Source organism: Prorops nasuta, unplaced genomic scaffold, assembly GCF_024137725.1.
Source record: "Prorops nasuta isolate Cenicafe-Biocafe unplaced genomic scaffold, Cenicafe_Pnas_1.2 PNAS00004, whole genome shotgun sequence".
Lineage (NCBI taxonomy): Eukaryota > Metazoa > Arthropoda > Insecta > Hymenoptera > Bethylidae > Prorops > Prorops nasuta.
Genome location: NW_027116801.1, coordinates 2446341 through 2566976, shown reverse-complemented (window position 1 = coordinate 2566976; position 120636 = coordinate 2446341). Strand labels below are relative to the sequence as shown.

Below are 120636 nucleotides of genomic sequence, written 5' to 3'. Positions count from 1 at the left end.
GGGTAAGAGTGCAAATATGATGGCTGAAATTAAAGGACAGTCGGGTGGCTGGAAAACTGAGGAGATTATTGTTGAAAGAATGGAGGTATCTATAAGGGTCAAGGTTCATTGGGTTTAATAACTGCAAAATTTACCTGAATATTACTTCGCCGTTGGAGGAAGGAGAGACGCCGGAGTACCTCGTTTCACAAATGACCTCCGTCATGCTTTGTGGAAGATGAGTGGGGACTCCCGGGAAGTATTGTTCGCAATTGTGAGCAAAGTGCCGGTAGACCTTCCAGTTCTTCCCAAAGTCGTAGGACCTCTCGATCAGCATCGCTGCTGGCCGGAAGGTCCGGAATCGGATTATGATATGCGTAAAGTGAAATTCTGCTTCAAGGTCAAATTGTATGGTCACGTTCTCTACGCCATTCTCCGCCTGCCACCAAGTTCTCGGGTTTTCGTATTGTATCCTGAAACCCAGTGACGTAGCCACGATTAAAAAATCCCTGTTCGAGAATCCTCATTGGTCTCACTGATTTATTGTTATTAATGAGAATTGACAAAAAACATGTTTTTTATTCGTCGAAGAGTTTCGGTGAGATACTCACCCACTGATAATATTTTCGATATTGTGCTGCTTGGTAGGATGGGAGGCATCGCAGAAGAAACATTTTTTTTTCTCTTTCAGATGCGAGACGATACAGTATCTTTCTGGTCCACGAAGACCACACGTCGAAGAGGCCGATAGCCTGTGTTTTCTACCGATTAGAAGGTTCCCAGTCGCAGGGTAGCAAGAACTTTGCTCGCAAGGATGAGATTTCTTCCCATGAGCTAAAATCAATGAAAATTGCTTAACATTCTTCTAGATTGCATATGGTAATAATTAGTCGGTTATACATCTTTCCTCTCCCAATGTATCATCTTCAAGGAGTCCTAGGCCCATTACCATGGAGAGAAAGATTAAAACGTGTGCTATTAAAAAAATATTTACAATTTTAAATAAGGTGTAATTAAAGGCTATCCGGAAGGATTGGTTAATTGTCAATCTTATCCACACCACACCATACCTTACTCCTTTTCCGTTTCTTCTACATTTTATTCTACTTACTTTGAATTTTTTTATTATTTGCTTATGTAATTTACACAGGGGGCAAAACCCAGGATGACGAGAACAATTAATAGTTGTATCGCAATGGTTAATACAGTGCTGTTCGTTAAGAGTTTGGGAGAGAATTGGTTTTGTACGAATGATTTTTTTGTTTTCAAACTTTTAAGATTAAACGAAATGTGCTGTAAGATCACTGGTGCCCATGCCGAATTTAGCAAGAGTTGATTATTGTCTGGGATCATTACGCTACGGTTTATCTGGAGTTACGTAATGTAACGTGCGTAAAAACTTGTGGATTTGTAGAGACAATCGACTGAGCTACCTCTTGGTTTGGTAATGATCGGGTGTGGCCAGTTATGGCGTTCTGTCAACACCTCCATAGGCGACATGTCTCCTCTCTGCACTGACCCTACAACACCCCCACTCCTTTATTCGATAACCAAACGCACCGAAGAGCCACTCTTCTCCATCCCACCGTAATTCCAATTAGAAAAAAAATTCAAATTAACAAAACGAAAAATCCCTTTTCACGGTCCTGCACGAAAAACTTTCCTCCTTCCAATTTCATATAATTTATCATTTTTCTTTTAACTCCTTATAATTCGCTCTCAATCGTCTACTCTTTTTTCTTATTTTTATAAAATTTACCTTTTAACGATAATCTCGAGTCTCTACCATACTGAGGTGTTCCATGACCTGAAAGTTGAAAATTAATTACTCAATTGCTCGAATGAGTTTTTAAATAAAATGAATTTCATGTTTTTTCTAAAGGGATTTTAAAAGGAGCGAAATATTTTCTCTAGGAATATATCTCTCACAGCTACAGCATCTTATCGGGAGGCGTTCTACTACCGGTAGAGGCTATCGCAAGAGACAAGCGGATGTTTATGATGAATCGCTTCTGGAAAGTATCGTTAAATCAAACGAGTCTTTCATCCCCCAAAATAAAATCATTACAACTTTCCAAAGATTGAAAAATCAGTTCTTTCTTCAACAGTAATTTTCTCCAGCAATAATTAATTCTTCAATTCTGTAAAAGTTGATCTTTCTTGGTTAACATACGTTCGTTATACAAAATAAGCTTAAATCTCGTGCTTCTTTTGGCAATGCTGAAGTGTGGACTTTAAAATTACCACGCAAGTCTTTTAATGGAATAAAATTTGCGAGATAAAATGATTTCGAAGTGACTTGATAAACTGACGCGTGATCTAGTTTGTTTTTTTATTAATCGAGTTATATTTGGTACTTGTTTGAGCGAGATTAGGACATTGGAGCACCTAGGACACATATTTTGGACGATTTCAAATGGTCGACCGGGTCGGGGGTCGTATCACTATCTAATCGTCATGGATAAAGACGCTTCTTGTCGTAAGGGGAATGAATGGAAAGTAGGCTATATTCATGGATAATCAACTTTCGGATTTTAGTCTCATATTATTCTTAAAAAATTCACCATCACATTTCGAGCATTAACATCCGTTGATTTATTCCGAGCAAAGTGTAACAATCTGGATAAATAAATTACAGTTGAGGGAAACGATAACGATACACGAACAATTTATGGGATTTATATATTATGATTATTATATAAAAGAAAACTAAAATGCTTTGCAAATGGTTTGTCGAGCGGGAGACATTGATAAGGAATATGAGGATACCGATCAAGTACTAAAAGAAACTTACCTAACGAGATTGTAATTAAGACGATTAAGGCCGGCAAGGCCACGTGCCAATAATTAAGCAGCACCATTTTCAAATTTCACCCCTCTGTCGTTGAACTCACCGTTCGGGAACTGTTGCTACGAGTCCATCTACGGATAGAGAAAACTGTCGTTAAAATTTCCAAAAATTGCAAACAAATTATCTTCTCGCTTCTCGCTGTTTGGCGAAAATTCCATGATATCTTTAGAGCGCGAAAACTGTAAAGAAAGCTGATTAAATTTCGCAATATCAAAAGCTTGCAAAAATTCAACACAGCTACTCATTTACTTAATACGATTATCTAATGTCTAGTCTGTCGTACTGTTATCCGACACTCGAAAGATGTTTCGAAAATCTCAGCTTCCTTGTTATATTATCGCCACCGATTTTAATTCCTCTAAACGAGTTTAAAAAATTAACACCCTTTGTCCAAAAACGAAGCTTCGCTCAAAAAACGATTGGTTCACCACTGGTCAAGAAAAAACTTTAGCTATAGCATATAGAATAAAAAATATCACACACTATAAAAAATTGCAATACGACCGAGAATCGATCGTGAATCAACGATACGATCCTGCGTGAAAAACCGTAGGAAAAATCCACGCGTTCAGTGTGCAAAAAAAATAAACTCGTCGGAGGTTCCTTTTCTGGTAATCGAGAGCTAAGAAACGCGAAATCGAGAACTCGCTGAATATTTTCTATCCGTATCGCACGAGAAAAGTCGAAGTTGACACCTCTAGGAGCTGGGACTGAGAGGCTGAAGAGTCGAAAATCACTGGATGGGACGAGCGAGAGTGTAGGAGAAAGAAAGGCGAGAGACGAGTACGAGTGAGAGGACTAGAGAGAGAGAGAGAGAGAGAGAGAGAGGGATACACTGACTGAGCAAACTGTAGAAACACAAATATAGCTCTCGGGCATCACCGGTCTCGTTCGATGCACTGTGTTCTCTTGAAAGACTTCCTGGAAGCTTTCAGCAAGAAGCGTTCGCTTTCCATTTTGTTGTTGGAATAGCTTACCAGCACGGGGTCCGATGGCTCCCGATGGATTCCTGATGCTGGCCGAACGCGAGTTCTCTCGCGTAACGGAGAGAACAAGGGAGAAGGATAGATATAGTTGCGTGAGTTTGTTTGTATATATATATATATATATATAGGTGTGTTCGTGCGGGAACGTGAATGAGGGGGGTGGGGGTGTCTCGTTGATGGCCCAGGACGAGCCAAGAAGGTGGATCGACTCGTTGGCAGTTCTGACCAGGAGGTATTGTCCTGGGGGGTCCAATGAGAAAGAAGCGGCTGTGGCGCCTTGAAGATGAGAAGGGCAGCGCACGCTGGCCGCTGCTGCTCTCTCGGCTGCTGACGCGACTCTCACCGGATTGCTCACGATGTGCGCTGCACGGCTCGTACACAGCGGAGACGGAGGAGAGACAGCTCGAGAGAGAGAGAGAGAGAGAGACGAGAGACTCGTTCCGCACTCACCCAGGACCGTACTCGTCGGGCGAGGTCGCCCTCGCGAGCGCGGGTGGGGCTATTCGCTTCCGAAGCATTGCTCTTTACCCCCCTCCCGAATCTACCGTTTTTATCACTCCACTCTCTTAAAATATTCCCAGAAACAAACAACTCGTGTAATCCTTTTTTCACTTCTCTTTATAAATCCTCTTACCCCCCCCCCCCTTCATTTCTATTTCCACAACTTCATTTATCTAATTTTCTCCCTACCCCTCCTGCTTCCTACATGATCGACACTAGAATTTTCCGGATTCCTCCCGTTTCTCCATCCCAGATTTTCCAATTATTTTTTAAACTTAAGAGGGCTCTTACTTGCAGATTTTATTGAAGTTTTTGCTTTCTAGACGAACCAATCTGTTGGCACGACAGAGTGTCGGGGAAAAGGTGCAGGCTTTATCCGTGCGCTGAGGAAACGTGCAGAGATACGACGGAAGGCTCTGGTCTTTGCTACACCACACGTGCAGCACACTTGGATTTTTCTCTCAAGCTTTTCTTTCATTGACCACACTCGTGTAACCTATGGCGAATACTTATCGGTTTATCCCTCGTATCAATGTAGGCATTATTTGCAATGTGTACGATTATCGTTCGAACGAGGTTCAATAATTATAATGATTCAGAGAAACGAGAGTGATGTCAGACGTAAACAACGGAGAGTGTAATAATTTTTTTATTTATTTTTGCAGTGGGACGAAACTGGAGTACCGATTTGACACTGTCATTTGGAGAAGCATGAAAGCTGGAGGTTTCTATGTTGAGGCTGATTTTTGCGTAGAAAGGAAGTAGCGTGGGTGTAAGAGCGAGAGTATTGGACGTAATGGTTTTGTGGAGCTAAATTGTATAGCGAGTGCAGCAAACGTTGCTGGAACACGAGGGAGAGTCTCTCGTAGCGAAATTGGAGTATTGAAATGATTATCGTTTCCAAGGGACTCTCATTAGCATGTGACGAGATGGAAAGCAGGATCATTGGGACGGAAGGAAGAGATGCGTGGGTTTTGTTATCATCGTGACCCCCCCCCCCCTCTGCTCCTTATAAAGATAGAATGCCATTGCCTGTGTGCTTCCCCTTGTTCTGCCACTCCCTCCTTCTCTTCTTTCCTCTGCTTGTCTCTGTCTCCTTTCCTCGTTTTGTCTATATATATGTCTCTGTATCTCTATCCCTCTTTCTCTTTGCACAATTACAAATATGATAAACAATTGATAACGCGAATTTTACAAGCGCTGAAAAATGCAAAATGTTATGATTAATCCATGAACGATAGTTACATTGTTGCTTTATCGTTATGTTATGTGAAACTTTTTATGAATTTCTTTATTTTCTCAAATCTTTCTCTCTCTCTCTCTCTCTCTCTCACTCTCACCGGCATTTGTATGGCTCTTATCCATTCTGATGCACTTTCCTGTTTTCTCAATAGATGGCAGTAGCAAAACACTTTAACAGCGTCAGAAACTAATGATTATTCTTACATTATTTAATTATTAGGTGAAGCTTTTGAATAAAATAAAAATTTGTAATAATGCATTTATTTTATGGTGTAGTCCTTGTATTTGGAGCAGATTTACTCACGTAATATTATTTAAATTTATTTTCTTCTGTAATTATTATAGTTATTTAGTTCAAGGTTGTTGTTCTTTTATTTCTAATAGATTAATATTTTTCGAATTAAAGATATCCCATAAAAAGCAAGCTTCGCTTGTAAAAAATGAAAGCAAGTACATAAATCGTCTAGCGCAAATAATATAGTAAAATATTCCAATTAAAAAAAATAGTGAAATCCAAATATTAGGCAAGTATATTTTTTTACCTTAGCAAAAGTTAAAATTTCGAAAAAAAAAAAGTAACACAAAAAAGTTACTTGCCGGCGGCGCGTTGTCTACAATTACATTAAATAGCAACATTTTAATATTACGAAAAGCAGCGCTTGTATTGTAAGATGGTTACTTAGGTATGAAAATCATGGACCCGGCAAGCAGCTTTTTTCTGTTACTTTTTTTTCGAAAATTTAACTTTTGCTGGGTAAAAAAATAGACTTGCCTAATATTAGGATTTCACTACTTTTTTTAATTGGATTATTTTATGATATTATTTATGCTAGACGGTTTATGTACTTGCCGTCATTTTTATAGGCGAAGCTTGTCTTTTGTGGGATTTACATATATATATATATATATGATGCTGTGAGATTATAGAACTTTTTATGCCAGTGACAAAGTGTGTTAAATCTACACGTATAAATGAAAATCTACAGAATGTTGAAATAATATAAAGAATAAGAGAGTCAATTTCATACATTGTAAGTGTAACTATACGGGTCTCGCCTTAATGTCAGAAGATATTTCTCGTTTCAAAACGTGTAAAACTATGTTTCGTAGTGTGTTGTAGAAATAACACCCTAAAGTGGTTACAAAAATGACTACAAGAAATTAATTACTTATGTGTATCAAAACAACATACTTAGGATTTGCAGTGAAGGTAACATTACTTATTAATAAAGCGTTTGTTATAATGAATGTGGCCATTCATGAGATTTTTCAGGGTTCCAACTAGACAACCATGCATGAATATAATCTAGAATATTTTCGAACCTGCGAAGAATCTTACAATCTGTAATAACAAATGGTATTATATGCCATGTAGACCAATAAACTATGCTTACAATTAAATATAATTTAGATAATTCGAAAAAGTCATCCACGTTATCAGGGATTTCTATAAGATTAATTTGTTCAAGCATAAATTGGACTCTGGTTTCAAAACCTTCTCTAATCATAGCACGTTCAATTTCCACTTTTAAAACAACCTTTAAATCAGATAAATCCTGTAAAAAAAGAATTTTTTTTATCTACAAATTTTTTTTAACTTCTATTATTAAAACTTATTACCTTTATAGCAGAAAGAAAGCGCTCATACCAAATAATATAATCAGAGTTTATGTTGGTCTTTCTCTCATTGAGAATAAAATCGTTTATCTCTTTTGTACCGCGCACTCCCAGTTCTCTTAAGACCACTTTGTATATTATAGCTATTTCTAAGGGTATCAAATCCCTAGAGCGGTACAAATGCCTGGTGTTTTTAAGCGGAATATTGAGCGATTCCTGCCATATTCTCGTACTGTCGAATTTATCCCTTTGTTTGTTAGTAAAAAAATTCTCCCTCTCAATTTTCAATTCTTTTCTGGACATGGAAATTATTTTATATTCACACAGTCTTCTCGGCAATTTTGATAGCATTTTATGTGCAAAATAGTCATAATTCGTTCGGAAGTAATACGACTCCAAAGGTCTGTTACAAAATATTAATTGTAGTACCAGCAGTCCACATTCTTCCGTGACTTGCTTCGATGGAGGTAATTTGGTGAATCTTCTCCATGCTTTTGCTATGTGTGCAAACGCAATGATACACCAAAAGCGACGAGTACGATGTATTTTGTCGCTGTAATCAATATATAACGGATTGAGGTCTCTAAATAAATTTAACTAATAATTTTAAAATCAATAGTGCTTCAATGATAAACACAACATAAAGAAAACATCAAATCATTTCATATTGCAAAAATGACTAAAAATCGATTTAACCTCCAGACCGCCAGAAAATCTTATAGATAAGACGCTCTACCTGGGATCGGAACTTTGTTGTGATCGACCCCAAGAAATATATTCTTCGGACTTTCTAAGGGGGAAAATGTCGTCGACGCCCCGGTGGTATAAAAGTTAAAGTCATCTTTTAATTATCCAATCGTTTAAAAGATGACAAACATTAAATTTTAAGACGATTGGTTCTGTATGAGATATTATAATAATTAACAGAAAGCTATTGTTGGTGAACATAACACTCAAAACAGAATGGATTCAAATTTAAATAACTTATTAATTATTAATAAACTTACTTAGTATCATTATTTTGACAAAAAAATTTTCCTTCAATATGTTGATTGAAGAAGAGATGAAATGCAAGAACCGATTCACTGCAAATGGTATCGATCGAATTTTTAAATTCATTTGACTCTTCGTTTGATAGTATTTGTTCGAAATACAGATCACAATCCTTTTTGTGTACCCTCCGGTTAATGAATCTTTTCTTGAAGTCAGAAGACTGAGAAACACATAAAAAAGTTATTAAAGCTGTGAACTATCGAAGGTGCTTAAATGATTACAAATGTTAGCAGAAGGATCGATAAAAATAATGTAGTACTTTTTAAGAATTGAAAGGAGCTTGTTCGTAAACATTATTTAATTAAAGCTTACCGGTTCTAAATACCCAAAGTAGAGCTTATCAATTTTATAGCAGCATTCGAAACATTCTTTCCAGTGTACAATTCCAGTACCATCACGGCTGCGATACGACCTGTAAGACTCTTCCATTAAAGGATACCTGTAAAAAGAAGATTCGGCCATCGCCGAAAAAAAAAGATCAGGAGAATGCCCCTAACTAATTAAATTATGTTAAATTCATAACTTAATACGAAAAATATAAATTCTCTCAGTTAATATTAAAAAGAAATTCTCTCTTGTTTGAATTTTTTTATTTTCCATATAGCACTACGTGACTTAAAGACTTCTTTTAGTCAACTGTAGTGTAGGGATTAAACCTTGTTACATTCATACAATATATAACAATTTTATTATAACTATTTGAATACTTACATTTCAAAACCCTTTTTCCGCCACAAAAAATTTGCTTCCTTAATAATGCTGTTCAACTTTTTACACGTTTCTGAGAGTGTGAACATATCATACAATGAAATATTTTTATCCTCCAAAATATGATAAATAATATCAACGGGTAAATCCGTTAATGTAAAATTATTTGCCATTTCCGTGATTACTGAAGATGCAGTAAGACGCGAAGTTTTTAACGAAGGAACACTATATTTGACAGAAAAGCAAAAATTCGCTGATTCTCTGCTAAAAACTTTGATAATTCTGGTTGAAGCTCGAAAAATCAGAGTATCGTTTTAGAATTTTATAACGCAGAACTTTTAAAAAGTCTTAATCTCCTTAGATTTGTGAGGATTTTGACTCACAGACTCACAGATGTGGATACAACACTAACAAAATGTCTTCTTCAAAAATGTAACGCGATCACTCCCCCCTCCCCTTCTACACTCTACTCTACAGTACACTATGCCTTGAGGTAGACAGTAGCGTCACAATACATATATTGGATTGTAAGGACAGTTTAATAAACTGAATTTTTGTGGGTACTGTTTTACCGACATATTCACCTGATTTAAGAATTTTAATTTAAAAACAAGATTATTATTAGACAGTAAAAGATTATTGGACAAGAAAAAGAAGCATTTTTTGATGAGGAAAAATAGATTTTATGAAAGAAGTTTTAAGAATTTAACAAAATTTTATAATTACTTTATTTAAATCCCTTAAAAATTTGATGGAATATTAAAAAATAATAGAGAAAAGATTAAGATCGCAATTTTATTTTATTTTACACACTATTAATTACATTTTGTTAAAATTAAGTGGCAAGTTCGTCTTCGCTTAATTATGTATCGGACGAGCATTATATGCATCAGTGATTAATTCAATTGATTAGCTCTACCGGAAAAATCCAAATTATATGTACAATAAAACGAGTAATAAGTGGTAGCGATTGGGGCAAATGACTCATTTGCAAGCTCTCATTTTTTCTAAAAGTTTATAGTTGTAAAGATGGGATACTTAATTATAGTATATCGCGAGCTTGATTTGGTTTAGTTAAATAAGATTTTCTTGTCTTCCGAGACAATCGTTCATTTCTATCTTCACTCGAACGTTGGTTTTATACGAAATACTTGGTAAACTAATTGTCGACTGCTAAATTAAAGCGGAATTCAGTATTTCAATGGTTATATTTATTTAGAACTCTCTTCTATCGTAACAAAAAGTATTTTTTTAAACAAACAAAAAAAAAATAAGAAAGGATATTTCAATATTTTTGAAACTATTGTACGGCTCTAATTCTTGCTAACCAATCAAATTACAGTTTTATAATATTTGGATTGAGATTTAGTAGTGAACGACGACAAAGATCAGCTCGGAAACTTCATCGTTAAACTTGTGACGTCTCGAGAAATTGAAAGATTTAACATTAGGCTTTTAGCACTGCAAATCACATTTATCTTATATGTAGGTAAGAGACATCCCCCGAATTTATCTGAACAATTCGTTATATTCGTTATCTAAGATATTGCTTAAGATATACACAAATATACAGACCTATCTCGTTTTACCTCCTATTATTAAAATACAATGACAGTGCTAACTTAAAAAGATATTGGACCAAATCGTAAAATAACAATATAATTTTTTATGTAATTTTGAAAATAATTACTATAAGATCCTATAATAATAAAGTATAATTTGACGAATCAAAACGATTGAGTAATAACGAAGTTTACGTTTGAAAATAAAATCGAATGACGCACTGACAAATGCAGCAATCGATCGTTCGCAAATCGTATGTACTATTCGCGAGTTTCGTTTATTTTCTGTTCAATTGAAAGAACGTAGATTAGGAAAAGGAAGCCGCGGGAAATTCGTAAGTGCAAATGGCGCGTGTGCAATAACATCCGACGACTTGAACGAAGGGTCAGCCAGAATTCTCTCACGGAGACTTCGTTTTCGCTATAGGTGCAAAGAAAGCAACTTCCTTTTGCCCTCCATTAAATTTCCTATCGTTGCATTTGATGCGGAGAATCGTTCAATTATCAAATGCGCGACTTTGATCTCTATAATAATATATAGGAATTTCATTATCAATAGATCGTGCGTAATATTGAAAATTCTAATCGGTATAACGTTAACCGTACGCATAATACGATTCGAGATGCTGGAAAACTGCTTTAGAGTTTCTGCGATACAAAAGTATCGTTAGGTAGTAATGCACTGTATACGCGCCAATATTACGACATTTCACACAATTGGTACCAAAAGTTCCTGTGCAGAAGCAAAGACTCGTGTGACACATGGACAAACTTTAGGAAAACAAATGAGTCGGCTTACGCAATTCTGCCAAAATATCTAGCAGTACAGATTAAAGAGACATTCGGGACCAGAGGGTCTTCCGGTACGTAGCACAGTCGAACGCCGTCGAGTTTGGAGCGACGATGATGATTTTCGGTGAATGTCAGTGAGCGAGAGGAGGTTAAGAGTCGTTAGATGTACTCGGCGAACATTATCCAGTAAGTGACGTTCAGCAGAGTGAAGAGGAATGGGAAGAAGACTCTGGAGAACCTGTCGATGTTGAGGGCTCGCATTCTCTGGCGTTGAGCCGGCGTTGGTCCCGGGGGTGGGACGTTGCCGGACTTCTGCGATCGTCCAGAAAGCAGCATGGCGTTCTCCTGCGTCAGAATCATCGCAACTTTAACTCCAGCTTGTTTCTCCGTGCCTCGATGACTGTCTTAACCTAAATCTAATTTATTCTTCATTGGAGAACCGGATGCTTCGAGGTGGTACCACGTGGTACCAGTGGAGAAAGGCCAGTATGTAGGCGGAAATTTGATGACTGGATGAGAGCGTTTTATGGACCGAGGCACGGAGGACGGCGAGGACAGTCTCGCGGATGACTCGTTTCATGCTAGCATTACCTTGGTGGCGATGTCGAAGATTTTGTCGAGCTTCGCCGCGTCCGGAGCTGCGGATGATGGCGCTGGGGTAGTAGGCGGAGGCGGTGGTTTTGCCGCAGGAGCATCCGAGTCCCCGAGGACTATATTCACCAAGCAATACTCCATGAGGGCCATGAACACGAAAATCGTGCAGACTGACATAAATGCGTCCACTGCTTTCAGGTACGACACTGGAGGTAGGGAGGCCTGACTCTTCGCGTGCTGCGTCGATAGTGTCAGTAGAGAGGTCACTCCCAAGGTCACTCTGGCTGGAGCAGCTTCAGGTTTTATCCAGAAGGACACCCACTGTCGAATGATTCTCGTGAAAATCTCTCGATTATATTATCCTACAGGACTGGATCAAGGAGTCTCTTGACTTACCGACATTATGACGATCAGGCAGGTTGGGATGTACGTGTGGAAGAGATAGTACCCTAGACGTCGTTTCAACACGAACACCACTTCCAGACAAGTAAAGTTACCTGGTAACAATTTATTCATACTTTTCAAAATGGCGTTCTCCAAACAAAATTTACCGGATGTACGTTTCACAATGACTGTAATTAATTTGGCAAATCTGATATGGAAACGAGGAGTCTTTGAAAAAGAGGACTAAGAGTTCGATGATGGTTAGTTTTTATGAAAGGGCTGGTGCACATTCGACGAGGGTTCGAATGGAACGAGTGAAAAATTTGAGTGGTTTCTTTTTGAACGAGGCAGTAACTTTGATTCGCGAATGATATTAATTAAGCGAGGTTAGGTATGCAGTTGGGTCTGAAGAGGTTAGGCACAAAGGTGGATGATTCTGTAAAGGGATCCAGCACTCACCAGTGGAATAAACCTGCGTGCAGTCAGCCGTGTAATTTTTGACGAGCTGCAACTGGGGTAACTCGATGTTCTCGTCAACTACGAGGGGTACGTCAGGATCCCATTGGAAGATCATCTCATCCGTCGTGTGTGAAACTGTTGACCGAGTTGTCTCCTTATTGTCAAATCGTCCGCGATTCCGCTAACGAGCTCAGCTTAGTACCCCTTAATCGTCTGTATTCATCACCCCCTCCCCTCCCCACCCCCTCCACACATTTACCCACACGATTCTCCAAACTTTATTCAACCACTTTCCAATCCTTTTCACTTTCTTTATTTAACGCCAATCAAGCCCAACTTTACTCAAGAATTAATAGTGTCAAGTATGCAATTTAAAATGTTACTCCCCCCTCTCCTTTATTTTAAAATCTTGTGTACACTCGAGGATTTCTTTATTACTCATCCTTCGTTATTATAATGATCAAAGCACTTGAGTAAACGTACAAGTATTTCTCATTATGAAGCTTATGGAGCCACGTGGGAATCGCGGTCGACGAAATGTTTCGTTAATTAAAATTTTAATATCGTTAATTAGAACGAAGAATAATCTAGTTTCTTATGAGGATAATCTTGGTCGCGTGGTACCTGTTTGCCTATCAATCATTTTTATCAGTATACTCACGACTCTCCATTTGCAGCTTGCACTCCTGTGTGTCGTGTGGATAAATGAGGAAATTCATGGCGCAGGAGAGTTTAAGGGTGAGCCTGAAATATCGTTACGATCATTTCGAGCGTCGAGAGCGAGCTATTCTCAAAATGCACCTCTTCAGGGACTTACTTCACCATGTAGAGTATCGTTTTATCCTTGTAGAGCCACAAGTAATGATTTGGTATAGTCATCGTTTGAAAAGTTACAGATTTGGCATTCTTGAAGAACGAATCTGGTCTCCACATGTTCTTCAGCCAATCCACTTCTAACAATCTTAAAGCACCAGACATCGCTTGCAATATTTTAACGTACTTCCCCTGGCTACATAGAATTACGTAAGAATATACCTGTACTCTGACGTCATGTTTTCCGGTAGCCTCAGCCTGTTATCCTTCCAGGTCTGCGCGAAGAAAATATCTGCAGCGTACGTCTTAAAAGAATGATTGTCACTGAGAACTCTTATGGCTTAGGGATTTAAAACTTTGCGAGCAGTCCTTGAAGAATTCGTAATTTACCATGGAATTTTCGTCAATGGAGTCGAGGCCCATGACCGTCACATGAAAATAGACAACCGTAGCCTGCCCATCCTTCTTCGGTGGCCTCATTTTATCGTAAAGCTTAGGATCCTCCGGCAACAAGTCGTAAAACTCTAAGCTTCTCCTAAAATTGAAAAATTCTCTCACTTATCACTTTGAGTACTCCTGATTAGACACGATCAATGAAATATTCCTTAGCACTGATCACTATAGCATTTTAATAACGATCCTCACAGAGATTCGAGCGAAGATGAGATACTAGCGGGAGAGAGATTTAGTCGATCAGTGAAACGATATCAATCTGATGACTGTTACGTAAGAAGGAGGATCCTGAATGATCGAAATAGGAAGAAAATGGCGATTCGTGCAGAAGCGCGTTACTAGGAGGCTTACTGAGCGTTCGCGGTGCGATCCATCAGGAGCAGGATCAGCATCGAGCACAGGATCACGGAGGACATGCCGCCTCCATGTGGCTCCTCCGCGGCCATTTTCTATCTCGAGTCTCAGCGCATTTTCCAGCCTTGGCACCGGGGGTGCTCGAAAATATAGCAGCAGAGCCTCGAGGTATTCGAGGGAATTGAAATTGGAGGAGAAACGAGAGGAGTGGCCGAGGATGAGGGACGCGTTGTGAAGCCGAAGAAGGACTTTTTCCAGGATTTTTTATGGCTACGTGTCCTCTGGTTCTCCAGAAGCTGCACCAGCGACGACTGAGTTCTCTCGAAACGACTTTGCCGAACCTGCAGAATCCTCCTCGTCGCGTGGAGAGTTGGTCCAGGAGAGGTGGTGGTGCAGCTGGCAGTGGTGGTGGTGGTGGTGCTGCTGGTGCTGGTGGTGGTGGCACCCTCCACTCACAGACCTTCTCTTCCCCTCGATTCTCTTTTTTCACTCTTCTCCCTTTCTATCTATTTCACACACATGCACACGCAATACTTTCATCATCCGACAAAAATAGCAACGATCATCGATTCTCGACCTGACAAAAAATTCAAAATTTCACTCGAGGGATGATCAAAATCTAGATCAAATTTTTCCAGATAAACTTTCCTCCCCTTTATTGCAACGTTTAAACGAAAATTTTTCAAAACTTTATCCATTGTGAGTTGAGTTCTTCGAAGGATTGTTGGAAGCGGAGGTACGCCAGCGGACTTGAACGGGGGAGGGTGGAACAAAGGGGTGGTAATCTCTGCGGACACCTATGCCGATGCTCCACGATACAAATTTGGCACAGTGCAGTCTCTCCGATTGACTTTTCCTAAAAATAAACTCTCCGAGTAAACAGAAATTAAGATCGAAATCATTTGTCCACTTTTATATAAATATAAAAACTCGAATTCTTCGTTAAATTTTAGAAAACACTATAAGAATCTGAGAACTGGATGGAATATTTCGCTTTATGACGAGGAAAGAAGGATAATGAGTCGATGCCAGAAGCAATCTGGTGTTAAATCGAGAGTTTTATTCGATAAAAAGTGTAATACTGTTGAGGATTGAAAGGTGTTTGGAGATGTAGGTGTGTGAGGACGACTGTGAGGCAGTCGACAAGAAAGAGAGAGAGAAGGACAAAGACACAAAGAGATAACGAGTGAGAAAGAGAAAGAGGGGGGAGGGTGGGGGGGGGGGGTATGGTAGTAGTAAGATAGGGTAATGGCGTGTTCAAGCAAGAGGAGTCTAGGCTTGTTGCCCGTCGATCGGAAGAGGTAGGGGCTGAAGAGGAAGCTCTGTGTGAAGAATGAGGGATGAAAGGGGAGGGGGTGGCAAAAGGTAGTCCCTGGTGGGTGACTCTCTTCTTGCAGTCGTCTCTCGCGACGGCGCTAACTACCGTGCCATTTGAAGACGCCGGACAAGCCGCTCGATATATCGATCCTCGAAAATGGTGCCGCGAATCCGAAGCTACGTGTTCCCTCGTGCATCGAGTCGAGTGGCCACTCATCGAGAGGGCACACCTACCTATACACAGAACCACTTATACATATCCACTGAATGCAGGAGGACACCGAACAAGCCTCCAACACTTTGCTACATCCCACAATTTCACGTTTATCCCTCTTTCTTATTTTACACCCCCCCCCCCCCCCACCTCTACAAAATTTCTTCAATTGTGATAATTTTATTAACCATATATATAACTCATATGACAAAATACTCACTCTTACCTTATATAATATAAATATTTGATTATACAAACTGGCTACAAACATTTTACACAAAAATTTCATGCAATTGGAAAACTATATATATGCAGTTTCTCAAGAAAAGTATTGACTATTTTTATGTAACAACAATGCTTCAACAAATTTTGATAATATCGTGCGCTTGGCTTTTAGGCATGGTTTCCTGATATTTCTTGCTAGTTGCACGATTACTGTTATCAGGGAGAAATTTCGTGCAACAGTAAACATTGTTTATCGATTCTTGGTCGAGGTTTTGATAATTGAATTTTTTTCCTGCGTCGGAGCGATCGATTCTGAACGATCGATTGGTCAAGTAGCATGAATTTGAGGTGAGAATTTAGGAGAAATTTGGAGGATAGGATCTTTGCGCAAGAATCCCACTGTTTCTCTCGGCCAAAGACTGCAGTGATTGGCCTTGTCGAATGCACACTCGAGCGTTTTTATCGCGGATTGCGTGGATCAACCAAAACCGATCGGTCTCGGCTCGAGTGGTCTAACGGGGCAATAAGGAAACTACGATCGTTCCCGAGGCGAATCGAGATCCGAATGCTTTTTATACTCGACACTACAACGCCTCGTTCCTTCCTTCGACGCGAGACTTTATTCGATCGCACGACCGGCACGGCGCGTTTCGACCGAACCAAACACGTCGCTCAAAACAAAACATTGCTGCAGCGATTTTCTCCGTGAAATTCTAGATCCTCGCGCGTCTAATGACTCGACTCACTCACGATCGTTAAAAGCGCGTCATATTAGTCCGCCAGCATCGATCGTTCTCCAACTAACCGGACCAATATAACTTGCGCGGTCGTCGAGCTACGCGCACTCTTAAAATCGAGTAAAAATTGTAAAAAATACATTTTTTTGTGTGAAAACGCAGTGAAATTTCATAGAGTGGAATTTTTGTATCGTTGGAATGATTAAATTGCCATTATTACACGTAATAAATAGTGGCACCCGAATGGCCATTGGCTAGAATGCCATAAAATGAGAGAAAGGATAGCTTACTTAAAGCGATGATAAAACGCGAGTGCTCCACTAGTGTGTTTGGAAAAGCGAGTATGGAGGATCGTAACGAATGATAATTGAACCACTGTTACAATGTATTTGCATGCGAGTGCTAAGGTAACTTTCGTCAAACTTGGGTCAAATCTTTGCAAGGCGAAGCGATCGCTCGCGTGAGGATCGATGTGGATCGAGAAAAATGGAGAAAATCGTGTGGAAAACTTGGCTGATCTTCCTGTTTTTACATTTATCCATCTGTCCAGTGAAGGCTGGAGTACTGGACACACTGGAGAATTTCGTGAGAATGATTTTTTCTCGAGTGGAGAACTTTTTCCTCAGCAACGACGAAGAATACGATTTTGTGATTGTGGGGGCGGGGGCTGCGGGCTGTGTACTGGCTAATCGGTTAACCGAGGCCAATAATTGGCGTGTTTTATTGCTGGAAGCAGGGGAGGAGGAGAACTTGAGGACCGGCATTCCTTTGAACGCGCCAACTCTGCGAAACAGCGGGTACGTGCACCGGGACGAAGAAGATGGTATGGTAAATTGTGGAAGGAATTAGAAAAAAGCTTTAATCGATGATCAATCGTAGATATTACTGGGATCGATATAGCGAACCGAGTGAAACTGGACAATATTGCTCGGCCTTGGTCGAGGGTCGTTGCAATTGGGGCACAGGCAAGGCCATAGGTGGTAGCACAGTGGTTAACTTCATGATGTACTCCAGGGGCTCCCCTGTCGACTATGACAACTGGGAAGCCCAAGGTAACCCTGGATGGGCTTACCAACACGTTCTGCCATATTTCCTTAAATCGGAAAACAGTAAACTGCTCGATGCCAACGAAAGGTCTTTCTTGTTCGATGATTAAAATTTTCTAAACGCATCCTGTGCACTGTTGTGCACCGGATTAACGGATAATTATTTTTTATTCAAGGTTTCATGGCCACGGTGGTTACTTGGACGTAACGAGGCCACCCTACAAATCAGAATTGGGCCGAGCATTTTTACAAGCAGGTTTGGAAATGGGTCACGAAATTATAGACTATAATAGTGATCGTATAATAGGTTTTGCTGAGTTGCAAGCTAATTTAAGGGATGGCCAGAGATTAAGCGCTAATAAAGCATTTTTAATGCCAATTCGCCAAAGGTCGAATCTTGAAATATCCGAACTATCTACAGCTACGAGAATTCTGATCGATCCCAAGAGGAAGAAGGCTGTGGGGGTTGAATTCGTTAAAGATGGTCTAAGTTTTTTGGCAAGGGCTAGGAAAGAAGTGATAGTGTCCGCGGGTAATCATTTTTGCGGATACATTTTTTAATAAACAACCATGGAATATCAATATTCATTGTTATCCTTTAGGTGCCCTGAGCTCTCCACAGTTATTGATGCTATCCGGGATTGGACCAGAGGAACACTTAGAATCCCTAAATATTCCGATAATTCAGAATTTACCAGTTGGACTCAACCTACACGATCACATAAGCTTCCCCTTCCTCATGTTTCTGGTCAATCAAAGTGTAACTATCGTTGGACCTAAAATTATTTTCAATCCTCTGAACGCTTACGATTACTTCATCAGGGGAACTGGAGTCTACACACTGCCGGGTGGTGCTGATGGAATTTCATTTTTTAATACAAAAGACTCGAGAAGCGAGACTAAGAAAAGACAGAATTTTGATACAAACGGTATGCAGACCAGTGAACTAATTTAAAGCTTTTGAATCAACGATACTCAAAAAAATCTCAATGTATTAAAATTGCAGATATTCCCGACGTAACCTCGATCAAATTAAATCCAGAGTATTTAAAGTCGGTTATTAGGAATACTACGGTGAGTAGATCGGATCAAATCGCTGATATCGAATTATTACTGGGCCTCAGCGCTGTCACTGGAGATACATCTGGCAATTTTCGACGTTTGCTGGGAATGCCACAGAAAGTGTACGAAGAAACTTTTTCCCGATACGAGAACGAAGAAGTTTTCTCTTTGGTTCCGGTTCTTCTTCGGCCAAAAAGCAGGGGGAGGATGTACCTGAGGAGCAAGAATCCCTTCGACCTTCCGGTTTACGAGCCCAACTATTTCGGTCATCCCGATGACGTTGACACGATGATCAAAGGAATAAGAAAGGTCGATCGAACAAATATCCTTTAAAACACATAATTATTCTTCCAATGAACGGTCAACGTCCGCGATAATTGACCGACGAGAAATTAATTTTAAAAATGTTATCGAACACCTCGTCGAGACCCACGCGCTTGGCACACGCGCAGTCGTTAGCAATTATTCAAATTCTTCGATTGCACAATTTTCCGTATTTGCAAGCGGACTGTAAACGCGCTTGAAACTAATCGTGGCTTTCCCGCATACAATTTAAGTAGATTTAACGCATGTGTACGTTGATAATTACAGTTTAACGCGCAGTTTGCGCAATGCAATTCCTAACTCGTTCCATTTCTTTTAGGGGATCGAGATAGCTTCGACGAAGGCTTTTCAACGTTTCAACGCAACACTGCTGCCGGCCATTTACAAGGTATGCAAGGACACCGAGTTTGATACGGATGCTTACTGGGAGTGCGCTATTCGTGCTGTTTCAATGAGCATCGGGCATTTCGTTGGCTCCTGCAAAATGGCTAAAAAGGAAAATCAAGGCGTGGTGGACGACAAACTTCGGGTTCACGGAGTGAACAGTCTCAGAGTGGTGGATGCCAGTATCATTCCTAACATAATAACTGGACACACAGCTGCGCCAGTTTACATGATCGCTGAGAAGGCTGCTGACACGATCAAACGACACTGGAGAGCGAACAAAGTCTAATAATTTTGTTGATTCTCAATTTAAAAATAAAAACTTGTAAATAAGAGGAAAGAAGTTTACCGTTGCGTCTAATGTTTCTCTGGCCACCTTGACGCTGAGGAGTTTTCGGGACGAGACTGGATAAGAAACTAAAATGAAAGAGATTTTTTTCGAAATTTATAAACATAAAAAATTTGTAAATAAGACTAAAGAGATTTAACATTGAATGAAATATTTCTCTGGCTACCTTGACACTCGGCAATGGTTACCTTGAGAATAAGTTTGCAAGATCGGGGCGAAATGCTTTTCCTTTCGTCGTCGATTCTAAGCGGTAAATCGAGCAGTTGCGCTCCCTCAAAAGCGGCTTTCGACAATGCCTTTCTAATTGTCGAGTGGCGATGCAGCCTGACACATTGACGCCGCTAAAGAATCTCACGTTTTCACCGGCATCGAGCTATCGCGTGCAGTTGCAGAATTGCACCAATCGGAAGCCGACGATATCCTTTAATCGCTAATTATTTCTTCTCCGGAAGAAACATTCATCCGCATGTACTGATATATTGTAAAATATGAAACAAAAATATATATACGTTGTTAAAACGAGTGCAGAATCAGTACAAAAAATCTACGGAAAAGAACTTTTGTTGAAATCGGCAGTTTCTCACGAGTGGTGCTTAATTATTCTTGGGAAAGAATCGAGGAGGGAGGACGAGCGTCATCGGCGCGCGTCAATTTCGTGGTAACGAACCATCGAGAGGAGGTTCTTTGCAACTCGGCAATCAGGTCATTGGGCCTGCAAGCAAGACTGCTGGGAATAGCGAAATAGCAGAATGCTAGGAAAGCGGGAGTGAGAGGACCACTTGTCCGATCCCTATAGGCTCTTCCCCGTCCCACAATCCGTTTCTCGCCGCATCTCGAATTTCCAAACAACTGCAGTGCCCACGTCAGTACCCGATGTATGACGTCACAGGATGCAGCTATTCGCTCAGCTACACGGAGAGACTGGTGAAACCGTCGATTAAACGATCGCCAAAGCGATAGTTTGGCCCGTTTGGTCGAGACGAACTTGGTCGTGAAAGGACGTCGTTTGGAGTAAATTCACTTTGTCCCGTTGTAAACAGTAAACTTAAGGGGATTCCGCGGCGAATAGTCGAGTATTTTCAAGCTAACTGCGCAGTATTTGGCAGCTGCGATCTCGCGAATAAACCTCGATGGATTTCGGCTATTAAACTTCGTTTACTTACCATGCAGTTTGTCCAATTCGAGTAGTTTAAAGCTTGACCGGAGAAGCAAGTGTGAATTGTTTTTTTTTTATAAAATGATTATTATTATTAACGATCTTTAATCGTATTACAAGAACGAATTGTTTAATTTGGGTCATGATCGTAAGGATAAACATTGCTTTTGGAACAATGGTGGAATGAGTTGGTTCAATGGCGTCACACGAGCTGGATCATTTTTGTTTCGCACGCAATTGCGGGGCTTATCGCGTTATCGAATGTTTGTACACAGACTCCTGTGGATCCGAGCTACGAGGATGGATCGAAAGATCGAGATTAATTCGAGGGGTGGCAGCAGCACTGTGTCGCTACTGTCGGCCACTCGACGAATCCTGCTTTTGCGTCAAAGACGCTTGAATGACGTCATCAGCTAACCTCTCCAAAGCACAGAAACGAAACGACAGAGATAAAACCCCACATAGTTACAAAATTATATCATAATCCTAAAAGTTCTTGCTTTGACTATTCGAAAGGCAAAAATCTCATTGACGATATACTAATGAAGGAGGTATTGAGAAACTATGAAAAGTTATACTTCTAAAAACGACAGGGCTGAATCACTGTATACTAGAATGGTTAATACTGCAGTGTCGAAAGTGTAGTGCATAGATGGCAGCTAAAATCGATTTCTGGTCGTTCACAGGAGATTTTTGCAAATTAGATTGGCAGAAGCTGCTGAGATTCGCAGAGATGTAGTATACAACGAAGCGACACTACGAGTCACGACACGACACGCGTCATGGCATTTTCGCAAACGTCAGCTAGCCTCGTACCTTATACTGGTGAGGAAGGGAGGGGGCGAAGTGGATAAAAAAGAGAGAGGGAGTGAAATTGAGGATGGAAGAGCAGAGAAGAGGGTTGATGGAAAAGAAAAAAAGGGGGAGGGGTATAGATGCCGCAGTGAGGTTTGAAACGATGCACGATAAGCACGCTTGTCCCTCTTTTTCTCTGACCTCACTGGCTACCCTTCTGCTACGGCCAAAACTCATCCCCTATTTTCAACCCCTTTAATCCAGCATCCCCCCTCGGTTATTTTCGACCAATTGCTCGTTCTGCACCTGCCGACGTGGCTGGTACTTCCTGGATATTCGTATTATCATTCCCATCCCTCGAAAGATCAATAACAAAAGAACGCGATATTTTTTATTGCTCTGAATTTAATAGGAATAAACAAACTTATCTCTTACCTTAAACTTACCTCTGGACGAAACTCGCTCGGCTCTGACGAAGTCACCAAACATTTCTTACGATAAAGAGGAGTTCGAGGACAATAAGAAGGGTTTGAACACTTTATTGGATAGATGACATTTATTTAATTATTTCATTATTGTTGTTTACGCTACTGAATGCTATACTTGTATAGATACCTACAATTATGTCGATAATTATGCGTGAATTTCAAGATTGCGTGAATTAACCGCGAGTCTTGCAGCCCGTGTTGGTATTGCAACTTACACTGATCGAATACGTAAATAATAATTACAAAGAAGATCCGTACTGTTTTCCGTACGAACGCTGAACTTGTTTAATTGCCCTTAGATAACAGCTGAGTACCACGTGACTAGAGAGACGCATCACGTGATTGTGGTCATTTGGGCGATGGAACTTTGCACGGTTTTAATTTATCCCTAGATTTATGCCCTTTTCAATCACAATCCTCTCGGATCGATAACAATTATTGATCGCAATATCTGAAGTCATCAAAGGGGGAAAGACACTTGGCTGTCTTGCTGACACGACACTCTTTTTTCCTTATTTTCAGTTTTCTAATGCAAGACTACCGAATCTTATCCATAAAAGCACCTACCACATACTTTTACACTAATGTCTCTAACACTCTTTATTTCTTTCGTCATTTTATATAAAAATGTACCATCTACTTTAAATGCAAAAACCAATACGAATAAGTTATAAAAGTGTAAGGGTACTTTTTACTTGATCAGAGTGATCCGCTTTAAGTTAAAAATTCGTAAAAAATGTTGTACTACAGTTTCGCTTGGATTTAAAAACAATGATAAAACTCAAGTGTACGATGATTGCAAGTATAATTTATTAAATTGAATTTCATTGATTCCTTCAAACATTGTGATCTTGATCGACGCAGACGAGATCGATCGAATTGGTCCGAGCGATCGTTTTTTCTTTTTTTTTTTCTTTGATATAAATAATCGAACAGTAGCTTTGCTGTCATCTTGGGAACTTCGAACGTCGTTGAAACGAAAATCGCAGACAGCGTTTAAGAAACAACTGTGTTACGGATCCGTAACATTTGAAATGACGAGTTTAAAAAAGGCAAAAAATTTTCACGTTCGAATTTCCCTTCGAGAAACGATCCTCTTTTCCCATAAATGTGTTTATGCGATAGGTCCCCACGACTTGGTTCATACAGTAAAATTTCTCAAGAACATATTCAAAGTTCCGGCAATATTATACTAGAGTCCACTACGAACGACGCAGAGAGACCTTTGGATTTTAGTGTTGGGTTCAGATACTTGTGGAAAGTACCAAAGATCCAGGTACATTTTTTTCCAAACATATTCGAGTACGATTTTGTCAATCTCAAAAGACCCCAGGGTCCGTCTGTCTTTTTTGCAACGATGAAACATTGTCTTCTCCATATTACATATTCTAGTTGTAAATTTATGAAAATCTAATCACGCTCAACTCGCATTTCGTTATTCGGTTTAATCGATCGATAAAAGTCAATCGGGATTACACATCTTAAAATCTTCTTTCAGTAGAATCTTTTAATCGAGAATAAAATTGTAAGTATGTTCATCGGACTATATAAATAGTATGAAGTAGATTCATAAGACTAGCGTATAAGACCAACGTTCTTCTTCAGTTTTAAGAATTTACTTATACATCGAGAAATTGTTCAAGGACCCCATGACTTTTTTCAAGAGACTCGCGCTCTTCATCCGTTTTACAATGTGAATATTCGATAGATACATTAGTCTCCTGATTCTTGATTGTATACAAAAAATAAAAGAAATGGAAAAAGAGTAAAATTGCACTCGAAAAGTTTTCGGTGATACGATGGCAATTATGCCAAGATAGAACAAGTGTCTAGCCTATATAATGCCTCTTATAATAGCCATTAGCATTGCGTGTCGCTTTAAAGTATCTTAAAACATACGAATAAAATATTTATATATAGTATAATTGTATATATATTTATAATTTACAGAATGGATAAATTATCTCGTAAGCCAACATTGTGCGCATGGAACTTGTTGTAAGGTAAAATACAAAATGTCGACAGGGAATAATGAGTTATAGTCAAATGAAAGACATGGTCCCCGAAGAAAAGTTTACACTTGTTTTACCAATACATAATAGCATCTATGGTACGAAGTCCTTAAATAAGAAATGTAGGAAATGTGTAATTAATATAGATTAACATATATATTTTTTTACATTACTGGTCGTTCCTCGTGTCCAAAACCACTTAAATTACGCAACTGAAAAGTTTTGAGAGCCGAATCTCTCTCTGTACAAGTTTCGAAGACATGTACCCAGATATCACCCAACACTTTTTGTACAGCGCTTATAATTACAGTATCGATAATCGTGTATCTCGTGCCAGAAACTGTATTGGGTAGTTTTCGGGTCGGGAAACAGGATAGGGGACCAAAAATTAACTATCAACTAAAGCTTACTGCGCATGTACACCGTCCAACCCGATATCCTCGCTTAGCTGATTCTCCACGACGATCACGATTCTTTGTCTAATTTTCAGGATTCGTTCGAATCTTCCCAATCGATTTACACTTGCACCATCAAACGCACACGACCGAAAAATAAATTATTGACATAAATTAAACATTAAGAGTAACATAGAAACTTTTCAACAAATATACATTAATCGTACGTAACGTAGTATAAATATACGTTGGTAAAACGCTAAATAAAATAAAGTAATATAATACTTTTTAACGTAATAGTTTCACGTTCTGTTCTAATTCCTCTCTCTCCCTCGGACTCTCCCCCCCCCCCCCTCCCCACCCTCTCGAAACTACGCAATAACTCGTGATTCCCGTTAACGTATATCATATTTAAATATCTTTTCCATCAGCTTTTCTTCGAGAACGTAACTTGATTCCTTTTTTCGGAACTCACGAGACCAAAAGTATATACGAGAGACTCGAACGAATCCTGACGAGAGTTGCGCGACTCACCGATCCGCTATTTTATTCGTATAATAAAATATGCACTGTCGATGCATACTGGCCGGATTTCCCCTACCGTTTCACTAATTCTAGGTTATTGAGAACCACTGCGAAAGCAGCTCCTTCAGCCACGGGTCAAATCGTGTCCAAGGCTTCTTGGCACCGAATCTACCCGAGATTCCTCGCGAAGTTGACGCGCGCGAACCCGAAGCTGCCGCAATCTTTTTTCCACTTGGATCGCTCCGAGCAGTGTTTCTCAACTCGCTCGATCCTCGAAGCTAATCAATTCGGAGCACGATGCTCGAGCGAGCTCACCAGAGACCGGAGACCCCAGCTTCTCGCAAGATATTACAAATTTTCTCTTTCGCAATGGCAAAGGAAACGATAAATTGTACGACAAAAAAAAAATGAAAAATATCCTCCGTATATTTTTTCTAACGCAGTATAAGCTACGAGCTATGCGAATGTTTTTCATCTCGAGTATCGTACAATCGAATATCTGCGACTTTGCTATCCCACGTGTACCAATCGGATGAGAATCGACAAGAAACATTGCTGGTCTCGATAATTCCCCAATCTCTGGACAAATCGTGCGTGCTAATTCGTTTCTGCTCAACGATGATGAATGCGCGTCGATACTGAGAACCGCGAAAAAGCTAAAAAAAAATAACGCGAGGGAATTGCGCGAGAGAAAGAATATAACGCCTGCGTGGCAGTCGAAAAATCCTTGCCAGCACGAGGACAATCAACGCTCCACGATAAGATTTTCTTATTGCACTAATTTCTTACGAATAGATTTTGGCTCTGCAAAAAAGGTCCAGCGGCGGCCATTGAGAGATTATTTTCAAAGAAGACAAACAAATTACGAAGTACAGACGTTTCTGTATAATTCTCTCTCCGTTCTCCCGTTCCTTCCTCCTCTTCAGCATCCTCTTCAGCATCCTCTTCATCTTCTGCAATTCCTCGAGAAACGATGCAAACGTTTCTCGACGATGTCCACCGTTAAAAAGAAATTAACAAATAGACAGGACAGGTCTCGCGCGAAGTCGGTGTGCACCAGAAGGTTCTCTCTTCTTCCGATCCATCCGAATGGAAGAAGGATGAAGTATCGATGAGGCTCTCTCTCTCTCTCTCTCTCTCTCTTCTCGTGGATGGGAGGGGAATGATTCTTTCTCATTTTCTCGTGCTTTGCAGCATTGCTATATGATTCGTTCCTCGCGTGTTTCGAGCTAAACTCGGCTGCTCGGCTCGAGGGACGTGGATGGTAAAGTATGTATAAGGGAAAAGTAGGGGGAGGGGGGATGAGCGTCCTCCTCCTCCAGCTCCTCTCTTCACGAGCGAGGACGCGGTTCTTCTTGCATGGGAGTGCGAGTGGAACTGATGGATGGCTATTAGGAACATCTGGATAATAGCATGGGTATGGTGGTGTGCGAGTGGACTCGTGGGTGTTGGTATTTGGACTTAAACGGTATATAGGAAAAGGGGGGAGGGGGCGAGGAAGATAAAGAAAACTGTTCGTTTCTTTGCTTAATCGATTAGTTTGGTCTCGGATACCAACGACTCGTGAAGAGTTATGGTATGAAATAATCTGAGTGATCTGGATCCTTCTCAAACTTCTTGGCTTCCTCCTGCATGCTCTCCTTGATCTTGAGGATGGCTGCCGACTCTGTCTGATCCTGCGAATCAACCAACACCAGGCCGGTTACACGTAAAAGGATAGGCTAGCCCACTAACGCGGGATACCTTGCCAATACTTGCGCAACGTTCGCCATCAGACGAATACGAGTGCCCTCGATGACCTTCCTATGTATATATGTATATATATATATATACCGTTCGATCGAATCCTTCTTCAGCTTCTTTGCGATAGAATCACGGTTAAAAACGCGTGTCTGATTAAACGGTTCAAGTTTCAAAAAAAGCTACGTTCAAAAATGGAGAAAAATTTCTAGGAATAAAATCGTAGAGGTTTTTATCGATCTTTCTACTCAATACCGTTATAGTCTTTGGTCGTCTCGAGGGCACTCGCGATATTCGCCAGAGATTTTAGGAGCGACAACGCTGGCCAGTATTATTACGCGTAAAAAGCGCAGCGTGGTGACGGTGCGTCGTGACGGGGCTGGGCTCGTGAAGCGCAAAACTTGAGAAGAGAGGATCAGAGAGAAGAAGGATCAAATGGTTCGAGGATAAAACCCGTTGGTCAAAAGTAAGAAGTGAGAACATCACTTCCGGGTGCTCTGACCCACAACACATGGACGTTAACGTATAAAAGAGTGAACAAAATCCCGAATGAACGGGGGCCAAAATTAGCCCGCGCCGAGCAGAAAAACTCCCTCTCTCTCTCTCGTTTTCCTTGTTACTTTCCTCTCTCTCTCTCTCTCCTCTCGTAAAGTTTTCCTGCTCGTCGCCTGCCCCCCACGAACGCACACCTCACCGATTAAGAGACAAAGGCAACAATCAATGTTATAAAGGTAATAGAAAAAAAGTATGATATTATAAAAACTCGACGTGTGGTCCCCACAATCGCGGGCTTGTATTTTCCCCTCGTTGCTCGTTTCAGGTTTTTCTCGGTTATTTTTTAATCAACTTTCTCGTTTTAAGGTCCCCGATAAGGCCTCGCAATCTCCGCCAATCGCTTTGCGCTCACGCATCCATGTGCTACAGGTCAGTACAGGCTAGTACTATATATACAGCTATCATAGATCTTCATTCTGTCTCACGTGGACTCGTAATGTAATTCGTTTTGCCAAACGCTCAAAGAAGACAATATTCTTTGTGTTTTTATTTTTTCAAACAACTCGCAGTGGTCACTCTTGCCGATTTCACCGAGTCTCTTATACATATATATATGTTTATCGTTTCTTTGAAAAATGTGCAACGAGTACCGATTTCTTACAGTGTTTCGACTAAAGCTATATATACGTGTTATCTTAATCTACGTTAAAGTTTAGCACATACATATCTGTGGAGCTTGGTCGGACGGTCGAGGTGTTTGAAAATTGCTGTACATAACAACGAACGATCAGAGTGTTTTTCTCTTCGCTCACGGAGAAATCGGCAAGTTTCACGGCGATACTATAAAACTATTGAAATATCGGAGACGGATAGTTATATATAAATACTCCGTAGCCAGCACCCAGTGGGTTGAACACAAATAAAAAAGAAAAACGCAGTAGTCTCAGTGTAACAGGATTACATTTATTGTCTCGATCTCCCCTGGCTTAGGTATATATTATTATGTTACGCTCATGATCATTCAGCAGTAAATTTAGTGGCTTAATTACAACGTGGGAGCTTGTCAAGTAAACGATCGAGAGCAGCGAGGTGCGCTTGTGTTCCGGCACGATCAGTCAAGAAAAATCATCGATCGATTCGAGTTAAAAATACAATAAACGCGTCTCGTCCAACATCAAAGTGTAAAGCTCTTCGCTCTGTGAGAACTTTCCAATTATCTTATATATATAGCTAACGTTAACATTGATAATGCGCCTTGGATCATTCGCACCTCCTGTCCCCGCAGAGAACGCTCTGTATCACTGAGTTTCCTTCTCTTTTCGTCTTTCTTCGCATGAAAAAAAGGAGACGATACGACTTGAAGCGTGTTTTTTCTTACTTCGAGACGACGGCGACGTTGACGACGACGCTGAGGACGACGACGACGACGACGACGGTGTCTCTTCGTCGTGTGTAGTTTATGAAGGTCGGCAACGGCTCTCTCTCTCTCTCTCTCTCTCTCTCTCTTGTATTCTCACAAACACACACATTCGCACCCTTTCACTCCAACCAGCTGGATACTCCGGAACAAAGGCAAGTCGAAAAATTCGCTATGCAATTTTCACTCTTCCATCCAAGAAGAGTTCTAGAGCGTATAATGAGTTTAACACTGAGATTCTCAATTTTGCAATTTTACAGAGCAAACTTTGGAAAAGAGGTAACAATTCTGTAGTGTGATACAGAGTAGAATTTATAACCTTGTACCTCGAAACGAGCGTTAAACTCTTTGGGAAATATAAAGAATCTTTAACAAATATATTCTATGTTAAAACAGAGAATCGATCAAGTGAGCTCGAGGCAATTGGTTATAAATTCAAATTTTCTTGTGAATTTTACAGAACCGTTCTTGCCGATGATACAGAGGAATACGCAGTTGCAAGTGGTGGATTACATTCGCTCTTTCTCATTCTCTCTCTCTCTCTCTTTCAATCGCTCCAACCTATCATTCGCTCTCTCACTCTCTCCCTCTCTCGCACTCCTTTCACTTCACGTGTGTTTTTACATGATTTTCGACAAATTATTCGAATAATTTTAAAAAGTTATTCAACTAGTAAGTTTAGCTAATAGCAGCATAGTATAGTCCGGTACTGACCTATAACCACTTGCGGACGGATGGATTCCGGAAATCTCTCGCTCGGACGCTTCTCGCATATCCATAATAATCGTTCCCCTTTATTATACACACTCATTCGCTTAGATCCAGTACTCACACTGCCTACACGTATATCTTATATTCATACAAAAATAGTAACGTTTCTATATATAACATTCGTCTTACTTCACCAAGTACTATTATTATAGCTACTTTGCATCGCCAAACGCTTCGCAATATTAGATGGTCGCATCGCCAGGTCCTCGAGAAAGAGACACGATTGGGCCTCGTGCGATCTTTCTCCCTCTCTCTCTTTCTCTTTCTTTGTCTTTCTCTCTCTCTCTCTCTCTCTCTCCCTCTTTCGCATCCTTCCTCTTCCCTCTCTTACTCTCCGCCTCTCCTGTATCTCTCTCAAATCGTTTGCAAGCAATCTCGTGGACAAAAATTAAGCGTCTTCCATTGGTGATAACTCTGCACAAACTAAAATTACATTTAGAGATTACAGTGAGAGAAAATGATCACAAGTGTGTCACAGGAAGCATGTACGGTGGCTAAACCCAAAAACTCGTGCCTTGTGAGAAAACTGCAAATCGCGTTTATTAAAAATTTGGATAGCAGCGTTACTATGTGATCTCTCTGATGCAACGGGAAAAAAATAAACTTGGGAAGAAACGGGGAGAACAAGGCAAAGAAAAAGTACATCTTGACTGGGAGGAAACACAATCAATACTCTCTAGTGAAAATTCATTCAAAGCGAGTCTCTCTCTCGGTGTTGGAGCTTTATTTTTACGAATGGCAACTGGAAGTAAGGCACACCGAAGTAACACGATAAATTAATTCAATAGAAACGAAGTATAAGGAAATAAGAATATATAGCAATTGGTTGCGATGTTTGCATGAAATATTGCGATGCTGAATGGCGGCAAAAATGAGTAGTGCGCAAACCTGCTTCTTGCAGCAGGAGCGTTTTGTGAGCAAACAGTGGAGGGACTCGGTCTGAGCTCGGCTGGACTAACATCGTTTCATCGCAGAGTTCGTTCGATCTTTCCCAATAAAATTATAACACGAAGAAAAACATGAAGAGGAAATGTAGGATAGAATTTTTCATCCTAATTATAATTGAGTTACGCGAGTACCGTAGTTCTGTATATATATGTATATACATACATATAGATAAAGAAGAATCAACCTGGTAGCCATTTGCTCCGATGAGGGAAGGAAATGGCTACGACAAGAGTTTACTGAGAATTTAGAGAGCACCGAATCTACTACATTATATAATAAACATCGGAACGAACCCTGAAGATACGCAGCAAATAACCCCAAGTAATCGATAATTAAGTTTTACACTTCTTCGAGTAATATTATGCGGTACATGGCAAGATAAAGGTTCCCTACATTTGTTATCGCGTTTAATAAATTCATATCCTTAATACAATAGTACTATTCGCTCTCGTTCTCGGCCCTCGACGGGACGAGAATTCGTTGGCTCATCGGAGAGGAGCCCGTGACGCGTGATAAGAAGGATAAAAGCTCGAAGAACAGAGTTTCCAAAGAAAATGAGAACCGATTCGTAATTATGCGACCAATAATCACAGTAGCGAATAGATATAGATATATATATACATATTCTTATGTATTTAGTATATATATATATTTATACGAGTAACAGCCTTCCGCGTTATTTTTCAGGCACCTTCGCTTACGAGCTACAATTCAAATAAATATAAATAATAAAAAAGACGGTAGTCAGACGCCAGCTAATGAAAAAGACACCTTATATAGTTTTCGTAGTAAAACGTAAAAGATAAAATCGTAGTAAAGAAAGAAAAAAAAAGATTAATACACCCTGCCTGCAACCTTGTGAGTATTTAGAGAAGCATATACATAGTCTGTTTCTGTAAATGTGTGTGTACGTGCGAATAGCATCGAATTTTCTTCGCGGGCAACAATGAAGTCTGGGCGAAAGACTTGGGGGGGGGGGGGTGAGGATTGAGAATCCTACGAGTTTTCGCCCAGGAATCACTGTTGCCTCTTATGCTCCGTTTTTATATGTCTGTATGTGTGTGTGTTTAGGGTAAGAGCGTTGATTAAGTAGCTACATCGGTGTAATCGTAGTGTAACGAGCGCTTAAGTGCTAACCTAATTGAGTAGGAGCGATCGATAGACGCTTTTGAAAAATGCGTATCTGCGGTCCTTTCGTTCTACTTGCAACGAGCAAGAGTCGGACTTGAGCCAATGTGACGGAAAGATTTACACCGCGTCGATGCGCGCGTGTATGACAGTGTGTGCGAGTGAAAATTCGTCTCTGAGCTTCGCTTATAATCCTTCCGTATTTAACCGGGAAGTCTACGGCACACCTACGACCTCGGGGCTGGATCCAAGGCGACACACTTGACTTTTTAAAAAAACTGCCAAGAATACAGAACGTGCACGTACGTGATTACTGTTTATACATTTCCATACATACGTATTATATATGTGTACTCTGCTGCGAGAGACTCGGGGTGTCCTACTTGACTACCCGATTTATACATATATATATATGTAGAGAGGCAAGAATATCTTCACGGCTCGTACAAAAGGCCGATTATCTTGACGCGCGAGCAAAGATTGGATATCTTGCATTTTCAGCCAAGCATAATTGCACCGAGATGTTCGCTTCTTATTCCAAAGACACAATTTCTGTTTATCAATGATTATACTAGAGTACTTTGCTGTAAGAAAAAGAGAGAGAGATTTTAGTCGTGGTAAATATCAAGTGGATTTTAATTTTCGAACATCTCGATGCAAGTATACTTACCTAACAGTCGCTCGATTAGACATAGTTAGTACGATACAGTTAGCCGTAATTTTTGCGAGAAAAGTTACAATATTAGCAGCGAGTTGGCAATCGAAATTAATCCCCCAAAAACCAGCCTACGCTTCTTAATAAAAATGTTTTTTGTATTAATATTCTGAGAAAACAAAACTGGATGTTTTATAAAGAAGCATTAATCAGATAGCACCTTATTGTTGCGAGCCCGAGGATAACCCTGCAAGCCCTTTTAGACAAAATAAAAGCCCGAATAACTTTTATAAAAGAAACAGTTGTCATTTGTGACAGAAGCAATTCTTGCTGTTAATTGGTGGACAATTAGATGAAGGGACCAACTTAATATGGGCTTGTGCATAACGATTGTACAGAAACCATATCTATCGCATTTGAGCAGCCTTACTTGAAACAAAATTGAAATTCGATTAAACATTGATTATACAGCGTATCTTGGATCGATAAATACCGATTTATAAAAGTTATGTACAAGGCCATAATAATATGTCGAGTGATTATTTTAGGGAGCCGTTAATAAAACCTATCAAAACTTACATTTTCTCCTGCACCTCCGAACGCACCCAGGTTATAGTCTCCCATTCCACTTCCGCTATCTTCTCGAGGTGTACCGGGACCACCGTTGGCTGGACTATTTTTCATTCCATCCAGACCATCCCCGTTCAAAACAGGGCCCATTGTATTAGGGCCCATCGGGCCCATCGGACCACCCTCGGGTCCACCGCTCATTGGAAAGTCCTGAAAATGTCCATCAATTAACAATCAGGCGTCCAAGACTCGTCCAAACCGAGCTATCCAGATTAGTAATTTCCAGGGTGGAATGAGGAAAGGTGTTGGACCAATCGCTCGTTATGCTTACGCCAGGCATGTTTCCTCCAGGTACGGGTTTCATCATGGTATACATGTTTTCCCCACCGCTATTACTGCTATCCTGTGGGCTAGGCATTATCGGCGTGCCTGGACCAGGAGGTCCAGCGGATCCTGGAGGTCCTCCATAGTTGCCCGGTGATGATGACGAATAATTCATTGGCTAGGATGGTTGGTAAAATAAGAATAAATTAATCATCTTGCGACTCCCCGTTAGAGGCCTCCGAAGACTCGTTAATTGGTACACAACGCGCATACGATCAGTGCGTGTGTGTGTGTGTGTGTGTGTGTGTGAGACAATTAATGAAATCATTTTATGTACCGTTGATGTGTTAGGTTGCCACTGTTGTCTTCCTGGGCCAGCCATACTCATAGGTGGCATACCAGGCCCTCCAGGACCACCCGGACCTAAACTGCTGTTAGGTGGAGGTCCCCTTAAACTGGGCCCGTAGCTCCCGGGACCCATCGGTCCCATTCCCGGACCTCGTGGTGGATTCATCCGTGGATTCATTGGACTCATCCCAGGTGGACCTACAGAAAAAAAACAACTATAATAATCCACCGAATTACCAATGGTCGACTCTAATCTAATTGACGGTTAATTCTAAATTCTAGTCTCGCGAATTTATTAGCAGCAGCAAATCATTGTAACGCTCTAATAAATATATGCACGTACATTGTGCACACCAATAAAATGTCAGAGCTATATTTCTCACTATATATGCTTTGCCGCAGCTAAAATTCAAATAAAGCAAATGGTGGTGCATGCTATTGTAGCAATGATATCCACATGAATAAACACAGTAGAAAGCTCATGCTGAGAGTAGAAACAGCACTACGGCAGAGTGGTTGATTAAAAACAAACGAATTTCGATATTTCAGTGTACGGTTAGCCAAGTACCCTATTTCCATTTGTTTTTAATAAAACGTTCGCTAATCGACCAAGATCTCGCAAAACCTGATTAAGAAAACGTGAGACAGTGTTTTAGAAGTAATTAGAACACAGACCCCAAGTTATTTACTTAAAGATATACATTTAAGTTATAAACGATGCTCCAAGGTGCCAAGTGAAAGAGATTAAAACAAATATAAGAGAGCGTCTAATATGAATCACAGTCCTCCAATTGATTCCAGTTTAATTTGAGAAAAGCGTGAGTTTCTTCGTGATAGAAAAAACTGTGAAAGATTTTTTACAGACGGGTGATAAGATTTCGATGCTCGTGTGTGGGTAATTGCTTTGTGAAAGTGATAACCTTGTATGCCTAAATTTTCTAAGAAGCCATTGCTAAAACGTATAAAAGTATTCTTTTTACAGAAATTGCTTGAGAGAGATTGATAATTGCATGCTAGATGCGATATTTGACCAGCGAATAATTTGCAGAGATACGAAGCTAGTGCAACTGTGTCTGTGTGAAGGTGAGAACAAAAAAAAACAGAGGCAAGGAGGAAAATAAGAATATTAGGCTTGACTATTTCAATGTGAGCGTGATTCGGTTGCTGGGTTGCTTCCTACCTTGCCACCCTACAAATTCTCCAGCTTCGCCTGAGGAACACAAGAGCACACATTAGTACGGCAGGTAGGTAAGGTCAGGTTGATATGGCGGTAAAGCCTAGTTATTTTGCAGTGGCATAGCGAATACCATCGGTATTCTCTCTTTCTCTGCAAAATCCCCGTATACCGCACATCTCGAGAATTAACTTGTAATATTACCAAGAAAAATCATAAAATAAAAATACAAAATGATCGTCGCTCTTTCTTACAATATACTTGTATCGCTCATCGCTTAAACAACAATTTTTTCGACTCTACAAACATCGGAATGTTTTACAAAATATTGGCTGTTTTTTTCAATAAATTCGTTACACTTTAAGGAAAAAGTTTGTATTACTCCTTGGTGAAAATAATCATTGCCTTGCTAGTACGAAGCCTACGAACATACGAATTAACGCGGTAATAAAATACGTGTTGTACCATATTTTTCTTTTCCATTCACAAACAATAGATGTAAATCATTCAATTTAAGAAACTACACCACTGCTTGTAACTAGACATATCAAAAACCAATCCACTCCACATCACAGCAATCCAATTCAATTTGAAAATATTTATTTATTGCTGTGTGGTTTTTGGTACGCATGCGTTTATGCCATTCTCCTCTCGCAACGCTTATTAATGCCAGAAAAAAAAGGGGGAAAAAAAAGAAAAATATCAATTCAATACTGAGAGAAAATTAGAGGCATTCACCTTGCCTGGTGGGATCCATACTGTTCTGCATCATTGGTTGTCCAGGTGGCTGGAAAATGGAAATTATTTTCATCAGTCACCAGTGAATTTCGTACAATGCAAATTTTCATACGTTAGTCATATTACATAATTATTGATCCATACCCCATTGAAATCATTTCCCATTTGTGGCATTCGAACTCCGGGCCTAGGTCCTGCTGGATATCTTGGGCCCATAAACTGCAACACGATAAAAGTCTTGTAGCTCATTTACAGTTTACCAAAACAAAAGAAGAATGTTAATTTTTAGTTTTAGTATCAAGCTCCCAGGTACTTTGATTAATTATTTAGCATCGAGGTATTACTTTAAAAATAAATCTAGGCGAAAAATCTACCAGAACTGAGGAGAGTATAGGTTCGAGTAATCAAGGGAATGTGCACGCTGCAAAATATTTAAAACTCTTACCTTACCAAATGATTTTACTATTGTTCAAACTCTAAAAGCTAAATTTCCTTACCTGGCGAGAATCTCGCTGACATTGCAATGTCAAAAATATATAAGAATTGTTCTAATGGACTAATAACAAGCGAGATGAGACAACTAATTTGACTGAAGGAGAGAAGGTTAGTAGAAAACTGTGAACTCTAGTTCCAATTGGTAGCTCTACTTGTTCGTTAACAGTTAAAGAATACAATTGACGTTAGAGAATGTTGATAGGAGAGAGAAGCGACTTTGAACAAACAAACTTTGCAGGATATACGATGATGCGGTATAATGATAGCGGAACGAGTGAACCCCGTGAGTGGGAGTGTACGTGTTGAATGAGGCTTACCTGGGTGGACATCATCTGCGAGTGTGGGGGCGGGGGTGGCTGGGGGTGCTGGGGAGATGGCTGTGATGAGGGGTGTGTGGGCGGAGATGGTTGCATTGTCGAGTTGTTCTGCAACAAGCAATGCAAACGACAGACATGTAGCAACACTGCGATCCAGGCAACAGCTACACTAGAATGCTTGGGATGATTGTGTTAACTATTCACGTTGGTCAGCTTTTTAGGAGCAAACAAGTTACAATGACGAGAGTATCTTAATTATCTCAGCTTTTCACTCTTTTCAGTCCTAATGCTATTTTTTTTTTTCTTTCTTTCTTTTTAATATTGCATTTTAATACGAGTATTGTATCGAGTTATCAAACTTTATTACAGTGTATCGTTATTATAACTTTTACGTGATATTCTTTTCGGTAGGAAACTGTACGAAACGAGACAGTGATACTTCGTTAAATCTCTCAGTTATATCCAAATAGCTTCTTCAAAGATTCTCTATTGGTTTTTTTAGCTACTGCAGCTTGTTAATTTCTTGTCACTCTTCCAAAACTTTGCATACTCAAAGCTGATCACGAATCGTTTCTACATTGTGTAACATTTTTCTCCTTAATGATCCAGAAACATACAGATTTTAACAAGCAACATATCCACGGCTACAATGCACTTTCCTATAGTTTCCCTAACTATCTAAATTATTATCTTTTTGATTTTTTTGTTTGTTTTAATATTGATAAATGGCCAACGATAAATTCTCTTCGGAGAAAACGTTTGTTATTACAATTTACGTCGATTCAATATCGTAGCACGTAAGACTGGAATTTCGGATGACTTGAAATTATATAAGCTCCGAGTGATTTTTACGAGACATTTTCCGTAAGCCACTTATTGTCAGCTATTCTACGATCTAGGCAGGCTTAACGCTAGACGTACAGAATTTTTCACAGAGTGCAGCCTTGGCTGAGTAGTAAAAGTTATATAATGAACTTTCTCAAAGTGTGAAAAAGGATTTTTAATATTTCATACTTTCTGGGTATAATTCAACATTGTTAATTATGAACATAATTTGCAGGTTTTAACATAAAGACTAGTTACTTGTTCAGTGTTATTCCTAAGCTATCCTGTGAACCATTGCTAAGCAAAATCAGCGCAAGGTAAGACACTCGATTGAAATTGTCTGTCTAATATATATATGTATGTATATCGGTTTTAGGACTATCGCTATTCGAACATCTATACCACGCTTTTTGATGATATTCCTAGAACCATTTTGCGCATTAGGGGAAAAACAGTGAGAATGGAACGAGTATGCACATACAAGAGTTAAGTACATAGCAGAAGAGAAAGTAAGTACATAAATATAAAGTAAACAAGCATGGCATATGAACTCGATTCTAATGTACACTTGTCCCCAAACAATTGATAATTGTTAATATTAAATATTTGCATTTAGCTTCAAATTAATGAAAATATTTAGTTCCACATATTAACAATTTATTCGATAATTTATATTCTGCAATTAATTACTTGTAGACTGCTTGTAATCCGTGTAAACTTCGTATTGTTTGATGTCATTTTCCTCGTATACTTTACATGGTATCCTCTTACATATTTACATGAATACATAAATATGAACAATAAGTGAATACGTGCACTGTAGCAAGATGTAGCTAAAGGAATATTGTCTACACTCGTGTAATTTGATTTGAAATGAATGGATATTAGTGTGAAAGATAATGAATTAATGTTTTTTCAAACAGATAGCTGGAATATACAGATTTGACACGAAAGATTAATTTAAGAAAAGGAATATTTTATTGCTATGCTGGATGAACACTGAGACTTAAGGTCATTAAACAGAAGATAACATTTATTAAGAGTGGTGCTGCGATAGATAATATGTCCTAAGAATTTTTTATAGATTCGTTACGTAGTTTAGAAGTAATATTTTTAGAAAAGCATGTATAATTAAAAATTTTATAAATGTGCAAATAGAGACTTACGGGGAAGAATGTGGGAGGCATTGGACCACCTGGCATGCCATCGTTGGGAGGCATTTGGCCAATAGGCGATGGGGCTGGTCCAGCATTCTGAAAGCGTTTTAATATTAATTTAAGTATAATTATGTTTGCTTTAATTATAATTGAATATATAATTAAAACGTGTCAGTTTTTACTATCACATTTTTACTCACATGTGCAATACCATTTACACCATATCCGCTGTTAACAAATCCCTGCAGCACAATAAGTCATGTTAGCAAAAGTGTGCCATTTTAAAATTAATTTAAGGCTATATTTACTAATAAGTTACTCACATAATCATGGAAGGCTTTGCCTTCCCTACTGTGTTCGCAGGATTCTCTCCTTTCTGGGGCAGCGCAATACAGGTCCCAGAATACACTAAACATGGAAAAAACATGTTTCAATATAAAAATCCAAGCCTTTATATAACAAATTTTGTTTTAAAATTGTCTATCTTACCACCACCATGAATGAAGAAACCCAGGTGGCTCTCCAAGCGTGATGTTTTTCTCCCATCGTATCTATAATAAATTTAAAAATTAATCTTCAGCGTACAAGATTAATTGGAAAAATTTAATTAAAATAATAAAATTACCTCTGTTAGGAATGTCTGTGCTGCTTTTTGTGCTCCAACATGAAGTAAATATTCATAAACATATAGTGCCAATCTGTAAAACAAATAATTAATTAAAATTTCTTTGGTAATTTCAAATTTTCCATCAATTTATATAAATTAAAAAGGAATATTAGGAGTATTTGTTTATAAAATCTGTTAGAAGTAGTTATCAGATTTTTGTTTGTTTTTGAAATAAAATAAAAGATTCGCTATCATTTGAACTTCTGATTTGGGTCTTGGCAGATACAGAGAATTAATACACCAATACATCGATTTTAATGTTTCTTTGAATGTAACAAACATGGCGCCAACGTTCCAAGTCAAAACCATAGCTAGTGACAGTCTTAAGTTTGTGAAGAATGAATGGAAAAGCTGTTAAAATGATATCTCTGAAGTATAACAAAACGATCTATGAATTTAAATACTTGTGGGCAAAACAAGCAAAAATTTTTGCAGCGTCCTAATTTAACAATGAAGGGCGTACTTTCGCTCCAAATATTCCGCAATAGCTATTTAAACTTTTTTATTCAATTCCTTATCAACAATTTAAAAAAAGAGTTAATTCATCGTAAAAAGACGTAGTTGTAAATAGGGGGCGAAAATATGTAAAGAAAATTCATGATTTTAATGTCATTGAACTGAGTTTAAAAGATTGCCAACTGGAGATCGTATGCACGTAATAAGCATATATCGAGGTGTTAGTGCAAGCGTACATTGTAGAGAGTTGAAAAAAAAATGGAGTCACAGGTCGATGGAGGCTAGTATCCGGGGAGAAAAAGTCGGATAGTTGGAGTTTCGTGGTAAGTAGTGCCAATAATACGTACTTTTCCCTAGCCTGTGCGTCGGAGGGCACGGCGGACCCCTTTCCTTTGGCGTACATGGCGATTACTTGTCAAGCGCTCCAATGTAAACACAACTGCTTCTGTTCCAAGTACAAAATGTCCAAAGGGAACACGAAAGGCTGGCGTTAGCGACGCGAGGTACGACCGAAATCGGGTAGGGATCGGGTTTTCACGTCAAGAGTGCGTCACATTCGATGCCAGCAGCTTCGGTACACACTCGGGATCATGATGGAAACTGGCACTTGGCAGCAACACTAAAAGCGATGGGTTCTTTGGATCCTTTGCCGGGAAGCGTTGACTCGCTCGATTTTCTCCGGTCACGTCAGGAAAACGTCGTCACAGGGCCGGGGCCAGCCACCTATAGACACGACACTTGTCTACAGGCAACCATCGCGGATTCGTGGACGACCGCTAACACAAGCGTCGTCATAATTCCCCAGGTGAGTTTACGCGGTCTACAACAACTAATTTAGCTTCAATGTTGCAAAATGTTTTCGAAACTTTTCCGGAGTCGCGTCCTATTGTCGACGATACGTTCTCTGGCAAAGTTGTGCGCGCGCGGTCACTTCACTCTCTTCTTCGCTCTTTGGCTTCACCTTGCCTCTATACCGTCACCCCTCCCCTTTCTCTTTCTCTCTCTCTGGATGTGTTTCACCTCCCCCGCCACGTACAATCGTCGCCAAGTTCGTTTTGCTCCGGTAGCACGCATACAGACGCACATCAACGATGCCACACGCCACAGACGCTTCTCCCAGTCGATCCCCTGTCTTCCCCTCTTTCACCACGATCTCTAGATGGAAGGAGGGCGCCGCTATTTCACGCTACTCACACAATCAAACGTGAACTTGCCTATGTCGGGATATATGAGATTTTGGAAGTGTTCGAGCTTCTCGCACGCGCCGTTTTCCACACTAACAAAGCTTCTCCATCGGCTCCATCCTTCTCTAATAGCCCCGGTCCTCTCGCTTTGTCTCCCTTCGTCCCTTACCCCCACCCTCTCTCACTCCCTCTTTCTCTCTCTAATAGCACATTAGCGCTGCGCGCGCATACCAGTTTCTCGACTCAGGTCCGTATTCCCCCTCAAGGTGAATGGTCACGGAAATTTTTTCCAACTTTCCAAACACTACTTAGGACTGGTTGTTCCAACTTCTTGTTAGATTTATCTATTTGGTAAAGGTAAAAAAAACTCTAATATATGCAATTCAAAACATTTATTTACCAATTAGACATTTTTACAAAGAGAGGTTTACTAATGAGTGGAGCAACTGGAACTTTAAATGCATCCGTGGTAAAATATTGCAAGATCTTTCGAGATCAGGGCTGTAAAAATTCATCTGGCTAAGAAGAACGTTTTTTGCTCCTTTAATTTCTGCGTTAAAGGTAGAGAAAAGTGTGCAATCTACCTCGGCAAGACTAACAACATGTTTTCATAAATTCAGACATTTTCTTACTAATAAATAACCTACTTCTTCGATTCACTCTAATTATTATGTAAAAATGAGCCAGTCGTTAAAAAATCGTAATTTAGAAGCACCGGTTTAAAAAAATTGTCAATGTATTTTTATTTTTAAAAAGTTGATAAAACCGCTGTCGACGAAAGAAAGATTATATATAGGAAATACTGATGGGTGTAAAGAAAATTATTTATTTTATCGGATTATGAGGAGAAAGAGTTTTAAGAAGACAGCGATATTTGTTGATAAAAAGACGGTCGAAAGGTACGGCCCTGAATAGAACTTTGTATCCCATTGGACGGTGGCCAATGCAATATATAGATGGAATGCTTGTAGCTGCTGCACACACCATGGAGGAAACTGTTGGCGCGTGTGAGTGAGGGTAGTGGGGGGGTATTCAGCGTTGCCGAGCGCGTCCGGAGATGGCCGATATAAAATAGCCGACAATTGACGAGACATCGGAGAGTGTCGGGATGAAGGGGAAGGGGATCGTACTGGCTGTTCTATTCTCTGTGCTGCTTCCCCTTTTTCAATTTTATCTTCGAATCGACGTATTGCCGCTTCTCTTTAACAATGTCATGCGGAACGTAGAGAAAGTCTTGCTCTTTCTTTCTTAAGGAGAGAAATGGGCGTAGAGACACGAAATAAATGCGCACAAGCGTGATTAGAACGGTCTACTTTACTACGTACACACACACACACACACACAACAACCGCGAATTAACCTGAATCCTTTCGCGAATTGTACTTTCATAGCTGTGCAATTCGTTATACCTCATATCACAGCTGTAGTACATTGTACGGTCGCCTGCTGCTGCATCTTTCAAATCAAATCATTTTTATCCACACTTGTACTGTACATACTTTATGCAAACATTACATTTACAAAGTAAAACTATACTTTCATACGTACTAAAAAAACTTGGAACAATCGTTATGTCTATTATTGTATTTCGTTACGTAACACTATAAAATATGTACACTAGAAGTAAGCTTTAAATAAATTTTTAGCATTGCCAATTTTACAGTGATTTCCATTTTTCGTCCAATTGAAATTTTTAATACCAATAATTTTTTTCTTTTAAGTAGATGGATGGTTCTGGCACAATTACGTGGGAAACTTTTTTGGAAAATGCTGAAAGTTTTCTTCGAGTTTCGGACAAACTTCTCGATGGTTGGACATTTCATGGTGAAAAGGTATTTTCTATATTGATATACGCATTAACAGAATAGCTGGATTGGTTGGTAAAAATGACAGAAGGGTGAAGTTGCGAGCTTGAAGGGATGCAAAAACGGGGCAGATGGACAGACCATACTTACCCTGTTGGGATTCGATTGCAGATTATTGATCGCTCCCTGATTAACGACATGATTCTTTCGTGCCTCTAGTCATAGCCTGACGATTCAGTTTTTTAACAAAACCAAGTCCTAACAACGTCATTGAGTTAAGCCCTTATTTTTTTATTTATTTATTTAATTACTATACAAACTTTATAAACGGATTATTTAAAAATTAAATAGAATACTATTTGTTTATATATATATATGTAATTTCATATTTTCTTGGATTGTAACATTTCTTTGTTTTTAGGATGTACCAGGGCAAGCCTATTTAGCGCGTCAAGCGAAGATTTTCATTCCTATCGATGACGGCATGGTAAATTCAGCCGAGGCTACTGACGATTGGTGCGAGGAGCTTGGCTCTGTGCTTCAAGAAGATCCATTTGTAGGCGCTTCTTCGCCTGAAAGTCCTCTGATTACGGAGCATCATATCTTATGGTCCCTTAGTTACAGCGTTCCGGTTTTGTATTTCAACGCCTGGAAATCAGGTAGTTTTGTAAATAGTTCGGTAAATGCTTCGGTCGAATTCTAAATAGCTTTCAATTCAATGGTCTCGATTGCAACTCATTCTCTTGTGTATACACCACGACGATTATACCAATAGTTGTTTCATTTATCAGAGTTATCGAGAGAATTTTTAAACGCTTAATTTGTTAAAGCATTAAAATTTCTTTTTATTTTCTGACTATCGAAATAAGGAATAGGTTTGATCGAGGAAGAAAGAAATCATTGATTTTCTAAATTTGAGGATTCTCGTTAAAAATCTCGCTACCGTCTGATCGCTACTAGACCTTAATCTGCTGAAATGGCGAATCTCGGATGCTGATTGTTCGTTCGATTGTGAACTACCTTAAACTGGTCTAAGAACTCAGTTGAGGCGTATTTAAGGAATAAAACGCGAGGAAAGGATGAGTTGATGGGAAATAAAAAAGAATTAACCTATATAGTATATAACTAAGTTATAAATATATTTGTTATTTACAGATTTTTCCGGGATGAACGTAGTGTCTGTGGAAGAGGTACAAAAATATCTTCATCATTTGGACTTGAAGTATACAGAATTGTCTCAAGCGATACATCCTATCGTTGGCACTCCATTTTTGTTCTTACATCCTTGTATGTCTCACGAATTGCTTAGAAATACTGCTAAAAGGTAAAATAGAGAAGTAGATATTGGCGGATCTCTTAATCGCTAATTACGTTATTTTATATTTTAGCAAAAATCAACTCGTTAGTTGGCTAAGTTCCGTGGCCCCTGCAGCATTCCATCTGAATCTTAACACTGAATATTATAAGTTAACCTAATTTTTGAAGTGTAAAAAGTAATTACGTATAATATCGAACTATTTAGTTATTGCTACTTTAAGTTATCATAAAGATTCGAATGAATCGCAGTATGATAAGAATAAATGTGATAAGAAGCGTAAAATGGCTGTGCTTATTTTTAAAGTACAAAGCGAAGACCGATGAAGAAAGAAAACACTGTACTGCAGGAAATTGTATATAGGGGCATAATATATATATATATATATATATATATGACAATTACGATGTAAATAATTGCGACGCAATACGAACTGGTGGGCTCATTCATATGCGAGATGAGCTAAATTAGAAACGAATTAAAAATTTCGATTGGAGGCATTCAAAATCCGCACAATTACTGAACTATAATGAATATAATTGCTTCGAGTCTCTGCAATGTGTTTAAGCGTAAATTTATATCATATTTTACATGTACATCATTACGTAATTACTGAAAGTTTAAAAACGTTGGTAATGTTTTCTGTGCAGGAGGAATATAAATTTATAAGCATTCCATTATGAAAAATAATCGATAACGAAAGCGTGAACGTTTTGTAGTAAAATAGAGAAAAAGTGGAAAAAAGGATGAACGTAAACAATGTAAATTACGAGCTCCGTTCAATTTTATGTAAATAACAAATAAGAATGTTGGTAGGGTATCTTATTCAAATGCACTAGCAAAAACGATGGAATTATTGATCCTGGGTGCGAGCACACTGAACGCATACGATCTGCATAACTACGCCCTCTGACTCTTCAAATCGAATGTACAGCTTGTCGAACCAGAGTACAAAATCTCACTTGTGCTTGGTTAAATAGTATCAATGTACATACGATCTAGTGGTCAATACCACTCTCACGATATAGCATGAGTTTCGACATTGCTAAATCCTATTTTCCATTACCAACTTATAGCACTCTTTTGTACCGATTGTTATTTAACGTAATTTAATGTAATCACTTGTACAAATAATCGTTCTAATACCAATAGATATAGGCTGAATTTTCTAGAGCGACTGAACAAGAATTTCAGTGATCACACGATTAATGGCTGATAGATCGACAGAAAATCAACGTTAAAAACATGTTTTTTCGAACTGCCTTCATATTGGGATTTTTGTGTCAAGATTAAAGAATATTATATGCTTTAGCCCGTGAGGCATATTCTGGAAACGCAAAATACGCTCGCCTCCGGCAAGCTTCTAATTTTTATTCTTCCCGGACCTCATTAAATCCTCAATGAATTCGATACAATGGAATGCACCATTTAATCTTTTCTCACGACATCCCTCTTCTTTTATCGACCGTTGTTTTCTCACTCTTAGGATTTAGGTTAGCACTGTATACAACCCTCTATATCTACTCTTTTAGATGCGTCTCCGCCACTCATAAATATTGTTAATTTCGTGATGAGAAGTCCATCCTTTTTAATTAAAACCTTTGTACGCTATGCAACGCTGGATATAAATAAAAAGTGATTTTTACTATTTATTAGGAATCTCGTAAACGTTTATCCTCAAAAACTGTATATAACCGTACCATCCTATCAGTACAGAAATCTTTACGCATGATAAATGGCGAACGAATGGTGCAAGAATTTTTTACACATTTATCGAGTTTTCATCAAGTTTCCAAGTCAATCATTCGCAACGTGGAATAAAACGACAAATGAGATAAAAGGCAGAAGACTCGAGCGTGCAGCTAACAAAATTCATTTCATTCCGAACCAATGTAAAATGTAGATTTTAAGAGCGAAGAGAATTAACGCAACTTGACAACCCTCTGCGAAAAGGGTCGACGAAAAATATCGCCTTTAAAAATCGCTACCTAGAGACCGTCCAAATTTTCTGCACTTTTAAAAAAGTGTGTTTTGAGTTTGATAAGGGATGAATGGAGGTGGCGAGAGGTTTGTCGATTCATATAAAGTTGCTAGGGTCGCAACGTCGTTGGGGAGAAAGGTGTTTTGCGAAGAAATCTGTAATAGCATATATATGTATATATAGGTTTAGTGGTGTGCAGGTAGTGGTAGCAGCAGGGATATTTGTGCGAGTGAGTGCTTTCTGGCTCTGTTATTTGGCGCGACAGACGAAGGACGATGCAGGAAGTCCGCGCAGGAGTGGAGGAGGCGGATCCTTAGGGATAGCCGTTGCTAGGGGTTACCAGAAGTCGCTTGTTGCTTCTTCCTGGTGCGTCGGAGCTCGAGTTTCCCGCGGCTTATACCCAAAGGCTTCCACAAACCGATTACCTTCTCGTTCTTCGCATTTATTTCGTCCGTTGGACGCACTCTTCGCCACTCGAAGCTTCCATCACCAGTTATCCACCTGTCGAACGAAACCACCAAATTCATCAAGGTAAATCCCTGTGCACTCCTCTCCTCGCCTAAAATCCAGCATCGATCTCTAAGCTCTCAGCATGCGACCAAGTGCTCCTCTCCCTTTTCACCATCCCTCTCGCTATGCTGCGTCGTATTTTACGATTTTTCACTTTTCCTCATTCCACCCTCCGTCGTTGATTCGCTCCACTGCGTTATTTCTTCACACCCCCTCTCCTGCGTTATACTTTTTTCTTAATTTATTATCGATAAAAGCTTTATTTATTTCTCGTGTATCGTCAATTCGTTCTTTCGAGTACGTTGATAAACCGTAATTGTTTATATTTTATATACTCTTCGTTATTATATATATATATAGAGGGTAATATACTGTATTTATCACACACGTAGATCGAGCGTATTTGGAGCATGAAAGCACGAAATCGTATCAACCATTTGTGAATGCATTAGAGAATAAGATTTCCTTATATTCGTATTTGCACAGAGAAGGACTCTGAATGGGACTGGATTCACTGAATGATACCCCAGAAGCATTAAGGTGCAAAGTGTAGTCTAAACAGAGCTTTATAAAAATCCTGCTAAACTTTCTTTTATCTATTCGCGGATTAAAAGCAAAGAAGAATTTTCTTTGGTGAACTCTTATTATTTATTCGACTGTTTCCATGTAGAAAATTGAAGCTTCGAGCAGACATGTTACGAAACAGAGTCGTGCAACGTGCAAACTTTGCAAAACGTGACGCCAAAAGGGGTCATAGGCCAATAATTTTATATAGTAAATCTTATGTATTTTAGAGGCGATTAAAATATTCATAAGAAAATTAATACATTTATAGAAAATGTGAGATATTTAGCTTTAATTTGTCTCTCATTTTTAAGAATTCTCTTCGTTACAGTAATATAGTAATTAACTCGTTTGTGAATTGAGAGAATTTTGAGTATAGAGATTCGAAGCTTTTAATTTATGTTCGATATTTTGTTGGTTGAGTGATCAGCATGGTCAAAGACCTAGGATAATATAGCGAAGAAATTTCTGTCTTAATTTGTAATCGTTTATAACTGTAATGAATTTGGATCAAACAGGTAATTTGCAAGCTTGTTCATGAATATTGTGTTACAAAAATATTTAATTTATATATATAAAATGACTTCGTAAGACGTCTTAGCTCCTTCAAAGGGTACGTTTTAATTTACCATCGAGCAGATTGTGTGGAGAAAGGACCCTACCAGATATTAATGCATCTATGAAACTAAATTATAGGAGTTTTATTTCTGTATTTATTCTCAGAGTATTCGAGCTGGCATTTCGAATACAAGCTTATATTTATCTTGAGATCTTATTATCTCTAGACTTACATATATATATATATATATATATATACATTACATAACACAAGAAGTAATAATTAATATTTGATGGAAGGGAACGCAACCAAAGAATTTATTTCGTTATTCACAAGGTGGCATTCAGTTCGAATATTGGGTCATTGCTTTTACTGGTTTGATCGATTGACACGCCGAACATTTTGAATTACAGGGGCGATTCGAGGGATTTATCGAATTCAGAACGGTTCCCACCATAAATTGACACACTAGCTTTTCATCCCCTGGAAATTCGCCCCTCCACCTCGTGACAGCAAGCCACGCTTTTTTCATACCTAGAGTCTCCAATGGATCAATCACCACACCCGTGACCATTTCAAAACGGTCCATTTGAAAATTAACGGGACAAGTATTTTATTTATTCGTTGCATCACCTCGTTCAACAGTGCGATAAAATTGATAAATACAACCTCCCACACGCGATAAACTTTGATCCAACAAAAACCTGTCCATTTATCCACTGATATAAACTTTAAGCTTCTCCTCGAAAAACACAAACAAATTACAATGTCGAGAAAAAAAAGATGTTTCCCTTTTTATACGAATTTAGAGTTTCAGCCACATAAAAATTCGACGAGGAATAGAAAAGGATGGAAAATGACTAGATAAAGCAGCAGAGGCGCGCGCGAGGTGATTTTTGATGATTGACGGGATAAGCGCGAATGACTCCCCTCCCTCGGCGCGCATTTCAAAGCAGCGCGGCTCGACTGGCGAGCGAGCGAGCGAGCGAGCACCACGATCGGCCTCTGGCTGACACAGTCACAGTCTCGCGATCGCCATCGCACCGAAAACACCACGAGAAGGGAAGGTGCTAGGCTCTCCCGGATTGTTGCAGAGCACGCCGCCGCCGCCGCGCACCCGTCAAACAATCGGAGTCGCGCGAGCCCGAACCACTCCTGCGATTATCTCACCAGACGTGCCTCGTGCGTTCATTTTTACGGTACGCAAACCTGCACCCCTCTTTCCATCCCCCTAAACTGCCGACCCCATTCTCCCTTTCTGTCAACCATTCTCATCCCTCTTATTTTTTTCTCCCCCTCCATCTTTTTTTTTGCATTTTCCAACCGGTGCGCGAAAACAAAACGCTTCTGTATATTATATGTGTGCGCTTCGAGTACCAGACGCCCTTCCTGCATTTACTCGTTCTTCGAATTTTACCGATCACCCCCCTCCACTACCCTCTTTTATTCAATCGTCTCACTCGAGGCGATTCTATTGACATTTTTGCTGCTTTGTCCGAAATTCATCGCTCCCCGTTCCGACACACCTTAAATCCAAATAAAACGCTCGGTTCCCATTCAAAGCTTTGTTTCGGGGATTGAGTTCTTCGACGACCGACAGATCCGACTCCCAACGATTGCACGGACCAAGCTTTCGTTTCGAAGCTCGGTGCGTTTCGTGCCGTTGCAAAGTGTGCGGAGTATTTACGCAAAGTGACTGATAATTGAAAGAATGGCGAAGAAGGTTCACTGACATTTTTTCATATTCCAGAAAATCATGCGAATTCGTGACGATGATTGAATTTTGGGAATTTTTAAAGCCGAGTTTTTCGGAGACGAGAAGATTCGACTCCGAATTAATGGACGGATCTGCAGCTCGACGTTTCGTTCGAGTAGAAAATATGCAAAGTACGCTCAGTGACGAGGAGTCGAACGACCAAGGAAATAAAAGTCCATCGTTACGCTTGCCAATTCTAGAATAATCATAAAAACTGAAAAATTCGTGACCTTGATAGAATTTTCGAAAACTCCTGTACGAGTCGAGAACAGCCAATATAAGTTTTGTATTTTACGAGTGACAGATTTTACAGCCGCGAGGTGAGAAGCTTAAATTAAACACGTCGCAATCTGGCGACACGAGAGAAGCGATCGACGAGACTTGGATATATTTGCTCGCACAGTGTTACTCCTTTCTCTCTCGAAACGTCGAATATCGTCCACAGCGAGCGTCAATGTGGATCCACCGGAGAATCTTCTAAACGCAGCACACTCTGACAATTATAATCCATCGCGGAGCGATTGGTCGATCGGAACCGTACGATTGCCACACGGAGGAAAAATCCACGATAGTTGGAGAGAGCGACCAAAAATTGGTGGATGAACAATATTCGAAAATGGCTTTTAGCCTGTTGCATGCAAGTTTGCTTTGGTAAATTCTTGAAACCGTGTGTGGGCACCTGTTACTTCCGAACGTTTTAATGTTCCGGATTCGAGAGATAAATCGCGCTTATCGCCCAATAATAGTTTCGTTTATCACGACCGGTGGAAAAAAGAGCGAGATAAATGCTGGCTAATCGCCAATTTAATGGCGCATTGAGACAACAAACCCGATAATCAATCGGACAATACTTTCCCTTCGGAGCTTTCTCAAGGAGCGAGGAAGACCCTCTGGCCGAATCGACGCGAACGTTAATCGATAATGTAGCATCGTCCGGGACTCCATTTCCGATTAGGAATCTTCAACGATGATCTCAACCAGGGTATGGATGCTCCTAGGTATTCGGGTCGATTGAACTGCGCTGCGAAAGCACCATTAAAATATATATATATATATATATGTCCCATACACCTTTAAAAATTCCAATTCGGCGATACAAGAAGTCATCCGGAAATATGCAATTATAATGGAGAACTTTATTGAAATAACTCTGAATATAAAACCAGACGTTTGTGTATTTCGTAATATAATAACCGAGAGTAACACTTTTTTCTCATACGATTCCATCGTGAAGATTCCGCAGGCATTTCAAGAGCCCATCTTTATCGCGGTCAATTGGTGGCGAGCCTTTCGTTCATTTTTATAGAATTACGCGCTTCTTTGAATCCATAAATGTTGATTAATTGGTATCGTTCAGTGCGTACTTCCGTTTGATCTTGAACTATATTTAACGAGCACGCGTAATTCCTGCCAATCTTGGTTAAGTAAAAAGAGGAAAAGTAGAAAGAACAGTGTACTATATATATATATATAGGCGTTTATCGTGCGTGGAATCCTTGTTGATTCGCTTCTCGGCTCCGCTCGCGCGAGGAACGATGAATTCGCCTTAAGAACTTTGGCCAATCGCTGTGCAAAGATCGAATGGAGGCGTCGCGTCATGCAAATCTCTCTCCGAGCCTATGAATATTGGATTCGCATTTTAATTTACGACCGAGCGACGCTAAACTCGCCGAATAAATTCATCCAGTGGCATTCTCGAAACAATAATCCACTACACTTTCATCGACTCTATTTTATCACGCTTCTCTCAATTAACGGGGGGACGTTAATAATTCATCCACGCTCTAAAAGCTTTTTCCTCCTTTTTTCTTCTTCGCGTTACCGTCCATCGCGAGACTCAAAGCAGAAACCGATTTCGAGTCTTATTCAAAAATTTCCTATCGTTCGCCAGTTGGCTTATTGTTGCTATTCTGCACGTGAGTTGTACGAGTTATCGATTCTTTGGTGGTAAATGCGAGGAGCGGTACTTTTGCTCCTATCGCGTCAAGGCGATACACGATTCGCAAAGTTGATAGTTTACGCTTGAAACAGTAGAGATTCGGTGGTAAGAATTTATTAGTTTCGCTGGAAATTTATATTCTTTTAACAACTCTTTTTGCACTTTATCAGAAATCTTTCTACACTCCAATATCAATTTAATGTTTTCTTTGTAATCTGTATTTAACGAAGGTTACTCTTTGCAATTTTTCACAATTTAAAACATATATTTTGTTACGTTTATCCACTTGCATTTACAAATCTATTAATTAATTCGACGAATATTACAATGAAAAAAAATCTGTCTTAAATTTGTCATGGAACTGAGTATTATTCGTTAATTAAATAAATTATATCAAAACAGTTTTCCAGACCGAAATTACTCGCTTTTTCCACTGGCGCATAATATTTTAAGTATAAAACTTAGGAAAGCATTAAACCGACCAATGAGAATAACGAGGGAGGCAATTACCAGTTTTGTTTACGTACGGGTTGAAGCTGTATGGGATAAAGCGGAACAATGAATATCGGAAAAGTGGAGTCGAAACTGCAATCAAGTAGCGAAGAATTGATATACATAGCTGGTCCACTCGACGAAGAACAAATATAGTGACATTTTAACATCCGGTTCTGCAGGGATAAACCGTGTGGGGGGAGGGGGGGGGGGGGGTGGAGGGCCAGAGTCACTCCATCGCAAAAAAAAGAAGAAAAAGTAGAAACGGTAAACTGCGCATTTCGCTTTGGTATTCGCTGAGAAGTTTCGGTGCTATTCTCGCTGAAAAGGACGGCCAGCTTTGAAATGCTCACAATGATAGGAGAAAAAGTTTCGCATCTCGAAAATGGCCGGTGGGGGATGAAGAATCCTTAAAAGCTTTTTTCCACTCCACGTAAAAGCGACCTATTTATTCACCTTTCGGCTTTAGTATCCCGAAACGAAGCCACGCACAATCTCGTTGAATAACGTCGTTCCTCGTACTTTTATTATTTTCAAGTGGGTCAATTTACACGAACAACTGCCCAGTTTCCGGCCTCCCATACCCATTTACGGATCGCTCCACACACACACACATTTTTCACCTTCCACTCCTCATCTTTGCATTCTTCGCTCGTCGCTCGCCGCTCTTATCAGCTCCACCCGAAAACTCTTTCGCACCGCTGACCTTCCAAAGTCCTTCAAAGTCCCAAAGCCCTTGGGGCTCCGAAACTTCTCCTCCGACCGAAATCAACGCTCCACCCTGAAAATCTTCACCCTTGGACTCGCAATGAAGCTCGTTCCTCGCAGTTTTTAATATCACCGCTCCGACGTGCCCCAGTGGGATCGCTGGATCTTCCCCCTGAGATAAAAATAACAATTTTTCGGGACAAAGTGGATCCTGAAGAGCCTCGCAGGATTTTGCCGAAATTTTCCAACGAGGTTTCCGCGGACTTTTGTCAAGAGGCAAACGCGCAACGCTCGAACGGAATTTCGTGGAAATAGATTGAATGAATTGATTGTAATTTATAAACAGAATACGTGGTGGAGAGATTGAACGGAAATTGGTAGAATCGAGTGGAATTGCTTTTGTAATTTCCAGGAAGGATATCGAGTGAAGCGCGTTAGGCGATATTTCTTTGGCGTTCGTATATGGCAGCTGAAATGATGAAGCGGGAAAGTGGAGAGGGGAGTGGGTGGAAAATGGAAAAAATTGCGGGCTTTTCTGCCAATTGAGAAATGGCGGAAGCTGCGAGCTTCTCCACGCGTTTCGATACCGAAGAGTCGAGCAATCACGTACAGCTAGGATCGGGCTATTCTCGCGTAACTGGAGGAACGATTGCACGCGCGAGCCTCGAGTACCATCATCGATACGAAATATCGCTGGCAGTGCTGGAAAAAGAAGAGTCCATGGCCAGGAAAATGCCCTCGTTTAACTCGTGACTCATCCTGCCCCTTTGTTATAACCCAAAAATCATTAAATCTTCCCAACACTGCCAACTACGATTGTTCACCCCCCTCCCCCCCCCCCTTTACCCTCTTCACTTTTTGTTCCAACACGTTCCGCCATTTTCACGGTTTTCCTAGCTCTGTTCAGCCCCATTGACCATTCGCTGTAAATCATTGAACCAACGCTCCAAAAAACATTATTCAACTTTCCTCCACCCTCTTCGAGTTCACCCTGTTCGCTTTGTAAACAAAGAAGGATAAATTAAGATTATTACGATTTCAATGGTCGCCGAAATTTAGCCGATGGATTTATTTGAGGAAAAGTTTGTCGAAATTGTATCATTGATATATATATATATATATATATATACGAGATGAAATTGAAGAGCACAGTGGTATAAGTGTACTTTATATCTCCATCGAATAATCCCTTGCCAGGAAATAGTATATAAGAATCGACGTCTCTCTCGTGAAGTTCCAGAATGAAAATGGAACGGATTGAATGGGAAGTCGAGAGAGAAGTTCGGTCAGTGGATAGAAGCCACTTGTGCTCAGACCTGGCCAGGAAGCGTCTACGCTTCAATATTAGTAGAAAGCCAGCAAGTCTGATCAGACAGCAGTAGTAAAGCACCTTTGATGTCAGGCCTTGAAGGAAAACTTTCATCCACGAAGAGTCCACTTGACGAAATCAATTGTTCATTCAAACATACATCCAATCTTTTAATAAAATATTAGCAGAATGAAAAAAACAGATCGCTATTGGAAATCCTGCGTCAGCTCGAGAAAGGGAAAAGTAGAGTCGAGGGGGGAAGATGGACAACAAAGTAGAAACAGGGAGTCGAGTGCGGACCTTTGAGGAATAAATCAACGATCGAGCGCACGAACAATATTTACAATGAATTACACTGAAAGTGTGTGTAGAAAATGGGTGGAAAATGAGAGACGGTGAGTGATGGGTCGTGTACACAGTCCACTCGGAGGATCGAGAAGTTTGATTCGCAAAAAAAGGTAAATGGCTGATTGGTTCGGAATTGGAGTTGGTTCCTCAGGATGGAAGGGTCTGTAGAAGCGGCATGGCACCGACTGAGAGCAAAGCTGCAGGCATCGGCAATACGATACATCCGATCCCGTAACCCTAGCATCATCCAAGAGTATTATAACCCGCGATTGACTACGAACAATAGAGAGGCATCAGCGCGACAGCGGGTCTCGATAGGGTCGTACTGTTCCTCGTGTGTATATATATATATATACGTTTATACATACATATGTGCAGATTTATGGTATACGACGATGATAGGTCCCGCGTCGGCAGGAAGAGATCGTCGTAGGGGAGATCACCATAGCTAATCGTACCACCCAAGGTGGCACAGATTGAGAGCCCTATCAGCACACATCCTCTCTTTCCAGACCCACCGGACCAGTTCACCGCGACAGCCCAACTCGCTTCGTTCTTCGTTGCACCGATCCGATCGTTCGCCATTTTTCCTCACACCCCCTCCCTCTCCTTTTATTTCATGGATATATGTATATCTCATGTTTGCATCCATCGATCTGTCTATATACACCCCTTCGACCCACCTCGACCTTGGTCCTATCAACGTCTCGTCGAAGCCTCCGAATTTTGACCTTGGCCAGAGGACTTAGGAAGGTCGTAGTTGTTGTACAGATATTTTTTCTTGTAGTTGTTTTCTACTTTCTAGAAGAGTCAATTTACTAGTTTCATCATTGATTCTTCGTTCACTGTTGGCAGATCCATGTGTGAGGAAGATCGTTATAGATCTCAGTATTTTGTCTGATTTATTCAATTCCATCATCCGACTCGTGGCTTCTGACAGCAGAGTCTGCCAATTCCTTCTCTTTGTTTTATTTTTTTTTTTTTTTCACCGAGAAAGAGATTTTTCCACACTCCTTTCACGACACAGGCTCGTACTTACTGTGCTCTCCTGCCTTTTTTCCAACTTTCTTCCACGCGCTCGTCACGTCCCAGTTGCATTCATCCGCGACCCATTTTAAGCAAAGCTCGAAATCTGCAAAGGGAGCTTAGCGAATGTGTCAGGAAGCGTTGGGATCGGATTCGTTATAACCAACCCCAGCTGTCATACTATATATATATATATATATATATATTTAGCGAAATGAAATAAAATATACGTGACTCCACGAAGACTCGTTATCCACGATAAATCGATCGCAGGAAGCTTAGTCTAGTTTCAGAAATTTTAATAATTTATTTTCTCCATCATCCACCGCAGCCGCAAAAGTTTTGTCAATATTTTTCTCAAGACTCGATGATATAATTATTGTCTTTACAGCCACTGTGCAGACATCTCTTGGTTATTTATGCAAATTTACGAGAAATTCAGTCGAATAAAAACTACGTTTAAGATTATCGACATTTTTGATTTACGAGGATGCAACGTGACGTTGAATTAAAGTTTAGTGTTGATTATTGACGTTTGTGTTGCAGTGTGCGAAGGAGAAGGACGGTGGCGGCGGCATACAGGGATCACTAGGGAGCCTCTCCTGCATCTCTATCTCGTCTCTCTTTTCTCTCTACATTGTCGCTCCCCATCAGGGCGCGCCGCACCAGCCGCTTCCGCTCAACCGGAAGTGACGCTCCATGTGAACGGCTGCCGAGCGCGTCGTCGGGATAACACAACGACACACAGACACGAATCCACGGGGCCATCATGGAAGTCGCCTCCGAACTGTACGTATATATATATATATATATATTTTCCTTTCCCTCTCTCCCTCTGAATCCCCCCCCCCCTCCATGCTATCTATCCAACTAACTCTCTCTCCATCCTTCCCCCCCCCCTCCCATCGCTACCCCAAACGGACTCGCCATTGTTGCACCACCACCACCACCCTTAAAACCCGAGGGTAGGGGATATTTCACCATTTACAAGCTGGGATTTCAATGCTGACTCCGCTTCCTCCAAAGCTCACTCTCCTGCATGGCCCATAAACTACTATCTATGCTAAATTTTCAGTCCAAGTGCTTTTAAGGCTATCGCGTTTATCATTCAACACTTTTCCTCATTCCGCTGTTTAACCAAGCGAATCCCAATGATTTCTTCATTCAACACCATTCACGCTTGACCACTTCGTCCGAAAGGCCCGCAATCCGTTCACGAGTCAACGAGAACAAGGGATTTATTTTCCCTCCAAAAGTCAACCTGCCAGAACCTCGCGCAGACTCAAATTACGTTTTATACTACTCGTTGTTCGCGTTATTGAAATTTTCATTATTTCAATCTCTCCTGGTTTGTTTCCAATTAATCAAATCGATAGTCGTTACCTCAATGATTTTTCACAAAGGTGAGTGTTGATTCCGGAATATATCGTTATACTGTTTTTGACGTTGGGTATAGAGATGATGATTTTTAGATCGCAGAGTGAAATTGTCTGGGAAAACCGTGCAGACTCGGTTGCTTCGAGAGAAAATTTGGGAAACGAGAGAGAAAATGAGAGTGCGCGCGTGATTTTTGTGCCTCTGCGGTGGGGAACGATTCGCAAAGAATCCAAGCGAAGACTTATCCTCGTACTTTGAAAATACAGGCGAAATTATAAATAAGAAGTGGGTCGTAAAGCATTTGTGAATGCGCGCGTTTGAAACGAATCGGTTTTAAGCGCAGTATCACCTCGAAAAACGGTCTTCGCTTATGCATTCGACGGATGGCGAAGAGGAACGTCGCTACATTGTACAAAATTAATCCCTTTATCAACTTTTTCATTCATCTCCGTTATAATCTCTTTAATGACTCTTTTGGTCTCTCGGCTAATGAGAAATCGTCGAAGAATCGATTATCGAGCTAAACGTGGCACTCTTCGTCATCCGCAGTCTCTCTACTTACGTGGGTGAATCCTGCATTATCGAGCATTGACCACCGTTTCTTCTGCTCAACTTGAAAATAAATTCAGTGTAGCGTAATACGTTCGAAGAACCCGAATGGCAGCTACGAAGCGGAGTATAGAAATTCCTCGCGGATAGGTAAACAACGGACGACCAATTTTAACGCGAAAATCTTGCGGGGGCGTGAAAAATTGCTGCGTTTGCGTGTATTGGTGAGACATTCGGTGTTCCGCGAGGGAAATGTCTGAGTGTCACGTGACAGACGTTGTCTTTCGCTGGGTTTTGGCAGGAACTCGCATTTGTGTCCGCAGAAACCTCGCTGCTTTGCTCTTAGACGTTGCCCAACTCGATAGTTGTTTTTAGTGCACGTGTTTGAAGACACTCTGACTCAATTTACCATTTAGTATTCTATCTCTCGCTCGCTCGCTCTTTCTCTCTTATCACTCGGCACGTGTATAGCCCAATCTATGTATCGTGTTATATCGTATGTAGCGATCAAGTGATGCATGAAAACATACACAGTTGCCACGCGAAGTTTTCCCCTTTGTATAGAACGTTTCGTGCAAACCTTCTTTTTCTACTTGGAAGAAACGTTTTCTTGCTTCCTTCGTCTTTATCGAATTAATAGAAATTTCTAGAGTCTACAGTGTATGTGAATACGAATGGTATATATGTTTATTATATATTTTAGCAAGTATAGCTAAAGTTGTGTGTAATGTGTCAGATAAGTACAGGGTTTATCTACTTAAGACTGGGAAACGAAAAATCGTATTTTTAATGAAAACAAACTGGATCTGAACTTTTAATTATAAACGATAAAGAATGATATGTTTTTGCTTTACAACGAGTCTTAGTTTGTATCAGTTAACCAATCGTGTCGCAGCACACTTTTTATTTTGTATATTATCTATTAAACTATTTAATATATTTTCCAATAAGATTCAAGTTCATCCTTAAAATTGGTTGCTATTGTGGTTTATATAGGGGGGCATTTTTTATAACAATATTTCAGGAATTTTCATATGTAGTTTTTCATACGCTCGTAACTGAACAATTTTTTATTTTGAATATTGAAATTGCAATATTTTAGAAAACACTCTTATACGATTCCTTCACTCTTTATTTATTGTAAATACTTATTGTCATTTTGACGTTCTTGATTAAAAAACTATAGTAAGTTACCCATACAATCTAATTTCCCCAGAGAGTAGAAGAGATCCTAGAGATATACTTATTTTTTAATCAATAAATTGTTTTTCTCACGAGTCATTAATTTTAAGAGATCGATTATTTTAATGAGAGATTATTTTTTTTTTAATTTTTGATATTGATGATATACCGAAGGTAATATTATTGTTATTTTATAAGAGTCAGAAGAAGATGAATGGATAACGTTAATTATCGAAGCCTGGTCCAAGTCAGTTAATATTAAGCATATATGTACATAGTTTATTGTTTTATTTTCTAATCATTTACACGTAACTCAAGCAACCACAGCTTGTAAAGTTTAAACAATATCAGATTCTATCGCCGAGATTACTCTAAAGGCTGATTCAGCAACAATTAATAAATAATTAATTAGACCTAGCATATTAATAAACGTCTCTGATAAATAAATATATGCCACTTAAAAGTTAACATCTGCTTACTGTCAGTCTAGGTTAATCACATTTTATCACGCAACTTTTTGTACTTAAATAGAGTGCAATAATTAAATAGATTGTTGCAGGAAAAAAGATTAAATTTCGATCAAGCGCAAAACTTGTTTCTGTTCACACGGAGAGTCTTTAATATACGTGATTTCTCCTTCATTATTTTCGATTGACCTACTTTTACCTGATAAAACTTGGAACAAACAATATTTAAATATCTTGCTGCAGCTGTCTTTTCCACGAAGCTCTGCATTTACTTATTATCAATCTTGTATAATAACAATGTTACCACAGCTACATAATTATTCACTAGTGAGTAGCCACACTCGAAAAAGAAATTACACAAGATTAAAACAAACTCCAATAATTCGAGTACTTGAAAATAATAACGCATAATCCAGCTTATCGAGTGGTTAGGAACCTATACGAGTGCCTCGTTGTCCGGCATAATTTTGTTATTATTTTTCAATAAGTTTTACGTAATAGTTTCGTCGCCCAGTGGAATCTATCATCTTTTCTGTCAATGTGCTGTGACGTCACTATAATATAGTGGTACATCATAAGAAATTCGTGTCAAGGATATTTTCTACACATTAGGAGTTAAAATGTGAGAACGTTACAGACCTCCATCCATAAATGTGTCTCACCTGCACCACCCAAAACCGTTCGTTTTTGACACTCAATCGAGCCTATCAGTTTCGAGGACTCTTCTACATTATGGTCAAGACGCCTCTTTTTCACTTTCTACAAGGTTTTGTCAAGGTTCCTCCGTGCTTCGTCGAAACTCGATGCTTTTTAGGAAAAATCCATTGAATATTCAAAATTCTATAGCTTCGATGCCTCTTCAGGCCATATTTCCTTTGCACCTTTGACGCCAAGTACGAAATAATCGATTCTGCTTATGCCACAAAGTTTCTTCTTCGGCATTGTAAAATATTGACACGGTAGGCATACAGTTGTCAGGAAAAATGTTCGATCCCTCAGCTTTATCAGGAAACTGCGAGCGAGACGTTGATCATAAAAATTATGGAAAGGACTGAAAGATTAAATTGTTGATGGATCTATTTATAAACAAAGAGGAATCATAGCACAATTTATCAGCATTATCAACGCTGCTGAGCTCAGTCGTCGATCGATCGATAAACCCTTCCATTACACACTCCATCTATACAACGACGCGTCGTTTATCCACCAACTATTTTCTCCAAAGTGTCTCACTCAACGTTCCTCATCCTTTCCAAATAAATTGCTATAGGCTCTTCGAACAAAGTAGGAAGCAACGCGCACATGTGCTATATCTTTGAAAATAAAATTCACTTCAAGGTCATCCTAGAGATACAAATAACCAAAAGCCTGAGAAAAACTTTACGTAACCGTAAAAAATCGACAGCTGATCGAGACTTTAACCCGAATAAATTGGTATATTTAAAACACGAAATTTACATTTGACTGATCTCTTTTCGAAGCTATATATATATGTAAAAATAATTCAAATTCGTTAGTGTAAGAGAAAATCAGTGAAAGATTTATCCTTGGCTGTAGTCATTAATTCCGATGAATATATTTGACTGCTGGACCGAGCGATGCGTTTATCAGGCACAAAATATTACTCGCGAGTTATTATTCACATTGCTCTAGTTATTACGAACGCGTTCATCCCCCGATTCCGGCTAGTTAATTATCAAATTATTGGAAATTGGAAGGTACAAAAATCACCCTATACATTTGGATGATGAGAACTCGGCTTAATATTTGCGAACGTAAGTCGATTTGCTGAAAAGTCAAACTTTGGCAGATTGAAATTTTCAGTTTACTCTGCATCCCTCGTAAGCCAAATTGGCATGGTGCTCCGAAACTTGCCGCTTTTTTGCAATTAGTTTGATTTATACCCTCGCTGTTACGCACCGAAATCGTGACCACGAGTGGCTATTTATCAATAAGTTGTGCAGGAATCAAATTAAAATTAATATTTAACAAAAGGAACTAATTAATTTTTACGGTGAGCAAACATTTTAGCTCCGCGATCAAATATCCAAATTGAATCAATGATGTATATATATATATATAATAATTTGGAAAATTTGCCTGTACGAGAGTGGTATTCGTAGCAGGTGGAATAATGCACGAGAACGTTTACGGTAGTTGAGAATAATTAATTGCTTTTATTCACAGCTGTGGCTAATGCTTATAATTGTGCATCGTGCTCTAAATACTCGAACTTGATCCTAATAGTACATAATACAACACAATGAACAGACAGTATGATACTGGAATGCCTGTCGTTAATAAATAAATTTAGCAAACATGTTGATAAAGAGAGAAGTAACTTCAATTAAGATCCATTTATTCTTCCGGAAATTTTCACAGGAATATCATGCATTTGCCAATTTTTAAATATTCATCAACACGGATGAAGCTTATAAATAATTATTACACATATTAATCGCTTGTTAAAATTAACGTAATTCATACAAAATTTAATCATGATAATCAGGCTTCCATATAATTCGAGAAAAATTATCTTAAATAGGTGTAAAATTGACAAAATCCTTCCTCGTTAGGAAAACATTTTTTCTCGTTAAAATCCTGGCGAGAAAAATATTGCGAATTTTGTCGAGCCTCGTCAGTGCACAAAGGAAAGCTTTATCGTCCTCCAAGCTTCCCAATTGCCACCGGATGATGTAGCGGGAAGAGCATCGATTGGAACGCAGGGGTTTCCTGATTTTCCACACACCCAAACGCGTTTTGCGAAGCGTCCTGTAAACAAGAGTAATTAATCGCGTGGAATACGAAACCGCGAATAAGTTTGACCGAACATGCGTGAAATCTAGTGGGAAGGTCGTTATAAATTCGCGTCATTGAAATTCTCGAATAAAGATGGAAGTGTTGGTAGTCAGCCGCGTATTCCGTGCGGATTCTTTGTCATCAAGCTGAAATTGCATTACGTGGCGAGCCTCGTTAACGCGAGCAGCAGATTAACCAGCGCAATTAAAGCTACCTTCAACGACATCTCGTTCATTTACCCTCCTTGCTCCAACTTGCAATTTTTAATCTGTCCGACTCGACTAGGCTTCTTCCACTTTGCGCGTCGATTTAAATCTCGCCTTGCTCCGACAATCCGTTTCTACTTCCCCTTAAAGTGCATTTCCTAAACTTTCGCCAAATTTTCTTCGGTTCCCCTCGCAACTTACACTCTTTCGCGTGTATAGAATCATACTGATCGAGATTCTTTAAGAAATTTCTTTTCTGGCAACTTGGGTTCTATCGATAAAATCTCACCAAAGATTGCTATATTTAATTTATTTAATGATATCATACGTTTTTTTTATAATCACTGAATTTATTAAAAATTTATTATTGCAGTGGAATTAACTAACAGCGTTTTAAATCATTAAATTTATAATAAGTATAATTTTTTAACCGAAATTTAATTCGTTTCTATACCTTTTGTGACCCGAATAAAGGATTGTCATTTATAAATCTGGACACATTAGATGTGTTGAAATAAAGGTTAATATTATTGGCAACAGTTAAATATAAATAATGTGATTTGTTAAATATTAGACAAATTATAAACACAGCTGCTTTAAGAGTATCATTAGAATTCGCTTAAAAGAAGATATTATTCGGGAAAAAGAGGGCGGGATGGCAAGCCAACTTGAATAGAACTGGCAGAAACATCTCTTCTTGTTTATTGCACGTATCTACTTTCGGTATACCCTGTTTCCACTGGATCTATGCACGTACCCCATATTCAATTAAATTTATTCGTACCTCGAAAATAATTAAAGGCAAGCCGTGGTTGTTTTTAATTAAAAACGCGACCTGATTCGTTTCACAAAAATCAACAGTCTGTTCCTCCACTAATAATGTTACCTCTGTAATCTTCATTTTCGACTGTTTTAATCCTTTTAAAAAACCGTAAATCTCTTTTCTTTCGAAATACATACATATATATATATATATAATTTAAACAGTGGACGTCGCGTGACACTGGACAAACTTCGTTAATTAAATAAGATTCTCATTAATGGAATTAAGGTTATTGTGTGCAGCACGACACACGGCAACTATTGGTGAGGGTAGTTATTATCGAAACTTTCCGGATGAATAAATTCCTGTCTGATTTTGTGCTTCACAAGTGAGACAAATCTGATTGTGTCGGATGGAGTTTTATATCGTTTACGCGTGTAAACGCATATAAACGTGGTGAGTCCCTATGGCTCATAATGAGCACGCAATACGTTAGACTCGGTTGCCAAGATACGAAGACCTTGAGCATATAAAGTGGACGCTTCAAGGTGCCTATATAGAGAAGGAAGAGAGAAATGAGAAAAAAAATCGGTGGACGCATCTCGAGTGTGTATTTTCAACTCCGATTATTTCACTTATAAACGAAGATGTAAAATACATTATTCTATAACTCTGTTTTATTGTACGTATAGAAATTAGTTTGATCGTGTATGTGCGTGTGTGTTACGCGGATGGTTATGTATCAAATGCGTTTGAACATCTCAGGGCCACCCACGTGACGCAATACATGTCAGGAGTCGCGTTCATTGATTAAAAAAAAAAAAATGCCACGTGTAAACCAAAATGTCACGGTTCCACGAAATTTCCCTAATTTGCATATTTTTCCAAAAAATCGTTTCGTCCTCGCGACGAGTTTTATCTATATTCCTTCCTTTATCTCGAATGTGCACTTTTATCGAATCAATTTTCTCCAAGGCCGAATCTTATCTGTCAAGACTCGTATACGGAGACTCGATCACGTGGGCGAGGACTCGTGTGTGTGTGTGTGTGTGTGTGTATCCAAAAAGTTTTCGATTTTTCTACGTAATTCCTTTCTGAGTTCTCGATTGAAAAATTATTGCTTAGCCTTTCGAACGGTGTCTCCAGAGGAGTCGATTGATTTAAAAATAATTATGAGAGCAAATGGTGAAATGGCAGAGTCGATCGTAGGCTTTTATGGCGTGTCAAATCTAGACCAAACGTCGGGCTATTAATCTAACACCGAGAAACCGGTCACGGTATACATATATAGTGTATCGTTGTAACAAGCTTGCACGATCCATTCATTATAAACAGAACGATGCGAATTGACTAAATCGTAATTATACAAGGAACTTATCAGCGTTATTCTGACAAAAGCTTTATCACGCCACTTGCAATTATCAATCACTGCCAAATGACGGTTACAGATTTACCAGCAGAAATATTTACATCACCATTGGCAAAATAATCGCGAAACTTGGAATAATACAATTTTCCTTCCGTTATTCGCCAAACAACGGGATTGCAATAGGAATGAAAAAGCAACTATGGGAAATATTTTCGCAAGATATATAAATTGTTACGATTTTATTAAAATTTCCAAAAAATTCCAGTTTTTTACAATATATGCGAGGTATTCGAGGGCTGGAATGCATCGCAGCGAGATTCATCGGATTCCGTAAGAATTAAGCTGAGATGACAGAAAATCAGGGTGAGAGAGGAGTAAGCTGCCGAGGGATTTCGCGAGATGCAAAATTATGGTGACATTTTATATTTGGTGCATGCACGGATCTATTGGCAGTTTTATCGGATCTTCAGCTTTTACGACCCAATAACTGTAACCGGCGTTAGGCGCTTTTACGCACACTACACGTGCCTGGGCACAAAACAGGACGTGACGACACTCTCGTCAACGATTGGCCGTTCCTTTACACGTGTATGTATGTCCGTCGAGCGAGACTGTCTCGTGACACATATTAATGGCAGAAGGGATCGTATAATACGCACGATAAAGCCACTAAAGTCCAGTGAAGAGCATCGCGAAGGGCTGACTCGATCGTTAAAGAAAAGACCCAGTTAGTGTAGCTTTTCTCTCCCTCACACACACACACAAATACACACTCACACTTTTACCAACATGCTATTATAATTTCAATCTTCCTTCTATAGTAAATAACGTTATATCCTATCCCTGCATGGACCTGAACTAATTCCTCAATTTTCAAACGATATATCACTCCATTGGATGGATGCATTCTTATATATATATATATATATAGCTGTTTACTCGCTTTCCTGATGATAATACGACGTGTAAAATGGAAGCTGCCAAGCGCAATCTTCTATTAATAATCAACAATTCCGAACCCGTTCTCCATTAATTCTCCCATTCAAATTACGACCGTGAATGGACATCTTGCAAAATGAATCGTGTTTGCTTACGCAGTAGACGTTTTTCTTATCTGAATAATGATGATTATCGGATATGTGCGAATATCGTGGCACGGTAATTTTAGTGGGAAATAAAACGAGATTTTACGCGGAGAGTTTCGAGCAAAATTTAGGAAACGAGATGTAAATGAGGAATGGAATTTTTTTTGTATAGCTTTAATTTTTTGTCAAGATCATTTATTGATAATTTAATTGTGTTGGATGGAGAGAGTCCGATTTATGCATCTTGTACTGGCCGGTTGAAATAATTGTTGAAAACGCGTCATTATGCAATCAGAGAGAAGTTTCAGGAGGTCGTCACCCTATTATGCAATTAGATCGAGACCGGAAAGGACGCTCGTGAGTCTCGTTATAGCTCTGAAACGCCAAGAGCCTGTGGCTGTTTCGTTTGTGAATCCGTTCCACTTTAAAAACTAATTGATCCAGCACACACAGGACTGTCCTTTGGAAGAGAAAATAAAATCGATTGATGAATCGTACGAAAAATAAAAGAATCGAGCAACAATGAGCACCGGGAAATTTATTGGTCGCTGCGAAATTACCGGAAGAAAAGAGGTTGACGATTTTTGGGAATCCAGGCCCTTTATTGGGTTACTTATAAAAACTGGAGCGACGAGTAGAAAAATATACAGAAGCCTGATTGATTTATTTTAACTCGGTTAGACCGAGATTTACCGGATTACCTCGAGCTTCCGTTTTTCCTATTTCGAGATATTGCAATTTAACTCGTAAAAATCGCCAATCTGTTAAAATCAAGAGCAACTATAGCGGAAATTAACGGGATAAATAAAAAGGAATGCGGCACTCTTTGATCTTTTATTGAACAATCGAGCGCTGGAAATTCCAACGCTCAACCATTATAATCGTCGAAAAAGTCTCGCGAGTAAAACGATTTAAATTATAACGAGTCAAGTTTCATCGTGTGCTTTAGGACATTACAGGATACTTGTAAAAAAAGACGAATTAAAATGAAAATTTGTTGTGTTTCAGATCTCCTCTGTCCGGACAGGAGGCGCAGGGTAAAATAGTGGAGAGAACGTCTTATTACCCACAAGAGCCTAACAAGAGGCCGAAGACCAGAAAGGAAAAGGTCAAATCATGTTTGAGGCACAATGCACTGACGATGCTGACGGTCGGAGGCGTCGTGGGTGGAGTCATCCTCGGGATCATCCTGAAAAACTCCAAAAGCGAGAAATACACCCCCAGGGAGATTATGTACATCAACTACTTCGGAGACCTCTTCCTCAGGATGCTGAAGAGTTTAATTCTGCCACTCATTATTTCCAGTCTGGTCTCCGCCATTGGCTCCCTTGACCTTTCGCTCAGTGGAAAAATCGGTGCTCGAGCCATTGTTTATTACATGGTCACCACTATCAGCGCTGTTATACTCGGTAGGAAATGCAAAGTCTTGCATTTTTTGTTACCACGGAAGAATTCGTTGATGATACTCGTAGAATACCGTTACTTTAATATTTATATATTTTCCAAATATCCTCACGGCTGTTTATTCGCATGAAAGCACGCAAATGCTCACTGGACGATTCTCGAATCAGGCTGAAGCAATTATCGCGCAGCTCGTTGCATAATGAACACCGTATCCGAGATTACTCTCAGAACTTGAAGTTCTAGACACATCAGCTGACTAATTATCATTATTCAACTGCAAGATCATAGCTACGCAGTTCTGCAGATATTGTTTCGCGGAATATAATCGCCATATTTTGCGTCCTTCCATGTGCAGGCTGGACGAACATTCGATGTAATTATAAACAATGGAAACACGCGAAATCCATCATTTACCACTTAGCTCGAGAAATCACTTTTGTCAGGTTTAACAAAACTCTCTCATGTTTCTCCTTGTGGTTTTCGATCGAATCAGCGCAATCTCTTAGTTGATATCGTTGTATCAATTGACCCAACGACCACACAGCTGTTTCTATTTTTAGAAGTCCAAGTAATTATTTATTTCGTCTTAATGATTCAATAAACTATACGCGTGTCAAATGTTTTTGCTTTATCAACGCACACGCACATACTTCTTAATCTCTTCACTTGGATGCGGTACGTTTGCTGTGAAAATATCGTTACGTAACAATCGTTATGCAGTGGCATTGAACTGTGAGATCATTGTAATTAATAGATGCTCCGTGTTCGGGCAAAGTATTTGTATCAAATTTTCAAGGATTTTTTTTTTTTTTTTGTAATGGTTGCAAGGGTTTGACAAGTCTGTAATATTAATTGTGGGAGTTTAATGGGAAAAGGAATAATCATGATCATTGGCTTAATTCGTAGGTATCATTCTCGTGATATCCATCCGGCCTGGAGATGGTAAATCTGGACAGGTGGAGGAGCAAAAGGAGACTCAAAATGTCTCCACCGTCGATACACTGATGGATCTGGTACGGAATATGTTCCCACCGAACCTGGTGCAAGCTTGCATCTCCCAAATGAGGACTGAACCTGAGAGACCAAAGAACATGACTGGTAGTACATTTATGCTGTTAGATATTATTTCAACTTTCCTCACCAGTACCACCTTACATTCCAATGGTCACTTAAAAGTGGCACGTTAACAATGCAAATTTACTGTTTTATCAGACGAGAATATGGATCATTGGAAGCTGGTGGAAAAGGACATTCCTGGCATGAACATCCTTGGTCTAGTAGTTTTTGCCACTGTCCTGGGCATCACTCTGGGAAAAATGGGTCAAGAGGGTAAACCACTATTGAGTTTCTTCGAATCCTTATCAGGAGCAATGATGATAATCACCAACTGGGTTATCTGGTAAGTGGTCCCAGAGTTCCTCCTGCTTTTGCTACTTCGAATCCAAAAACTGACCAATTTTACCACAATTCCACAGGCTGTCGCCCCTCGGCGTGCTCTCGTTGGTGGCGTCGAAGATTACCGAAATGAAGTCGTTGGATGAGGTTGTGGGTCAGCTTGGAATGTACTTTATGACCGTTCTGATAGGTTTGTGCATTCATGGTTTCGTGGTGCTACCTAGTCTCTACTTCTTGTTAACGAAGAAGAATCCTTATCGCTACATATCCAACATGGCGCAGGCCTTGGTTACCGCGTTTGGTACGTCCTCGAGTTCAGCCACGTTGCCCATAGCCATCAGCTGTTTGGAGGAGAACAATGGGATAGATCCTCGCGTAACCAGATTCGTTTTGCCCATTGGTGCTACCATTAACATGGATGGTACCGCCTTGTACGAGGCTGTGGCAGCCATTTTTATCTCCCAGGTCCGCAAAGTACCTCTCTCGTTCGGCCAGCTAGTCGCTGTCAGGTAAATTCTCCATCAGCACCTCCACTTCCCATCGTCAGAAGTGGGTCGCATCGATCCTCCCTTAATTTCTAAACTCGAACCTAACCTTTTCAGCATCACTGCTACTGCCGCGAGTATCGGAGCAGCTGGAATCCCGCAGGCGGGATTGGTCACGATGGTTATGGTTCTGGACACCGTGCGACTACCAGCAAACGACGTCTTCCTCATCGTAGCCGTGGATTGGCTTCTGTGAGTAACCGACCTTTGGAGGAGACGATGAGATCGTCGTATAGGAATCGATGATTAATATTTGGACGTTTGGTGAACAGGGATCGATGCAGGACAACGGTGAACGTGGTTGGCGATGCCCTGGGGGCTGGTATAGTGAATCACCTGAGCAAGAACGAACTGTCCACGATGCCGCACCACCACGCACAGTCCCAAAATGGCGCTGATCGGTTGACAACGTCGATTTGAGAAGAGGACCCCATCGAGGTCTCATCGCAATAAGAGTGGATTCAGACAGGAGCGCGCGTGGTCCGATGCTCGCTCCACGCGAATTTCTTTGCTTTTCCAATTGCTTCGTCCCTTCGAGCAGCGCCATTCGATTTCAGAATTTTCCCGTGAAAACAAAAATTCGAGGATTGCGTCATTCGTATTTCGCTGCGAGCTAAAATATCTGATTTCTCGATAGTTAATGGAGGTTTTGGAGTGGGGGGGGGGGGGGGGGGGTTGAGGAAATCTGGTCCAAGAACAGATACTAGCCACGTTGCAACGATCGAAATGGCGAGGGTGACGTTTGTAAGTGCGTCAACCAGTTGCGGAGCGAGTAATTAACGTATTACCGCCCGAGAGTGTTCTAGCCAATTCTCATAAGTGTTCTTTTTGAATCTGTGAATTTTTTAGCTCTCGTTAAACGAGCCACGCTCCGTTGGCCCTGGAGATAGTCCTTTTGGTTTTGTTTTTTGGATCGAGGAAGAAACATCTACCGAAAAAGACTCGTGTCTCGACATGGGTAGTGCCAATCTCGATTAGCCCACGTTGCACACTCTTCTCCATTTGGAAGAGGAAAAATTGCAGTTGCTCGACGGCTCGCGCGACCCTTTTCAATCGAGCCGTTGGGGATCGACAGAACTATTTTATTATCGAAATTTACCCAAATATTTTCGTATTTCATTCGAAAGGAATTGCAGGATTCTAGGTATTTAAGTTTAAGAGATACGTTTGAGTAAGAATTATATCGAAAAGGTTTTATATAGATTACCAGAGTATCTACGTCTTTCTAGTTCAGGCCATCCCAAGTACAATAATTAATGCTATTTTAACTATATAGTATACGCGCGCGATCGATAGCAGATAGCGTTTTATCGATTCAGAAACGATCAGCACAAACACGACGAGGATAATAATTATTGTAACAATAATATTGATAATTATAATAACAGCAACAGCAACAGCAACAATAATAGTGATGTTACGTTGATAATAATATTAACAAATAGCGATATTATAGTGACGTATTACGGATAATTCATAACAATAACGATAATGTTCGTACACTTATAAGTATATGCCACGTCAAATGTTTACTAATTGACGAATAATATCCATTCCACATGTTTGAATTATGTGCTGATAATGCAGACGAATAGTAATAATGATAATAATGATAATAATTGAATAAATGGCTCGCGGTGCGAGTCCTACATATAGCGAAGTCATAATGAAACTTTTACAAATACTAAGTACTTGATACGAAGAACTTGTTGATGATCTTATTCTTTATAGATTCTATGAAAGTATTAGAAGCTTATCTCATTCTGTGGATCGGAATTTAAGGTGTCAAAGTTGAAACTGTTTCATATCAGAATAATGCAATGTTGTCTGTCTTCCAATTATTGTACGAAAAAAAATTAAACCTTTTCTTTTCTAAGTTTTAAAATAATCCTTCGGTTTAACGTTCGTACCTCCATTCAATTTGATGCGAAAGCGTCTCCAGTAAATACTCCTCCTCTTGCTCAGTTAAAGTGGAATAGTGGGAAGCACAGTTGTATGCACTAAAAAGATTCATAGGACGTAAATATGCTTTTTTTTGTGAAATACCTTAGGTCGTATAAAATTTGCCAATATTTGTCAAGTGCATCAGTTTTTCAAGATGACAGGCATTTCAATTCACAGACAATATTTGTATCTTATAATACAATACTATTCACTCTTGACATTTCTATGTCTAAGTACCTTAAAACAAAATGAAAGTGTTCACATCTACAATATCTAATTATCTTTTCAAATCGTTCTCCATTGTTTGCTTCTTTCTTTCTCTTCTAACACCTCTTTATTTGCTAATTTCATCACTAACAAATTATCGATAAATAATAATCTTCTTATATTATTCTCACCTTCCTCTTAATTTCTCTTTTATCTGAATATGACTATCATTGGTATCTCCATTCAGTTATTACTAAAAAATTTTAACTGATTGCGCACACTTCAGTAGCTATGATTTATCTGATAAACAAACATTTCCAGTACATATCCACATTTTATCTCTTTCTGTTCAAAAGAAAAGAATTTAAAACTGTTTTTGAAATATATAGCGAGAATCTTTAAAAAAAAAATCTATGCTTATAGCACATATCTGTATTTAACGCTTATTACCGTTAGAAATTGTATGTAATGGAGTTTTTGAGGAGCGATATCTGATGTAGAGCGAAACCAAATTTCTAACGTTAAAAAGATTTTGTTTTAATCAACAATTTAAATTATATTCATGTCAAATGATATTTTCTGATGCATGGCTTATAATACGTAATTTTAAGAGACCATTTCAAGTAATGAATTTTATTTTTCATTTTACATCAATCAGAGAGAACTGTGGTTTATCCGATGAAAACGATTATTTATTTAAAAAAGTTTTATTAGTACAATTTATAATAATAATAGGTTTGTATGATTTTATCGAATTAACAAATTGATGGAATTCTTTTTAAGGAAAGAATGAAAGCTCAAATAATCCTCTGGATTTGTCAGAAATGTTGTGTTCGTGTTCATTCAATAATTACGTAAGTAATCACCATCATTGTAATGAATGTAACGAATCAATGTACAGTTGTAATCAAGCTATATACGTAGAATCTATATAACTACATGTAACTATTGCCATATACACGTAAACAAAAGCTATGTACAGTCGTTGACGTAATAAATAAATTAATTACTTCTAAACTAATAGCTACGGTTTTACATGATTTGTGATAACGATCCCTTCTTGAATTAGTTTATTAACAAAATTTAGTAATAGTCATTTCTGCCTTACCAACAAAAGGTGCAAGTCGGATGCACAAGTGAGAAACGTATAATATTTTCGGACCTCTTTAAGGTCTTTCGCAATTCTCTGATTCTACTGATTCACGACAAAAACCTTTTTTGTTCAACTGAGTCATCAGAGGAAAATAGTAATTACCTTTAAATTATTATGCAGAAATAATTATATATACCATTTAAAAGGAAATATACTTGCTGATGGGAAAAGTAAATGAACATCACTTTAAATGTTAGCTTTGAAAAATTATTTTCTGTTATTTCAGTAGAATTACCGTATTTTGTAAAAATAAAATTTTGTAATGGTTTTCCGGTAGATTGGAAAGAAATACATAAAAAAGTGGAAATCTTTTAAGTTTAATGGTTTAGAAAATCCAGCGTTTATTGTCCCATCTCATATACAAAGTGATGACGATGTTTCCATATATAGGACCAAGTGACTTAAAGACATCTTTTAGACGTATTTTAGTCGAGTGTATTGTATGGGTACCTTATTTAACCAGTCAAAACAGCTGTTTGAAGAATTGGGTGGAAAGAGTCCTGAAATAACGAATGTAAAGATTTTTATAATAAAGATTATATTATTTTTAAAGAATTTTTTTGAATGGTATACACAGCACATTTATAATAAAATACAGTAATGCAATGGAAAATGCTACAAAAGTTTTGCAAGTAATAAATAGAAACAAGATAATTACAATTCTCGGGGTAAACTTTTTATATAGCATTAACTGACTAATAATAATTTTATTTGCAGATCAAGTTTTATAAAATCCTGTGTACTTTATTCAAATTGGTAATTAGAAAACCTGCGGAAAATATATGGTCAAATGCTTATTTCAGCAAGCGATTGATATAAAAAATCAATTTTTATTTGACAATATTACACGCTATACAGTAGGAGATAATGTTTATAAAATACGGACATATTTAGAATATATTGTGGATAATTCACTTGAAGCATTAGTGTGAGAGATTTGAACCTGTATTGCCCGTATGGCTTTCGGAGAAAGTAAAATCAAAAATGGGAAAGAGGAAAGAAGATAGAAGAAGACTACGCAACCAACGTGGAGTACCTAGATGGGTTAATATGAAAATCTAAAGGAACAGGGTCCCGGAGTGGCCCGAACCTGGCCGGTGGCCCTGTTGCCTGGCGGCCGCAGCTCATCGCGAGCTTAATATTTTTTCAGTGTAGACAGTTTAGAAACTTAAGTCGAAAAAAGTCAACAGTATTAATCATTATGAAGAACTTCGCAATACCTATTAGGTTGCCATATAGTACATTGATTTTATTAGACCATCGTAACATAAAAGTTACAAATTATAGACGTTTTGTTACAAAATTGTATATTTAAATCTGTGATTTTTACAAAACAAATTCATAATAAATGATATTTCTTTAAAAAGAAAAATTATTGATATTAGAAAAGTTTGAATGATACAAACAATGAATTCGAAATTTATCAAAAACGTTTCATCGTTCAAATTTATATTATTTTCTCAATTTCAGTAACCACTTCCTGATTCTCCAAATTATCCAAACGAGTCTCTAAATCCGCTGTGATATAAGCATCAAACGAATCTGCATCTAGACTTTGCATTAATCTAAAAAAATTAAAACAAATATTACGATTGATATAAAATAAACGATATAATTGTTTAATGCCGGAAAGTACACCACATTATATAGCCAAACTTTAGTTAGTTTTTCGGATTTTTTTTAACATTTAAATTTGATATAAGTTTATACGAATTTTAAAAAATTTGTTAAACTTATAATGTACGTTTTCAATATCATACGACTTTAAAACTTTCGAAAACAAAAACTTAAAAAGTTTGCTAATAATTTGGCTTCTAATGCATGGTTTTCTTTTAAGCAAGCATACATCTCCAACCGGTGTAATTTTTTTATTTCCATTTTAATATTGTTGATGCAAATCTGTCGTGAAGAATTTAAAGAAGCCACTGTCTCTTTTGGATTCGTATCTGCATATTTACAAGAATAAACGTTTTAAGTATACAATAATATTCTACAGCAATAGCTAATTTTGTTCTACATTTCTCTTCTAACCATTTGCAGATTCCTGTACTTTATCATGATTAGGCAACATTTTAAATTGTTTATCGGATTCTTTGATACATGGCTTTGATCCCCTTTGCTTCATTTCATCATATGTTATGCTAGTTATTCTTTTTAATAAATTCTGCAAACATTTTTAGCTAATAAGTCAGAAGTAAATATAAAATTTTGTCACAAATGAGTAATGAGTTTTTACTGATAAGGTCTGCTCTTCTGTTTCTTTAGAACAATCTTTGCCACAAATAATCTTCTTCACACTATTATTTGTTGCACCCTTTAACGGAGTTATAAAAAATAATTATATGTGGAAGAATATACTCGGTTAGCACTAAAACTATAAGATCACACTTTGAATGACTACATTAAAATGTAAACCTATTTGTATATATAAAATTGTTGGCAGATTGTTATAAATAATGATTTAAATGTTATACCAATTTAGATTTATTTTCATCAATATTCTGATGGTCGTGATCTATCAGGTCTCCTTCCTTGACATTATTTTGTAAATCTTTTAGAATTCCTTCATTAAAAACTGAACCAATAACAGCATACTGTTCAATCAAATTGTTCTCTATTGCCTTAATGCAAATTTCAACGTCAATTGTAAACTCACCACTGGAATTCTTTAAATCCAGCAGAAACTTCAAACACCAATGGAGCTGAGAAATTCCTTATAATTGATTAATAATCATCCTTGAATTATATATCAATAGTAATATACACATTTGTAAAGTAGTAAAAATAAATATAAAATATAGCAAAACTTATAATAATGCTATAATTTTGTAAAATCAATACAAGTTTTTAAAAGTACTCATCTAATACCTCAATCATAGTAACTAAAAAAATAATATGTATACAAAAAAAGTTAAACATGGTTTAAAGTACTATTTTATTAAATTAAGTTAGGTAGGAAATAATAAATTTTATAAGAATTATTTAGTTAACATGGCTAACCGATATATTGTTTATTTTTGCAAAAGAGCGTCCAGATAACTCCAAAAGCGTGATCATGATAAAGCCAATATGGAGGTATTGTTGCTGTTATCACTGAACCAGCCTCCATATCTTGTGATACTTTAAACGTATAAAGTAATGGGTGAATTATTGAGGGGTTTTCCGAGATCGATTCCTCCTCATTTTCATCCCTTCAATTTAATAAATTCAATAAATAATTTCTATTCATGTTTCAATATTTTACATATTGAAAAAAAAATTATAAATTTGATTATACATCTTACCGATCGCCTAATTCATTCATTGTTTGACTATTCTTTTTCAAATTTTTAAGAGCCTATGGCCTATATGTCTTTTATATCCACCGTTAGCTGTAATTAGTTTAAAACAAAAACAGCTCGAAATATATAATAAAGTATAGGGAACATGCACGATGTCTTATGGTAATAACAGCGCTGTCTGCTGGACTTTTATCGAAATTATTAGGTGCAGATACGACGTATAGTGAAATAAACAAAAAAGTTTATTTCTTCAAATTTTACATTTATTTATAAAAGTTTAGAAATTTCTACATCAAGAAAAATGTGCTGTGTAAAAGGGTGTTTGAATACATCAGCTAGATGCAAAGGTAGCAGCCCATTAATAAAATCTTATACATTTCCTCGTGTCAGTGTACAGACATACATATGTATAGGTACCTTGCGCGAAATACAATGATAATGAAGTGAGAATGAATCTCTGTGTATGTATACGGAAAATACAGTCGGATTCTCGTTAAGTTTATTCATTATTCGTACCATAGATAGCGGAGATAGCTATATGAGCTGAGAGGTGAGAGTCGGTGGTCTGTTTGGATCCAAATACTAGTGTCTCTGAACAAAAAACAAACAGAATATTGCATATAGCTGTATAGATTCAAGGAAAATACGAACTGTGTTTAACTTAATAGATATTATGATGTATTATTATACGTTGTATACTTTTGTCTCATACTGTAAATATTTTTAAAAGTTTCATCTTTTATTGTGTTTTATCTTTAGAAATATATAAAAATTAAAAAATAAGTGTCAGCACATATTATATACTATCATATTTAATATTTTATAGAAATATATTTGTAAGAGAATTAACATATTGTGGTTCCGGTAAAAATTGAACAGAAAATTAGGATGGGATGGAAAAGACTACGCTTCCAACTACTTCCAAGTGGAACCGCAGATGGGTTAATGAAAAATATTAATATAGAAGACACAGGGCCCTGGATTTGAGCAGCACGAACCTAACCCAAGCGCCCCAAGCAAACCAGAGCGAGCTGGCGAGTGGCGATTGGCGACTGCTCGCTAGAGCCGAGAGCGGCTGGTGCACTTAAATATAACGTGGGTAAAAACTTGCTAGTGAGAATGCTCCGCGTTGTAGCCACCTAGTGGCGTTGAGTAGAGAAGTAGTGAGGAGCAGTCTGCACTGCCTGCAGTGGTCTGCCCGCTGCTGGCTGCTGAGTGAGGAAGTGAGGAGACTTCAGGAGACAGAAGAGTACGCCGGAGCTAGCTAGATGGCTGCTAGATGGCAACGTGCGTGCCCTGCGGCTCACCGTGCTGTCTGTCCCGTGTCCGTGCTCAGCTCAACCAACCCGGGCTCAACCGTGCTCACCCGAGGGCCGAGGCGGCCGAGCAGGGCCGAGAGTTCAAGCCTGAAGTCAGTTCCAGACCGCTCACCACTACAAATCTCCGATTTCCAATAATATTGATTGATTAGTCTTTTACGGGTAATAACGAATTAGAAAAATATAACTTTTTCGAACGATTTGAAAATCCTAGATAAATTTAAAAGTCCCCTCGGACGTTCCCGTAAGGTTCATAAAAGAGGTCAGTATCCGAGGAAAAGAGGAAGAATGGCAACCCTATGTATACGTAAGAGAGCAAGGGCAGACAGCACTGAGACTGAAAGTACCAAAATGTCTAAGTATTCTGAATCTGATAGCACAAACTCCTCTACAAATGAAACTGCTGGCAAAGATAAACAATTGGAATATGAAACTGATCCTGCTGTGCTAGCACGAAGACAAAAAGAAATTGATTATGGAAAAAATACTCTTGGTTATGACAGATATATTCAATGTGTACCAAAGTAATTTTTAATAATATATATTTTATAGACATTAATTTTATGATAGATCATACTTCTTATTTTTCAGAGATAAAAGGGGAAAGGAACATCCTAAAACACCCCCTAAATTTATAAAATACAGCAGGCGAGGATGGGATGGTATGATTAAATTATGGAGAAAGCAGCTTCATAATTGGGATCCTCCTGGAAATTCTAACGATAGTTCTTCAGAAAATGAAGCTGCAGTTTAAATATAATTGCTAATTTTTTATATTATTTTTCAAATTAATGTTCTATTTTCTTAGGTAATTATAATAAGATATTAAAACATAAGTATATTCGAAAAAACATTATTCTTATATTTTTCTTTAATAAATATACAATAAACATCACAAAAAATAACTATCGTGTATTAAGTTCTTTTAATATTGCATCTAATTTTTGTGTTGTTTGAGCCTCTAACTGATCTATTTTTTGTAAAAGTTTTGTTTCCATGTCTTGAAATTTATTGTCAATGTAAGTTTTAAAATCAAAATTATCATTGTGAGTGTCAACTGTAAAAGCTCTTTCTCTATTACTTTCTGCTACACTTTTTGGTTTAGACACTGTGTCTTCAAGACATAAATTTAAGTCAAGAATTTTATTGTGTTCTTCAACATTGGTATCTAAAGGCCAGTTATCTTTATTTTTCCATGTTTCTAAAATGCTTTTAGCAAAATCTACTTGTTTATTTTTTGAATGATTAGTATTTGAAAGAATACTCTTAAACATATTGTAGCTAAACAAATTTTCAGGATTCACTTTTGGTACTGATTCCACCAAAAACAGCTTTATGCCATACAGCCACATTGGAGCATTTTTATTTTTCGTTTTTGTAAACTAGTATAAAAAGAAAAACCTTAGTAAGATAGCAGGTGATAGGTATAAAAAATAATTCACATCCATCATACATACCTTAATACTAACATCCTTGGCATATGGTGTTATTTTTGTACTTGCGATATACACAAAATTACCTTTAAATTCATCAACATATTCGGCAAATACAGTACTCTCATATTCTCCAAAATCTTTAAAAAATTCTATTACAGATGCTTCAGAAACGACAGTGATATGAGCAATACTATCATTTTGACTTAATTTGATATTTAACATACATGGCTCATTATCACAGTTACTTGGCTGTAATTCTATGCAAGTATGTAATGAAACAATTTCATCTAAACTAATACTGTAAAGAATTGCAATATATCATTTAATCAATAATCAAATACAAGTTATAATAAATTTATATGCCCTTCTCACCTATTATTTCTTTGTGAAAAAGCTGTTACAGTAATGGAATTATGATAATTTTTATCATTAGTTATTTTCCAATTACATGAGATTTCAAATGAACTCTTGCTTGATGCAAACTGTGATTCAGGAGCTTCAATCGCCTGTACCTCCATTATATACTAATGATTAACTTTACAATTAGGATTCTATATTTATTACAACCATTACATTAATATCATTTGCTGTAAAAAAATACATAAATATAAGTTTACAATTAATTAACTTAAAATATATTAATTTTATTACTTATATAGCAATAACATACCACATGTCATAACTATCAAATAGATAAAAAGATTATGAGATATAACTTTGTTTTCGAGAATGAATCTTGGTCTTATCTTCAGTTAATTTAACGATTTTAATACTATTTAGTACGTGTTTGTGATAGGGCGAGTATTTAAAAGGCTGTTAAATTGAACAGTAACAAATTAAAGGTGTCCTCTAATGTGTTTTATTTATAGTCAAATATTGCAATCAAATAAAGTTACGACGACCGGCGCTCAACAAAATTTTTCAAGTTGCCCTTAATACACTATTCTTACTATAATTACAAGAGAGAGTTGAAAAAGTTTATTTTACACCTATGGATAAAGGCTTTAAAAGTAAAAGTTAAAAATTGTTTATGCTCAATGTAACTACAACGGCTGCAGCGCAATCCAAAGCAATGTCTGAAGCGTTTAAGTTAAGTCGTCATACTAAGTAATTAAGTAAATGGTAATATTTAAATGAATCAATAACAATTCAGGATTTATAAATGGTTCACAAAAATTTACAAACTTAGGCTGTGTTTCAGAATTCACTGCCAGTACTGCGGACAACGTTTATATCTTTGTCAAGAATGAAAGCATTATTGAAAGAAGACAGAAGAATATTCGCAGTACTGGCCTGGCAGTGAATTCTGGAACACGGCCTTATAAATCTGTAATCAACATAACCTGTCTTTTAGCAGCTGTTAAGTTAAGTCTGTAAGCTGTGTAAGCCAGTCATATGTATAACCTTAAATCATCTAAATTTAAATAAAAACTAAACACTATATTCGTGAACTATTAAAAAGTAATTTTATAAAAATATTTTAAAACTGAATAGAAATAATATATTAGTAAACACATCTTTACTTGAGATAATTCATTGCAGATTTTTTATTTAATATACAAACAACAATTTATTCAAAATTAAGATAAAAAGCGAAGCATTATTAGTTCTTATTTTTAAAGAAATGTAAGTTGTTCTTTTTTAAATTACTGCACAATTGCAGTTGACAGGGTTTATTGTTTCAAAATTATTTGTAATGGATAGTCAAGTGTGTGCTGATGGAAGGCTTTTAGATCTAATTGATGAAGCTTGGCGCAAAGAACGTTTACCAATTGATGATATTCTTGTTCCTGTAGCTGAATTACCTGATCCTGAAAGTGATAATGGGGATTCCCAAATGACATTAAAAGAGCTTGAACAAAAGTGGAATAATTTGGCTTTAAGTACTCTTAGTGAAAATCATTTACATTCTCCAACTCCATCTCATAATTAAATCAGTTATTTATATTCATTTCTGTTGAATATTAGTATTTGTGAAAAATAGATTTTTTAAAATGGAATTTCCCCAAACTGGAGAAAATTGCTCAATAACGGATTGTAAACAATTGGATTTTCTACCATTTTTATGCGAATATTGCCAAAACATATTCTGTAAAGTGCATTTTAATGCAGAGTGTCATAATTGTAAAAACATTACAACTAACGATAGCACATCCCAAGGGGAAAAAATAATTTATGAATGTTTTGAAGAATCATGTAAGGAGAAATCCATAATTGAAATGCTTTGTATCAAGTGCAAAAGGCATTTTTGCTTGGTGCATAGATATCATGGCTGCTTAGAAATGAGTGAAGGAGATAAATCTAAAAAATTAAAAAAATGGCAAATTCCCAAAAAACAATTTGCAGAAGCAAAAGCTGCTGTAGATCAGGAAGTTACAATGAATTTAAAAAAATCAAAAAATAATACAATGGCAAATAAGGTATACCTGTTAAACTGGAAAATTACTTGTTTTATATTTTTATAATAATTTTAACTTGAAGGTGACCAATTATTTTTGTATAGGTTCAATATATGAAAGTAAAGGCTACTGCTGTTGGACCAAAAAAGGTACCAGTATGTGAGAGACGATATTTTCTTGTATATCCACCTTCTTTATCTACAACTCCTAAAAATGTGTTTGTGTCTGGTCAATGGACAATTGGCAAAACAATAGACTCTATTTCAGAAACCTTGAAAATTTCTAATCACAACAATACAGTTAATTCAATAAAATTAAACTTATTTCATTATGCTACTGGAATTTGTTTTTCTAATGAGAAAGAAACACTTCTGGAAGATTTATTTAGCAATGCTACACTTATTGATGGTCAAAGTATAATTTTAGAATATAGCAATGATAATCATGTAGACTTATCTCTTTATAAGAAAATCTAACTATTCAAATAAATTTATTCATTGAATAAAAATTTATAAAAGAGGGAATTCATTTTGCTTATCATTTTAAATAAAATATAAAGTTATACAAAGATAATAAATAAAATTACATAATATTAGAATAATACTTATTTATTCCAAAGTAGAAGGTTCTATATAAGTTTACATGTATGCGTAAATGAAAGATACACAGTTTTCTTGTTTATCTTGATTAAACTGAATAATGAATACATACCAGATTATTGTCAAAAGTTCTTTAAAATTAAGGAATTGCGACAATATTCTGATTTTTGGCACGGTTTTGCATTTGCAATAATGAAACCAGTTTAATCAATCATTGAAGTGTTTCGTTTTAAAAGTAATACTGCTATAAACATGTACCAGAATAATGTGCGCTTTTCAATAGAATACTTATATTATTATAATATGAATAAATGGTTTTATAAATATAATATTTTCTGTAATTTCTATTTCTGGTATTAATATTTGTTACATCAGAGTTTTATTTAAACAGTAAGAATAACATATATCTTTTTCAATTACTTTTATAATCCACATATTGACAAATCAAAGATTCGTTAGAGATATTTAACAAATATTGATTTTCAGCCAATAACCAGAGTACATTCAATATAAGCAGGGCATCATAAATCAATTATATATCAAGTCTGCAATTACCAAATTTTATTTTTGTTGTTCATTATTTAATTATTTAATGTTCTATGCTTAACATACATTTAAGCTGTAATTGCAATAAGAATTATAAGCGTTTCTTGAAGGAAAATCTTAAAATAAATTGTGTCAAATATTAAAAAAATACATACTTTTAAAACCTTGTAAAAATATGTCAGATCTTGTTCTTTTTGTTTTGTGATACTTTTTCAACAAAAGAGTCAGTCACTTACACTGTGCATTTCGTTAAAAATACTTAAAGGGGAAAATTTTCAATTATGAAAACATACATTACAAATAAACCAAATAAATTTTTAGTTTCATTTTTAATAAATTAAAGTATTTGTTTAAAGTTTAACTAGTGTAAGTAAATGCTTTTTTATATATTAAGAAAATGTATAACTATAATATTAATAAAAAATACAAAAATGATGTAATCTTTTTTTTACTAAAAAAAGAGATAAATTAATATACTTGCATTTAAGTAACTATCAAAAAGTAAGGGATTAATTTGAAGTTAGATATGCATGAAAATAGTTTCTAAAATAGAGTACAAGTCTGATCAGAGCAAAAATACATAGTATATATAAGGAGATCGCGAAGAGAACGAGTAACGCCATTCGAGCATTGACATTTACTTCAGCATCTTGGCCTCTCAACTGACCATAGCTGGCCACCTGCCTACTGGCTGGTGTGTGAATCTGATAACGGTAGGTGGCCTGAGGTCAAGCTCAGGAGCGCCACCGAGATTTCTGTAATTCAATCTGACCCTCTAGGGTCTTGGCAAGATATATAACAAACAACTGACTAAGTGCTATACCTAAAGCAATTCCAGCAATGGTATATAAATTACGCTCTGCCCAACTGCGTACTATCTCAATACAACCACTGGTCCAAACTTTTTTTCCAGCTTCAGATGTTGGTAATGTTTGCATCTTGTAGCCGCACATAATATTGACAAGGCCACTCTAAACATTTAACAATATTTATGAAAAATACTTGGAATAGATTCTTTTAAATAGAATAAGAAACTATACTTACAGAAATATCTGTAGCATTAATGCAGCAGGAGAATGGTACTCCACATTGTTCTACACTAGGACTGGAACAATTGAAATACTCATTTTTACCCCAATCCTTATAACCTTCTTGACTTAGGCCACAGCATTTGAACTAATACAAAAATCACAATCAATATACTTATTATAATTAAAAATAACAGTTTGTATTATTATACAAAGTTTTACCTCTTGTTGGCCAAAGTCAATAAAATTCTGTAAATCAGGATCTTCACGATACGTTTGAATAATTTTATCAGTGAATGACTCTTCTAATAACGATTGCAATGTATGTGGGAAAACAAAACCAACAATTGCAACTCCCATTTCAAGTAGGAAAAAAACTAATAAGCATAGGGAGTACTGAAAAAAATATTAGCAGAATAGAAAAAAAAAAAATTTTTCTATGCTATTATACTACTGAGTGTACTTACAAATTTAAGAAGACATGTATTTTCACGTAAAGCACCAACACAACCAGCAAAACTAACAATAAAAACGACACCTCCTGCTATAACCATTACAAGGGAGATGTTTAATACCACATCATATACATTTTCCACACGAACAGAACCAGTGGCTTGCCATTTATCAACAAAAGCATAGAGACCTACTCCGATTAACAAACCTCCAAAAAGCTGCAATAACAAAAAAATTAAATTTACAATTAGCTTTTAGTTCTTTTGTAGTTTTTAGGCACAAGAACAATATGAATAATGAACAGTAAAAATTCTCATTTACCCAGAAAACAAAATTCAATAAGAATATCATGTATTTTACACACGAGCTGACATATGTAAAATTATTTGTACGCCTTCGGCTATTCATTTTATTACTGTGAAATGAACTATTGAGAAACAATAAATGTCACCAGCAGATCAGTTGTATTATTGCTACTGGAATTTACAGATTTTCACTCTTCCAGCTTTATACACAAAGCTGTTAAAATTTTTATTGTGCACCTGCTGGTTCCTCATTACATAATAAAAACATGTTTATTATTTGTTCTTTTTAAACACTAGACTTGCTTGCATTAGTACGACAAAAGTGAAATGAGACATTGTATACTCTGTGACAGTCTTATTTTCATTAAACATCCGCCATGATAAGTCCAAATCCCTAATTCCTAGTTTTCATTCTTCGTCGACTCGTCATGAGTCGTCGTCGTCAATCGTCATCGCCATTCGCCATTCGCCGTCGCTTCAAGTTCCACTATAGTTTCAACTTCCAAGTTCCAGTCCAGCTTATTCCAAATTCCAAGGAATCTAGCCGAATGCTAATTGCCAAGTGTAAATTGGCAATATGGTAATAGCCATCTAGTGGCAACAAAAGCTAAGAAAAAAACGCTATCGTTCATATCAATAAAATCTAATCATAAAAAAAAGAAAGAAAAAAGAAGGACTAAATAAATATATAAGTACGGCCGTCAGTTACTTGGGACAATATAAAATGACATCTGTACAAGACAGTAAGATATATGTTTTGTATATTTTATTCATAATTTTATTTTTGTGGTTAAGAAATTTTAGATTAATATTTACTTATTTCAAGAATAATAAACAATCTTGTTTTAGGATTAAAATTGAAACGTGCATCGTTCGATACATGGAGCACAAGAGAGCAACTATGTTTAGCATCTAGTGTATTAAAATCTGGAGATCAAAATTGGATGAGTGTATCAAGATCTTTGAAACCTTTCGCAGAAAAAGAAGCATTAAGACCACCTGATTGGTTTTCCCAAAAATCATGTGCTATACAGTATGCACACTTACTTGAAAATGCTGATACTCCAAAACGGAAAAAGAGGGACAGTGGAGAAACTACTGGGGAATCTATAGTTCGTAGATTGACACAAGAAAGAATTGCAGAGTTAAGACAAATTTTAGCTTTCCAACGAGATGAATACCAACAGCTTAAAGCTGATGTCAATTTGCTAAAATGGGGCTCAGTAACAGAAGAAAAGTTACAAAAGATGTGGCTAACTATTGAACAGGAAGAGCGTGAGCAAGAACAGAAAGCAATAGCTCATACAGCATGGCTTGCAAAACGTCAGCAGAAGCAAGAAATACGTACATTATCAAATGTTTCGATTGGAAATAAACGTAAGCCTACAGAGAGAATAACTGACACCCAGGACACAATTGAGCCTGTATGTGAGGAGGATGATAAGAAAAACAGAGGAAGCAAATCTCCTCTTCTTACTAGTCTATTAAAGTCTCCAAGTCCAACCACCCAAATGCAAAATTCATCTAATACTCAAGTAAATTCACCAACAATAGCCAGTTTATTAGGTTCTAGTCCTAAAGTACCGAATTCACAACCAACACAAATATCGCAACTTCCTCAAATAGTTACTACTTCTGTGGCAAATACTGTACCAGAAAGGCCATCAGCTGGTGCACCAACTCTTTCAATGTTGCTTGAAATGCCAGCTAATTCCCAAAGAGGTCCTTTGCCAAATTTACAAACACCTACAATTTTAAATCAATCAAATGTTCCTGCTGAGACCCAAATTCCAATACAATCTGTCAATCAAGGGAATATACAGCCTGATAATACTCTTATACATCAACGTGTTGCCCCATCTAGGAATGTTCCAGTAACAGAAAGTATGGTACAAATTATAGATCACATGGATGATGTTATTCATAAGGACATCATGGCTGATGTTATAGATAAAGATGAAATAAATGAAATAATTGGAGATATAGAAGAGCTGTTAAAGGAAGAAATTACCAGAAGTCCCCAGACTAGTGAAGGAAGTAGTACTGTGCCAATTATCAAAGAAATACCTGTTTCTCAACTGGAGCAGGTAGTAGTGTCAGAGAAGCCAGAGCCAAGAGATGTAGATGAAGCAGTATCATTATCAAATTCACCTCAAAGTGAAATGGCTATAGAAGAGATTGATTCAAGCACATCCAATATTGCAGAAATCATTGGTACTGTAGCAATTGAGCCTATTGAGCCTAAAGTTTTTCATTTAGAAGTTCCTGAACCAGTCTCTGTAGATAATAATAAGACTGAACCAGCTACCATTGTTGAAAAACCAGTAACTAATGATTCAATAGTTGAAATGGAAAATAGTAACGAGAAAGTTAATAAGGAAGTAATAGTTGAAAAGGAAACTACATTTGATAATCAAGAGGTAGAAAAAGTGGGTTCTGAAAAACTTGATAAAAAGTCCACTGATTCAAAAGAACCAGTGAATAAAATACAGGAAACAGTAGTCTCTGAAAAAGCGGAATCTATAAAAGAGATTAGCGCCGAAATTGAAAAGAATAAAATAGCACTTGATGAATTAAATTGTAAGGAAAGTAGTGAGGTGGATCAAATAGAAATGAGCCTAGCAAAAATAACCGGAGATCAAGAAAGTGCAAATTCACCTTCTGATGTAAATAGTAATGCTTCTGAACCTGAAAATGATATACCAAGCATAGAAGATAGTGAGAAATCCCAAGACATCAGTTTAATGTTAGAAGATTGCGATAGTTCATCTAATAGCGAAAAGAAAAAATTGAAAGAAAGTTCTGCTAGTGGTAAGACAGAAATAATCCAGAATGTAGAACTGCCAAAAGAGAAAGCAACAAATGAGCTGAAAGAAACTGTTGCAATGGAAACAGTAGAAGAAGTGTCATCTTTTAAGCTTGAAGAGCAATCTGAAGAAAATTCCAAATTGCAGATAGCCAATTTGAAAAAAGAAGCATTTAAAGAATTTTTAAAAGACAAAAATTCTGTTTTGCAGGATGTTGAAATTAAGAAAGAAGGAGAAGAAAAGACAGTAGACAGTTCAATGATTCATGATTTAAAAGAAGCAGTTACTGAAAAAGTAGGTAATGTTAAGAAACAATGTGCAGAATCGATGAAAGGTGAAAAAGAGAATACTGAGCAGGCAAAAATTTCCATGGATAATCCAAAATCTGAAGACAAAAATACTGAAAATTCTAAAGTGCAAATACATTCTAAAATTTCAGAACAGCCAAAGAAAGAAGAAATTCAAATAAAAGAAGAGTCAGGTGATAACAAAAAAGTTGATGAGCCAATAGTAAAAAAAGAAGTTACAGATTTTGTAGGTAGTGCTGGAGAAGATTCCAATGAATTAGATGAAGAAGATTCGACAATAATCAAATTGAGTGGTGTACGTGCTATGAAAACCTATTCTAAGAAACAAAATATAGCAATAGATAGTGAGCCAGAAAATGAGGGAACTGGTGAAGGAGCTGAGTACAGAGCATGGAAAAAAGCAGTTATGTTAGTATACAATCGTCTTGTTACACATAAATATGCTTCAGTGTTTTCTAAACCAATTACGGAAGATCAGGCTCCAGGATATCATTCTGTTATCTTTCGACCAATGGATTTAACTACTATAAAAAAAAATATAGACAATGGCACTATCAGATCCACCATGCATTTTCAAAGAGATGTTATGCTCATGTTTCAAAATGCTATTATGTATAACAAACATGATACAATTATCTATAAAATGGCTGTATCTATGCAAGAAGAATGCTTACAACATATGCAGGTAGAATCAATTCAAAATAATTTCTGCAAAACTTATATAAAGATGGTTTGTATTAATAAAAATTGTTTCTGTTTTAGATTCTTGTTCAAGTTACGGGAGAAGGAACGTTCCGCAGAGAAACAAGAACTGCAGCTAGTAGTAATAGTGACTTTACTGAAAATGTTGTAAAAAGGAAACGAAGTCATATTACTCCAAGTCCACACGATACCGAAAGTCCGCGTTCAAAAAAGAGAAGGAAATCAGAAAATGATTAAAATGCATTGGATAGTATAGATTCAAACAGAGGCTGATCATGAGTAGACAATGAACTTTGATATTAACTAATTTAAATGAACTTTTACATGGAAACGTTGTGATTTTGTTTAGTTAATCTGCTTAATTCCCTACCTATATAGTATAAAGAGTTTGTATATATTTATAATTCTTTAAGATTTTTATATGGTAAGATACTAAATATGTATAGTATCGTATATATAGCAATTATCTCGTTTTGAAGTCTAATCGAGATACCTATGTATGAAAAAGAACAAAAAAAAGAAATTGAACCATAAGAATTACCTATGCTAGTAATATGTATTAATTTAAAAAGAAGCTGTTTATATATTATTATACTTATAGAAAATACATCTGAAACTTTAATTTCTTAAAAACAAAACACATATGAATATGTCACTGTCAAGTGTCAAGATCCTATTACTGTTTAATTTTCTAATATTATTTCAAAATCATTGGTATATCTGTTGAACCAATACAAAAAGTTAGGAAATATCGAAAAAGTCCAAAATAATTTTAAAATTGCATAAAATGAGTTACTTCGCTAAAGGAGATTGGCAAAAAACGGAAAGCAGTTCTGAAGGTTAGAAGCTGATTTTTAATTCAACATAAACATTGTTTATTATTCAATGTAATTTTACAGAAAGATTATGTTTTGGACTGACGGAAAATAGACAATCTGTGAATGTAATATACCAACTTAATTTTTTTTTAATTTAAGTATATCAGGGATAGGTTAATAAAGTCTTTATTCCTGAATTATTTAATTTAGTCAGGAATTGTAACAAATGATGCTGATTGTCAATTTTGGGCAGAGGATGAACTAAGTAATTCGGAATCAAAAGTAAGGATACAGAAAAGGAGAAAGCGTAAACGAAATGCTACCTATTATCATACTTGTATTATACCTGGAAGAATTCGGTCTCCTCATATTATTTATACATCATCAAGTTCAGGTTCTGATACAAAAAAGATTAAAATTTACAAAGGTATTGTCATAGTATCAATTTCAACCCATTCTGCGATAATGTATAAGCCGATAAATATAAATAAAAATAAATTAAAGAGTCAATCTTAGATGTTATTATGTTAATAGTAATTAATCATTTGGTACTCATTTCAGTTTCGAGAAAAAAAGTCGGTAGTTGCAAATTATACCATAATAAACAAATACAGACAAAAAACTAGAACAAATAAAAATCTATGGAAATGAGATGAAATTCAAACTTGATAAAAGGGCACACCTTCGAGAAAGGAAACAGTCTTATTATATGTATAACTAAATAAGAATAATAATAAATAAAGATGAAAATCTTTCAGATGCGAAAGGTTCAATCTATAATGAGATTTTACATAAATTTTAAAAAGTACGTTTTGAGAATAAGGGGTTTAAAGTTTTAATCTTTTCCCCCTACTTTTGCGTGCCGCGGAGCATTAGTGTTACTCGCGCAGTTGCGACACTTTTAAGGCTATAACATCTTAAATTTTTATAATTTTGCTTTAAAACTTTGAGGATATAATCTTAAAAATATATTCAAACTATTTATGAACAGAAAAATGCAATTTTTGAGCCATTCACATTTATCTCTCCACTTAAGTAATATACATACATATACATATGTATACATTTATCATTACAAGTAGTCATCTTATACAGTAATCGCCAGGTATGGCTTTTCCATAATTTTTCGATGCTTTTAGGAATCGCATTAAAAAGACCAGCGCTTTTACTTCGCGCACCTAACTCACTCGCTTGCTTCGTTCGTATGTATATACTACAACTATAAATTGAATCGTGTGTGCTTTCAGCTATAGTGTATAGTAATCATTTTCCATGTTAAATTACAGAGTGAAACTAGCTGAACCACACACGATTCAATTTTCCACTGAATTCCCACTGTGCACTACATACACCATAGGAAATTGATTCGGCGACCTTTCAGTTAACTTCACTTCGTACTTTCTCTACGAATTTCAAAGACGGCGATCAATTTTCCACAGTGTCTATACACTATTAAAAAAACTTATAAAAAACTTCGCCTGAACTCGGTAAATTTCGTTATACACGTCAGATGTAAGCGGGAACTATAAATAGTATAAATGCAGACATTTGTTTAACAGAACATCATTTATTATAACATGCAGATGTTTTAAAATATTTATTAACTACATTTTTTATTGTAAATTAATTGCAAAACAGTATATATAATGACGATATTCACTTACAAAAGAATTATTTTTAAACGGCACTACGCGACACGAATTTTTTAAATGTCACTACACGGCGTGGAATTTTTAAACGCGCATTCATTTTAGAATAAGATCGTCTAATGTATAACAAATATTATTTTATTAAACTGTAGTGAGTTCATTTAACTTCAAAATAAAATGATGAGAATTATGGGTTAAGAGAGTCCTTGAGTCTTCTACTTTTAATCGTGCAAGCACTAAACACGCACACGCGTGTGCTGCACACTGATAATTTTTACGAGTTTTCTAATTATTACACTTCTTTTACAAATGAAAGCTTTTATTTTCATCACATACAGTATTCCATTAAATTATTGTATTATATAAAATCAATAATAATGAATGAAAATTTACTTAAAATTAATTAAACTGTAACAAAATAATTTATTTTAATTAAATTTACATAGATTTATTAAAGAGCGGTAAAATTTTATTAACATAATAATAAAATAGCACGTATTTGATGAAAATAAAACACTACATTATTTTTAATCGCGACTAATGCGAAATAAATGTCAGTGATTATAAAAAGAAACAGCGCGATTTACTGACAACTCATACGCGGAAATTTGATAGATAAACTGAAACTCGCGCTTCAAAAAAATACCATCCGGGACAGGTACTACTCGTTAAGATTCTTTTTCACTGGCTTTTAAAACGCTAAATTTGCCATATGATATAAAATTGTTAACATTGCAATGTATTAGCATAAGTATTTTCGAAAAAATGGTCAATCCGTACTTGGCAAAATAATCATTTTAAAAGTTGGTGAAAGAGATCCTACTCATACCGATAGCAGTCGCAACTGATTTGCGGAATATCTCAAATTGCAACCAATCAGGTGCGATTGCTTTAACCCGCCCACAATAAGCGATACCTGTTCCGCATAGCCCTCTCGCGTAGCGGGTACATCAACTCAGTTATCAATTATCCGCGTACCGGTCGTCAGTGGATCCCGCGTTGTGGTTTTTCGTAACCACTGAGTACTGACATTTAGTTTAAATTAGTCGCGATTAAAAATAATTTAATGTTTTATTTTCATCACATATGAGCTATTTATTTTATAATATTAATAAAATTGTGCCGCGTTTTATAAAATTTAAATAAATTTAATTAGCCTTTATTATTTTTATACAAACAATTTAAATTTATTTAAGATTTTATTAATTATTATTAATTTCTAAATAAATTTAAAATTCTGGTTAAAATTTTTTAATAGTGTTGTGCGATTATAAGTATTCGGCATTGGTGACGATAAATTGTTTAAAAATTAAACTTAACTTTTCTATATAATTTCCATATATTTAATTATGTCAAGAGGGAAATTTAAGTAATGCAGTTGGGATATTTTAATAGAATATATAGTAATGAATGCAGTGTGTGATGAAAATAAAAGCTTTTATCTGTGTGTAATTCGCGTAATAAATAGAAAATTTGTGACTACAGTCAGTGCGGAGCGTGTCTATTGTGTATGTGTGTGTGAGTGCTGCAGCGAATAAAGACAGAAGCCTCAAAGACTATTAAAGCCTGCCAGTTTTACTTTAATTATATTAAAGTTAAATAAATTAAAATTAACTCTATAAAATTACATGCAATAATTTATTTCTGTTACGGTTAGCGAATTCACTAAAGAGTGAGAGAGCGCGTTTAAAAATTTAACGTCGAGGAGTGTCGTTCGAAAAATCTGAGTCTCGTAGTGTCAGTCGATAAGTGCTCGTCGTGGAGTGCGGTTTTCCAGAGTAGTATACCTTAAAATAAAACTCGCGTTACGAAATGCCGTATGAAAAATCCGAGTTTCGAAGTGTCAATCGATAAGTGTTCGTCGCGCAGTGCGGTTGTCCCGCGTTGTATACGTTGAAATAAAATTCGCGTCGCGCGCAGTGCCGTTTGAAAAGTCCGAGTTTCGAAGTGTCAGTCGATAAGTGTTCGTCGCGGAATGCGGTTGTCCCGCGTATTATACGTTGAAATAAAAATCGTGCCGAGCAGTGCCGTTTGAAAAATCCGAGTTTCGTAGTTTCAGTCGCTAAGTGCTCGTCGCGGAATGCGGTTGTCCCGTGTAGTATACGTTAAAATAAAATTCGCTTCGCGCAGTGCCGTTTGAAAAATCCGAGTTTCGAAGTGTCAATCGATAAGTGCTCGTCGCGGAATGCGGTTGTCCCGTGTAGTATACGTTAAAATAAAATTCGCTTCGCGCAGTGCCGTTTGAAAAATCCGAGTTTCGAAGTGTCAATCGATAAGTGTTCGTCGCGGAATGCGGTTATCCCGCGTAGTATACGTTGAAATAAAATTCGCGTCGCGCATACCGTTTGAAAAATCCTAGTTTCGTAGTGTCATTCGATAAGTGCTCGCGGCGGAATGCGGTTGTCCCGAGTAGTATACGTTAAAATAATATTCTCCTCGCGCAGTGCCGTTTGAAAAATCCGAGTTTCGAAGTGTCAGTCGATAAGTGTTCGTCGCGTAGTACGGTTCTCCTGCGTAGTGTACGTTAAAAAGAAATCGCGTAGCGCACAGCTGCTTTAAAAATCCGAGTCTGTAGTGTCAGTCGTGAACTGCTCGTCGCGTAGTGCGGTTGTCCCGGTAGTGTACGTTAAAAATAAATCGCGTAGCGCACTGATACTTTAAAAATCCAAGTCTCGAAGTGTCAGTGTGAAGTACTCGTCGCGTAGTGCGGTTCTCTCGCGTAGTGTTCGTTAAAAAGAAATCTCGTAGCGCACTGCTGATTTAAAAATACGAGTCTCGAAGTGTCAGTTGTGAAGTGCTCGTCGCGTAGTGCGGTTGTCCCGCGTAGTATACGTTGAAATAAAATTCGCGTCGCGCATACCGTTTGAATAATCCGAGTCTCGTAGTGTCAGTCGTGAAGTGCTCGTCGCGTAGTGCGGTTCTCCCGCGTAGTGTATACGTTTAAAAGAAATCGCGTAGCGCACTGCTACTTTAAAAATCCGAGTCTGTAGTGTCAGTCGTGAACTGCTCGTCGCGTAGTGCGGTTGTCCCGGTAGTGTACGTTAAAAAGAAATCGCGTCGCGTAGTGCCTTTTAAATAATCCGAGTTTCGTAGTGTCAGTCGTGAAGTGCTCGTCGCGTAGTGCGGTTGTCCCGGTAGTGTACGTTAAAAAGAAATCGCGTCGCGTAGTGCCTTTTGAATAATCCGAGTCTCGTAGTGTCAGTCGTGAACTGCTCGTCGCGTAGTGCTGTTGTCCCGGTAGTGTACGTTAAAAAGAAATCGCGTAGCGCACTGCTACTTTAAAAATCCAAGTCTCGAAGTGTCAGTTGTGAAGTACTCGTCGCATAGTGCGGTTCTCTCGCGTAGTGTTCGTTAAAAAGAAATCCCGTAGCGCACTGCTGATTTAAGAATCCGAGTCTGTAGTGTCAGTCGTGAGCTGCTCGTCGCGTAGTGCGGTTCTCCCGCGTAGTGTTCGTTAAAAAGAAATCGCGTAGTGCACTGCTGATTTAAAACTACGAGTCTCGAAGTGTCATTTGTGAAGTGCTCGTCGCGTAGTGCGGTTGTCCCGCGTAGTATACGTTGAAATAAAATTCGCGTCGCGCATACCGTTTGAATAATCCGAGTCTCGTAGTGTCAGTCGTGAAGTGCTCGTCGCGTAGTGCGGTTCTCCCGCGTAGTGTATACGTTTAAAAGAAATCGCGTAGCGCACTGCTACTTTAAAAATCCGAGTCTGTACTCTGTAGTGTCAGTCGTGAACTGCTCGTCGCGTAGTGCGGTTGTCCCGGTAGTGTACGTTAAAAAGAAATCGCGTCGCGTAGTGCCTTTTGAATAATCCGAGTCTCGTAGTGTCAGTCGTGAACTGCTCGTCGCGTAGTGCTGTTGTCCCGGTAGTGTACGTTAAAAAGAAATCGCGTAGCGCACTGCTACTTTAAAAATCCAAGTCTCGAAGTGTCAGTTGTGAAGTACTCGTCGCGTAGTGCGGTTCTCTCGCGTAGTGTTCGTTAAAAAGAAATCTCGTAGCCCACTGCTGATTTAAGAATCCGAGTCTGTAGTGTCAGTCGTGAGCTGCTCGTCGCGTAGTGCGGTTGTCCCGGTAGTGTACGTTAAAAAGAAATCGCGTCGCGTAGTGCCTTTTGAATAATCCGAGTCTCGTAGTGTCAGTCGTGAACTGCTCGTCGCGTAGTGCTGTTATCCAGGTAGTATACGTTAAAAAGAAATCGCGTCGCGTAGTGCCTTTTGAATAATCCGAGTCTCGTAGTGTCAGTCGTGAACTGCTCGTCGCGTAGTGCGGTTCTCCCGCGTAGTGTACGTTTAAAAGAAATCGCGTAGCGCACTGCTACTTTAAAAATCAGAATTTGTAATGATAGTTGTGAACTGCTCGTCGCGTAGTGCGGTTCTCCTGCGTAGTGTACGTTAAAAAGAAATCGCGTAGCGCACAGCTGCTTTAAAAATCCGAGTCTGTAGTGTCAGTCGTGAAGTACTCGTCGCGTAGTGCGGTTCTCCTGCGTAGTGTTCGTTAAAAAGAAACCGCGTAGTGCACTGCTGATTTAAAAATACGAGTCTCGAAATGTCAGTCGTGAGGTGCTCGTCGCGTAATGCGGTTCTCTCGCGTAGTGTATACGTTTAAAAGAAATCGCGTAGCGCACTTCTGATTTAAAAATTAGAATTTGTAGTGTCAGTCGTGATCTGCTCGTCGCGTAGTGCTGTTGTCCCGGTAGTGTACGTTAAAAAGAAATCGCGTAGGGCACTGCTACTTTAAAAATCCAAGTCTCGAAGTGTCAGTTGTGAAGTACTCGTCGCGTAGTGCGGTTCTCCCGCGTAGTGTTCGTTAAAAAGAAATCGCGTAGTGCACTGCTGATTTAAAAATACGAGTCTCGAATTGTCAGTTGTGAAGTGCTCGTCGCGTAGTGCGGTTCTCCTGCGTAGTGTACGTTAAAAAGAAATCGCGTAGCGCACTGCTGATTTAAAAATTAGAATTTGTAGTGACAGTCGTGAACTGCTCGTCGCGTAGTGCCTTTTGAATAATCCGAGTTTCGTAGTGTCAGTCGTGAAGTGCTCGTCGCGTAGTGCGGTTGTCCCGGTAGTGTACGTTAAAAAGAAATCGCGTCGCGTAGTGCCTTTTGAATAATCCGAGTCTGGTAGTGTCAGTCGTGAAGTGCTCGTCGCGTAGTGCGGTTCTCCCGCGTAGTGTACGTTTAAAAGAAATCGCGTAGCGCACTGCTACTTTAAAAATCAGAATTTGTAATGACAGTTGTGAACTGCTCGTCGCGTAGTGCGGTTCTCCTGCGTAGTGTACGTTAAAAAGAAATCGCGTAGCGCACAGCTGCTTTAAAAATCAGAATTTGTAATGACAGTTGTGAACTGCTCGTCGCGTAGTGCGGTTCTCCTGCGTAGTGTTCGTTAAAAAGAAACCGCGTAGTGCACTGCTGATTTAAAAATACGAGTCTCGAAATGTCAGTCGTGAGGTGCTCGTCGCGTAATGCGGTTCTCTCGCGTAGTGTATACGTTTAAAAGAAATCGCGTAGCGCACTTCTGATTTAAAAATTAGAATTTGTAGTGTCAGTCGTGATCTGCTCGTCGCGTAGTGCTGTTGTCCCGGTAGTGTACGTTAAAAAGAAATCGCGTAGGGCACTGCTACTTTAAAAATCCAAGTCTCGAAGTGTCAGTTGTGAAGTACTCGTCGCGTAGTGCGGTTCTCCCGCGTAGTGTTCGTTAAAAAGAAATCGCGTAGCGCACAGCTGCTTTAAAAATCAGAATTTGTAATGACAGTTGTGAACTGCTCGTCGCGTAGTGCGGTTCTCCTGCGTAGTGTTCGTTAAAAAGAAACCGCGTAGTGCACTGCTGATTTAAAAATACGAGTCTCGAATTGTCAGTTGTGAAGTGCTCGTCGCGTAGTGCAGTTCTCCTGCGTAGTGTACGTTAAAAAGAAATCGCGTAGCGCACTGCTGATTTAAAAATTAGAATTTGTAGTGACAGTCGTGAACTGCTCGTCGCGTAGTGCCTTTTGAATAATCCGAGTCTCGTAGTGTCAGTCGTGAAGTGCTCGTCGCGTAGTGCTGTTGTCGCGAGAAGTGTACCTTAAAAAGAATTCGCGCAGTGCCGTTTAAAAATCATTTTTTCGCGAGTGCATAACGTCAGCGTCCTCATCTCCATCGTCATCATAAACGCCATTATCATCGTCATCAACATCACCATTCCCATCTTCGGTATTATCGCAGAATATGTATGAATTATGGCTGGGAATTCGCTGAATGAGTGAGTCCCACGGGTAAAACCGTGGAAATTTTTTTTATTAACTAAAGAATGACCAAAAACCTATCAATAGCTTACAGTTGGCCATTCTTCGGTTAAAATCATTTCTTGTTTTGTTTTTAATGTTTTTCAGATCCTCCGTATCGTCTATTTCTGTTTTGCGCGTATTTTCTGTTTTTCATTAGGTTTAGATTGGCGTTATATGTAGGCTTTTTAGCTTTGTGAATTAGATAGTCATTATAATTTTCGGTATTAGGTAGGGTATCATTTTCAGGTTTCTTAATTCCTTTTAAAATAAAGGGAATCACCTCAACTTCATTTTCCACGGAGATTCTATCTTCCCACATGTCCAGTTCAACTAATAAAGGCACATCTTAATTGAATTAACGTTCACTCTCTCGAGAGAAAGATGCATCTCAATTAATAACTAGAATCAAATACCATTTTCCCTTTTTTTTATAATCGTATGTTTTTGGTAGAATCTTCGTATTAAATACCATTTTTGCCAGTTCTTGAAATTCCTAATTATAAACTGAAATATGGAAATATTTTTTTTGAAAAACCTTCCATATTTCAGGTTAAATACTCGTTTTTTCAAATTTTATTAACATTTCTTATTTTCAGGTGGAGTGGAAGAGGAGTATTCCTAGTGGCAAAACTGTCCAATATCGATATATATTCGATGTGGAATTCATACCAAACCTGTACCCTTTTCTCCATCAGTTGGAGAAAGACAAACCATTATTTGGAGTCAAACCGTCATCAGAGGAGGACGTACTGACAAATATCATAATTATTTTTCTATTTTCAATACTTGTTTTATTTTTTTTTAAGTTTTAGATGGGACAAGTATAGGGCAAGGCTGTCAACGAGTAGGGCTTAATTACCAGTCCGTTTACTTAAGTCCACATTTATTTAAATAATTTCAAGGATAGATAAATTTAATCTTATTATTTTCATTCATTGTTAATTCAAGTACAGGTGTTTATTGAGAAGTCGACTCTCGAGTGTCAACTGGCTCGGGCTGATCCTCCTTCAGTGACTATCAACCCTTACTTACTTTGTCCTTGTGGACTCTCGACGTTGGCTCATTAAGTTCACCTAATAGGGGTCCATCTTTATTGATGTGTAAATCGTTTCCTCGACGTAGTAGTTCTTCGTGTGACAACTCGGATCCACACCAAGGGACAAAGAAAGTAAGGGTTATTATTCACTGAGGAGAGTATCAGCCGTGATCTGGTCGACCTTTGTGTGAATTAACATTCACGCTCGAGAGGAGGAAGCTTTTCAATTAACAGCTAGAAAGAAGTAACAATTTAGTTAGTTTCTCTATTCATTCACTTTTTGCAGCATGCTTCATTAATTTATATCTTTGTCTGTCCTTGAAATTCCCAATTAGAATCTGAAATGTGGAAATATTTTCCTTGAAAATCCTTCCACATTTCGGGTTGAATACTCGTTTTTTCAATTTTATTTTTCTTTTCTTTCTGTTTCAGTTGGAGCGGGAGAGAGCCATGGATAGTGACCGCATTTTCCCAATATCGACATAAATCCAACACTAATCATGCGCCATTGCCATCCTGGGTTGGACCAAGTCAAACCCTCACTTGGAATCGAGACATCATCGGGAGAGGACGTACTGGCAAATAATTTATTTTTTTTTTTCTCATACTTATTTAATTTATTTTATGTTTTAGGAAGGACTCTTGTAGGACAAGGCTGTCAACGAGTAGGGCTTAATTACCAGTCCGTTTACTTAAGTCCACATTTATTTAAATAATTTCAAGGATAGATAAATTTAATCTTATTATTTTCATTCATTGTTATTTCGAGTACAGATGTTTACTGATAAGTGGACTCTCGAGTGTCAACTGGCTCGGGCTGATCCTCCTTCAGTGACTATCAACCCTTACTTACTTTGTCCTTGTGGACTCTCGATGTTGGCTCATTAAGTTCACCTAATAGGGGTCCATCTTTATTGATGTGTAAATCGTTTCCTCGACGTAGTAGTTCTTCGTGTGACAACTCGGATCCACACCAAGGGACAAAGAAAGTAAGGGTTATTAGTCACTGAGGAGAGTATCAGCCGTGATCTGGTTGACCTTTGTGTGAATTAACATTCACGCTCGAGAGGAGGAAGCTTTTCAATTAACAGCTAGAAAAAAGTAACAATTTAGTTAGTTTCTCTATTCATTCACTTTTTGCAGCATGCTTTATTAATTTATATCTTTGTCTGTCCTTGAAATTTCTAATTAGAATCTGAAATGTGGGAATATTTTCCTTGAAAATCCTTCCACATTTCGGGTTGAATTCTCGTTTTTTTCCAAATTTATTCTAATTTTTTTGTTTGTTTCAGGTCGAGCGCTAGAGGAACATGGATAGTGACCCCGTATCCAATAACGATATAAACCCTATAACGAATCGACACCAATCATGCGCCATAGCCATCCTGGGTTGGACCAAGTCAAACCCTCACTTGGAATCGAGACATCATCGGGAGAGGACGTACTGGCAAATAATTTATTTTTTTATTTCTCATACTTGTTTAATTTATTTTATGTTTTAGGAAGGACTCTAGTAGGACAAGGCTGTCAACGAGTAGGGCTTAATTACCAATCCGTTTACTTAAGTCCACATTTATTTAAATAATTTCAAGGATAGATAAATTTAATCTTATTATCTTCATTCATTGTTAATTCAAGTACAGGTGTTTATTGAGAAGTCGACTCTCGAGTGTCAACTGGCTCGGGCTGATCCTCCTTCAGTGACTATCAACCCTTACTTACTTTGTCCTTGTGGACTCTCGACGTTGGCTCATTAAGTTCACCTAATAGGGGTCCATCTTTATTGATGTGTAAATCGTTTCCTCGACGTAGTAGTTCTTCGTGTGACAACTCGGATCCACACCAAGGGACAAAGAAAGCAAGGGTTATTAGTCACTGAGGAGAGTATCAGCCGTGATCTGGTCGACCTTTGTGTGAATTAACATTCACGCTCGAGAGGAGGAAGCTTCTCAACTAACCGCTGGAAAGAAGTAACAATTTCGTTAGCTTCTCTGTTCATTTACTTTTGGTAGCATGCTTCATTAATTTATATCTTTGTCTGTCCTTGAAATTCCCAATTAGAATCTGAAATGTGGAAATATTTTCCTTGAAAATCTTTCCACATTTCGGGTTGAATACTCGTTTTTTCAATTTTATTTTTCTTTTCTTTCTGTTTCAGTTGGAGCGGGAGAGAGCCATGGATAGTGACCGCATTTTCCCAATATCGACATAAATCCAACACTAATCATGCGCCATTGCCATCCTGGGTTGGACCAAGTCAAACCCTCACTTGGAATCGAGACATCATCGGGAGAGGACGTACTGGCAAATAATTTATTTTTTTTTTCTCATACTTATTTAATTTATTTTATGTTTTAGGAAGGACTCTTGTAGGACAAGGCTGTTAACGAGTAGGGCTTAATTACCAGTCCGTTTACTTAAGTCCACATTTATTTAAATAATTTCAAGGATAGATAAATTTAATCTTATTATTTTCATTCATTGTTATTTCGAGTACAGATGTTTATTGATAAGTGGACTCTCGAGTGTCAACTGGCTCAGGCTGATCCTCCTTCAGTGACTATCAACCCTTACTTACTTTGTCCTTGTGGACTCTCGATGTTGGCTCATTAAGTTCACCTAATAGGGGTCCATCTTTATTGATGTGTAAATCGTTTCCTCGACGTAGTAGTTCTTCGTGTGACAACTCGGATCCACACCAAGGGACAAAGAAAGTAAGGGTTATTAGTCACTGAGGAGAGTATCAGCCGTGATCTGGTCGACCTTTGTGTGAATTAACATTCACGCTCGAGAGGAGGAAGCTTCTCAACTAACCGCTGGAAAGAAGTAACAATTTCGTTAGCTTCTCTGTTCATTTACTTTTGGTAGCATGCTTCATTAATTTATATCTTTGTCTGTCCTTGAAATTCCCAATTAGAATCTGAAATGTGGAAATATTTTCCTTGAAAATCCTTCCACATTTCGGGTTGAATACTCGTTTTTTCAATTTTATTTTTCTTTTCTTTCTGTTTCAGTTGGAGCGGGAGAGAGCCATGGATAGTGACCGCATTTTCCCAATATCGACATAAATCCAACACTAATCATGCGCCATTGCCATCCTGGGTTGGACCAAGTCAAACCCTCACTTGGAATCGAGACATCATCGGGAGAGGACGTACTGGCAAATAATTTATTTTTTTTTTTCTCATACTTATTTAATTTATTTTATGTTTTAGGAAGGACTCTTGTAGGACAAGGCTGTCAACGAGTAGGGCTTAATTACCAGTCCGTTTACTTAAGTCCACATTTATTTAAATAATTTCAAGGATAGATAAATTTAATCTTATTATTTTCATTCATTGTTATTTCGAGTACAGATGTTTATTGATAAGTGGACTCTCGAGTGTCAACTGGCTCGGGCTGATCCTCCTTCAGTGACTATCAACCCTTACTTACTTTGTCCTTGTGGACTCTCGATGTTGGCTCATTAAGTTCACCTAATAGGGGTCCATCTTTATTGATGTGTAAATCGTTTCCTCGACGTAGTAGTTCTTCGTGTGACAACTCGGATCCACACCAAGGGACAAAGAAAGTAAGGGTTATTAGTCACTGAGGAGAGTATCAGCCGTGATCTGGTCGACCTTTGTGTGAATTAACATTCACGCTCGAGAGGAGGAAGCTTCTCAACTAACCGCTGGAAAGAAGTAACAATTTCGTTAGCTTCTCTGTTCATTTACTTTTGGTAGCATGCTTCATTAATTTATATCTTTGTCTGTCCTTGAAATTCCCAATTAGAATCTGAAATGTGGAAATATTTTCCTTGAAAATCCTTCCACATTTCGGGTTGAATACTCGTTTTTTCAATTTTATTTTTCTTTTCTTTCTGTTTCAGTTGGAGCGGGAGAGAGCCATGGATAGTGACCGCATTTTCCCAATATCGACATAAATCCAACACTAATCATGCGCCATTGCCATCCTGGGTTGGACCAAGTCAAACCCTCACTTGGAATCGAGACATCATCGGGAGAGGACGTACTGGCAAATAATTTATTTTTTTTTTTCTCATACTTATTTAATTTATTTTATGTTTTAGGAAGGACTCTTGTAGGACAAGGCTGTCAACGAGTAGGGCTTAATTACCAGTCCGTTTACTTAAGTCCACATTTATTTAAATAATTTCAAGGATAGATAAATTTAATCTTATTATTTTCATTCATTGTTATTTCGAGTACAGATGTTTATTGATAAGTGGACTCTCGAGTGTCAACTGGCTCGGGCTGATCCTCCTTCAGTGACTATCAACCCTTACTTACTTTGTCCTTGTGGACTCTCGATGTTGGCTCATTAAGTTCACCTAATAGGGGTCCATCTTTATTGATGTGTAAATCGTTTCCTCGACGTAGTAGTTCTTCGTGTGACAACTCGGATCCACACCAAGGGACAAAGAAAGTAAGGGTTATTAGTCACTGAGGAGAGTATCAGCCGTGATCTGGTCGACCTTTGTGTGAATTAACATTCACGCTCGAGAGGAGGAAGCTTCTCAACTAACCGCTGGAAAGAAGTAACAATTTCGTTAGCTTCTCTGTTCATTTACTTTTGGTAGCATGCTTCATTAATTTATATCTTTGTCTGTCCTTGAAATTCCCAATTAGAATCTGAAATGTGGAAATATTTTCCTTGAAAATCCTTCCACATTTCGGGTTGAATACTCGTTTTTTCAATTTTATTTTTCTTTTCTTTCTGTTTCAGTTGGAGCGGGAGAGAGCCATGGATAGTGACCGCATTTTCCCAATATCGACATAAATCCAACACTAATCATGCGCCATTGCCATCCTGGGTTGGACCAAGTCAAACCCTCACTTGGAATCGAGACATCATCGGGAGAGGACGTACTGGCAAATAATTTATTTTTTTTTTTCTCATACTTATTTAATTTATTTTATGTTTTAGGAAGGACTCTTGTAGGACAAGGCTGTCAACGAGTAGGGCTTAATTACCAGTCCGTTTACTTAAGTCCACATTTATTTAAATAATTTCAAGGATAGATAAATTTAATCTTATTATTTTCATTCATTGTTATTTCGAGTACAGATGTTTACTGATAAGTGGACTCTCGAGTGTCAACTGGCTCGGGCTGATCCTCCTTCAGTGACTATCAACCCTTACTTACTTTGTCCTTGTGGACTCTCGATGTTGGCTCATTAAGTTCACCTAATAGGGGTCCATCTTTATTGATGTGTAAATCGTTTCCTCGACGTAGTAGTTCTTCGTGTGACAACTCGGATCCACACCAAGGGACAAAGAAAGTAAGGGTTATTAGTCACTGAGGAGAGTATCAGCCGTGATCTGGTCGACCTTTGTGTGAATTAACATTCACGCTCGAGAGGAGGAAGCTTCTCAACTAACCGCTGGAAAGAAGTAACAATTTCGTTAGCTTCTCTGTTCATTTACTTTTGGTAGCATGCTTCATTAATTTATATCTTTGTCTGTCCTTGAAATTCCCAATTAGAATCTGAAATGTGGAAATATTTTCCTTGAAAATCCTTCCACATTTCGGGTTGAATACTCGTTTTTTCAATTTTATTTTTCTTTTCTTTCTGTTTCAGTTGGAGCGGGAGAGAGCCATGGATAGTGACCGCATTTTCCCAATATCGACATAAATCCAACACTAATCATGCGCCATTGCCATCCTGGGTTGGACCAAGTCAAACCCTCACTTGGAATCGAGACATCATCGGGAGAGGACGTACTGGCAAATAATTTATTTTTTTTTTTCTCATACTTATTTAATTTATTTTATGTTTTAGGAAGGACTCTTGTAGGACAAGGCTGTCAACGAGTAGGGCTTAATTACCAGTCCGTTTACTTAAGTCCACATTTATTTAAATAATTTCAAGGATAGATAAATTTAATCTTATTATTTTCATTCATTGTTATTTCGAGTACAGATGTTTACTGATAAGTGGACTCTCGAGTGTCAACTGGCTCGGGCTGATCCTCCTTCAGTGACTATCAACCCTTACTTACTTTGTCCTTGTGGACTCTCGATGTTGGCTCATTAAGTTCACCTAATAGGGGTCCATCTTTATTGATGTGTAAATCGTTTCCTCGACGTAGTAGTTCTTCGTGTGACAACTCGGATCCACACCAAGGGACAAAGAAAGTAAGGGTTATTAGTCACTGAGGAGAGTATCAGCCGTGATCTGGTCGACCTTTGTGTGAATTAACATTCACGCTCGAGAGGAGGAAGCTTCTCAACTAACCGCTGGAAAGAAGTAACAATTTCGTTAGCTTCTCTGTTCATTTACTTTTGGTAGCATGCTTCATTAATTTATATCTTTGTCTGTCCTTGAAATTCCCAATTAGAATCTGAAATGTGGAAATATTTTCCTTGAAAATCCTTCCACATTTCGGGTTGAATACTCGTTTTTTCAATTTTATTTTTCTTTTCTTTCTGTTTCAGTTGGAGCGGGAGAGAGCCATGGATAGTGACCGCATTTTCCCAATATCGACATAAATCCAACACTAATCATGCGCCATTGCCATCCTGGGTTGGACCAAGTCAAACCCTCACTTGGAATCGAGACATCATCGGGAGAGGACGTACTGGCAAATAATTTATTTTTTTTTTTCTCATACTTATTTAATTTATTTTATGTTTTAGGAAGGACTCTTGTAGGACAAGGCTGTCAACGAGTAGGGCTTAATTACCAGTCCGTTTACTTAAGTCCACATTTATTTAAATAATTTCAAGGATAGATAAATTTAATCTTATTATTTTCATTCATTGTTATTTCGAGTACAGATGTTTACTGATAAGTGGACTCTCGAGTGTCAACTGGCTCGGGCTGATCCTCCTTCAGTGACTATCAACCCTTACTTACTTTGTCCTTGTGGACTCTCGATGTTGGCTCATTAAGTTCACCTAATAGGGGTCCATCTTTATTGATGTGTAAATCGTTTCCTCGACGTAGTAGTTCTTCGTGTGACAACTCGGATCCACACCAAGGGACAAAGAAAGTAAGGGTTATTAGTCACTGAGGAGAGTATCAGCCGTGATCTGGTTGACCTTTGTGTGAATTAACATTCACGCTCGAGAGGAGGAAGCTTTTCAATTAACAGCTAGAAAAAAGTAACAATTTAGTTAGTTTCTCTATTCATTCACTTTTTGCAGCATGCTTTATTAATTTATATCTTTGTCTGTCCTTGAAATTTCTAATTAGAATCTGAAATGTGGGAATATTTTCCTTGAAAATCCTTCCACATTTCGGGTTGAATTCTCGTTTTTTTCCAAATTTATTCTAATTTTTTTGTTTGTTTCAGGTCGAGCGCTAGAGGAACATGGATAGTGACCCCGTATCCAATAACGATATAAACCCTATAACGAATCGACACCAATCATGCGCCATAGCCATCCTGGGTTGGACCAAGTCAAACCCTCACTTGGAATCGAGACATCATCGGGAGAGGACGTACTGGCAAATAATTTATTTTTTTATTTCTCATACTTGTTTAATTTATTTTATGTTTTAGGAAGGACTCTAGTAGGACAAGGCTGTCAACGAGTAGGGCTTAATTACCAATCCGTTTACTTAAGTCCACATTTATTTAAATAATTTCAAGGATAGATAAATTTAATCTTATTATCTTCATTCATTGTTAATTCAAGTACAGGTGTTTATTGAGAAGTCGACTCTCGAGTGTCAACTGGCTCGGGCTGATCCTCCTTCAGTGACTATCAACCCTTACTTACTTTGTCCTTGTGGACTCTCGACGTTGGCTCATTAAGTTCACCTAATAGGGGTCCATCTTTATTGATGTGTAAATCGTTTCCTCGACGTAGTAGTTCTTCGTGTGACAACTCGGATCCACACCAAGGGACAAAGAAAGCAAGGGTTATTAGTCACTGAGGAGAGTATCAGCCGTGATCTGGTCGACCTTTGTGTGAATTAACATTCACGCTCGAGAGGAGGAAGCTTCTCAACTAACCGCTGGAAAGAAGTAACAATTTCGTTAGCTTCTCTGTTCATTTACTTTTGGTAGCATGCTTCATTAATTTATATCTTTGTCTGTCCTTGAAATTCCCAATTAGAATCTGAAATGTGGAAATATTTTCCTTGAAAATCTTTCCACATTTCGGGTTGAATACTCGTTTTTTCAATTTTATTTTTCTTTTCTTTCTGTTTCAGTTGGAGCGGGAGAGAGCCATGGATAGTGACCGCATTTTCCCAATATCGACATAAATCCAACACTAATCATGCGCCATTGCCATCCTGGGTTGGACCAAGTCAAACCCTCACTTGGAATCGAGACATCATCGGGAGAGGACGTACTGGCAAATAATTTATTTTTTTTTTCTCATACTTATTTAATTTATTTTATGTTTTAGGAAGGACTCTTGTAGGACAAGGCTGTTAACGAGTAGGGCTTAATTACCAGTCCGTTTACTTAAGTCCACATTTATTTAAATAATTTCAAGGATAGATAAATTTAATCTTATTATTTTCATTCATTGTTATTTCGAGTACAGATGTTTATTGATAAGTGGACTCTCGAGTGTCAACTGGCTCAGGCTGATCCTCCTTCAGTGACTATCAACCCTTACTTACTTTGTCCTTGTGGACTCTCGATGTTGGCTCATTAAGTTCACCTAATAGGGGTCCATCTTTATTGATGTGTAAATCGTTTCCTCGACGTAGTAGTTCTTCGTGTGACAACTCGGATCCACACCAAGGGACAAAGAAAGTAAGGGTTATTAGTCACTGAGGAGAGTATCAGCCGTGATCTGGTCGACCTTTGTGTGAATTAACATTCACGCTCGAGAGGAGGAAGCTTCTCAACTAACCGCTGGAAAGAAGTAACAATTTCGTTAGCTTCTCTGTTCATTTACTTTTGGTAGCATGCTTCATTAATTTATATCTTTGTCTGTCCTTGAAATTCCCAATTAGAATCTGAAATGTGGAAATATTTTCCTTGAAAATCCTTCCACATTTCGGGTTGAATACTCGTTTTTTCAATTTTATTTTTCTTTTCTTTCTGTTTCAGTTGGAGCGGGAGAGAGCCATGGATAGTGACCGCATTTTCCCAATATCGACATAAATCCAACACTAATCATGCGCCATTGCCATCCTGGGTTGGACCAAGTCAAACCCTCACTTGGAATCGAGACATCATCGGGAGAGGACGTACTGGCAAATAATTTATTTTTTTTTTTCTCATACTTATTTAATTTATTTTATGTTTTAGGAAGGACTCTTGTAGGACAAGGCTGTCAACGAGTAGGGCTTAATTACCAGTCCGTTTACTTAAGTCCACATTTATTTAAATAATTTCAAGGATAGATAAATTTAATCTTATTATTTTCATTCATTGTTATTTCGAGTACAGATGTTTATTGATAAGTGGACTCTCGAGTGTCAACTGGCTCGGGCTGATCCTCCTTCAGTGACTATCAACCCTTACTTACTTTGTCCTTGTGGACTCTCGATGTTGGCTCATTAAGTTCACCTAATAGGGGTCCATCTTTATTGATGTGTAAATCGTTTCCTCGACGTAGTAGTTCTTCGTGTGACAACTCGGATCCACACCAAGGGACAAAGAAAGTAAGGGTTATTAGTCACTGAGGAGAGTATCAGCCGTGATCTGGTCGACCTTTGTGTGAATTAACATTCACGCTCGAGAGGAGGAAGCTTCTCAACTAACCGCTGGAAAGAAGTAACAATTTCGTTAGCTTCTCTGTTCATTTACTTTTGGTAGCATGCTTCATTAATTTATATCTTTGTCTGTCCTTGAAATTCCCAATTAGAATCTGAAATGTGGAAATATTTTCCTTGAAAATCCTTCCACATTTCGGGTTGAATACTCGTTTTTTCAATTTTATTTTTCTTTTCTTTCTGTTTCAGTTGGAGCGGGAGAGAGCCATGGATAGTGACCGCATTTTCCCAATATCGACATAAATCCAACACTAATCATGCGCCATTGCCATCCTGGGTTGGACCAAGTCAAACCCTCACTTGGAATCGAGACATCATCGGGAGAGGACGTACTGGCAAATAATTTATTTTTTTTTTTCTCATACTTATTTAATTTATTTTATGTTTTAGGAAGGACTCTTGTAGGACAAGGCTGTCAACGAGTAGGGCTTAATTACCAGTCCGTTTACTTAAGTCCACATTTATTTAAATAATTTCAAGGATAGATAAATTTAATCTTATTATTTTCATTCATTGTTATTTCGAGTACAGATGTTTATTGATAAGTGGACTCTCGAGTGTCAACTGGCTCGGGCTGATCCTCCTTCAGTGACTATCAACCCTTACTTACTTTGTCCTTGTGGACTCTCGATGTTGGCTCATTAAGTTCACCTAATAGGGGTCCATCTTTATTGATGTGTAAATCGTTTCCTCGACGTAGTAGTTCTTCGTGTGACAACTCGGATCCACACCAAGGGACAAAGAAAGTAAGGGTTATTAGTCACTGAGGAGAGTATCAGCCGTGATCTGGTCGACCTTTGTGTGAATTAACATTCACGCTCGAGAGGAGGAAGCTTCTCAACTAACCGCTGGAAAGAAGTAACAATTTCGTTAGCTTCTCTGTTCATTTACTTTTGGTAGCATGCTTCATTAATTTATATCTTTGTCTGTCCTTGAAATTCCCAATTAGAATCTGAAATGTGGAAATATTTTCCTTGAAAATCCTTCCACATTTCGGGTTGAATACTCGTTTTTTCAATTTTATTTTTCTTTTCTTTCTGTTTCAGTTGGAGCGGGAGAGAGCCATGGATAGTGACCGCATTTTCCCAATATCGACATAAATCCAACACTAATCATGCGCCATTGCCATCCTGGGTTGGACCAAGTCAAACCCTCACTTGGAATCGAGACATCATCGGGAGAGGACGTACTGGCAAATAATTTATTTTTTTTTTTCTCATACTTATTTAATTTATTTTATGTTTTAGGAAGGACTCTTGTAGGACAAGGCTGTCAACGAGTAGGGCTTAATTACCAGTCCGTTTACTTAAGTCCACATTTATTTAAATAATTTCAAGGATAGATAAATTTAATCTTATTATTTTCATTCATTGTTATTTCGAGTACAGATGTTTACTGATAAGTGGACTCTCGAGTGTCAACTGGCTCGGGCTGATCCTCCTTCAGTGACTATCAACCCTTACTTACTTTGTCCTTGTGGACTCTCGATGTTGGCTCATTAAGTTCACCTAATAGGGGTCCATCTTTATTGATGTGTAAATCGTTTCCTCGACGTAGTAGTTCTTCGTGTGACAACTCGGATCCACACCAAGGGACAAAGAAAGTAAGGGTTATTAGTCACTGAGGAGAGTATCAGCCGTGATCTGGTCGACCTTTGTGTGAATTAACATTCACGCTCGAGAGGAGGAAGCTTCTCAACTAACCGCTGGAAAGAAGTAACAATTTCGTTAGCTTCTCTGTTCATTTACTTTTGGTAGCATGCTTCATTAATTTATATCTTTGTCTGTCCTTGAAATTCCCAATTAGAATCTGAAATGTGGAAATATTTTCCTTGAAAATCCTTCCACATTTCGGGTTGAATACTCGTTTTTTCAATTTTATTTTTCTTTTCTTTCTGTTTCAGTTGGAGCGGGAGAGAGCCATGGATAGTGACCGCATTTTCCCAATATCGACATAAATCCAACACTAATCATGCGCCATTGCCATCCTGGGTTGGACCAAGTCAAACCCTCACTTGGAATCGAGACATCATCGGGAGAGGACGTACTGGCAAATAATTTATTTTTTTTTTTCTCATACTTATTTAATTTATTTTATGTTTTAGGAAGGACTCTTGTAGGACAAGGCTGTCAACGAGTAGGGCTTAATTACCAGTCCGTTTACTTAAGTCCACATTTATTTAAATAATTTCAAGGATAGATAAATTTAATCTTATTATTTTCATTCATTGTTATTTCGAGTACAGATGTTTATTGATAAGTGGACTCTCGAGTGTCAACTGGCTCAGGCTGATCCTCCTTCAGTGACTATCAACCCTTACTTACTTTGTCCTTGTGGACTCTCGATGTTGGCTCATTAAGTTCACCTAATAGGGGTCCATCTTTATTGATGTGTAAATCGTTTCCTCGACGTAGTAGTTCTTCGTGTGACAACTCGGATCCACACCAAGGGACAAAGAAAGTAAGGGTTATTAGTCACTGAGGAGAGTATCAGCCGTGATCTGGTTGACCTTTGTGTGAATTAACATTCACGCTCGAGAGGAGGAAGCTTCTCAACTAACCGCTGGAAAGAAATAACAATTTCGTTAGCTTCTCTGTTCATTCACTTTTGGTAGCATGCTTCATTAATTTATATCTTTGTCTGTCCTTGAAATTCCCAATTAGAATCTGAAATGTGGAAATATTTTCCTTGAAAATCCTTCCACATTTCGGGTTGAATACTCGTTTTTTCAAGTATATTTTTGTTTTCTTTTTGTTTCAGGTGAGGCGGCGCCGCCTCCCTCCCCGACGGTGTGCCACCTTGTCGTGGTGGGGGGGCTCACTTCTACAAGATCCCTTCCGATTAGTAAATGATTCGAATTAATTTTCTGATCTTTGGGAATCTTGTAGAAGTGCCAAGAGCACACCACACCTTAACGGGAATCCGTATACCGACATTACAGGGCGAAAACTATTTCGCATGCAGCGTCGTCATTTGTTGACGGATTGTAAAGATATTACAGGTTTTTGGAAATGCCAGAAGCTTATCTACCAGAGATGAAACGGGAGATTGCTCATGCGAGGTCCCGAGGCAATCCCTACCGGTAGGCGGCGCTGGTGTTGGCAAACGCGTGTCTCAGGTCCATCTAACCCCTAACGCCATCTATCGGAAGAGACCACGAAGCACGAGCGTTAAGCTTAGAATAGGGTAAAACATATATGCATTGTTGCCAGAAAGCGGAATAAAGAGAGAGCGGAGATATTTTCTCGGACCTCTCTGCCTTTCTCGCTGTTAGCTTCTAGCAGAAGAGTCGAGGCAAAATCTTTCCGTTTCGCTTTGCCGAAAATCTACCAATAATCGATGTCATTTATATTTGCAGGCCAATGCCTTTATACATGATTTTTTCAGCATATTTATTTATCAGCATTGACTTATTTAAATCAATAATAAATTAAGGAAATGCGTATTTGATATATAATAATTATTTTAACTATAATTTCATCGTTATATTTCGCTTATTTCCGTAAAATCTGCATTTCTTTAGTTTATTATTGATTATTGTAAGTCAATGGCAATTAAAAAAAATTTAATCTTAAAAAAAAAAAAAAGTACCGATCAGGAATCGAACCCGGACCCACGAATCGCCACGCGATTACCTTACCGCCTAGACCACGAGGCTTCTTCAGAGCACCGTAAACAGATAGTCTTTTTAAGGGCTTGAAATCTTCTATTGAAACATATAAATAAACGAAGAACCGACATCTTTATTCATTATTATTCTATGATAATGGTACACAAATTAAAGAATAATTATATAATGTAGATTTTCAAAAGCTTTTCCAATAACCAAGAACGGTAACTGCGAGCGTTGATTATTTATCTCCGTTCTTGGCTATTGGAAAAGCTTTTGAAAACTATTCAAAATATAATTATTCCTTAATTTGTGTACCATTATGACAGAATAATAATGAATAAAGCTGTCGGTTGCTCGTTTATTTATATGGTTTAAAAGAAGATTTCAAGCCCTTAAAAAGACTATCTGTTTACGGTGCTCTGAGGAAGCCTCGTGGTCTAGGCGGTAAGGTAATCGCGTGGCGATTCGTGGGTCCGGGTTCGATTCCTGATCGGTACTTTTTTTTTTTTTTTAAGATTAAATTTTTTTTAATTGCCATTGACTTACAATAATCAATAATAAACTAAAGAAATGCAGATTTTACGGAAATAAGCGAAATATAACGATGAAATTATAGTTAAAATAATTATTATATATCAAATACGCATTTCCTTAATTTATTATTGATTTAAATAAGTCAATGCTGATAAATAAATATGCTGAAAAAATCATGTATAAAGGCATTGGCCTGCAAATATAAATGACATCGATTATTGGTAGATTTTCGGCAAAGCGAAACGGAAAGATTTTGCCTCGACTCTTCTGCTAGAAGCTAACAGCGAGAAAGACAGAGAGGTCCGAGAAAATATCTCCGCTCTCTCTTTATTCCGCTTTCTGGCAACAATGCATATATGTTTTACCCTATTCTAAGCTTAACGCTCGTGCTTCGTGGTCTCTTCCGATAGATGGCGTTAGGGGTTAGATGGACCATGGACCTGAGACACGCGTTTGCCAACACCAGCGCCGCCTACCGGTAGGGATTGCCTCGGGACCTCGCATGAGCAATCTCCCGTTTCATCTCTGTATCTACTAAGTTACGTTAGGAAAATTAACAAAAAATGAAAAAAATTTTTTGTTTAAATAAATATATTAACATTATTGAGAAACAACAATTAAATCGCAAAATCCCCCAACGTACTTTACTAGATAATGTTCATACGTTTCCAAAAAGTCCACAAAAATGCAAATCTGTCAAGAAATGACGATGCTGCATGCAAAATAAATAATGGAAGAATTTCGTGTTGGCGACTTTCCGAACACGAAATTCTTCCATTATTTATTTTGCATGCAGCATCGTCATTTCTTGACAGATTTGCATTTTTGTGGACTTTTTGGAAACGTATGAACATTATTTAGTAAAGTACGTTGGGGGATTTTGCAATTTAATTGTTGTTTCTCAATAATGTTAATATATTTATTTAAACAAAAATTTTTTTTCATTTTTTGTTAATTTTCCTAACGTAACTTAGTAGATAAGCTTCTGGCATTTCCAAAAACCTGTAATAACTTTACAATCCGTCAACAAATGACGACGTTGCATGCGAAATAGTTTTCGCTATGTAATGTCGGTATACGGATTCCCGTTAATTATACTATAGTTTTCTTTCCCGGGTTGAATTATATTATTTAATTCATTACTACACTATCTGATGCCTGAGCTACATATGATTTAATTTCCCATTGTGTATATACGAGATAAGCGAGGATGAGTTATACATAGGCGCGCGGGATGCGCGGGGCGCGCGTATTAGCACTACATAGTAAGAGCGCTGGTGTCTTTTTAAAGCAGTTCCTAAATGCATCGAAACATTAGAAAAAGCCATACCTGGCATTGGTTGTACATCTACTTATAGTTCCCGCTTACATCCGACGTGTAACGAAATTTACCGAGCTTAGCCGAAGCTCTTTACGGTTTTTTTAGTGGTGTAGGTGGTCAGTGGACAGTGGTGTATGTGGGGTTATGTCAGTGTATGTTGGGGTATGTATATGGACATACATACATATGTACATAGTACACAAGTGACCGGTGTAATATGGCTACCACCTTTATATTTTTACGTATTTAGGAACAACCAACATCCTACCAAGGTGGGAATTCGAGCAAATTCGATCAATTTGAGATATTTGAGTAAATTAAGAGTCTAAAGACTCACCGAGGCAGTGCCCTGCTCTAACCCTGCTAAGCCTTTCTCTCCCCAAGTTATTCCTATAATATATTAAAATATAAACAGAAGAACATTGTAGTTTGTAAGAAAAAGGTAAAAAATGCTAGCTACAGGAATTTTAAAATAAGGTTGAAAACGTGAACAAGATTTATATAGATATTCATTGCAAACTTTGTAAGATGCCTAGAAGGGCAGAACGGCCAAATTTAATGCTTTTTCAAGATTCTCAACATAGTTGGACAGATGACTTACCAGTTTGCAAACAATCAGGTATAAGTTGGTTTTTGTTTTCTAATAATGTGTAAATTCTGTCACTTTACATAAGCTATATAATTGTTACAAAATAATCTATTTTGCACATTTTTTCTTAAAAGAACTTTTTATGTGATTAAATCAAATTCAATTATTATAAAAAACTGTCATTATAGGTGTTGGATTTTCTACAAATCAAATTTATCGAGAAGATGGTTATAGACAAGAGGAACACCCATTCGAAGATCGCAGCTTTCACTGTCATTATGACGATTTTACATATCTTTATGGAGTATTTGATGGACATGAAGGAATGAAAGCAGCTAATTTTGCTATGCAACGTATAGCAGCAGAAATATTGTTAGGACAGTTAAATGGAAAATTTACAGATGAGGAAGTCAAAGAAGTGCTTAGGTAGCAGTGGGTTATTTTTACATATATAATTAATTGATTTCATTTATTAAAAGTTCAATTATTATAAATATTGTTTCTTTCAGACAAGCTTTTATAGCTGTGGAAAAGGGATATTTAGATTCTATTGGAGATTTATTAGCAGAGCGTACAAGCCTGCAATGTGATATTCCAGATGGGTTGAATTCATATGAAGCTTATCAAAAATTTCCACATTTGGTCAGATACGATACTAATTAAAATATCTATACATTATTATTTTTCTATAGTTGAAACTTCTACTTATAGGTTAGTAAGTTAAATGCATTAAATTGTGAATTGTCAGCTGGAACCAGTGCAGTTGTAGCTCTAGTTTATTGTGGGCGCTTGTATGTGGCAAATGTTGGGGATAGTAGAGCATTATTATGCAAAAGTGACTGTAATCAAGTATTAAGAGTTGTTCAATTAAGTGTAGATCATGACTTGAGAAATGAAGATGAACTACTGCGTCTTTCTCAACTTAAATTAGATACAGAGTCTATTAGACAAGGTATTATTAGGAAATTTATAATATTTATGTATATTTCTAAAATATTTGTAAAATTAATATAATTCTTGACTTTATTGTTTGTAATTAAGGATCTCGCCTTGGAAATCAGGAAAATACTCGTTGTATAGGAAATTATCTTGTAAAAGGTGGTTACAGAGAATTTGAAGAGCTTGCTTCTGCTACAGCTGAACCTGTAATAGCAGAGCCTGAAATATATGGTGGTATAGAATTAGATAGTTCTTGTAGATTTTTATTACTAATGTCTCGTGGCTTATATAAATCTCTAGAAGAAGCAACAGGCACTGATCAAGTTAATAAAGAATTAGCTCTTATAGCTGTTGAACAGGTATGAGAAAATCCCATTATCCAAGTAAGGATAACTAAATATAAAATAATTAATTCAATCATTATTTTTATCTTAGTTTCGAATTCAGTCTACTCTTACAGGAGTCGCACAAGCTGTAGTAGATAAAGTGGTAAGAATTCATCACGACGTAAATATGAGTAATTCGCAAAATACACAGACGTCAGGCAAAAGAGACGATATTACGTTGCTTGTAAGAAATTTTAATTTTCCATTGCCACATGCTTTGAAGAGTCCGACTGGCCACACTGTTAGATTCAATCCGATTATTCAAGCCTCGTCACCAAGAGCCAATGTTTATACCGATGCATTTTCAAGCTCTAGTCCGGCTCAGTCTGAGGATAATTTTGATTATGCGTCAACTAGTGAAACTTCTACGACCTCGGACATATATCCTTCTGGAGCAAAACCTATTGATAGAAACGCGAAAGTGAAACCTTACGTAGACTTCTCGGAGTATTATAAAAATGTCGAAAAACGCCGAAAAGAAGGAACATTACCAGATAATATTAATTTTTAAACAACGTCATCCAGTTTTCTTTATAAAGTGCCTGTGTTTTTGACAATATTGTTAAAATATTTAATTTCTATTTATTGATGAATAAAAGTAAAACTATTGTGATAGTGTAAATAAAAAATATGCATCTTAAGAAAATAAATATTTAATGTTTTGCACAATGAAATAATGCCATTTCTCTTGTAATGTTACATATATTTTCGATTATACAAAATTGTCCTTTGTCATATATATTAAATTGTGTAAATGGTATTGTATTACAATACAAAAAATTCTTTATAAAAATGTGTACAGCATTGAAGAGGAGTTCCTGCTTGCACTTTATTATTCGTTTCTGAATTTTACATTGGCAAGTACCTGCTCTAATTTCAGTGAGAAACAATTATCTATTTTGGAAAAAAAAAATTTCATGGTTTTATTGTACATTGAAGGGTGCGTCCAGGCCCATTAAAAAGTTTCTTACGTATGTTATGTAAGTAATTAGAAAAACTTTTGTTGTTCAGCTATTTTTGGTACATCGTGCTGTGTTTTATCTAGAAATTCTATCTTATGACAAGTAAAGTACATTTTACAGATTGTAAGAACCACACGCACGAAATAACCATTGAAAACTATTTTCCAGTTTGTGTACACAGAACCATACTGTATAAGGCAAGAAGCTATTGTTATATGTAGCTTGAAGTATTTCCTGATTTTAGTTTTTATTCAGAAATGTTTATGGGGCGGGCATTACTTTTAATCGTTCAAAAGCCGCTTTCTCCAAAGATTCTCTGTGATCAGGATGTGCAATCTGGATTAAAGCGTAAGCTCGTTGTTGTAAGCTTTTTCCAAAGAGGCTTGCAATACCTTGCTCTGTTACGATGTACCGAGCTACTGCTCTATTGGTTACTACACCAGCACCTGTTAAACAAGAGATACTAAGTTAGATTTCAATCAATGTGAAATTTAATCGCAGTATGTCGATTACACACTACCTACTAGTCAATAGTAATAGCATTCCAATTAATTCTAAATATCAATTGGCGCTTACCTAATTTGAGTACAGGGGTAATTTTACTAACACCTTTAGGTGTTGATGATTGAAGGGCAATTATGGGCTTCCCACGACAGTCATCGCTCATCGCTGCCCCCATGATAAAATCTAACTGACCACCAAAACCAGAATACATTCTTGTCCCTATGCTGTCGGACGAAACTTGGCCGGTAAGATCCACCTCGATACAAGAATTGATAGCAGTCATTTTTGTTTGTTTAGCTACAATCTTTGGATCATTCACGTAATCAACAACCAACATTTCTACAATACAAGAAAATTATCAAAATGTAAGTTTTCTAAATGGTACATAAACCACCAAAGGAAAATGTAACAGGTTTAAATAATTGAGGACTAAACTTATAATTTTATTAAAATCTCACCAATAAAAGGATTATCATCCATAAAATTATAAAGTTTTTCAGATCCTACGCAGAAGGATCCAACTATTCGACCTCGGTGCATAGTTTTCTCGTTATTAGTTACGCATCCTTTGTTGACAAGGTCAACAACTCCATCACTAAACATTTCACTATGGATTCCCAAGTTCTTGTGATCTCCTAGCCTTGAGAGAACTGCATCAGGGATGCTGCCTATACCCAATTGCAGCGTGGCACCATTCTCTACTAAATTTTCAGCGATATGCTTTCCAATAAGGTCTTCCTCTTTAGAGGGTGGTTTTACTGGGTGGATTGGTAGTGGAGTATCATGCTGGACAGCGAAGTCCAGATGACTAACGTGTATTAAGGCATCGCCGAATGTCCTTGGCATATGTTTATTTACTTGAGCTATAATATAAATAACATTAAGTGTCTATTCTCTTGTTATAGACCCATTATTCCAACCCCACTCTAATCTAATAAGAAACCGAAAACATTTATCTTATTACATTTAGTAGAAATTAAAGTAGAATTTAGCACTCAAAATATTTTGTGATAATATAATAAAAAAATTAGGCTGTATTATAAAAATATTTAAAAATTTGGAATACGTCAAATAACTTAAAAGTATAGCGTTTTTGATAAAAATATTTAATAAAAAAAAAATTAGAATAGAATGCCTTTCCAAAAAATTACATTAATAAACCTTTTAATTTCATGCATTAACAAGATATTTAGGATTGAAATTTTTCGTTAGTATGCGTTTGACCGAAGTGCAGGGGAAGTGTTATACAAACATGTTGATACAGTCATTTTTAGGATATCCTGAATATGTTTATAATAGTGATCAAAATAACCGATAGAAAATTAATCTACGAAGATTAAAATTGTTAAAATATGAGAATAAATGTTGCATTTGGTTCCTCTTTCTTACTGTATTGTAATGCATTTATGATTAACGCAGTATCTACGAGGAAGTTCAATTTGGCAGTATAATATTTAAAAAGAATTACCTACGATATATTTGGAATGGCTTACAGCAGCACGTACACAATCTACACTAGTACCCAATGAACAATAACCCTTGTCATCAGGTGGAGTTACATGAATAAGAGCGATGTTCGGTTTCAAGTATCCTTGCTTGAATAATCGAGGTATTTCATGTAAAAATATCGGTACGCAGTCAGCTCTTCCTTCATTAACAGCTTGTCTTACGTTGCCTCCGATGAACAAGCTGATTGATTTAAAATGCTCTAGAAAAAATAATATTCTATTACATGAGACCGCAGAACCGTTGTATTATAAAAAAATCAATTAAACTATATTACTTAATGCGATTATCAATTAAAAAAAATGAAGAAAAAATAAAAACTAGCTTTTCTATTTTATATAAATTTTCGTTAGTTTTATAAAATTATAAATATAGTCAATACTCTTGAGAACAGAGGCATTCGCAGTATTTTTCGTTAAATGGGAGCTTCACACAAATGTTACTCAGATTGGCTTAGTGATATATGTATTAAAAATTGGAAATATATTATTTTCTATAAAAAATAAACGTGTACTCTCCCTTGGTACCTTTACGGATGCCCATGATTGAAAAATATCAGTTGCATTATTGTTTTGATAATGTATCAAGTGGTTAAGTACATATTAAAGCAAATATACTTCTACCACCCTATTGAAATTTAATTCTTTCTTCACACACCGATTGTTCTATAATATTCATCAATATGTAAGTGGCCATTTATAGCATTGTTAATAATGTGCAAACTTTGACTTGAACTTGATATCTTAACAAGTGGAACTACATAGCAAAGGCATGCCAAGCATTATAATATTTATTTAATTTCTTGCTTCTCAAATAATTATTACAAAAAAAATGAAGCGATATTTTCTATATATCAGTAATAACAGGGCTTATGTTAAACTTGAACCATTTGTTTTTATTGTTCTGGCAGAATATCTCGGAAAGAACGAGTTCAGTGAGTACCATCTATCAGAGTATTTTTAAAGAACATGATTAACTGGTTTTATCTTACTTGCATTCTCTGGTTGTGCGTATGGAGCCGGTCCTTCCAAGTGCATGTGATACAATTTCACATTGCTTACATCGGCTCGGGCTCCATAAACGGTCATTCCTCTTAGCAGCTCAACTGGTGTGGCTGCTGCTCCCTGTACGAACACCACTTGATCTGCAAATTGATTATTCGTAATAAATTATTTGTTATTATTAAGTAAAGATTCAACCATTTTTTCACCTCCCGCATTTCTCTAACATTAATTATATTTTTGTGGTATCAGGAATTACAGGGGGCTAAATGTAATTTTAAAAAGTTGTATTAATAAAAAAGATTACAACAAAAATTCCACATGATATTATACAGAGAGATGTACTATCTTAATTTATTATTATCTAACATTTAATGCTATAAATTTCTCTTTATAATCGTACAGTTTTTCTTGTAACTTCTGTTAACAATTAATCACTGTACAAAGTATTTAGCTTTCTGTTCACTGATACCACAGACATATACATGTAAATCATGTAATAATTTGTAACAATTTTTCTATCATAAACTTAAGAAATAATGAATGATTGAATCCCTTAATTAGAAATTTCCATCTTTTTTCGTTCGTCCATATTACTCAATTTCAAATTTATTTCTAATCAATTCTATTTAATAATTAATAAAATAGAATAAATCTAGAATTATTTTAACCAAATGGAAGTACAAGTTGAAGAATAAAAATGAATAATGCTTCAGAGAAGCCTTTTCGGTATTCATAAAATATTCAAGTAGATCCAACTTCGAATTGAGGTCAATGTTTGTGCCAATAAATATTAGCTAGACGAGTATCTATAGTGCAGTGCCTATACGAGTTATCTAGAAAAAATAATCTAGTATCTCCATGTAAAACTTTGAATCTTAATCGCCAATGCCAAGCCATACACGTGTGTTTTCTCTAAATAAATAAAAGGCAGAAAAGTAATTGATATATTGTTAATTAAAAATTATTGAATTAATGCAAATTTAGACCGTTGTTTCAAGATTTCGTATGGTAAGAGAGATAGTTCGAAAATAACAGCACCCCCTTTGCGCTGATAAGATAATATATGGCTACATTTTGCACGAGCTTTGAATTAGAATAAATAGGGGATTTACCAATAGAGCTATTATTAAATTCACTACATGCGTGTCCCGGCTTTAAGAGTTATTATGCAACAAGAAATATTAATCAAGTGATAATTATGCTCGGAGCCAAAAAAGCTTTAGCTACAATGTGATTGATGATTTTAATTCTCGCGAAACGCGAATATAAAGCTTCATAATTTCCGGTTTATTACTAACGCTCAATTGGAAGATTCAAGGTTGCACTTTTGGTATTAACCTATTTTTTATTAATAGAATTTCCGATACAAATTATTTTATACCTCTATCCATTAATTAAAATCAATTTTTAAAAATTGTACGATCGTCCATTTACGGCTGTATTAAGTAACGTCGTTTATTTATTGAGTATTTGTTTAATTAAAAATTTTCCAATCTTGTTTCATTACATCCTGGACAAATAAGCATCTTATTGGAAAACATCAATTAAAATTTCTAATGCCTGAACATTATACGAATGAAGAAAAAATAGCGGAATATTTAGTTTCAATGTCAGCGAGTGTTTACCGACGCAAAATTGGTCGATTTTGTTAAAGCGAGAGCTAAAAATATTCCGATAGTATAGAAATATCGCTCGATGCACTGTGAGGTTCTATACCGGTATTAAATATTTCTTAATGTGTGTTTTGGAATATAAATAAATGTGTGCGCGTGCACTCATCGGTATATATAAAAAAATATACTGGCATGACGTATGTAAATATCCAGTGGTCGATGAAGGAATTTGTCTTCTTATGTAACTATACTAAGCTTTAAAAATGATTGATTTTTAGAATAAAAGCTTTTTGACGTGAAATAAAATTTTTATTTAGTAAAGACAATATTCGTTATATATATAAAATATCCTACTTTATTGGGACTAATTAAAAACTCGGTTCAAAGACAATTTAAATAGTTAATTATACATTCCGGTGGACGACTTTTGTGATGAAATTCAATTGAAAGACTATTTAAAGTCAACTAGATTAGTTTTGGATAGTTTCATACTTGAAAAAAATCGGATTAAATTTTTTAAATATGTACACATAGATTAATAATAAAAAAATAACGAAAAGATATATCTTTTAAAAAAATTCCCTAAAAATGTTTGCTGATTTGGCAGAATTTATATGGTCCGGTATAAAATATTTCGATTTCCACGATTCAATTCCACGTAGAGTCAAAAGCAATTATATCTGCATGGATGAGTAACTTCAACAGATAGGTTATGCAGAATAGGTTATGAAAGTTTAAAAGAAGCATATTTTTCCATCAATATTTTAAATGAAAGGATATTGACAGATAATAATAAAATTGTTTAAAATGTGCAATTCATGTAAGATGTTTTTTTGGAGCTGGACACTAAACTGTCCTAACCTAAGCTTGAATAGAATTTTAGGTGACAGATGGATTACTATAACCAATATATTTAATAGAAATATAATGAAAAGAACATAAACCTGATTGTAATCCAGCTTTTTCGATAGCTTCCTCGGCAGTTTTGACCCAACAAGGTTCTTTACAGGGTATCGGCATGGAAGGTTCATTGACGTAAGTGAAATAAGTTTTTTTTGATGCTTGAAAACAGGCTGGTCTTGTAGTGCCTGACATAGCCGCCAAAACTCTCGTAAAACTCGTCACTCGTTGTAACGTTGCCATAATTTTTCCTCTGCAAATTTTTTGCTGTTGATTGAAAGCACGGCGTTTAGTTATTATAGCCCTTGAAGAATATTTATTCGGCACTAACAACACAATACTAAAATGCTAGACAATATGAACACTCACTGGTAATAGCTGATGAACAAGATCACGCTAACGTTGGTCAAAACTTGTTTCTTCTTCTGCGTTTTTTCGCTTGCCCGATTCTCTTTTGACTTATCTGGTTACTGATGAGTATACCGATGACTTGATGACTGATCTTAACTCAACTGATCTGACTGACCCGACTTCTAACAAGCCCAAAGTCCAATTGTCCAATCCAAACCGTTCTAGTACTTCTAG

The 120636-nt window shown here is 37.5% G+C and overlaps 16 protein-coding genes across 28 annotated transcripts in view; 10 read left to right on the top strand and 6 right to left on the bottom strand.

Moving 5' to 3' along the window:
- LanB1 (laminin subunit beta-1) overlaps nucleotides 1–4135 on the bottom strand; it is an 11232-nt gene extending 7097 nt beyond the window's left edge. The window contains exons 1-5 of the mRNA XM_066725975.1: nucleotides 3808–4135; nucleotides 2774–2901; nucleotides 1739–1786; nucleotides 591–813; nucleotides 135–452 (exon numbers count right to left, since the gene is read on the bottom strand). Coding sequence (XP_066582072.1) covers nucleotides 135–452; nucleotides 591–813; nucleotides 1739–1786; nucleotides 2774–2840 — 656 coding nt within the window. The 5' untranslated portion in view covers nucleotides 2841–2901; nucleotides 3808–4135. The remainder of the gene's footprint in view (nucleotides 1–134; nucleotides 453–590; nucleotides 814–1738; nucleotides 1787–2773; nucleotides 2902–3807) is intronic.
- LOC136772819 (uncharacterized) lies at nucleotides 3817–5078 on the top strand. The gene is made up of 3 exons (XM_066725976.1): nucleotides 3817–3908; nucleotides 4641–4851; nucleotides 4983–5078. The coding sequence occupies exons 1-3, from the start codon at nucleotides 3822–3824 to the stop codon at nucleotides 5030–5032; spliced, it is 348 nt and encodes a 115-aa protein (XP_066582073.1). The 5' UTR covers nucleotides 3817–3821; the 3' UTR covers nucleotides 5033–5078.
- A 4653-nt stretch (nucleotides 5079–9731) lies between these two features.
- ort (ora transientless) lies at nucleotides 9732–14765 on the bottom strand. Of its 2 annotated transcripts, none has more exons than XM_066725068.1 (9): nucleotides 14346–14765; nucleotides 13932–14076; nucleotides 13764–13846; nucleotides 13546–13689; nucleotides 13390–13472; nucleotides 12729–12863; nucleotides 12282–12382; nucleotides 11883–12206; nucleotides 9732–11603 (listed from the first exon to the last, which is right to left on the bottom strand). In XM_066725068.1, exons 1-9 carry the CDS (start codon nucleotides 14438–14440, stop codon nucleotides 11451–11453), a joined length of 1263 nt encoding a protein of 420 aa, XP_066581165.1. In that variant the 5' UTR covers nucleotides 14441–14765; the 3' UTR covers nucleotides 9732–11450. The 2 variants fall into 2 exon arrangements, with proteins under 2 accessions (XP_066581165.1, XP_066581164.1); XM_066725067.1 differs by having other exon boundaries at nucleotides 9732–11636; nucleotides 14346–14759.
- A 2562-nt stretch (nucleotides 14766–17327) lies between these two features.
- On the top strand, nucleotides 17328–19946 carry LOC136772719 (glucose dehydrogenase [FAD, quinone]-like). The gene is made up of 6 exons (XM_066725847.1): nucleotides 17328–17638; nucleotides 17721–17975; nucleotides 18064–18419; nucleotides 18490–18816; nucleotides 18894–19258; nucleotides 19593–19946. The coding sequence occupies exons 1-6, from the start codon at nucleotides 17328–17330 to the stop codon at nucleotides 19944–19946; spliced, it is 1968 nt and encodes a 655-aa protein (XP_066581944.1).
- A 5253-nt stretch (nucleotides 19947–25199) lies between these two features.
- Nucleotides 25200–40091, bottom strand: Ssdp (Sequence-specific single-stranded DNA-binding protein). Of its 5 annotated transcripts, none has more exons than XM_066726540.1 (14): nucleotides 39950–40091; nucleotides 39105–39177; nucleotides 38969–39030; nucleotides 38803–38887; nucleotides 38680–38721; nucleotides 38489–38575; nucleotides 36498–36605; nucleotides 35830–35904; nucleotides 35686–35734; nucleotides 34954–34983; nucleotides 33763–33971; nucleotides 33433–33603; nucleotides 33111–33311; nucleotides 25200–27053 (listed from the first exon to the last, which is right to left on the bottom strand). In XM_066726540.1, the coding sequence occupies exons 1-14, from the start codon at nucleotides 40003–40005 to the stop codon at nucleotides 26949–26951; spliced, it is 1353 nt and encodes a 450-aa protein (XP_066582637.1). In that variant the 5' UTR covers nucleotides 40006–40091; the 3' UTR covers nucleotides 25200–26948. The 5 variants fall into 5 exon arrangements, with proteins under 5 accessions (XP_066582637.1, XP_066582638.1, XP_066582641.1 ...); XM_066726543.1 differs by lacking the exon at nucleotides 25200–27053 and adding an exon at nucleotides 28554–32154; XM_066726542.1 differs by lacking the exon at nucleotides 25200–27053 and adding an exon at nucleotides 28554–30223.
- A 70-nt stretch (nucleotides 40092–40161) lies between these two features.
- Atg10 (Autophagy-related 10) lies at nucleotides 40162–45536 on the top strand. Of its 4 annotated transcripts, none has more exons than XM_066726545.1 (5): nucleotides 40162–40407; nucleotides 42511–42618; nucleotides 43013–43250; nucleotides 43747–43915; nucleotides 43980–45536. In XM_066726545.1, the coding sequence occupies exons 1-5, from the start codon at nucleotides 40162–40164 to the stop codon at nucleotides 44065–44067; spliced, it is 849 nt and encodes a 282-aa protein (XP_066582642.1). In that variant the 3' UTR covers nucleotides 44068–45536. The 4 variants fall into 4 exon arrangements, with proteins under 4 accessions (XP_066582642.1, XP_066582643.1, XP_066582645.1 ...); XM_066726546.1 differs by having other exon boundaries at nucleotides 40266–40407; nucleotides 42508–42618; XM_066726548.1 differs by lacking the exon at nucleotides 40162–40407 and adding an exon at nucleotides 41779–41793 and having other exon boundaries at nucleotides 42508–42618.
- Nucleotides 45537–48535: 2999 nt separating this feature from the next.
- Nucleotides 48536–71413, top strand: LOC136772864 (excitatory amino acid transporter 1-like). The gene is made up of 8 exons (XM_066726070.1): nucleotides 48536–48719; nucleotides 55645–55887; nucleotides 65904–66304; nucleotides 67206–67397; nucleotides 67512–67698; nucleotides 67775–68203; nucleotides 68297–68431; nucleotides 68512–71413. The coding sequence occupies exons 2-8, from the start codon at nucleotides 55868–55870 to the stop codon at nucleotides 68657–68659; spliced, it is 1512 nt and encodes a 503-aa protein (XP_066582167.1). The 5' UTR covers nucleotides 48536–48719; nucleotides 55645–55867; the 3' UTR covers nucleotides 68660–71413.
- Nucleotides 71414–75878: 4465 nt separating this feature from the next.
- Nucleotides 75879–77048, top strand: Slbp (Stem-loop binding protein). 4 transcript variants are annotated; one of them, XM_066725124.1, is made up of 3 exons: nucleotides 75879–76305; nucleotides 76371–76667; nucleotides 76714–77048. In XM_066725124.1, exons 2-3 carry the CDS (start codon nucleotides 76432–76434, stop codon nucleotides 76895–76897), a joined length of 420 nt encoding a protein of 139 aa, XP_066581221.1. In that variant the 5' UTR covers nucleotides 75879–76305; nucleotides 76371–76431; the 3' UTR covers nucleotides 76898–77048. The 4 variants fall into 4 exon arrangements, with proteins under 4 accessions (XP_066581221.1, XP_066581220.1, XP_066581219.1 ...); XM_066725123.1 differs by having other exon boundaries at nucleotides 75881–76305; nucleotides 76393–76667; XM_066725122.1 differs by having other exon boundaries at nucleotides 75885–76667.
- Nucleotides 76981–78389, bottom strand: LOC136772263 (uncharacterized). Its single transcript, XM_066725119.1, has 4 exons — nucleotides 78250–78389; nucleotides 77952–78166; nucleotides 77601–77877; nucleotides 76981–77525 (listed from the first exon to the last, which is right to left on the bottom strand). The coding sequence occupies exons 2-4, from the start codon at nucleotides 78095–78097 to the stop codon at nucleotides 77049–77051; spliced, it is 900 nt and encodes a 299-aa protein (XP_066581216.1). The 5' UTR covers nucleotides 78098–78166; nucleotides 78250–78389; the 3' UTR covers nucleotides 76981–77048.
- An 886-nt stretch (nucleotides 78390–79275) lies between these two features.
- On the top strand, nucleotides 79276–79512 carry LOC136772268 (anaphase-promoting complex subunit 13). The gene has a single exon (XM_066725128.1). The coding sequence runs from the start codon at nucleotides 79276–79278 to the stop codon at nucleotides 79510–79512; it is 237 nt and encodes a 78-aa protein (XP_066581225.1).
- A 61-nt stretch (nucleotides 79513–79573) lies between these two features.
- Nucleotides 79574–80477, top strand: LOC136772265 (AN1-type zinc finger protein 1-like). The gene is made up of 2 exons (XM_066725121.1): nucleotides 79574–79999; nucleotides 80083–80477. Exons 1-2 carry the CDS (start codon nucleotides 79574–79576, stop codon nucleotides 80452–80454), a joined length of 798 nt encoding a protein of 265 aa, XP_066581218.1. The 3' UTR covers nucleotides 80455–80477.
- A 98-nt stretch (nucleotides 80478–80575) lies between these two features.
- On the bottom strand, nucleotides 80576–83367 carry LOC136772264 (tetraspanin-33-like). Its single transcript, XM_066725120.1, has 5 exons — nucleotides 82926–83367; nucleotides 82619–82822; nucleotides 82374–82547; nucleotides 82168–82299; nucleotides 80576–82094 (listed from the first exon to the last, which is right to left on the bottom strand). Exons 1-5 carry the CDS (start codon nucleotides 83010–83012, stop codon nucleotides 81858–81860), a joined length of 834 nt encoding a protein of 277 aa, XP_066581217.1. The 5' UTR covers nucleotides 83013–83367; the 3' UTR covers nucleotides 80576–81857.
- Nucleotides 83368–83485: 118 nt separating this feature from the next.
- Nucleotides 83486–88034, top strand: Brd8 (Bromodomain containing 8). The gene is made up of 3 exons (XM_066725118.1): nucleotides 83486–83652; nucleotides 83759–86709; nucleotides 86787–88034. The coding sequence occupies exons 1-3, from the start codon at nucleotides 83634–83636 to the stop codon at nucleotides 86961–86963; spliced, it is 3147 nt and encodes a 1048-aa protein (XP_066581215.1). The 5' UTR covers nucleotides 83486–83633; the 3' UTR covers nucleotides 86964–88034.
- Nucleotides 87439–89176, top strand: LOC136772267 (uncharacterized). 2 transcript variants are annotated; one of them, XM_066725127.1, is made up of 4 exons: nucleotides 87439–87565; nucleotides 87626–87669; nucleotides 87755–87971; nucleotides 88106–89176. In XM_066725127.1, the coding sequence occupies exons 1-4, from the start codon at nucleotides 87514–87516 to the stop codon at nucleotides 88168–88170; spliced, it is 378 nt and encodes a 125-aa protein (XP_066581224.1). In that variant the 5' UTR covers nucleotides 87439–87513; the 3' UTR covers nucleotides 88171–89176. The 2 variants fall into 2 exon arrangements, with proteins under 2 accessions (XP_066581224.1, XP_066581223.1); XM_066725126.1 differs by lacking the exon at nucleotides 88106–89176 and having other exon boundaries at nucleotides 87755–88060.
- Nucleotides 89177–111830: 22654 nt separating this feature from the next.
- On the top strand, nucleotides 111831–114082 carry LOC136772832 (TGF-beta-activated kinase 1 and MAP3K7-binding protein 1-like). The gene is made up of 6 exons (XM_066725994.1): nucleotides 111831–112267; nucleotides 112426–112663; nucleotides 112747–112879; nucleotides 112949–113189; nucleotides 113279–113535; nucleotides 113612–114082. The coding sequence occupies exons 1-6, from the start codon at nucleotides 112177–112179 to the stop codon at nucleotides 114071–114073; spliced, it is 1422 nt and encodes a 473-aa protein (XP_066582091.1). The 5' UTR covers nucleotides 111831–112176; the 3' UTR covers nucleotides 114074–114082.
- Nucleotides 114083–114250: 168 nt separating this feature from the next.
- LOC136772831 (4-hydroxybutyrate coenzyme A transferase) overlaps nucleotides 114251–120636 on the bottom strand; it is a 6568-nt gene continuing 182 nt past the window's right edge. Inside the window, exons 1-7 of the mRNA XM_066725993.1 lie at nucleotides 120421–120636; nucleotides 120096–120318; nucleotides 117526–117678; nucleotides 116497–116736; nucleotides 115487–115891; nucleotides 115101–115367; nucleotides 114251–114970 (exon numbers count right to left, since the gene is read on the bottom strand). The exon at nucleotides 120421–120636 is cut by the window's right edge and continues 182 nt beyond it. Of these exons, the coding sequence (XP_066582090.1) occupies nucleotides 114786–114970; nucleotides 115101–115367; nucleotides 115487–115891; nucleotides 116497–116736; nucleotides 117526–117678; nucleotides 120096–120294 (1449 nt within the window). The 5' untranslated portion in view covers nucleotides 120295–120318; nucleotides 120421–120636 and the 3' untranslated portion in view covers nucleotides 114251–114785. The remainder of the gene's footprint in view (nucleotides 114971–115100; nucleotides 115368–115486; nucleotides 115892–116496; nucleotides 116737–117525; nucleotides 117679–120095; nucleotides 120319–120420) is intronic.

What these genes read in the sequence shown, in the direction of transcription:
- Brd8 (XM_066725118.1), top strand. An exon ending in AATGCTTACAACATATGCAG is followed by an intron (nt 86,710 to 86,786) that starts GTAGAATCAATT and finishes TTTCTGTTTTAG; the next exon opens with ATTCTTGTTCAAGTTACGGG.
- LOC136772719 (XM_066725847.1), top strand. Translation starts at nt 17,328, where the DNA reads ATGGAGAAAATCGTGTGGAAAACTTGGCTGATCTTCCTGTTTTTACAT. An exon ending in CCAACTCTGCGAAACAGCGG is followed by an intron (nt 17,639 to 17,720) that starts GTACGTGCACCG and finishes GATCAATCGTAG; the next exon opens with ATATTACTGGGATCGATATA. An exon ending in ACAGAATTTTGATACAAACG is followed by an intron (nt 18,817 to 18,893) that starts GTATGCAGACCA and finishes TTAAAATTGCAG; the next exon opens with ATATTCCCGACGTAACCTCG.
- LOC136772267 (XM_066725126.1), top strand. Translation starts at nt 87,514, where the DNA reads ATGAGTTACTTCGCTAAAGGAGATTGGCAAAAAACGGAAAGCAGTTCT. An exon ending in AACGGAAAGCAGTTCTGAAG is followed by an intron (nt 87,566 to 87,625) that starts GTTAGAAGCTGA and finishes GTAATTTTACAG; the next exon opens with AAAGATTATGTTTTGGACTG. An exon ending in AAAATAGACAATCTGTGAAT is followed by an intron (nt 87,670 to 87,754) that starts GTAATATACCAA and finishes TATTTAATTTAG; the next exon opens with TCAGGAATTGTAACAAATGA.
- Atg10 (XM_066726545.1), top strand. Translation starts at nt 40,162, where the DNA reads ATGCCAGCAGCTTCGGTACACACTCGGGATCATGATGGAAACTGGCAC. An exon ending in GGACATTTCATGGTGAAAAG is followed by an intron (nt 42,619 to 43,012) that starts GTATTTTCTATA and finishes CTTTGTTTTTAG; the next exon opens with GATGTACCAGGGCAAGCCTA. An exon ending in TTTCAACGCCTGGAAATCAG is followed by an intron (nt 43,251 to 43,746) that starts GTAGTTTTGTAA and finishes TGTTATTTACAG; the next exon opens with ATTTTTCCGGGATGAACGTA.
- LOC136772264 (XM_066725120.1), bottom strand. Translation starts at nt 83,012, where the DNA reads ATGAATAGCCGAAGGCGTACAAATAATTTTACATATGTCAGCTCGTGT. An exon ending in ATACATGTCTTCTTAAATTT is followed by an intron (nt 82,548 to 82,618) that starts GTAAGTACACTC and finishes TATTTTTTTCAG; the next exon opens with TACTCCCTATGCTTATTAGT. An exon ending in TTGACTTTGGCCAACAAGAG is followed by an intron (nt 82,300 to 82,373) that starts GTAAAACTTTGT and finishes TTTTTGTATTAG; the next exon opens with TTCAAATGCTGTGGCCTAAG.
- LOC136772864 (XM_066726070.1), top strand. Translation starts at nt 55,868, where the DNA reads ATGGAAGTCGCCTCCGAACT. An exon ending in GGCCAGCTAGTCGCTGTCAG is followed by an intron (nt 68,204 to 68,296) that starts GTAAATTCTCCA and finishes TAACCTTTTCAG; the next exon opens with CATCACTGCTACTGCCGCGA. An exon ending in GTAGCCGTGGATTGGCTTCT is followed by an intron (nt 68,432 to 68,511) that starts GTGAGTAACCGA and finishes TTTGGTGAACAG; the next exon opens with GGATCGATGCAGGACAACGG.
- LOC136772819 (XM_066725976.1), top strand. Translation starts at nt 3,822, where the DNA reads ATGGCTCCCGATGGATTCCTGATGCTGGCCGAACGCGAGTTCTCTCGC. An exon ending in AGAAGGATAGATATAGTTGC is followed by an intron (nt 3,909 to 4,640) that starts GTGAGTTTGTTT and finishes TTTGCTTTCTAG; the next exon opens with ACGAACCAATCTGTTGGCAC. An exon ending in GGTTTATCCCTCGTATCAAT is followed by an intron (nt 4,852 to 4,982) that starts GTAGGCATTATT and finishes TTATTTTTGCAG; the next exon opens with TGGGACGAAACTGGAGTACC.
- LOC136772263 (XM_066725119.1), bottom strand. Translation starts at nt 78,097, where the DNA reads ATGGAGGTACAGGCGATTGAAGCTCCTGAATCACAGTTTGCATCAAGC. An exon ending in TTTTCACAAAGAAATAATAG is followed by an intron (nt 77,878 to 77,951) that starts GTGAGAAGGGCA and finishes AATTCTTTACAG; the next exon opens with TATTAGTTTAGATGAAATTG. An exon ending in CCAAGGATGTTAGTATTAAG is followed by an intron (nt 77,526 to 77,600) that starts GTATGTATGATG and finishes TTTTTATACTAG; the next exon opens with TTTACAAAAACGAAAAATAA.
- Slbp (XM_066725124.1), top strand. Translation starts at nt 76,432, where the DNA reads ATGGCAACCCTATGTATACGTAAGAGAGCAAGGGCAGACAGCACTGAG. An exon ending in TATATTCAATGTGTACCAAA is followed by an intron (nt 76,668 to 76,713) that starts GTAATTTTTAAT and finishes ATTTTATGATAG; the next exon opens with ATCATACTTCTTATTTTTCA.
- ort (XM_066725067.1), bottom strand. Translation starts at nt 14,440, where the DNA reads ATGGCCGCGGAGGAGCCACATGGAGGCGGCATGTCCTCCGTGATCCTG. An exon ending in ACGATACTCTACATGGTGAA is followed by an intron (nt 13,473 to 13,545) that starts GTAAGTCCCTGA and finishes ACGATATTTCAG; the next exon opens with GCTCACCCTTAAACTCTCCT. An exon ending in TCTTCGACATCGCCACCAAG is followed by an intron (nt 11,637 to 11,882) that starts GTAATGCTAGCA and finishes ATTCTGACGCAG; the next exon opens with GAGAACGCCATGCTGCTTTC.
- LOC136772265 (XM_066725121.1), top strand. Translation starts at nt 79,574, where the DNA reads ATGGAATTTCCCCAAACTGGAGAAAATTGCTCAATAACGGATTGTAAA. An exon ending in ATAATACAATGGCAAATAAG is followed by an intron (nt 80,000 to 80,082) that starts GTATACCTGTTA and finishes ATTTTTGTATAG; the next exon opens with GTTCAATATATGAAAGTAAA.
- LOC136772832 (XM_066725994.1), top strand. Translation starts at nt 112,177, where the DNA reads ATGCCTAGAAGGGCAGAACGGCCAAATTTAATGCTTTTTCAAGATTCT. An exon ending in ACCAGTTTGCAAACAATCAG is followed by an intron (nt 112,268 to 112,425) that starts GTATAAGTTGGT and finishes CTGTCATTATAG; the next exon opens with GTGTTGGATTTTCTACAAAT. An exon ending in CTCTTATAGCTGTTGAACAG is followed by an intron (nt 113,536 to 113,611) that starts GTATGAGAAAAT and finishes TTTTTATCTTAG; the next exon opens with TTTCGAATTCAGTCTACTCT.
- LOC136772268 (XM_066725128.1), top strand. Translation starts at nt 79,276, where the DNA reads ATGGATAGTCAAGTGTGTGCTGATGGAAGGCTTTTAGATCTAATTGAT.
- Ssdp (XM_066726540.1), bottom strand. Translation starts at nt 40,005, where the DNA reads ATGTACGCCAAAGGAAAGGGGTCCGCCGTGCCCTCCGACGCACAGGCT. An exon ending in GACGCACAGGCTAGGGAAAA is followed by an intron (nt 39,178 to 39,949) that starts GTACGTATTATT and finishes TTTGTTTTACAG; the next exon opens with ATTGGCACTATATGTTTATG. An exon ending in CTGGAGGAAACATGCCTGGC is followed by an intron (nt 33,312 to 33,432) that starts GTAAGCATAACG and finishes GGACATTTTCAG; the next exon opens with GACTTTCCAATGAGCGGTGG.